The sequence below is a fragment of the Melanerpes formicivorus genome, unplaced genomic scaffold (assembly GCF_026170545.1).
Source record: "Melanerpes formicivorus ecotype bairdi unplaced genomic scaffold, bMelFor1.0.p_v2 SCAF_14, whole genome shotgun sequence".
Taxonomy (NCBI): domain Eukaryota; kingdom Metazoa; phylum Chordata; class Aves; order Piciformes; family Picidae; genus Melanerpes; species Melanerpes formicivorus.
In genome coordinates this window covers 7,037,871-7,181,303 of record NW_027142366.1, presented here as the reverse complement: position 1 = coordinate 7,181,303, position 143,433 = coordinate 7,037,871, and the positions used below count along the sequence as shown (strand labels likewise).

Genomic DNA, 143,433 nt, shown 5'->3' with positions numbered 1-143,433 from the left:
GTCACCTTGGAGCCTTCTCTTCTGCAGACTGAACAGCCCCAACTCCTTCTTTGAATTTTTAGTTTAACTGAGGACTTGTTGCAAACAAATCCAGCCTTGTACCTGCTGCTTAGGAACTGAGTCATTTTAATGTGTTTTTACACCAAGTGTTTTAGTTTCATGCTTCCTGTTAGAAAGTTAGGTCAATGCAGTCTTGCAAAACCAGAAAACCTGCCCAGGTGCAAAGAGGACTTTGCTATGAATTGCACAAATATTTAGCCTGACAAAAAGGAAATTATCTATGTTTCTGTTTCATTGAGTGTTTCCACAACCCTTTGAATGGTCAGGTTTTGACTATGCGAGCAGCCCCACTGTGAGGCTACAGAAAGCAGTGGAACTCTGATCCTACAGAGAGTTACTCACAGCCTAGGGTTTGTTATGGCTGTGCTGGCTCCTGTAGGCTGTTTTTCCTTTCTCATCAGAGCAGAGGGGAGGAAGGCAATAGAGCCTGGTCCCATACTATGAGGCTGGGTTGCAGCCAGGACGAGCCCCCCTACTGTGATGATTTGGAAGCCTTCTCAGCTCTGTTATTTCAAACAAAGACAGCGGAAACAGCTTTGTAATACCCAGTGGGAAAACTATAATTAAGCAGGTCCCTACATCTCTGTAGTTCCTGAATCTGCTTTCTAAATCTTCTATTCATTATCATTGTATCAGCTTAATTATAGATTTTCAGCAGAGGCTGACATGCAGCAGGAGGTCTAATTGTGCATCGGGCTTCTGGGTTTGCTCACTCCCAGCAGGTAACTCCAGGCACATATGGTGGAATTAGCCATTTGCTCGCACTGCTGACCTTCTCCTCATGCATGATCTCGGTGTGTCTGTGAGCCACTGCGCTGCTACACCTTCAGAAGGGTGAGTCTGAAGTGATGAAAAAGGGGGCTTGGATAGTCAGATGAGGAGTACCAAGACGGCTTGCTGTAAGCTGTGCCTCAAATGATGTAGAAAAATGACTAATGCTGCAAGTTCCAGAACACAAACTCAAGTAGTATCACAAGTGCCTAAAAACATTATTTTTTTTCTTTTTTTCTGATGACAAGTCAGAAGGATATTTCATAGTTTCATAGTTTCATTCAGGGTTGGAAGGGACCACAAGGATCATCTAGTTCCAACCCCCCTGCCATGGGCAGGGACACCCCACACTAGATCAGGCTGGCCTGATCATGGCCAGCCTGAGCTGGCTCTGAGCATGGTTTGATTTCAGCAGTGTTCTTTGTTAAGCATGTTTAACTTCTCACTAAGGTCAGAGCTTTGCTAAATATTGCTCTGTATTATTTGTATCATGCTAGTTGCTAGGTACTCCAGTTGTAGTCCAGGATGAATTGTGCTGGTGGTGTTTGAACATAAGAGGAAAATGAGAGTGCTTTGTATTTGAGGAATGAATTAAGAGCATACTTAAACCTCACATATCTCTGCTCTGGAACTTGCATGAAGTAATCTTTCATGGTGAGAAAAACTTTCCTGAACATTACAAAACCGGTGCTTGAGAGTGAGTGTGCATGTATGGCATTTGTAAACCAAGGAGGTGCAACTCACCTTTTTAGTTCTTTGTCTCAGAAAAAACTTACAGAAACTGTATTACAGGGGTTCAAGACACCCAAACTTAAGTTCTGGGACTTCAGTGATGGCTTTTGGTGTGCTGGAAAGACAGACTGGTAAATTATAGTTATTCTTGCAGACATACAACAGTAAAGCAATTGCTACTTTCAGAGCCGGGAAAGAATTTTTCTTATGTATTCCCCAAGTATTATTAGGTGCTGCAGATCCTCCTGCTGCCCACCCCACTGTTTCTCTAACTCTGCAATCCCAGTGAACTTAGGAAAGAAAAACATCAAGTACGTGGTTCAGTTTTCCGTGGCTGTGGGTGAATGGCGTAACAGGATCTCAGCCCTTCTGCCACCGGGGCTATGTTTCTGTTTGCAATTACACCTGTGCCTCTGCAGCACTGGAAAACAAGGTGAGTGGCAGACCCCTACGCTGTGCTCTGCTTAGCAACCTGCCCCAAAACTTCCAGCAGTGAAAAACGCTCTGATTTTATTACATTGCTTGGTTGTACAAAACACTGCCCCGAAGGTGACACCCTTGAGACAATTAAAAGAGCTGGCTTTGATCTGTAAAGCTTTTCCTGCTTAGGATCCTGGATGCTTCAGTGCTGACATATCTCAAGTTGACAATCGGCGTCAGTGACTGTTTGGGAAGCTTAGGCCCTGGGCACACAAAGATGCAGCACTTCTTCTTTTTTAATATATTTTTTTCCTGTCTACCCTTCCTCACATCCATCCATCTTAACAGAGATGCTATTTCTAGCCCTCACTGTTTCGTTTCTGCTTTCAGCAAATAACACCAAGGTCTGTGACAATTTCGGGAGGCTTTATAGAAACAGGTTATTGATGGCTGCTACTTCTTCTGTGGGCATTTGGAAAAATCCTTGAAATGATGTTTGGTGAAACAAATTATTACTATGGTAACAGCTGCTGAAATGTTGCAGGAAAGTTTGTCTCCGCTTTTTCTTTTACTGTTGTGTGGGGTTTTTTTGGGGGGTGTGTGTGCTGACATGAAATCTTGTGGCCTTATTACTGAAATGATGGCATGAACATGTCAGTAATGTTTATTATTCAGCCTAAACAAAAGGAGAGAAAAGGGCAAGCATGTAAGAAATCTTCATATTCAGGAACCAAGCACAGCACTGGAAATAAACACCAACCTACTGGAACAAATCAAGAGGGGTTCAAGAGATTGGGATTGGACGTGGCACTTGGTGCCATGGTTTGAGGTGTTGGGTGACAGGTTGGACTTGATGATCTTTGAGGTCCTTTCCAACCTTATTGATTCTATGATTCTATGAAATGAAGGAATTATGAAGAGGAAGCTCTACACATCAACTGAAGGAGTCTTACTTTATATTCTAGTGATTTATTTTAAAGTTAAAAATAGTATTTCTTACTGAATATATCTCACAGTTCTACAACTAGGATGGCAAACTGCAGTCTGCTCCCTGGAGTGGTGTTCTGAAATTGGGGAGAAGCGATGCACAACATCATATCATGTATCCTGTGAGGCTCAGTGGCCTGACCCTGACATCCAAAAAGCTATTGAACTGTTTTATCATTCACCTCTTTGTGAAATTCTAACCAGTCTTACTGTACATGCAAGCACCAAACAGGTAGAAGGCTTGATCTCAAGGAATGAATTCTTCTCTGTCCTTTTCAAAGCCCCACCTTTAGTGTGCTTTTGAAAGCTAAGCCTTTGGTGATTGTTATGGCTTTGTTCTAAGCCACAAGCACTTAGAAATATTTGATTTGAAATGACACCTAGGAAACTTTGGCATACTACTGTCAGTTTTATTCCACTATTTGGGGTCTTAGTCCTTCTGCAGCAGCGCGGTATCTCAGGTGATTTTATGTTGTGTAGCAATGGCTGATTGGGGCTGTCTGGATACTGCTAATTTGAGAAATGGATTGAGGAGTTTGGTGCATGGAAAATGAAAAGCTACAAGTGGATCAGACAGTGGGAGAGAAAGTGGGTTTGCATTTGCAAACACCCACTCAGCTCAGCCCTGAAGCACTGGCATCAGAAATGGTTTTTGACAAATCTTCATTTCTATCCTGTATAAATCAGTGGCAATTAGGTATGAAGTGAGTGGTATTATCCATGGAAATAGAGATGAGATCATATTTATGTTTCTGTGCAACCAGTCTTAGCAGGGAGTAGATCCTGAGTAAAACTAAAAGGCATGGGTTTGAATGCATTTTTCTCTTTCCCTCTTTCCCTCTTTCCCTCTTTCCCTCTTTCCCTCTTTCCCTCTTTCCCTCTTTCCCTCTTTCCCTCTTTCCCTCTTTCCCTCTTTCCCTCTTTCCCTCTTTCCCTCTTTCCCTCTTTCCCTCTTTCCCTCTTTCCCTCTTTCCCTCTTTCCCTCTTTCCCTCTTTCCCTCTTTCCCTCTTTCCCTCTTTCCCTCTTTCCCTCTTTCCCTCTTTCCCTCTTTCCCTCTTTCCCTCTTTCCCTCTTTCCCTCTTTCCCTCTTTCCCTCTTTCCCTCTTTCCCTCTTTCCCTCTTTCCCTCTTTCCCTCTTTCCCTCTTTCCCTCTTTCCCTCTTTCCCTCTTTCCCTCTTTCCCTCTTTCCCTCTTTCCCTCTTTCCCTCTTTCCCTCTTTCCCTCTTTCCCTCTTTCCCTCTTTCCCTCTTTCCCTCTTTCCCTCTTTCCCTCTTTCCCTCTTTCCCTCTTTCCCTCACTATTCTTCTCAACACTTCTGCTTCTTTAAATCCAAAATAAAATATCGCATGGAGTGCTTTCATAAATAATTTACTTTCTGCCTGACACCAGTCAGGGAGGCATAAAGCTTCTTGTGTGCACATGCTGCTTCTAGAGCTGAGCAGTAACTAGATCTGAATTTAAAACAAAAAATCTGAAGACTTTTATTTTTCTGCCAGGGTGGAAGAGATTCAGAGACTCTGAAAGAGTCAATTCAGGTCCCACCACATCAAACACTCAGTGGTATTTGAAAAGGCACCCTTCATTCATCCTGACCCTCCCAGAGGGAAGAGGGATGACGTGGGGAGGACTGCCCTTGTGGTTGAGGGACTGGGTGGGACTCATGGGATTTTGGCTGAAGTCTCTGCCCTGCTCTAGATGACATTGGCCATGTACAATGCAGTCCTGTGCTGAAGTTTCCAGGCAACCTCCAAACAAGCTGGGAAGCAGAATGGTTGCATTGATATGTTCTGTCCAGGCAAAGATACCTGCTGCCCATTGGGGTTAGCTAACACAACAGGTGTGTCTTGTTTTCCCAAATAGCCTTGCAAAATTACTGAACTTCCACCCTTCCCAGGGAGAGTAATTGATGAGTAAGCTGTGGAGTTTGAAGCTGCTCTTCCAAATGTCCTGCATGACCTTGGGCAAATCACTTAGGCAGAAGTTTAGTGAAGTATTAAAGCATTTCAGTCCAATTGAGGGCTTATCTCTGGTTCATTTCAGTGGGATTTAGGCTTCCACTTTCTACTTAAGTATCTAAATCTCCTTGTGATCCATACAATTCTTAAAGTTTCTCTTTGATAAAGGAGATCATATAATGTCTTAGCTTGCAGGGACATTTTTGAGAAGAAATTAAATATTGTGGGGGGGGAAAAAGTTGCACAAAGATCATTCTGTAATGTACAGCAAACTTCTGGAAAACATTTCTTTCACTTTAAACAAAAACACACACAAAAACCCCAAACCAACCAACCAATAACCCCCCCACCCCCAAAAAAACAAACAACAACCCAACAAACAAGAAACTTGCCTGTGGCATGGCCTCTGTAACATGCTTAGCAAGCAGCATCAAAAAGGCCACAAAGATAATGAGACAAGGCTGCTTCTTGTAGCTAAAGATTTCTTCCAAATGCCTCTTCAGAATGAAGAGCACTGAGATGACAGGTGAAGGGAAGACTTGCTCCGTCACCAAGGCCTGGCAAATCCCAAGAACAAGCAGTGCAGACTGGCACCTGGGGCAACATTTGCTGCCCTACTCCAGGGATGTGCCAGCCCAAAGTACCAAACCTTGAACCTCTCCTGCTTAGCTCTGGCACAGAATTTGGTTTAAAAGGTCCAAGCTGAAGTGAAATTAGCTTCAAAAATCTGCCAGAGCTTTTGGTAGCTATGCTCTACCCCCTGCCACCACTGGGTCTTCAGTTGGGGCTGAGGTGGGAGACTTTTCTGACTCTGATTAGACCCAGAAAATATTGCTGGAAGAGAGTGGGGGGCTGTGGTTTGGGCTTGTATTGTTTCCAGATGACTTAGTGAGCAGGGTTGAGCTGAGCCTGCCTGTGTCCAGGGGAAAAAAAAAATGTCCATGGGAAATGATTTTTTTGCTTGGCACCATTTCCAGTGGGAATCAGTGAGGATTTCAAAGATCTTCCCCCTGATGTGCTAAAGCTTAGCTTAAAAACCCCACAGAGATGAAAGGGCAGCCGCCTCTAGCGCTGGATGAGATGTGACAGGGTGAAACGGCTGCTATTGCAATGCACTGTAATCAGTTCTTAAAAGGGGTGTCACAAGCACTAAAAAGCCAAATGAACAGAACTGGCTGTGTGCAGAGTGACTTCAGCAATGCCTGTGCTGCTTGTACGCATGGTGCATTGAGTTCTGCTCCTTTTCACAGCTATGTCATTCCCTGGGGCTTTGAGGGGACCTCTGAGAAGTCTGGGAAGATAGAGAAAACGGGAGAATTGTCACATGGAGTTAGTTTGCTCTGCATGCTGGCCACCTCCCTAGCTCACAGCTTGATTTTTCTTTCTTTGTCTTTGAAATGCAAACTGTAGAAATGCTAATACAATAAGAGAAGAGGGGGAGTTAGGTGATTGTACTCTACTGAGAAGCTGTTAGGTTATTTCCTAGTCTTGCAGCAGTCTTTTCCAGTCTGCTGTAACTATAGCTGAAGCTGTAATGCAGAGATATGGGATTTTCCATCATGCTGCATGAATTTGGCAGGGCTGTCAGGCTCTGTAATTATGCAAACTTTTAAAAGTGCAATCTCTTCGTGGAGCTCAGGGTTTGTCTTCTCTCATGTGTATTGTGGCAAACATGTAGGTGTGAGTGTTTTTATCAATGAATCCATGGTTTCCTTCTCCCTTTTCTTATGCTGAGTTTCATCTATCTTCCAGAAATAAGTAAGGAAGACTGGGGAATGATGCCCCCCTCCCTCTAGCAGTGGAATACAGGTCAAAGGGAAGAAGGCATTGAAGGAGAAAATGCACCAGTGAAGAGTGAGGCAGGATGGAAGTGCTTCCACCTCTTCTACCTTCCCTACATAAACTCTGCATTTATTTCCAAACCAAAGAATGAGAGAAGTAACAGTAGTGAGAGGCGCATGAAGGATGTGGTAATAGTTATAAGCAGAGGTCTGCTTTCCTTCTCTCCTTCTTCAGTCTGGAATATGCCCTGCGGTCTTGATAACACACTGAGAGATGTGCACTTCTGTCTGGCAGATGATCAATGGCACACAGTGACTAAGAATGGTGCTACCTACATCTGCTTCCTAAGCGAGGTAAGCAACCAAGCTACCTCTGTGTGCAGTGGAGATGGAGGAGTTATTGTGGCAATAACCTTGTCGAGTCACTGTTTTTTATGGTACAATTATTTGTGTTCAGATCTGATGTCTAAAAAATGTGCAACACTGAAAGACTGCACATGGCAGAATGTCCCTGCTGAATAAAATCTATAGCTATTCCCCTTAAGCTCTAGTTAATAAGGTTCTAAAAATGATGGGTGAACTCTTCAGGGGCTGGCGTCTGACTGCAGTTCAAAATAGCCTAAAGTTCAGACACTTTTCTAAAGCTTCTCTTCTCCATTTGAATGTCATGAGTCTTCAAACTTGGGCTGAAATCCCTGTGAGGACACACTGTTCAGCAGTATTTCAAATTCTCAAGTTCCCACTGGATAAGTGATCTGCAAAAATACACAAAAGTCATGCCACTTCAAGCTTGATAACAGAAGGTGGTGGTGTACTGGAAACTGGATGAGATTTAGGGTGGGAGAGCATCTTTGTGACTGGCTTCACATAATAGAAAAATCTGTTTAATGAATGGAGTGTGGAAAGCCTCAAGATGGCAAACAGGGGAGGGCTTTGCAACCTGTCCCTATTTACTCAATGTTCATTTTGCTTATGAAATATCCTGTCCAGTGTAAGACAGGTTAACTTTGCCCAGCCTACTGTCATCACCTTAATGCAAAGGCAAATCACACTCCCATGTTTGAACTGCTGGAGTTCCTGTTGTGCCTCAAATAGCACAGGCAGATCCTTTTACACACACAGCCCCAGGGCTCTATGGACTTTCACAGTCCTTTTGCACAGTCTGAGAAGTAGGCAGGCCCCTCTTCTGAGACAGGTATCTGCAGCCAGCTCCCATTAGCACCACTCAGATGTGGTGCACGTATCCCTGCATGATGTGACCTGGACACATACAGATCTAGACTGTAGCTTTCCATAAGGCAGAACCTTTAGGAGCTATGGTAGGTTTCCATAACAAATACAGTTTCAGAGCAAAACTTCTCTTAAGATAAATGCTCTTCATTTGTGTGTGTGAGAGAGAGAGAGAGAGAGAGCAAGCTACACAGATCCTAGCAACTCTAGATTTCTAGGTTGCATTCCTCAGCACAAGAGATGGCAGCCTGTCACAGACAGTCTTGCAGAATATATATACTTTAGCAAATTGGACATTAAACATGGTAGCTGAAACCAGCCTCCAGTCTTTTGAGTCTTCTGACATTAGCATGCATTCTAAAAATCTAATTTTGTATGAACCACACAAGACTATTCAGAAATTTTGTGACTACAGCGATGCATCAAATCTGTGACTGTTGCCTGTTTCGGGCTTTGAAGGAAAGTGCACATGCAGGATAGAGGAGGAAGTGTGTGGAAATCTCTGACTTTGGTTTAAATGATGACTAATTAGTGTCTACACGAAAGTTTCCTGTGCAATGAGGTAGGTTTAGAATGGAAGTGCTTTATTTAGCTGCCTTATCCATCTGCAATGTCTGGATCCATTGTGTCCCACCTACAGGTTTCTGAAGCAGTAGCTCAGCTGAATTACCCAGGGACAAGAGACAGAGGGCCCTAAGGTAACTGCTTTTAACAGAGACTTTGCACAGTGTAGAGAAAGCTGGAAATTCATGCTCTTATTTAGAGGTCTGCATCATTTACAGCATTGCAGAAAAAACCTTTGTGTTTTTTGGAATGTGAGAACTGAGACTGGGATGCAGTGTGTATGGAGTAGTTAGAGGCAGAACCAGTATCACTCAACACATACTTTATAAATGCTCAGATGTGTATATGTGTTTACTGGAAGTCTGCAGGGCTTTGTGATCTAAGTGCTACTTCTCCTGAGTTACTGGCAGACCTGCAGGGCTTCCAAATGCCTGAAAAGATACAGCTAGCAGGCTATTCTGGCAACATTTTTTAATAGCTGAGTTGTAATAGAAGTCCCACCAAGGATAAAGGACTGCAAAAGTGCACTGAAGATAAGCAAAATTCTGGCAGTGATGCAGTCCTCCGTTGTTCACCTCATAAAAAACATCTTGATAAGTTGGAACCTAGAAAGAAAACTTTCAAAAGTACAGATAGGATTGTTCTTAGCATTATCCATTCTGCTTCACTGGCTTTCAGTAGCACCTGTGGCCTTGCTTCCTCTCTGAGCTTCTGAAAACGTGCAGGCACTATTGGCACAGTTTGCAAGAAAAGCTACAAATGCTACCCTATGTGCATTTTCCTCTGAAGCCACTTAAAGACACTCATTTGTTTTCTTATCAGATTGTGTTTGGCAGTCAGCTTTTAGGCTGTGACAATGAACTTAGCATTAAATACTCTGAGGTATTAGAGAGAGGAGAATAATGTAAACTGCAGTTAGTGCTCTAGCCTTCAAAATGTTTAGTATGTTTGCAGGCAAACTGACTCTAAGGTGGTATAATATGAAGACCCTTATTTTCCTTCCCACTTTGTGGTGTCTCTGACTCCTTCAGAGCACAAAGCTCATCCTCCTTGAATCCACAGAGGGGAACCAAAGAGTAGTTTCAATGAAGCTTACTGGATCTTGATGCACTTTTGAAGGCTTTTTGATTGCCATTTTATTTCCTCTTGGAGACAACGTGATTCCCTCTGCGCCACAATAAAACCACCTAACAATCTTTCTTCCCTTTCAGGAGAAAGGGAGCAAATTAAAAAAATATATAGCCACATATATCTCCAGCATTTCTAGTCTAAAAAATATCTATCACATTTAAAATGTCATGGCTATGGCTTTGCAGGCTCTCCCACGGCTGAACAATGCAATGTCATAGCCCAAACCTTCATGACTTGTGAGATTCAGTGCTGGGTTTCTGAGATATACATTGCAGCTGAAAAGTTACAGTGCTGCATATCATTAGAAAAAGAAAATCTTTATCCTCAGGTATTGAGTCCTGACGAGTAGCTATGTCAAATCTGCATTAGAAATACTTTAAAATGTGGCCCTCACCAGCAAATAAAAGGCATATTAGATTATTTTTTGAATGTTTTTCTGGCTCCATGTGAGTAATTCAACAGATGGTACCAAAGCACGTGGTTATAATGCTAAAGGAATATAAAAACATGGTCTTGCTTAGAATGAGAAAGTGAATCCTCAAAATTCTCTGTTTCACAGAAGCACAGCATGTGCAGCATAGAGAAAGAACTGGCTAGAAATCCATAATGGCATAGCCCACCTTAAAACCCCAAGTAAAATCTCCTGCAAGTGGTAGTGCTGACCCACATGCATGGTGACAGAGCATTGGCATTCCATGGGTCTGTATGTTTGTGGAAGAACAGATGTGAGCATGTAGGGGACAGGCCGCGTTCGCCGAGTATGAGAGCTAGGGAAGCAGTTCCAGCTGCTGTGAAATCCTCAGAACTCTGAGGCATAAATTAGGTGGAAACTTTCCAGATTCATATTTTAAAATGACATACACAAGAGTTTTGGAAGCAAATAAGATCCATCTGTTTTAAAAATTGTACAGCACTAAGAACATGCACCAGTATACAGCAAAAATTGGGATGCTGTATAAGAAACAGCAACTTCTGGGGTGACAGGAAGGTTATTGGTTTTTTAAAGCCTTTTGTGGGTCTCCTCTTAAAGCAGTTGGTTAAATACACTTACTGCCTGATCTACTGTTTTCAGCACTGATCATGAACTATTTTCAAGTTTGATTTTTCTGATAGAAGGTATAAATAGACACAAGATAAGTTCAGAATGACTAGGAGGAACACTGGGTTTCCCCATGGGGACTCTCGGCAGCAAAGCAGGCTCCAGGTTCTGTTGTTCAAGGTTTTCAGGACCTGATGGGACAGATCTCTGAATGGCACTAATTACTGAGTAAATACAGAAATCATAGAATCAATAAGGTTGGAAATGACCTCAAGGATCATCACATCCAACCTTTCACACAAGACCTCATGACTAATAAACCATGGCACCGAGTGCCACGTCCTGTGTATATATGTCTGGGTGTTTATACACACACAGGTGTGTATGTGAAAAAAGAGAAACAACAAACCACAGGGAGCCCCAGTGCGAACATCACCGAAAGCCAAACAGCACTTAGGAGGTGGGATGGAGCTGCAGAGTTTTCCAGTGGTACAATAATGAAAAGTAGATGTGCCTTGGAGTCCTGGCTGGCCTTGGTGGTGACACCCCTGAGAGCTCAATATAGTCCTCAAAGATGATACACCCAGAGAGACATCGTTGCCTACTAAAGTGCTCGTTGTTTTGGAACTGGGGACCATCTTTAATGATCAAAAATCTGCTTTTGATTAATTAGTTTTGAAATGAATAAATTTCTAAGTACTTTTTTTTTCCTTTTATTTTCTTTTCTTGGGGGACATGTCTCAAAAGCCTTTTGATCTTTGGTGGCAGGTACTTCATAAAAGGCAGGTGTGCTTTTACAAAAAGCACCATGGGATTCTTGTTGTAAAGGGTCACATGTGTAAAGCCCTAACCAGAAAACATTCAGAACATGTTCACACTCAAGAGTTGTTCTTGTGCTCATGTTTCAGCTTTAAAAGGTAAAATCAGGCTGCTGGTTGGGGAGAGTGTGTGTGTGGGGAAGGTACTATCTACTGCAAAGGTCAGAAAATATTTATGTGGCATCTTAAACTAACAGAGTACAGGCAGCACAAATCTTTACAAATAGGCATCCTGCTGGTACCAATTGAAATGTAGGAGGCAGTTTAGTGTCTCTCAATTGTGAGTGTCATTTGATCCCCAGGGAAGCATTTAATGGATGGTATTTCCCTACTGAGAGTCCTGTCTTCTCTTTCTGTACTTCATTAGTAATAGTTGAGGGTCCTCCTGTTCCTAAAAATTGTATGCACTGCTTACCTGATTTTTCTCATACTGTACTATGGAAAAAAAGGGTGTCATTCCTAAAGAACTAAATAGAATAGTCTACCTCTAATTCCATGGTATCCTGTCTGCAAACAGATTTTCCTCACTACTTATTACAGAGCTGAAGGGAAGGAAACAAAAACGAACAGAGAAAAGAGAAAAAAAATCCTAATAAAATAATGGCTCTTTGCAAATCCATTTGACTCCAAAAGTTCCTCCCTCCCCATCTAGGCTGTGTGGCCCACATCAGTCTTAAGGATACTTCAGAATGCAACTCCTATCTGTGGTGAGATATCTATGGGAAACGGGTGCCTCACTCCTGTGGAGGTGGACTTGTGATAGAAACACTCATCTTACTGGGTATGAATAATTTTATCCATAAGTGATACCTTGCAGTTGTTTGACAAGGTAGAGCATTACTGTCCTACTCCTGGTAGAGGGAGGGAAAAAAAAAGTCACTAGTAAGAAATCAAAATACCACACATAGAGCTACCTGGAATAATTTCAGATTCAAAACTCAAGCTGTTAACAAAAATCCAGATCTTTCCCTGATGGCTTGTGGGCACTAGATTGCGTCATCTCTCTCCCACAGAATCAGGGTCTGCCATTCATTTACTGATACTCTCCTGGCTGACTGCTCCCCTATTTTCTCGCAATGCTTTAACTCGAATTTACTTTCTTATAACCTTGATCAATATCCCAGTATAAACATTATTTAGTAACAGAAATGCCTTACTTTAATGGTCTAATTAAAGACAATAAAACACTTCAACATGCAGATATGAAGCCGCTCAGGAACTGCTTTGTGTAGTTGGGGTTCAGTTCAGAAACGCAGATCTATCTGCCTTTATGCTCTGCACAGGACATTTGCCTGGGGTGGCAGACAACATGCTGTGCTGCCTGTCATCAACCAGTCCTGTTTGTCTTTTGTGATTCATGAACATGCTTTGAATTTGTTGCAAGCAAATTCATTGTATGTGGGGAAAAAAAAATCCAACAGTGGGCTAAGGAATGATTTTTTTTTTGCTTCAGATAGCAGCTCTCCAGATGCATGTGCTTGCTGTAGGCCTTCTGATATTGTCCTGAGAACTGGGCTCTTACTGAAGCCAGGCTGCTTAGCTTTCTTTCAGACCCTTTCCACCAGCCAGAGGAGCTGCACCCAGTCTGCTCCTGTGTTTGCACTTAAGCACATGGGTGAGTGCTTTGCTGGAGCAGAATCAAAGTGGCCAGTTTCAATACTGGCTTGTTTTTGTCAAATTGAGCATGTTGAGTTTTGTTACATAGCTTGAGGTGGTGAGAGAAATCCATTAAGCTTGAAGTTAATTAGTATGGGATGACTGTAATTTATCAAGATTGCCTGAGTGAGAGTAAGGGCATTGCTATTTAATTAGCAAGTGCATTTGGATTTTTTTAGATGATTTCCTCCTTTTTGATTTAATTCATGATATTATAAATACCTTGCATCTAATGAAAGAAGAACAGATTAGGGACAGGAAACTGAAAAGACATTAAAAACCCATGGCATAACAGTTTGGGGTTTTTTGCTGTTAAGTACTTGTTGTTGATCAAAAAGGAGTTTTTATTGCTGTGGTCTATTCTCATTTTGTACCTAAATTGTAGCTGGAAAGATACTTTAAATGACAGAGTTCTAATTTGTATTACCAGGAAGGATGGAGTTTATAGATCTATTAATCCAGAATGTGCCTGTTCTGTGCTTTTTCTGCTTCCCTGTTTCTGAGACCTATCACTGAAGCAATGGGCACCTCCAGGTGATTTCAAGAAACACTTAGGCCTGGCTGTGTTTTATCCTGTGGGCTGCTGCTGCTTCATTTTCCTTAATTGAAGTCAAGGCACTGCAGATTGAAACTTCAGTGACTTTCCTTTAAGAAAAACGACACTGCTTTCATTCACTGGAATGGGCCTTGTCCTACAGGTTTCAGGTCACACAGCATGTCTCCAAGTGACACAAGGGACTGTAGATCAGGGTGTTGTCACATCAAGTGCATCGAATAACATACAGAAAGTTCTCTCTCAGGAGCATTACTTTCTGCACAACTTAGTCTGTCCATCCATCACCTTACAGGAAGGGATGCAGGGCTTGCCCCGTGTGTAGTGATTGACACTGAGTCATTTCTCATAGCTGCTTGGGGTGGCATCCTGAACCAACGTATTTGTATTGTGGATTATGTGCACCTTTAATCAGATGTGATGTGTATTTAGCTTACGTGCCACAGTGAGGCGTGCATGAAAACATTCCTTGGAAGTGACAGAGCCTCATGCCTCCTGCGGTGGGTACGTGAATGGTGTGGGAAGATTCTTGTGCAGTGGGAGACACCTGCTGTGCAGTCTGCAAATCGCAACTCAGCGCTGGCTGTGCTCCTTGTTTTAGCTACAGCCGGTAGGTGTTGGTTTAAAAGACAACCTGAATGTAGGGCTTACCTTGTTCTATGGACTATAAAAAGAAGCAAGATGATGTAGATGGTCTGCATGGTTCCTTAACCTTTTTAATCTTGAATTTTATGCAGGCATCTACAGCTGCCTCTGCATGAGCAAGCCCCATATCTCTCTAGACTCCCTTTTGCCTCGTGTGTGGTGATAATATCAGTTCACTGCCTCGCAGGACTGCTGTGAATAAATGCACTGGAAATCTATTTGGCTGGGGCAGCCTTTCACTAGTGCTGTAGTACAATTTGCCCTTGTGGTTGTGTTGGTTGTGTGACTATGACATTTCGTACAAAACCCACTGTATGCTGCAACTTCTCCCCTTAAGCACACTGTTGTAGCAATTATATATGCTGGAGATGATCTTACCCAGCTCTCAAAGAAGTTTCTGGAACTCCTGCACTCTCCATGTTGGTGACTGCAGTTTAAAAATCCACATTTGTAGTGCTTGGTGTGCTGTCAAAGCTGAGATCTGCAGGATTTAAACAATTTTGTGACAGCTGCAGGATAGCGCTTCAGTTTCCACGGAAACTGGCACTGTCTCTCCAAAATCAAGGTGAAGCATTGTCTGATTATCTAATAACAATGCAGAGCATTTATATATGAAGTTCTTCACCTTCCTCTTGCTGAAACAATTTCCATTCTTATAGCATCCAGCTAACACAACAGAGGTCTTGCAAATTCAAACTGTTGTCACAGCTTGGGTTGTGTAATCTACCATTCAGAGATGAAAGACAGAATTTAGCTGTGACCCATGCATCCTCCGTGCCTTATGCTCTGCCATTAAGGGCTAATTTGTCCCTCTATCTACTGCACAAACTGGTACCATTGTTTATGTGATGAATTCCAGAATAACCTGAGGTTGTTGGCTTTTTTTTGCTTTACTGTGTGTTTTTGTACCATGCCTTTCCAGAACACTGTTTTCCTCAAATGCACTTCCTTGTAAATAATTCTCCTTGCATAAACTTCTTATCTGCTCACACTCTTGCTTATCACTTGAATTTAATTGCTCTTTGGCTTTGTACTCACTGGACTCTTGTTTTGAATCACTGAGTTTCATCATTTTGCTGAACATTCCTTTTTCCAGGTCATTGGTTTCTAAGGTTAACAAAATGAATCCTCCTGCTGATCCTCGCTACGTCCCACTAATCTCCTTGCTATACCCTGAACCACTCAATTACCTTTTGTCTTCAATTTCACAGGCATTTATTGAACCCACTTATCAGTCTCTTGTGCAGGAAGCAGTTTCATATTGGATTCAGGAACACGTTCATGTGAGTATTTCTCATACTTATACCTCAATTTGTTAAGGTTGTTTAAATTTCCCTGGTTAATTTGCTTCTTGACATGCCCTTTTAAGTGTTCTTTCTCCACTGCTTACTTTTTGCAAGAGACGTCTTTCGTTTTAATCTTTTTTCTTCTCTGTGTGGTCTTAAATAATATCTTCCACTATTTGATAGTGTTGACTTTCCACTTTGCAGAACTTTATCTTTTAGAATAGAATAAACCAGGTTGGAAGAGACCTTCAAGATAATCGTGTCCAACCTATCATCCAACACCACCCAACCAACTAAACCATGCAATCAAGCACCCTATCAAGTCTCCTCCTGAACACCTCCAGTGACTGGTGACTCCACCACCTCCTCGGGCAGTCCATTCCAGTGGGCAATCACTCTCTCTGTGTAAAACTGCCTCCTAACCTCCAGCCTAAACCTCCCCTGGTGCAGCCTGAGACTGTGTCCTCTTGTTCTGGTGCTGGTTGCCTGGGAGAACAGACCAACCTCTGCCTGTCTACAACTTCCCTTCAGGTAGTTGTAGACAGCAATAAGGCCACCCCTGAGTCTCCTGTTCTCCAGGTTAAGCAACCCCAGCTCCCTCAGCCTCTCCTCGTAGGCCTTGTGTTGCAAGGCCCTCACCAACTTTGTTGCCCTTCTCTTCCAAATAGTTTGACTCCTTTGGCACCCTTCATTCATTTTAGCAAGAAAGTAAGAGCTGATATTGTTCTGAAGGACATTTGCTCTGTTTTCCTCAACAGGAAACTGGGGATTTTCTTAGGCCTGCCTTTCATATCACTAACTTCATGTCTTTGGTTTTCTTGACTGTGGGTTGATATCCTGATACCCAGGTTTGGCCTGATTATTTGTATCTCAGCTGGGATGTACTGGGGATGTACTGTCAGCGTAGAGGCACAAAACCAAAGTGATCTTTGTGGCCTAACACCCCATGATATCCCTTGTATCAGCTGGCTACTAATAGAAAATGAAGCAGAGCATACATCTTACCCTTTTGATAGGACCTTCCTCCCACTCAAACGACCTATTTCAGGTACTTAAAACTGAGTCAGCTCTCTTACAGTTACTGTCTTTGCTAGGAGTGTGATATGGACATGAAAGGGCTTTTCACACATTTGTTAGTGGCCAAGGGGGTGCTATTAGGTTTATGATAGTAGCTGGGTCCCATGCCTGTCACAAACGTAACAAAAAAGAAGCCCTAACTAACTTTCTGGCTGCAGAGAGCAAGTGTGCAGTCTGTCATTCTGACCTGCATTTTTCACATCAGGAATCTGTTATTATGAGTGCCCAAGGACCATGCAGCCACTTACAGAACACTCTGATATCCCAGAACAAGTCATGCACCTTTGGCAGTGGCTCAGGAATAAGCAATAAAACTGAAGCTCTTGAGAACAACAGCTCTTTGCCAAGGGGAGGGACATTTTTAATGCTGAGTGACTATGACTGAAGATAAGAGTTTGACACTAAAGCACTGAGAATACAAAGGACACCACTCCTAATCAACAAGCTTGCTTATAAATACAATCCCTGTTTAGGAAAAAAAAAAACCCAAGCCCAAAGTAGTTCTGCCTTGGAAAGTACTTCTTGACAAAAACCTTTGGGTTTACTGGATCATTTGTTATCCTAGATGATCCTATCCTGTTTTGAATGTATCAAGTTAAATTACAAAGCCCTTTCAAGGTCATGTAATTTCATTCAGGGAGGAACTGAAGCTCTAGGCTCATCTGGGGGAATGTAAAAGTTCAATGTGTGAGATGAGCCCCCTGAAAACATCATGGTAAATGCCCTCATGTTCAGACATTTATCTCCCTGTCACTGCATTGAAGAAATGATGTCATAATTGAAAAACCTTATGCCCATGATCCCCAGAGAGTTTAAATCAGAGGTGGGGAAGGTGTGTCATGTTTAAAAAAATAAATGGCCACAAAGGCATGTTTGTTTGAAAGCCTCCAAGGTACTCTGAAATGCTTCATAGCTGGGTGCAAATCCTGTCTGAGCAGGAAGCTGTTAGTGGAAGATAGTCTGAAACAGGCATAATATTTATACAGCTTTGAACGCTATGAATTTGAATTGAATATGTTTATCTAAGCAGATTTGAGCTGTTGGTTGTTGCATTTTTTAGAAGAGCTTTGGTGACTAGCTAGGTAATAAGTAACATGAGAACGAAAAGGAGAAAAGAAATAAGACAAGAGGAAAAAAGAAGCTTACACAGATTAGAGTGGTCCACTACTTCACCAGGTATAGAAGATGTGGAATCTTTACAGCACATGTTGTGATTCCACCAAACTACTGCTAGCAGGTAGCTCTTCATGAGCAGGTTACCAGCACACAAGTGCATTAACTTAAAGGGGTCTTTTAAGACAGGAGAAAGACAACATAATTAGACAGTTTGGTTCATTGGAAGTACCTAGGCTGTTCTCAACCTGGACAAGTCAGTTCCTTTTTTTTTTGAGAATAAACACACATCCAACAGTATTTTGGGTGACTTCCATTTCCAGTAATATTGTTGTAACATAGGAAAAGGAGGTACATTTGTCTTAAGCCATTTTCTTCTTCGAAACAGACAGCAGAAGGAATAGAGAAATTACAGGAGGTAGTGAGTTTAGCAAACCCGCACATAAAACAGGCTTTCATAAGAATAAAATGCTGCATTTACAGCTGTAAGTGTATCCACCCATATACAGTTAAAATTACAAAGCTACTTTTACTGTTTTTCAGGCCTTGCCATTTTTTAGTTCAGAGAATGCTCAAGTGCTAGACTTAAAGTGGTTAACCTCATTGCATTATAAACCCAAACCGTTCATGCAGCACTGGGCTTTTGCCTCATCCTAAGTGAGAAAGTTAAACTTGGCAGTTAGTGCAACCAAAGTGTAGTTGTGCTCTTCACACTGTGTATGTTTTGAGTGGCTTGTAAAAAGAATATAGAAGTTCATGGCTCTCCCTGGCAGCTTCTTGAGATGAGTGAAGAAAACATGATCTGCAACATATCTGGCCACAGCCTGACCCCAAATGAGAAGACAAGTCTTTGTCAGACAGTGGAGAAAAGTCAAAGTCAGCTACCTGGAAAAGAAACATCAAAGAGAGAATTTTTAGTTTGGGATCCTACTAGCTCAAGTGAATTCAGCAAGAATACTTTGGGCCAGAAATGGCACTTGGTCCTTGACTGGTGTCAGTCAGTTACCAACTTGAAACAGACTTTTGATTTATACTTGCTGCACACATGGTTCATAGGCAGTCTCTCCAGAGCTGTATTATTCATACTGTAGCATGATGTAAAATGTATTAGGCACTTTCCAAAGGGTCACAAAAGCTGCTTTTGATTTAGGAGATCATGCTTATTACAAATACAGTAAGTGAGAGTAGCAGGTGAAAGCTACACTAGAGATGGATGGGAGCTGGAGAGATAAAGGTCACATATGAGGGTCAGTGCAGCTTTAGGTAACATGCCCACCTTTTGTTACTACCCTGTAACCTCTCTCACTATCTATCCCCCTGCTTGCTTTCATGTAACCACTCTGAAGTAGAACTCCTGGAAGGGATGATACCTCAATGTAAGCACCTGCTTGGAGATATTAACAAACTGCCCATGATAGCTGTGGTGACTGGAGTTACAGTTCTCTGCAGCAAGGCAGAAGTATGCCTGTTGCTTAAAGTGCTTGGCTACAGGGTTCAGATTTTTCCATGGAGCATACCAGGGAAAAGCTCTCTCTCTTTGTTTGGCTGGGAATTAAAGAAAGGATGTGGCTGAAAAGTATCTAATTGCTACTACAGCTCAAAGTAAGAGTAACTGAATACCTCCACAAGATCTTTTTGTGGTGTGTTACTTCGAAAGGTTGCGTAGAGCACCAGTCCTAGCATCCCTGAAGCCAGAGCGATGCAGAGCAGGACAAAGAAAGTTGGGTGGATTCCTAGAAAAGAGCACAAGGCCACATTCCTGGGGTGATACAATACACTGAGAAGAGGTAACAGTGAGAAGGAAGTGATGTTTTAGGAGAAATTTTGGTATTTTTAGGACAAAGGATGTGTAACAGGGAATAGATTTTTAGCCCAGATTACTTTAAGTCTTTCTGAAGTCTCAGAAGTGGGAATGCAGGATTGTGAGCTCCTTCCCTTTTTTAACCCTCTTTTCCCTTGACCAGTCTAAAAAACTCCACCTAGTTACCTGTGTTAGCCCTAATTCCCCAGAGTGTTTGTACCTCTGTGGTCCCCCAAGAAGACAGGAAGGAAACTCAACTTCACAGCAGCTAGAAGCCGCCAGCGAAGATGATTTGCACACTTAGCACTGAATGAACACCAGTGCCTTCTGGAGTGTGCTGCCCTGTCTGTATACAAGTGCTGGCCCACTGTGAAATGGTGCACCACTCTGCATGACAGCCTGACTGTCCTCTGGTCAACTCCTCTTCACTTGGCCACCTACCTACTATCTCAGGTGATTCTGGCATGCATGAGCATGCCTGGGGGAGCCAGCAGGGATTGATGACTGGAGGCAGCGATCAGTAATGAAACGGAAGCCCAGACAAAATCTACCCTTAAAAAAAAATCTTACCTAATTAAAAAAGAATTGAGACTGCTTAATTAAGGGAGTAGTACAGACATATATGTTTTCCTAGCTATCCTCTCTAACTACAAGAGCCAAAGTATTCAAACTGGAAAATATGTAATTTAAGTAACTTAACCTCCCCAGGAAACTTATTAGCTTCAAGATGCTCTTGAGACTTAAGGGTTCAGCAGGATTCAAGAAGATCTGAGCAATTACAGTAGGCACATTATAGGTTCTCCTTTCCCTTCCTCTTTCCTATGCTTTTAGGAATTTATACCATTTTCCATCTGCAGCCTGGTACATCCATCACTGACCCTGATGCGTTTGAGACTGTCAGTTCCCTGGGAATCTCCATGCTTCTCAGACCAGCTGCTCCTCACCTGTTGGCCGCACTTCTATTTCATGGTAGGTCTGCAGCATCATCACACCCTTCTCCACTCGGACGCTGAGGCAGTACTGTCCAGCATCACTGAAGGTATGGCTGAGATTGTAGCAGGAGCCGTTAATCACCACCAGATGGCATTTCTCGCCTTCAAGTGGAATGCACTCAGACTTTATGAGCCAGCATAATGCCAGTGGTGGGCTGCAATGATAAAATAAAAACCCAAAATCAAAAGTTAGGTGAAAACTTTGCAAGACATTTAGCAAAGAGCTGATGAATCACATGGGCAAAATAGCATAATAATTCTGAAAAGAATAAAGTTAATCTAAATACAAATAGAGGAGTTAACTGCACCAGTTTGGTTTACAGGGTGCCAGATGAAGAAGTTCTTTGTGATGCTTCTGTAAAAGCAAGCCTTTCAGCTGAGAGCTAAATACCTGTGTGGGGTCACTGGCAGGTCATTGTGTATAGAAAATCCTGTAGTCCTTCTCCAATAAAGATAAAAGGAATTTTTATTTATTTAATTTCAACTTTCACTTCCAATAGAGTATAGGTTGGTTGTTCTTCTCACTGTGCTACTGAAGCACACACAGGACTTTTCTGGTCAAAATAAACCGCACAACCAAAAGGGGAAAGAATGTAAGGAGAGCTCTGTACAATGCACCATTAGCTGGCAAAGGTAATTAAGTTGCAAGGATCACCATACTCCCTGACAAGAATTAAAAGGTTTTTATTTGGTATCAGGCAATTTAGGTGCAATCCACTTCTCACCACATCTAGTTGGTGCCTTTTATTTACACTCTCAGACCCTAGTCCCAGCTGATTCTGGTTGGACTTACAGACTATGGACATTGATTCTGACAACAGAGCATTTTGTTACCCCATCTTAGCATTTTGTTCCTTATCTCTTTAGGGCATTCTCTGCTAAAGAAAGCAGCATGTTTATATGTTTACCTAATTTTTCTAGCTTTGTTTTAGATAATCCATCTCTCAAGCCTTTGTCATTGCTTCTTTATCATAAGCTCCTATTGCATCAGCTCTGTGGCTAGGAGATTAAGTCTGGCAAATATTGTCCATCCTGACACCAAGCCTGCTTTTAGGGATGTCAGGTTTGCTTGTACTGGTTTTTGGCTGTTCACATTTACTTGTGTACCATCTCCAGTTGCTACTCCTGCTAATGTGCCATTCGCTTTCAGAATGCAAACTGTCTGAGGACTATTTAGGACTTTGGCAAATGATTCTGTCCTGGGTGCTGCTCCCTCCATCCCACAGACCTGTTTTGTAAAATTATTTTTTAAATCCAGCATTAGCCTTAACAGCTCCCAGTAACAAAACATGAAATTGTTCCACTTCTGGGCAATAACTTCTATGGTTATGGAATTTCTATGTTGATGAAGCTTTCTGAGCTTTTCAATGGTATTTAGAATGCTACTACCATGCAAAAATGCTTTGATGCATCTCAGTCTCAAGCTGCGCCAGGGGAGGTTCAGACTCGAGGTGAGGAGGAAGTTCTTCACCGAGTGAGTCATTCGGCATTGGAACGGGTTGCCCAGGGAGGTGGTTGAGTCACCGTCCCTGGAGGCATTCAAGAGGAGATTGGACGTGGCACTTGGGGTCTGTGTTGATAGGTTGGACTCGATGATCCTTGAGGTCCTTGCCAACCTAAGTTATACTGTGATACTGTGAAATACTACAGCTTTTGAGAGCCTCTGCTAGGACTAAGTTGCTCATGACTCTCCTGTGTACCCATAAGGGAAGAGTTCTTCACTCTGAGTGTGGCAGAACACTGGAACAGGCTGCCCATGGAGATTGTGGAGTCTTTGCCTCTGGAGGCATTCAAAACTCGCCTGTATGTGTTCCTCTGTGATTTACTCTAAGTCATCCTGCTCTAGCAGGGTAGTTGTACTAGCCACTTCCAAGTTCTACCATTCTATGATTCTGTGATAATCTTCACTGCATGGAGCCCCTCTGTCTTACTTCTCTTACAGTAATCTTAACTTTGCCAGAACTATCCAAGGCATTACTTTCATGTGCCAGCCAAGGATCATTGCTATGCAACAAGGCTCTGAGTACAGTTTAATGGTGGGGGAATCAATAAAGGCAAAAAATTCAAAGGGAAGTTTAAAATCTACTTTTCCCCACTATTTTTCTTTGGTTAGTTCTCTTGTAATATTCTCTTTACAAAGACAGAAAGATAACATTTCTTTTATACAGGAGGATTCTACTCTTCCGTACTTTCAGATTCTTAGAGTTTGTGGTATTTCTAGTCAGGAAAAAGCAATATTCAACAGCATTTTGTTCAAAGGGAATTTCTTTTTTTGTTCTAAGAAACAGCTCTGTGAGGTGCACTTGACTATTTTAAGGAAACAGTGAGGAAAACCACTTAAAAAGACGATGCCTTTGGAGAAAGAAGTTCTGTTTGCCACTTACGTGCCATTGATACGAAGAGATAAACTCAAATTTTCCATTACATGAGTCTCTCTGGAGCCCACTACATCAATACTTTTAACAGCATCTGAGAGGAAGGAAAAAAAACAAGTGTCTCACACTCCACATGTAAACTTGAAATTCATTGCTTTTCCAGTACAGGTTTGTTTTCATAGACTTCATAGATTTTAGCTCCATCACTCACACAAATAATAACGTCTGTCTCGCACCCAAAAAAGAAAACCTACAATAGAGTTGTAAGTGTTCTGGATTTTTTTTTGTGATTTCTTTTTAATACATAACCAACTACATTATTAATCCTTTACATTTTTATTGATGTGTTTATTAGCTCCTGCTTCTGATCAGTTCAATGAGACTTCCCCGATGCTTATTGTAACTAATTTATTTTTCAGGGCTTGCTAGCATAAATGAAACAAATCCTCCCTAAGTTACAGCAAACATTAAATTGTAAGTTTCAAGTGCATGTGAGACTTTTGTAAAAGACAGTAAGACTTTGGGAAATTAAAAACCAGAAGATCTTACATATTTTCCTCCATTATTTTCTTCACTAGTACAGCACAGAGTAATTTTGCAATGGAAACACTTCACTGAATAATGTTGACCAGTTCTTGCATGTGAAACAATACTGAAGCTGTATTGTCACATTACAGGTAGACTGTATCTGTATGTATACAGCAGGTTTTGTTTTGAGTATGCAGACTGTTTTATAATTACCTAACAGCTCCAGAGCAGTGGTAAAATCCCCAGTTTTCTGCACTGTTTGTCTTTCGTGTACGATGCTCCCAACTTGCTCCCATTCAGCTATGACTTTCAGGTGCACGGTGCCATTCCCCAGGGTAGAGGAGTTATAGTAGACAAAGGGTTCCTTGGTAATCTGATAAACTCTGTGTGCAACACAAAAAGATTTAGAATCAACATTGCCTTTTATCAAGTGCTTGCCTATTTCTGATTTAGGAAGGGTAGGATTTAGAGGGTAGGAGAGCTCTGCAGAGGGACCTTGACAGGGTGGACAGATGGGCAGAGTCCAACAGCAGGAGATTTAACACATCTAAGTGTGTTCTACACATTGGCCACAACAACCCCATGGAGTGCTACAGGCTGGGGTCAGACTAGCTGGAGAGCAGCCAGGCAGAAAGGGACCTGGGGGTACTGGTTGACAGTAGGCTGAACATGAGCCAGCAGTGTGCTCAGGTGGCCAAGAAGGCAAATGGCATCCTGGCTTGCATCAGGAACAGTGTGGTCAGTAAGAGAAGGGAGGTCATTCTGCCCCTGTACTCAGCACTGGTTAGGCCACACCTTGAGTACTGTGCCCCTCAGTTTAGGAGGGGTGTCGAGTTGCTGGAAGTGTCCAGAGAAGGGCAACAAAGCTGGCGGGGTTGGGGGGGAGGATGAGGGGGATTTGGTTTGGAGGGAGCTGGGGTTGCTTAGCCTGGAGAAGAGGAGGCTCAGAGGAGACCTTATTGCTGTGTACAACTACCTGAAGGGGGGTTGTAGACAGGTAGGGGTTGGTTTCTTCTCCCAGGCAGCCATTGGCAGAACAAGAGGACACAGTCTCAAGCTGCACCAGGGGAGGTTTAGGCTGGATGTTAGGGAGAGGTTCTTCATAGAAAGAGAGATTGGCCATTGGAATGTGCTTCCCAGGGAGGTGGTGGAGTCACCATCACTGGAAGTGTTTAGGAAGAGACTTGATGGGGTGCTTGGTGCCATAGTTTAGTTGATTAGATGGTGTTGGGTGATAGGTTGGACACAATGATCTCAAAGGTCTTTTCCAACCTGGTTAATTCTATTCTATTCTAAAGGGACAAACTCTAATATAATTTCCTTATGGACAATGCTATGGTCAGCTGTGACTCTGATCTTACTTTGTCCATATCAGTGAGGATTAATGGTTTTGGTATTATCAATAGAATAAAAATCAGTATAAGACCCAGAGTTTATCTATGGCTTTTCAATCAAAGAAACCAAAGGTAATGCTAAAAGAATTCACAAAAGGAAATAGGAATAGTCAGTAAATTAAGAAAACTACCTTTATAGCAGGCAGACCATAAGCTAACTGAAGCACCAAAGTGGGAGAAAAACTAATTAAATAACTAGTGTTCAAAGAGTAAAGCTTACATTTATCTTTGTATACACTTATTTGACATATATTCATCCTCAGAAAACTGAATGTCAGTTTCGCTCCCTACTGCAGGGTGGCTTTATCCATGGACTCATGGCTTTACTTCTGTCAGTTCTGAGCTATGTTAGGTTCCCTCCCCGTCCCCTTCTGTTTTGTCTTCTTATGTGAGACCTATTCACGTTCAAAAGCTCCTCAGTAGGCTGTGGTGTATTTGAGTAGCTGGTCACAGTGACAGCTACTTACTGCTCAATCACAAGACAGTATACTGCTTGTTTTCCTTAAATGCACATATTCAACAAAATCAACCTGCTAACAGAGATCTGCTGGCAGAATGATGTTTACAAGCTAGAACACAGGAAGTTCCACCTCAACATGAGGAGGCAGTTCTTTACAGTGAGAGTGATGGAGCAGAGAAATGGGCTGCCTATAGAGGCTGTGGAGTCTCCTTCTCTGGAAGATTTAAAAACCTTTCTGAATATGCTCCTGTGCAGCCTGCCCTAGGCAATCCTGCTTTGGCAGGGGGGTTGGTTTGAATGATCTCTAGAGGTCCCTTCAAACCTCTAATGTTCTGTGATTTACAATAAATGATATTTTTTCCTATTCATTCAGCTCAGCTCCTTGCACACACAGTAACACACCTAAGCATATTTGAATAAAAAAATGGTAGGTCTTTAAAATCACCATTTAGTGAGTATGCAGTGAGTCCTGTGTCAGAGTTTTCATAATTCACCTGGCTGAGATGCTATGAATGTACCAACTCACCAAGATGTGCACACACTTTGTTCTACGGACCTAATCAGGACTTCTCTCTAGATGAGCCTCTCAATCCAAACCATCTTGAATTCTCATTAAAGCAAACAAAGCACCCACACCTACCCATCTCCAAAGTCCCAGCTGTAGACAAATGATGCTGACTTGAAGTAATTACTTGGGTCGTGAAGACAGAAGGAAATCCGAGTCATGGAGCCCATGTTGGAAGTAGAACCACGTGTGATAATTCTGCTGTCTTCTATCTGGGCAATGGTAAGATTCCCTGTGATAAATTCTGCAGAATAAGATAGGAAAAGGAGGACAGCATATATCACTTTCACAGCATGTTCCATGTGAGTATTTAAATGTTACTTAAAATCCATTGCTTAAGTCTGTGTGCTAGTCCAAGTGGCTGGTTGTGTTTTATATCCATTACTTGGTGTTGTTACACGTGTTAGTGAGGCAGGGAATTTAAATTGCTTATTTAGGGTTATAAAATGGGTCATGATAAAGCTTCTAATGAAACTAAGAGAAATAATCCTGAACTTACCCATTTTTTACTATTGATTTAGGAGGAAGTGGGATTGAGATCAGGCATCTAGATCAAGAAATTCAGACTCAAAACAGTGTAGACGCCCTTCGTGATTGAGGTTGTGTTTTGTCTTTGTTCTGTGCATTTTTATGTTGCTGATTTTTGGGGTTTCTTTTTAGCTACTTCCACAGAAATGAGAATTTGCCTTCTGTGCATAACAGATGTGCTCTAGATTGTGAAAACAGAAATGGTAACATTTTGATTTTGATGTCTGCAAGAGATCCTGTGCTCCAGTTTCTTTTTCAGGACTAGCAAAGGCTGATCTGAAAGAAACCTCTCTAACCTATGCAGAAAGAGGTACTATGATGACACACTTGCTATAAAATTCATGAGATTAATTATCACTAACAGACTCTAAGGATTCATTAAAGTGGGTTAACTGCTCTCTTGATAGTGCACAAATAAGAATTATGATTTCTGCTTTAGAATGGAGCTTGTAATGCTAAACTAAACAATACTGTAGTTTATATGAGATACTTGCAACTACCTACCTTTGGGCCTCTGTGAAGACCCTGTGGTTGCTCTTGCTTGGGGAAGGCAGAAAGGCACAGTGGGATCTTACTTTTTACAGGTATAGAAAACTTGCATCCCTTTTGCTTGCAGCATGGGAATACAACAGTGCAAAGTGAGAAAGCAGGAAGTATTCAGCGAGGCAGTAGTGCTTTAGGAAAGATCCTGCGTATACTTTCATAAACACTTACCCAATAAACTTGGTCTTTCCTGAAAAATCTCAACAGCTGTTCTAAATGCCAGCTATGCCCTATGGTTACCTCCTGTGCACATCATTATCTTTGGATGATACCTGGGTCTATTTTGGAGTGTACAAGTAGTAAAGCACTGGGACATAGGGGTAGAGGGAAATGGTTACCAGTTCTTGAACAAAGGAACTGTAAGATTCTGTCAGGTGATATTCCATGTCAGTCAGAAATCAGGTTAACCATACCACACCATTGGGAAAAACAGTTGATTTCCCCTGCTGCTGCTCATCCTAACTTTAAGAATAGAAATGCTGGGAAGTGGTACAGGTTTTTGGAGTCTGGACATCACTGAACAACACTGATGGCTAAACTGCAGCTAGTTCAGTTTCCCTAAGTAACAGAGATAGGGAAACGTGAGCAGAATCACAGTTACTGCCTGAATGTAGGTAGCTACAGCATGGCCCAGGTTGTACAAATGCCATCCAAACCCACTTTTAATCAAAGGGCTACACAAATCAAACTGTTGGCAGAAGCCATATTTCTATCTGGCTTTCATTTTCCTGAAACTAGCAAAGCAGTAAGCATCCTGATGTGCACTGAAGGTGTGGAAGTTGTGAAGGCACTTTACCTGTAATCTCAAGCATGGTGACATTTCTAGCAATCGGCCGACATAACCAACAGTTTTTACGAGTGACCCAGACAGATACAGGATAAATCCCAGGAAATTCACTGCTCACATTAATTACAGAGCTAAAACGCTGCTCAGATTTCTCTATCAGAATCAGAGGAGCATAAATCCAGTTGAAGTGAAACAAATTTGACGTGTCGCTGTTGTTCTTCATACTCAGGCTGACGTGAACGGTAGCTTGAGCTCCTGATGTGATGGGTCCATTGTTGGTTATTTCCAGACCATAGTCCACTGTGAAAATCAGAAGACAAGCAAAGCACAAACTTTGTTATATTGCATTTTTTATTTTGTCTGTATATTTACACTTTTTAACTAGTTGCTGTATGTAGGTGACTCACAATGACACTCATCCTAGTAAAGACTTTACCTCCTTTTCTGGGGTTTTTCTTGCCATGTAAAGACCTGGGACATAAGCTGTAGCATGTACATGTGAGTTTTAACAAATAGCATTAAACAACATGTTAGACTAAGTCCCAGAAATGTTAATAGTAGAAAGGAGCTCTGAAGAGGTTTTATAGGCAGAGGTGGGCACTGGCTGTAGGTTCAGTGTCACTAATAATCTAACATGGTCACTAAGACTCAGCTCTAATCTCTGTCCTAAGAAAATGAACTAAAGAACTTTTATGTAAGACTCCATCCAATAGATTCCTTTGTCAGTGCTGTTGACCCACAAGTCTCTCCCACCTTCTTCCTGACAGAATAAAACCCATCAGTACTATCTGCTCCTAGTACCAACAGTACTCTCTATGATCCATCATTGCCTTCCTTTTTTCAGGAATCAACCAAAAATCCCAGTGTGAATTAAACTTGTACCATGCCCTAGTGGCAAATCAGTTGCCATCCAGAGAGACCTGGACAATCTCAAGAAGTGGGCCCAGGTAAAGCTCATAATGTTTAACAGGACCCAGTGCAAGGTCCTATGCTTGGGTCAGAGCAACCCTTGGTATGAATACAGGCTGGGGAGTGAAGGGAATGAGAGCAGCCCTGTGGAGGGCTTGGGGATACTGGTGGATACAAAGATGGAGATGAACTGGTTATGTGTGCCTGCAGCCCAGAAAGCCAAACCTATACTGAGCTGCATCAAAAGAAGCATGGCCGTTAGGTTGAGGGAGGTTAATTTTTTTCACAATGAGAGTGGTGAAACACTGACACAGGATACCCAGAGAGGTGGTAGATGCTCCATCCCTGGAAACATTCAAGGTCAGGTTGGATGGGGCTCTGAGCAATCTGATCTACTTAAAAAATGTCCCTGCTCACAGCAAGGGAGTTGGACTAGATGACTTTTAAAGGACTCTTCCAACTCAAATCATTCTGTGATTCTGTGAAACAGCAAGGCATGAGAAGCACAGGGCCTGTAAACAGCGAACCACCTCTGATGCTGTGGATTGCTCATAGTTATCTCTTCTGCAATGTTTACACAAGCTTGCTCAGCTCTTTCAACTACTGCAATGGGCAGACTGTGAGAGAGATTGGGGTTATGGACATATATGCATTTTTCCCCATAAAATAGCTGCATATATTAAAAACAAGCAAACAAAAACACACCCCCCAAACAAAACAATCACTGAAAGCTGTGAATTGGGACAGAGCTGGAAGCAGGATTGGGTTGTTTGCCTCCCACATGGAGCATGTTTCCTCCTTGCACTGGTGATCTGTTTGACTATCCTCTCACCAGCGAGCAATGGGGTGATAGTAGGCAGAGCAGCAGAGCTGTGGGGATTTGCATACTGATGACTTTTCTTCTCTCTTTCAGGAGCGACCAGATTGCCAACAGGGACCCGAGATACTGCTTTGTAAGTTGCACTTCTCACTCACCCATGACCTGGATGCACAAGGGCTGTAAGAAATATCTGTAACACTACTGCCTGTTTCATGGCACAAAGAATGGCCTTGAGTTCAGATTTTTGACTTAATCACAGAAATGCTTGTGACTCAGTGAAATCTGGCACAGAGAGGTTTCAGGTCTTTGGAAGATTCAGGCTATTCAGGGCAGCCTGAATCTTCTAAATTCTGAATGTTTCAGCAGAACTTTGGGGGGGGAAAGCAGCTACCTCACGCTTATCTAGCACTTCGCCTTGGAAGTTATCACGGTGCTTTACAAACCAGGGCCATACTGAAGCCCAGGAGCTGCAGCTGTAGATAACCCAAGGTCACTCAGTGAGTCACTGGCGGAACAAGACATTTTATCCAAAACAGCGATTTCTTCTACCTTTCCGACCTCTCTTTGCAGAATGCAGCACTGTGAGGCTACCAGAGCGAGGGACAGAGGCTGCCCGTGTGCCCGGTGACCCACAGCGCTGGATAAGAGGAAGCAGAAGCGCAGCTTTTGGTTTAGGAAGTGCGAGCAGAAGCCTGGCCCCCCGGGACGCCCCCGCCTCACTGCACGCACCAAGGTCGCAGCTCCTGAGAATAGTCAGGGGTGGCGAGAGGGTGCCCGGAGCTCTCTCCATCTCCTGTCATGGCTATCAAGCCCGCCCAGCGAACCACCACCCCTCAAGTAAAGCAGCTCATGCCTGAGGTATGCCATCCTCGCCTGCTCCTCGGGAGTCGCTCCCCGGCGGCGATGACAGCGCAGACCGAAGCCCCTTACCTGCCGCCGGGTCGGCGCGGCCGAGCAGCAGCAGTAGCACGCAGGTCAGCCGCAGCATGCTCGGGGCGGCGGGGACCATGGGCAGGCACCGACGGGCTGGGACTGGGACTAGGACCGGGACCGCGGTCGGGTCTCCCCGCGGTGGGAGCCGGCGCTACCCTGCAGGCCGCCCGCGGTACTGCGGCACCTCTGTCCGCGCCCCCGGGCCGCTCCCCCGCGGCAGCGCCCAACCAGCCTCTCCCGGGGGAAGGTCCTGCGGGAGTGTGTTGCCAGCGTAACGAGGCTGCTGCGGAACCGCCCGGGATGTAGACAAATAATATAAAAAGCACAAATGCTGCCCATCTGCACAGAGGGTGGGCACAGCTCTGGGCGCCTGGGAGAATTCCTGCTTTGGTTTGGCGGCTGACATAGCAAAGATAAAGTGTTTTTCGGGTTCCAGTGCTGTGAGGACACCGCAGTCACGGGCAGTTTGGCTGTAGTGACCCACGTCCAGGCTCGACGGTCCCCGTACGGGGGTCTGTAACGCATAGCGTGCAACGGGACCTTCTGGAATGAGCTTAAGAACGGTTCACAAAAGCAGTGCGGGGGTTAAAGTATTTATTCGAAGCCCTTTCTCGCTCCTGGCTGCTTTTTGGTTTTGGGACAATATTTTCATTATGTTTAGTAGGGAGGAGCAGTCCTCCTGCCAGCAGTTTTCCTCCCGGTTTCCCGGCGCTGTGGAGCTGCTTCTGCTACCGCTCCCCCGGGGTGCCACCGGCGGCGGGGCGGGTCTTCGGCGGGGCGGGCTCGGGCCTGCCGAGGGGACCTACACCGGCCGCGTCTGCCGGGGTAACTTCTCGCCCGGTGTTGGCGACATTCCACCCGGCGGCTGTTGCATTAGCGGAGACCCCCCGGCTGAGGTGAGAGCAGAGGCCGGCCAGCCTCGCCTCAGCCAGCGCGGCCTGGAAGCGGCAGGAGCTGGCAGGCGCCTTCCCCAGCTGGGACGAAACTGCCCCGGCAAGGCACGGTAGGTGTCGGCCGTGGGTTGCGCGTGCTCCCGCACGGGGGATCGGCGAAGGCACCGGGCGGCGCCGTGGGCCTCAGCGCCCGCCTCCGCCCGGGCAGATGCACAGGAGGCGGGTCGCGGGAGGAGGCGGCCGGAACTGGGTTCGAGTCCTTCCGTTGCGCCCATGCGCTGCTGCCGGCCTCGGGGAGCAACAAAGGAGGGTTCTGGGGGACCAAGGCCGGCCGAGCCCAGGGAGCCGTGGGGTGAGGAGCCCTTGGGGTGGCGGCGGCATCGTCTCGGTGAGGCCCGGGCCTGGGCACGGTGGAGGGAAGTAGAGTGAAGTGACGGGAGGCGAGGCCCCGAGCGGCGCAGCCTGCGGGGCGGAACCGGCGTGCTGCAGGGAGGAGGAAGGGGCCGGAGTTCCATCAGTACAGCGCTCGGAGGCCTTGGGCCCTGGACGGGATCTGGGCGGGCTGAGGGACGGTGGGAAACGTTGCTGCGGCCATTCATGGGTTCCCTTGTTCACAGGGCCGGCGCCTTGGCGGGGATGGGGTCGGCGTGATGGTGTTCTGGCAGCGGGGAGCGACCCGGTGGCGACCAGCCCTGCGGCGGGGAAGGTACGCGGGGCATGGGGCTCGGAGGGCGACGTCCCGGGCCTGGGGCAGCTGTGGGGAATGAGGTGTTCGCGGGGCACCCCCGGCTGTGGGTCGCGGTGGGCAGCTGAAGTGGACTGTGTAGAGGAGTGACAGGAAAGCGCCAAGGTGAGGAGGTGGCTCGCCTCACTCAGAGTTTGAGTCCAGGTTCCTTTTCAAGAGAATCAGGCAGCTCCTGTGGCAGGACAACCTCTAGCATTTCTGGGAGCGAGTTTTCTGGGCTGCATTCAAAGGGAGCTGTAAGTTTAGAATCGGTCCCTGGCGGAAGAGGTGTGCGGGGTGCTGGTAGCATCCCTGAGCCTACTGCTGCTGCTGGAAGGGATGAAACTGCACAAAATGTGTGTGGTTACCTACCTTGTAAATAGCTGAGCAACTGTGGATATCCAAAAGTGTGTTTTGTTATATCAAGTGCTGCATAGGCTGGGTGTTATGTTCTGTTATGTATAAATGTGACAGCTGTGAGTTTTGGAAAAAATGTGTCCCATCCCATTCAGTGTGTGGAAGGAACGGATGTAGGGGATGTGATAGCTGCTATGAGACGTGTCCCATTCAGTATGTGGAAGGAATGGATGTAGGTGATGTGACAGCTGCTATGCGATGTGTCCCATTTGCTGTGTGAAGGGAATGGATGTAGGGGATGTGATAGCTGCTATGAGACGTGTCCCATTCAGTGTGTGGAAGGAATGGATGTAAGTGATGTGTTAGCTGCTGTTAACCAGCCATAGAAACTAACTGTCTTTTTTTTTTGGTAGGTATACAAGTCTTGATTTTATATACTGAAAGCTGATCCTTCCTTCCCCATGATGGCATTTGTGTCAGCACAAGGGCCAACTGTGGTCGACCAAACCACTTTGATGAAAAAATACCTTCAGTTCGTGGCTGCTCTCACAGATGTCAATACACGTAAGGTTTTGGTTTTTCTCTTGAAAGTTGCAGCTCTTCAGTGGTTTGTTTCACAAATGTTGCAGTGTATTTAGTTGGTAAATGTGTATTGAATTCTCTTGAATTTCGTTTGAGTTTTCAATTTTAAAGAAGCAAAGTGATGAGCAATACTTTCATGAGCCAACGTGAGCGAGCTGTGTGTGTGCAGTTGTGTGAGAACTGGTTGTGTGAGAATTGTGTGCCTTGTAATTGGGCAGTGATGGCTAAACTGATAAGATCTGATTGCTTCTTTAATCAGTGAGCTTGGTATCTTCCTTCATGATGTAGTTTTACATTTATTTATTGTTGCTGGAATTTTCATTTTCAGCTGATGAAACCAAGTTGAAAATGATGCAAGAAGTCAGTGAGAATTTCGAGGTAAATAAAAACCCCACCCCAAACAACAAAGCCCCACCAAAACCTCCCAGCTTTCTGAAACAGCAGTAGTTCTTGTTCTTAAAGCACATTGGCTTGATTTCTGATGTTTTGTGGTTGAAGTGTTAATATTGATATCTTGTGACACAATTTGTGTTGTTGTAAGTCATTGATATAAAATTTGTATTTAAGAATTAGGTTATTGAAGAATTGCAACATTTAGACTTAGTGAGATCTTTCACTCTCTAATCAGTAAACATTTAAATAAAGGTTATAGAATGCATTGGCTTGGGACCCCCAAAGGTCATCTCGTCCAACCCTCCTACAGTGAGCAGGGACACCTCCAACTAGGTCAGGTTGCTCAGGGCCCCATCAGGTTTGACCTTGAGTATCTCCAGGGATGGAACCTCCACCACATCTCTGGGCAACCTGTTCCAGTATTTCATTACTTTCATTGTGAAGAACTTCCTCTTTATGTCTAATCTAAATCTACCCTGCTCTAGTTTAAAACCATTGCCCCTCGTCCTGTTGTTACAGGACCTTCTAAACAGTCCCTCCGCAGTCTTCCTGTAAGTCCCCTTCAGATAATGAAATGCTGCTAAAAGGTGTCCCTGGCGCCTTTTCTTCTCCAAGCCAAACAGCCCCAACTCTCTTACCCTGTCTTTGTTGGAGATGTGCTTCAGCCCTCCTCTGGACCTGCTCCAACAAGTCCATGTCCTTCTTGTGTTAAGGGCCCCATAGCTGGACTTCGTACTCCAGGTCAGGTCTCACCATACCCGAGCAGAGAGGTAGAATCACCTTTCTCGACTACTGGCCATGCTTCTTTTGATCCAGTCCAGGATGCAATTGACCTTCTGGGCTTCAAGTGTGCATTGCTGTCTTGTGTCCAGCTTCTCATCCATCAGTACCCCCAAATGACTTTTCTGTAGGGCTGCTTTCAGTTCTACTAGCCCAGGTTGCTCAAGATCTCATCCAGCCTGGACTTGAACACCTCCAGGTGTACATCTACAACCTCTGTGGGCAGCCTGTTCCAGTGTCTCACTACCCTCACTGTAAAGAATTTCTTCCTAATCTCCAGTATAAATCTCCCCTTCTCCTCCCTGAAAATGGTTAAGAGTCTTTGTGAATGTAATTTAGTATCTACTGTATAATGTCTATTACACCACTCTCCCCATCTTTTTTTTGTTCTTCATTAGAATGTGACATCCTCCCCTCAATATTCTACATTTCTGGAACACATCATCCCTAGGTTTCTCACCTTTCTGCAGGATGGAGAAGTTCAGTTTCTGCAGGAGAAGCCAGCGCAGGTAAACTGTGTGGAGTATCTCTTATCTTTTTGCAATTCATGCAGCAGACTATTTGTTCAGTAATGTACTCAATTCATCTAGTGGACTGATTTATGTGTAGATTTTGTTGTTAAAAATAGACCTGTCATTTGAAGTCAAAGTGAAAAAGTCCAGTTTCTAAAGAAGTTAATTAGAAACTGTGCAAATCTGGGCTCCTATAAAAAAATGAGGAACAGCTAGGCACAGTAGAATTAAATTTCTCAATAAAATAGGGCACGTTGTTACAAATTAATGACTTTATTGTGGGATGAAAGGCCAAAGTTGAACCTCTGTCATTAAGTACTTAAAATAATCCTTAAGTCCTTAAAAATAATCTGATAAATTGCATTTTTTTTAACTGCAAAATTGGTAAATTTGCCTTATTCATGCATTAAGGGGAGTAGAAAGCATCATGTGTTTGTATACAGATGTATGCCTAGACAAAGGAAAATGGCTTCTTTTCTTAATCATGCAGAAGTATTGAGCTAAAGAAATGTTGCAACCAGTTGTTTGGGTTTTTTTTGTGGACTACTTAAAAGTTGTGTCTTTTTTTCTTCCCTTTTTTAACAGCAACTCCGCAAGCTAGTGCTTGAAATAATTCACAGGATACCAACAAATGAGCATCTTCGTCTCCATACCAAAAATATCCTCTCTGTGATGTTCAGATTTCTAGAGGTATATATTTATTTTTATCATAGTATCAGTCAGGGTTGTAAGGGACCCCAAGGATCATCTAGTTCCAACCCCCCTGCCATGGGCAGGGACACCCCACACTAGATCAGGCTGGCCAGAGCCTCATCCAGCCTGGGCTTAAACACCTCCAGGGACGGGGCCCCAACCACCTCCCTGGACAACCCATTCCAGGGCCTCACCACTGTCATGGTGAAGAACCTCCTCCTCACATCCAGCCTGAATCTCCCCACCTGCAGCTTCATTCCATTCCCCCTAGTCCTATCACTACCTGAGATCCTGAGAAGTCCCTCCCCATCCTTCCTGTAGGCCCCCTTCAGATACTGGAAGGCCACAATGAGGTCACCTCTTCTGAAAACTGTTCTTCCTCTTCTGAAGACTGTTTCAAATTTTCAGAAAGATTTTCCTCTTCTTTCTTCCACTCCAAGAATAGCTGGGGGTAGGATTTTAAATAGCTGTGCCTCTCGAGCAAGAACTGAAGGGCATTCAGTTTAGGGCTCACCAGTGAGGTATCTTCCTGTCTACAAGTCCTTTCTGCCCTTAAGAAACCTGAACTTAAAAAATGCAAGGAGTTGTTCTTGTGCTAGTCAAGATTTCATTCCTAAACAGTTTCCTGGATTTTATTTTATTCTAGAGACTTTATTTTGTTTCTTGCTTGGAATTGAAAGTGTTGTCTGAAGCTCGCAGAAAATAACCTGCACAGAGGTGCCTCAGTGTGTAACTAGCTTCACTGGTGTGTGTCTGTCTGTGGGGCATTAAAAATGGGTCAAAATTTCTGGATTTTTGTTCCAGGAGGGGTGAATTTAATTTTGGCCATGCTCTAAGGCTGCAAGGATAGGCATGAAAGGAAAGGCATCTTGCTTCTACAAATTCATATTAATGGGGCACTGGTAGGTTGCTGAGATGAGTATAACTTTACAGGGTTTTGATGTACGTTTGCAGTAGTTAAAGAATGCAGCAGTGGACTCACTAAAGATGCTCTTTATTTCAGACAGAGAATGAAGAAAATGTCCTGATTTGCTTAAGAATCATTATTGAATTGCACAAACAATTTCGACCAGCAATCACTCAAGAGGTAGGTCCTAAATCTTATTATATGATATGGAACTTACTGCCATGCTCTTCAGAATTGTTACTCAGATACATTGGCTGCTTCATTTGTGTTTTCCTGCTGTCCTTTTTATGCTGACTGATCTGTTGTGGTATCCATATACTTAGTTTGTTTAATTTTACACTAATTTTTAAGAGGGTTGCATAGTCCTAGCACCCCTGGAAGAAAGCAAACTGCCAGAGCCTAGCTGTCTTTGCTTTAAGTGTTTATGGCCAAAATGATTAGACTAAGGAGTAAAATTCCCTTAGAAGAGAAGAGTATTGGTGCCTTTTAGGTTGTGAGAGGAAAATCCTGGAGTTACTGAGGCTGGAATAGACCTCTCAGATCATCAAGTCCAGCCTAATATTATAACTGTCTCTCCTCTCCTTTGACTCTTGAGGGAGTATTTGAAAGTTTGCATTTTTATTCTGTTGTTTTCCTTGATTTTCTCCTAGGAAGGCTTTGTTGGCTTATGGCAATTTGAAGCATCCCAGTGCAATTCTAATTAATATTGGCAGAACAGAAGAACTCTTTCAGATTCTTTTGAAGTATCTAGTGGTGCCTAAAGATTTTACATAACTCTACTCTTAATGTTTTTTTAATGGTAAACTCACTTCTTCTTTCCTAGATCCATCATTTCTTGGATTTTGTGAAACAGATTTATAAAGAACTTCCAAAAGTAGTGGTAAGCTTTTTATTTCTTAAATTGCCCTTGCTGTAGTCAGAAAACTAGTTTTTATTTCTTAATTTTCTCTCTAGAAGCTGTTAAGAGAGTTGCTTTTGTGTCTAGTGGTACACAAATGTAGCTTTAATAAAAATACGTGACAAAAATATGTCTAAAAATGGAGAAATTCAGATTTTTGAATTGGCAAACATTCAGTTTCTAGCACAGTATTACTAGTATGAGAAAACTGATATGAGCTTAAAGTACTAGTTAGTTGACTGGAGTGGTGTCCATATAGCCAAATGGTTGAGGTTTTATAGAGGGAAGGGTTAAGTGATGTGCTTTAGAGCAGAGAGCTCTTCATGCTTCATCTCTGTGGAGGCCGTTGCCTGCTTTTCCTCATTCAGGGTACATTTGGATGTTTTACTTCAGCAGAAGAACCACCTTAGTGGTGGATGCTTTTCTGTCACTTGCTGGGGTGGGAGTCAGTGATTGCAGGATGTGTGTGTAGTCCTGTTACATACTGCAGTGTAAATGTCACATGCAGAGAAGAAAAAAAACTCTATGGTAAGTTACTGGGAGAAATTACATGGAGGAATTAGAGAATCACAGAAACAGGTTGGAAAAGACCCTTGGGATCACCAAGTCCAACTGTTAGCCCTGCTCTACAAGGTTCACCCCTAAACCGTATCCCAAGCACTACATTCAAATGACCTTTAAACACATCCAACCTTGGTGATTCACCCACCTCCCTGGGCAGCCCAGTCCAATGCCTGACCACTCTTTTAATGAAAAATTTTTCCTGATGTCAAGTCTAAACCTGCCTTGGTGCAGCTTAAGGCCCTTCTCTCTTGTTCTGTCACTAATTACCTGTGAGATTTGCACCATCCCCTCCACAAAATCCTTTCAGGTACTTGTAGAGAGTGCTGCGGTCTCCCCTGAGCCTCCTCTTCTTCAAACTAAACATCCCCAGCTCCTTCAGTCACTCTTCATCAGACTTCTTGTCCACTTGTCATGTGATGGAAAGCCTCTGACTGTTGATTATGTATTTCTTCTGCTCTTTGCTCCTAGAATCGGTACTTTGAGAATCCTCAGGTGATTCCAGAGAACACTGTTCCTACTCCTGAAATGGTTGGCATGATAACAACAATTGTGGTGAAAGTAAACCCTGAGCGAGAAGACAGTGAAACAAGAACAGTGAGTACTCTTCCAACTGCTCTTTGGCTGTGAGGCTGTCTCTTACCACAGTACCCTAAGTCACAAGGGCAGGCTTTTGCTTGTTTTTCTTATCAGGATTTGTTTGTAGAAGCTGATTGAAACTTCTCAGTTGATAATAGCAAATGCTTTTGTGCTCTTTAAATGGTACTGTCACTAAATACAGTGCTGTTAAAATGAGCAGTTGGATTAAAAATGCATTTCCAGTGCTTTTTGGAATTAATAGTTACTGTTATGTAATGTGTTCTTTCTTTCAGCATTCTATCATCCCCAGAGGATCTTTATCTTTAAAGGTTTTGGCTGAGCTACCTATTATTGTTGTTCTCATGTATCAGGTTAGTATCCTCCAGCATTTTATGTGCCAGTTCTTCTTACTGCTGAGTGACTTTGTGTCATTTCTGCTGGCTGACATGCTAGTAAAAATGAACATAACATTTTTGAGCTGAAAATATGATCTAAAACTAAGTCCCTTGAGATTCCTTTCTTTTGTTTGTTTCCTGATGAGCTCTTGCATAGTTTGACTCCACATGTGGCTTCTATTTGTCTTTAATAATCCTTTTTTTGTTGTTTGTTTTTTGTTTAGCTCTACAAACTGAACATTCATAATGTGGTAGCTGAGTTTGTGCCCTTGATTATGAACACTATTATAATACAGGTTTCTGCTCAAGCAAGGTAAGAGCATTTAAAGACTCTTTTGAAGATATTGGAGATAAACTACATAAACCTGCTGTTCAGTATCACCCAAAATATTTGTCTTGTACCTTTGTGAGTTTTTGCTTCTAGACTTACTGATTTTAATCTCAAAAATAGCAACTTTTTTAACCTTAAATTGTCAGTTTTGTAGGTGAAATAACTGGCAGGTCTTAATATTTCCATTTATGTCACTGATAAAATCCATATTTGTGCAATACATCCCAATTTATTATTTGACAATGCAGCTTTTAAATAGAAATTTCTGACAGAAATCTGCATTAACCAGAGGTAGTGTGTGGTAGAAACTCTGTTAGCCAGGACACTTGCTGCTGTTTCAGGCTCTTTCAGGCTATAGCTTAGGTGAAGCCTTGTGGTGTTGCAGATACAGGTGCTTAAGAGATGTTTCTAAAGAGCAAAAAGTGATGCTGAGCAGGGCAGCAGGAGTAAAATCTCTTGTCTTTCCCTGTCTGCCTGGGTGATCTGAAAAAGTGGCTAAAGCTTGATAAGAGACAGGCAAATCTGGGAGAGAATATTGCTTGGAGAAGAAAAATTGGGCCTGTTAGGGAAGTGGAGCCAAACATTTGATGCTGATGTATTGACTTGGCTTTGAGGAAGTAGAAAATTGTATGGCAGCCTTGGGGGTGTGCATTTCTGCTTGGAGCATCAGACAATGGGAATTTAAGATGGGCTCTCTTGTGGTTTTACTCTGTTACAAAGGAAACCTCACTACAAGATGATGTGATGATGAAAATTCTGTTAATTTTGAATAAAGGTATTGAAGGGGAGGAACAAAATAGTAATGGCTGTTCAATTTAATTTCAGGCAACATAAACTCTATAACAAGGAATTGTATGCTGATTTTATCGCTGCTCAAATTAAAACCTTGTCATTTTTGGCTTACATCATAAGAATTTACCAGGTAGGTTGATGTTTGGTTACTTTGTTGCTGGTAGTGCAACAGATCTCTGGTTATGGGGTGCCAGTGAGCAGCCTGCAGTGAGTTCATCAGGGATTGGAAAGGAGGTAATTTGTGTCGCAAGACTGAAGATAGGGCTGTATTTGGTTGTCCTTTCAGAACTATTCTTACAGAATCATAGAATGGTCCAGGCCAGAAGGGATCTCCAAAGGTCATCTAGTCTGATCTGCCCACAGTCAGCAGGGACATCCCCAACTAGATCAGGTTGTCCAGGGCCTCGTTGAACTTCACCTTGACTATCTCCAAGGGAAGGGGCCTCAACTACCTCCCTGGACAACCTATTCCAGTATTCCACCACCCTCATAGTAGCTTCTTTCTGATATCCAATCTAAACCTGCTTTCCTCTAGTTTGAAGCCATTGCCCCTGGTCTTGTCACCGCAGGCCCTTGTAAGCAGTCTCTCCCTATCCTTCCTGTAGGCCCCCTTCAGGTACTGGAAGGCTGCTATGAGGTCTCGCTGGAGCCTTCTCTTCTCCAGGCTGAACAACTCCAGCTCCCTCAGTCTGTCCTTGTAGCAGAAGTAGTACAACCCCCTGATCATTTTCTTGGCCCTCTTCTGGACCCTTTCCATCAAGCCATGTCCTTCCTATATTACATGGATACAAAGCAAGAATGTGCTGTGTCCCAGCCCCAGGGATTCTTGGAATGGCTGCTGTATTTTAGTTTTACAAGTAGGCTTCTTAAAGAAGTGAACTGTAATTGGATGTTACTGTGCAAGTGTAAAAGCCAGTCTTTGAAATAGTATTATGATAATTGTATTCATGTTATTGTTTGTTGCAGGAATTAGTGGCCAAATATTCTCAGCAAATGGTAAAAGGAATGTTGCAGTTGTTGTCCAACTGCCCAGCTGAAACAGCACACCTCCGGAAGGAGCTTCTGATTGCTGCTAAGCACATCTTGACCACAGACTTGAGGAGCCGTATGTAGCACTTTGTACAAATCTGTCTGTGAACTGTAGAGACTTCAACAATTTCTGTGGATTTAAGAGGCAAATTGCTTGTTATTTACTGTGGGGCTATTGCATAGTCCAGAGAAGGGCAACGAAGCTGTTGAGGGGTTTGGAGCACAAGCCCTATGATGAGAGGCTGAGCGAGCTGGGGTTGCTTAGCCTGGAGAAGAGGAGGCTTAGGGGAGACCTTATTGCTCTCTACAGCTACCTGAAGGGAGGTTGTAGCCAGGTGGGGCTTGGTCTCTTCTCCCAGGCAAGCAGCACCAGAACAAGAGGACACAGTCTCAAGCTGTGCCAGGGAAGGTTTAGGCTGGATGTTAGGAAGAAATTCTTCACAGAAAGAGAGATTGGCTATTGGAATGTGCTGCCCAGGGAGGTGGTGGAGTCACCATCCCTGGAGGTGTTTAGGAAGAGACTGGATGGGGCGCTTGGTGCCATGGTTTAGGTGATAGATGGTGTTGGGTGATAGGTTGGACACAATGATCTCGAAGGTCTTGTACAACCTGGTCTGGCCTATTCCTATTCCTATTCTATTCTGTTGTATGGTGCTCCCCAAAGCTGTCCTTGATGATCTCAAAGGTCTTTTCAAACCTGGTTAATTCTGTATTCTGTATACTTAGGATTGTTTTGGGAGTGGATGTGATTTTTGGTTTGCTTTTTTTCTTTTCCCTTAAAATAATTAGAATCATCAGAATAAGATGGCATACTGCACAAGTGGCATTTTTAGCTTTCCAAGTGTCTCTTGCTCTGAGTAATTACCACTTCATGATAAAGATTTATGTTGGTTTGTAATTATGCTTACAATTGCATAAATACTTTAAGATATTGATCTCTTAACCAGAGTGGAAGTAGTTCTGTCAAAACCCAATGTCATGTGTTTGATTCAGCTCATAGTATTTGACTCTAGCAGAGGAAAACCATTTTTAGTCTGTCTGAATAAACTAGGTTTGGTGGATATGTTTTGTTCTGACAGAACTGCAAAATTGGAGATGAGTGTGCTTTGTAAAATACAAACTTTATCTCCTTCTCTTTTTGTTTGCCTCTTTGCCTACTTGTTACCAATAAGTTTTGGCTTGTTGCATTATTAGGTCTGAGCACCTAATCCTTCCTATTTCCATTATCTACCTTTAGAGTGGGGTGACCTAATCAATTCCATAAACTTGCTGATTTCTACATTTAAAAAGAAAACACTTCTGTAGTCTTACTTTGTCACTTGAACTTGTTACTGAAATCTTCCTTTTCTTTCCTGGACTTTAAAGTTGCATGTATTCCTCCTTATATTTGGGGACAAAGCTGCTATGAAAAAATGCCAGACAAAACTGGAGGTGTTTAGGAAGAGCCTTGACGGGGTGCTTGGTGCCATGGTTTAGTTGATTAGATGGTGTTGGATGATGGGTTGGACACAACGATCTTGAAGGTCACTTCCAACCTGGTTCGGTTCTGTTTGGTTCGGTTCTGTTTGGTTTGGTTCTGTTTGGTTCGGTTCTGTTCTAGATTGTGTTGTAAGGTGCTCCCCCAAGCTGTCCTTTCCACTAACTCCTCAATTACATTAAAAAACTTCTGCAAAGTTGAAAGCCCTGTAAGCATTTTTTTCCTCTTTGGGGGAGTAACTGTTTTTTTGTTGATGCTGTGGCTTTGACCTTTTACTGTAATGTTGCTCAAGGGACAGGTGTCACTGCAGTTCATAGTCACAAGAGGTTGTTTGAAAGTTCCTGTGTAAATGACACTGCTTTTTATAAGCTTCAGGAATGAACTGTGTAATAAACCCACTGACTTAGTTTTAAATACCTAAGTTAAGAGGTTTAATGCTGGACTCTTGTTTTCATTATTTTCTTGGACAATCACTTTCTGTTTGACAACAGTTTTTCATTTTCCCTCTCTCTTTTTAATTATAGAATTTATTCCATGTATGGACAAGCTGTTTGATGAATCTATACTGATTGGCTCTGGATACACAGCACGAGAGACACTGAGGTATGACAGGAAGTTTAGAATAGCTACCTGAGTGCCTGCCAGGCCTGGTATCATTAACAAATACTGAATATTTACACAGGTTCCTAAATATTTGCTTTAAATAATTAATTTTATTAGATTCTACTATGGGAAGGCTTCTGCTGCTGGAAAGTGGTTATTGTTTAACACTTTGATGCAGCAGAGTGGCATGAATGAAGGGAAAAAATAAACGAATGAAAGTAATTTAAGTTTTTTGAATTGCAGAGCACAGCCAAAACAGTCACCACAGGGAGATCAAATCAATATCTTCTTAATATTTCTATGAAACAGCCTAAATCTTGTGTTCTGTGTAAACTCTGAATGGGATTTAAACTGTTTTGTCAATGAGTATATTGCAACTTATTAGTTAAAAAATAAATGAGGAGAATACTTTGTGTCTTCAGTGCTCTACTAGAATTTAGATGCTTTTGCTGACCAAATTAAAATATGTTAACTTAGGAGAAATATTTCCTCTTGCTTAAGTATCAGTTGTACCTTATTATTGTATTAGACTTAGAAGTATTCATGCTACTAGATGTCTAAACCTGGTATTTGAAAAGAAATGATTTGTAAAATCTATCAGATTTTATAACTACCTTTGAAGTAGTACACCATCAAGAATGAATTGTGAAACAGCTTACCAGCACTGCTTAAGATGTGCTTTAAAACATACTAATTTGCTCTTAACTGCAAGCAGATGAAAATATCTGCTGGGGATGTTCAGCAATAGGGAAAGAAAGATAGGAAAAGTGATTGTAGTGTGTGGGACAGGTGAATGCATCTTCGGTTACATTGTGTAGGTTGTGGTTCTCCTGTTCAGTTGAAGCAGTCTTGTGAGCTCTGCCTTTGTATATAACAGTAGAAAATTTGGATTAAGAATCTTGGAAATAGTTCCAGGTAGTAATTATATGTTAAGCCCAATTGACAATGTTTATAATTGTCCTTAATGTGTTTTCTTCATTTCTTGTTTTTACTGATAGGCCACTTGCATACAGCACGTTGGCAGACCTGGTGCATCATGTCCGTCAGCATTTGCCACTCAATGATCTCTCCCTTGCTGTCCAGTTATTTGCCAAGAACATCGATGATGAGTCATTGCCTAGCAGTATCCAGACAATGTCTTGCAAACTTCTGCTCAATTTGGTAGACTGTATCCGGTCTAAAAGTGAACAGGAAAATGGAAATGGTAGAGATATTCTTATGAGAATGCTGGAGGTATTGATTTCTTTAAAACATTTGAAAACGAGCTGAATAGCCTATTTTTATAGTATGTTGTCAGTTACTTTTGTGTTCTCCTTTTCTCAGAAGTGAGCATTTGTAGAGGCAGTGTGCATAGTGTATTTAATGCTTCAGAGAAGGGCTCTTTCAAATGCTATGTAACTGGAATAGTATCTCAAATGTAATGGGAGATGCTTTGCTAATTCACCTTACTCATTCAGTGATTTGTTTCAAAGCAGGAAAGTAAATGTCTGTGATACTGGGGGTAGCCTAACTAGTTTTCTTTTTTTTTTTTTTATTCCTTTTTTTTTTTTTCCCCCCCACTGTGTGGCTATTGGTTTGAAAAAGGAGCTCTAGGAAGTCTGAATGTAGTGGATCTTCTCTACTTTTGGCTCTGTCACTGACAGGCCGTCATAGCTCTGAATTCACCAGGGAAGATGTTTAGTCATTTTGGGCATCACCACACTAATTTGGTGTTACCCTGGAACTTTTACTTTTTTAAGGTAACAGTAATTTATGGAATGGCTTTCATCCTAAGTCTAAAATGCAAGTGATGGTGCAAGTGAAAAATCTTGGGTTTTATGCATTGTGATGGGTCCTTCATTCCAGGATCCGTTCCAAACTGAAGCATCTTTCTAGTAGGCTTTGTCTTCCAAATAAACCTCTATCTTATTTTTTTTTTCTACTTTAGGGGGGAAAAATAGTGTAATGAGGAGTTTGGTCACTTGTTTACCAAATTAAAATTTCTGATATATGAATTCTGGGGTGGAAGGGAGTGTACAGGACTGTGGTGGTAGTGGGGAAATACCTGAGCAAGCCAAGTAAATCTAGACTTGACAGTACTGAAACCTTGTGCAACATGTCCCTTTTGTATTACCAGTCAAGAGGCAGAAATGCTGGGGACCACTGTTCTGAAGGATTGGTTGTTGCTTTCTAAATCTAGCATCTTGCATCAAACAAGCACTTAAACCTATGATATATAGATCTTTTAACCCTTCTGACACACTTTACATATGAATCTGAAAACTTCAAGCTTTTTATGCTTAATAATATTTGTCTCAATATTTACGAAGTCTTCTTTTGAAAACTAATTTATATAGCTTTTAATTTGAAATTCAGTAGAATTGTGGAGAGATCAGGGTTTTTTTTTAGTTGATGATTTTACTAGTTTTCAGCAAACATTTTTAATTTTAACTTAAAGGCAGCAAACTATTGATGCACTTAAATGTTTGCTGCCATTTGAATGGCTTTAGGAAGAATTGTAAGTTTCGCTGATCTCAGTGTGCTAAACTGTTGATGTATTAGCATTAATAAATTTAGCATGATTTTGGAAGGTGAAACTTAATTTCCTTTTCCTTCCCTCTCCCTGCTCTTTCATTTGCCTTTCCTTTTTCTGCCTTAGGTTTTTGTGTTGAAGTTTCACACTATAGCACGGTACCAGCTTTCTGTCATCTTTAAAAAGTGCAAGCCACAGTCAGAACTGGGGGCTGCTGAAGCTGCCTTACCAGGGGTACCCACAGCAGCAAATGCAGCACCTGTTCCTGTTCCATCTCCTGCCCCAGCCACTCCAGTGGCCCCTGCACCAGTACCTGTGTTTGAAAAACAAGGGGAGAAGGAAAAAGAAGATAAACAGACATTTCAGGTCACAGATTGCCGAAGCTTAGTGAAAACCTTGGTCTGTGGTGTGAAGACAATCACATGGGGCATAACATCATGCAAAGCTCCTGGTGGTAAAACTGCATCATATTTAAATGCCTTTATCTTTTGTAATTCTACTATTAAAACTCTGTAATGTGAGAGCAAAGAGTATTTTTAGTGGTTAACTACTGTTTTATTCTTTATCTTCTTTCAGAAGCACAGTTCATTCCCAATAAGCAATTGCAACCTAAGGAGACTCAAATCTATATCAAGCTGGTAAAATATGCAATGCAAGCTTTAGATATTTATCAGGTATGTAAACTGCCCACTTCAATGTATATTAGTTTGTCTTAGATCTTCTAATAAGGATTTATGTGTTAGCTAAATACCAAATTCCATGTGTAGTATATTTACATTTTATTTCAGGACCTCAGCCATTGGGAAATTTTCTCAATTTCAAAGTGCTTTTCACTTGCAAGGAACAACTTAATTTCTTAGGAGCCCTTATTGCCTGTGTTTATGCAGACAGGTCAGACTAAAAGCAATTGTCTTTGATGCAGTGGATGAAATCTTGCCTTCAAAGAGATAGTTTAGCTGTCAGTTGAAGCATTCACATGTCTGTGTTTATCTTCTGTGGTTACACCAAATACTGATGAAATGCAGATGTATGTGGTTTGGAAATAAGTATCTTTACAAATACACTATGGTGTCTCCTACTCTCATCTTTTTCCTTGTCCTGACTTTGTGGGTTTGAAGTCTGTGCTGAAAATTCTCTGATTTTAATACTGTCACTGTTGGCTCTCATGCTCCACTTATAAGGGGCATGCTCATGAAACCTGTAAAATCTGTTTCTTTCAAAAGGTATTTTAAGAATAGTGTGTGGGGGGGAAAGCATTAAAATTCCACCACTAATGGATGTGCTTTCTCAATTACTGTAGGTCCAAATAGCAGGAAATGGACAGACATATGTGCGAGTGGCAAACTGTCAGACAGTCAGGATGAAAGAGGAGAAGGAAGTTCTGGAGCATTTTGCTGGTGTGTTCACAATGATGAATCCTTTAACTTTTAAAGAAATCTTTCAAACTACTGTCCCTTACATGGTGGAGAGAATCTCAAAAAACTATGCCCTTCAGGTATTATGTTTTTGTTTACTTTTTTTTTTCAATTAAAATAGCACATAGACAAGAGCTTATGCCTTGAAGTACATAAGGCTGACGTGGAATTGCAAATGATAATGTTGAAATTGGGTCTATAAAAATACTTTGTAAAGATGGATTTTCAGCAACTCCAGAGGAAGTGATGAAATACAAACACGAGTGCTTCAGTTCGGAAAATATGAATGGACTTCATTCTTGAGAAGTATTGGATGCTGTGGAGTTGGTTTTGTTCAGCTGATTGTGCTGATGTTCTACTGTTCTGTAGAACACAAGTCCTACAATACACATGTAAAACTACACTTGAATATGTTAAGTTGTGTCATGATGTAAGGTAGCCTGAATGACTTGGGTAGCAGTGGAGATGGGGAAAAGAAGTTTGTCGTAGCTTTTTATTTTAAATGTACAGTACATTTATCCCATGTTTCTTTTCACTACAGCAACAATAACTCCTTTGTGGTTTCCTTTTACAGATTGTTGCCAATTCCTTTTTGGCAAACCCTACTACCTCTGCCCTCTTTGCAACAATTTTGGTGGAATATCTTCTGGATCGGCTGCCAGAAATGGGCTCTAATGTGGAACTTTCCAATCTGTATCTCAAGCTGTTCAAGTTAGTCTTTGGCTCTGTTTCACTCTTTGCAGCTGAAAATGAGCAAATGCTGAAGGTAAAGGTCAATTCTGTTAAAACCAAAAAAATCTGTTTTGACTCCTAATATATTCTTCAGATGTCCAAGTAGTAATTTTATGCTGTCTAGCATTTGCTGGGCTTTTGGTGGTTGAACCACTACTAGTGATATGTCACCATTTCTTCCAAGTGCCAAGTACATTGTCTTACTTGTAAGAGAGAGTTTCTGTGAATGTTTTCTTTGTATTTGAAACTGCAGTGTGATGCACTAATTGTGAGTGTAAATGCCTGATGGGTGGATGTGGCCTGGTAAGGATCTGTGTAACTTCATGGTCAGCATGTGTGTGTCTTCCTGCATGTATTTTACAATTTGTTTCCCTATTAACTTAAAACTCACTTAGACTGAAATCACTGTTTTGTGTTTTGGTGAATCTTGTTCATTCATGTCATGTTCAATGACATGAACCTTGAGTTAGATATTTCTGTGCTCTTGAAAAGTCTGGGTTAAGGAGTGACAGTGTTTTCTGTGGACAACATATTGCATCCATTTATGTCAATGAGAGAATCTCATGATTCAGTGAGTTTAGAAATACTGATCTTGAAGCAGGAGTGTGCTCTTCTCATGAAAGTAATAGCTGCCTATATCCAGAAAACATGAAGATATTAATTGGAGGCTGCTATTCTTTCCCCTACCTTACAATAAACAAAATTTCTGATATAGATAACTTTGTGATTATCATTTCTATGCTTAATGATTTGTTCCAGCAGGATTAGTTAATTTTTCTGACTAGAACAGAGGTGAGATTACCAATTTTCCAGATTATTTGAAAGGTAAAAGTAATATGAAGCGGTATTCATATAATCTTGCTTAAATTCTTGTAGTTTGTCATCAGAATGAAGGTAATTTGGATTTTGTAAGCTGGAGATCCAATTTAATGAGTGTGATTTACTACCTTCACAGTTTCACGCTTCTGTAATGTTTTTTTGTTTCCTCAGGACTGATGATATGAGCCTTGGGTAGACAATTTAATTGAGTGATGAAGGCTATCTGCAGCATTTGCATAGTAATGTAGAAAGCTTTTAGTTGTTACTAAAATCAGGAATTGTCTGTTTGTTCCTCATCCGTGAGACTCCTTGTATTTTGCAACTGGTTTTAATGATCCTTGCGATCTGCTGGTGTCCTCTGCTCTAGAAAGACCACCAGTTCCATAACCATTTTTTTTCCACCTGTAAAAGTTTGCTTTCATTGTGAAATTTTACACTAACAAAAATTAAGGATTAGTGATCAAGTTAGATCAGCAAGCAGGATTAAATTCACATTGTGAAATGTCTTCTCCTGCCCATGTGACACCTGATTTTTGCTGCATGTCCCTAAATTCTCTGCAGCAAATGGTTTTTCATTTTCTCAGATTGGCAGAATGTTTTGTAGGGGTGTGTTTCCTTTTTTTTTCCTTTCCTTTTTGATAGCAAAATTTAATTGATGTAAAGAATGTTCTGGGTTCTTCATACTGTTCAAATATAGATCTAGTTACAACAATTCTTCAACAGGAGATTAAAATTAGTGACATATCAGAGCATTTGGAATAGTTGAAGGTTTTTGGTCTGAAAGACTTGCCTCATGCTGAACTCTTGCACATTGTGATGATGATATGGGTATTTTATTAATCTTCAGCCTTTAAATTTTCTTTTTATAGCCACATTTACACAAGATTGTGAACAGCTCTATGGAACTTGCACAGACTGCCAAAGAGCCCTACAACTATTTCCTGCTGCTCAGAGCGCTGTTCAGATCCATCGGAGGAGGCAGTCACGATCTGTTGTACCAGGAATTCTTGCCACTGTTACCAAACTTACTGCAAGGTAGAGCAATACCTTCTTTCCCCACTCCAGTCTCTGGTTTCTTTATGTAAATAATATTAATCAAGTTTAGTTTTACTTTTTTTCATTACATAACATAAGCCTTAACCCTGATAAATAGGTTCTGATTTTGAGCTTAGCTGTTGATTAAATATCTTCATTGTGGCTTATTTTTATTTACTACCACCTGCTTCAGGTTTTCAGGTTCCATAGTTTTGGCTTCACAGTTTCTGCTGCTTGTTTTTTTACTTTTCAATGTTGTTGTTTGTTTTGTTTCAATAAATTTTTATATCTTTTTTTGCTATAGGTACCTTTGTTAGCATAAAGAATTGAGGGATAAGTGTGATAGAAGCAGCAATGTTGCCAAGGCCATTACTGGTTTTGTGGGAAGAACATTACAGAGAAGCTCTGGTAGTTCTGCACTTGAGGGCATGTGTGTGCACCTGCAAGTGAATGATAAATATAAATGCCAGTAGTGTCAGCTGGGGGAAAAAAAGAAAAATGAAGGAAATAACAATCAGTTTGATTAATTCAGCATTTGTACTTGCAAGGACTGTGTGTTCCAGAGGTATTAAGGATGAGCAGGAAAATACAGAGAGCTGCTTAAAGCGGAGAACAAGCTAATGGGAACAGTTCCAGGAAGATGAAATCCTGTGGTTCCCATCTACAGCTCTAGGAGCAGTCTTTATTGGAGTTAGCAAATACATATGTTATCCATAAGCCATTCTGTTATAAGTACATGCTAGCGTAGAAGTGCTAGCTAGGTTTATGGAATACATGAAATCCTGGTGGGGAGAAAAATAAATTGGGGAATAGGATTAGTCTGTATGAACAGAAATGTACTTGAACTCATTTACTGTTTCTTCTTAGGATTCCAGATAATTTTAAAACATTTTTTTTCTGCATGGATTTTTATTTTTTGTTTAATTGATACAAGAGAGAGGTTTGAATCAACTATTTTTTTCCTGATTTTCATCTGCTGTACTCCACTGCTGTGTTTTGGAATGTAATATTAAATTTTAGAATGTGATTAGAAAGGTTAATGGTTTTTTAAAAAGTTTTGGGTGTATGCATGTACCTAGAAAATCCTTAGAGGGGCAGAGTCCAACGGCATGAGATTGAACACATCCAAGTGCCGGGTTCTGCACATTGGCCACAACAACCCCATGCAGTGCTACAGGCTGGGGTCAGAGTGGCTGGAGAGCGGCCAGGCAGAGAGGGACCTGGGGGTGCTGGTCGATGGGAGGCTGAACATGAGCCTGCAGTGTGCCCAGGCAGCCAAGAGGACCAATGGCATCCTGGCCTGCATCAGGAACAGTGTGGCCAGCAGGAGCAGGGAGGTCATTCTGCCCCTGTACACTGCACTGGTTAGGCCACACCTTGAGTACTGTGTCCAGTTCTGGGCCCCTCAGTTTAGGAAGGATGTTGACTTGCAGGAACGAGTCCAGAGAAGGGCAACAAAGTTGGTGAGGGGTTTGGAACACAAGCCCTATGAGGAGAGGCTGAGGGAGCTGGGATTGCTTAACCTGGAGAAGAGGAGACTCAGGGGTGACCTTATTGCTCTCTACAACTACCTGAAGGGAGGTTGTAGACAGGTGGATGATGGTCTCTTCTCCCAGGCAGCCAGTACCAGAACAAGAGGACACAGTCTCAGGCTGTGCCAGAGGAGGTTTAGGTTGGATGTTAGGAAGAGGTTATATACAGAAAGAGTGGTTGCTCATTAAAATGGGCTGCCCGGGGAGATGGTGGAGTCGCCGTCATTGGAGGTGTTCAGGAGGAGACTTGATGGGGTGCTTGGTGCCATGGTTTAGTTGTTTAGGTGGCTTGGATTGGTTGATGGGTTGGACATGATGATCTTGAAGGTCTCTTCCAACCTGGTTTATTCTATTTTATTCTCTCATTATGAATGGTGTTAGGTTTTGTAAATGCATTTTGTCTAGTATTAAAAAATGCCAGGTAATCCTGAATTTAGGTAATAGCAATTTTTATCAATACATTTTGGACTATCTTTTGAGTGTATAACTTACCAATAATTTTCAGGACTTAATATGTTGCAAAGTGGCCTTCATAAGCAACACATGAAAGACTTGTTTGTAGAGCTCTGCCTCACTGTGCCAGTTCGTTTGAGCTCACTGCTGCCTTACCTGCCAATGCTGATGGATCCCCTGGTGTCGGCTCTCAATGGATCTCAGACCCTGGTTAGCCAAGGCTTAAGAACTCTTGAATTGTGTGTGGATAACTTGCAGCCAGACTTCCTGTATGATCACATTCAGCCGGTTCGAGCTGAGCTAATGCAGGTAAACATGTTGTTTCCTGTTAGTCCACAAGAGGTCCTTGATTCACTAAGTATTAGACATTTGTGCGACCCTTTGGTTACAAGAACTTGAAACGCTCTCAGGAGAACCATACCTGCCTGATTGGTATGTAGAGGGCCAGCTGGTGGTGTACTGTTAAACTGAAAACTGTGAAAAATTTTAGAGTGAATTAGTAATTTCTTCTACACCCCTTTAGAAAGGGGGATTAACCCCCCTTGAAGGGGTTAAACTTAAGCCTTGGGACTCAGTAGCGAGAGTATTACTATTTTTAAGATGAGTTGGCACAGAAAATGATTGAAACTTGTTAATTTTTTTGGTAAAAAGCCAAACAAAAAGGTGATTTAGCATATTATGATTGACAGCTGTATGAAATCTTACACAGTGAAGATGATGTGGCTGAAATTGGAATTGGAGCAATGTTTTAAATGTGGTTATTTCCCTTAATACAGTGATTATATGTACTGTATCCTTGAAATTTAATACTGACTTTATTTGCTTTTTCTATTTCAAAACTAGCTCAGAGGTTAACTCACTTCAGCCTTAGCTGGCCTGCTCTTTTTCCTTCCAAAATGTCATAATGTTGTTGATCTAATGTTAGGCATAAACATGAAATTAGATTCTAGCGTGGCAGAGATTTTGTAGCTGATCACAGCAGTCTGAGCTAGAACTGCACTTAGAACAACCTTGTTGTAAAGCGCTTAAACTGTTGTGAACTGAGACTGCTTTAATTCAGTCATAATAAGTATTTTCTGGATGTTATGCAGAGGCAATTACTCAGAGACAAGACTAAGTGTTTTCCTTGACATTTTTCTACATGACAAGTTGAACAATTTTGAAGTGAGAGTGGTCTAACCATGTAGCACTTCGAATACTTCCAGGCTTTGTGGCGTACACTGCGCAATCCTGCAGACAGCATTTCTCACGTGGCTTATCGTGTGCTTGGTAAATTTGGTGGAAGTAACAGGAAGATGTTAAAAGAATCACAGAAACTACAGTATGTAGTCACAGAGATCCAAGGACCGAGTATCACTATTGAATTTTCAGACTGTAAAGCATCCATTCAGCTCCCAATGGAAAAGGTAACACCTGCACTTGATTTTCTGTCCTGGGAAACCACTTTACTCATTCTTCATTTTTCACAGAGTTTTTGGAAGTTTGTTTACTTGTAAATCCTTGATAAAATACGTGGTTTGTCTGCCAGTTCCAGATAGGACTTAATGAATATCTTAGATTATAGAATTTACATAATTAAAAGTAGGATTTAGGAGCTCTTGTGTATCTGATTTTTTTTCTTAACATTTTTTTTTGCAGCCCTTCAGTTAGACAAGAAGATTGCTAATTCATTTATCTTGCAGCGAAGAAGCAGAATTGAAACTCACTTGTGTATTTTGGTTTTACTTTTGTTGTTGTTGTTGTGTTCTTGTTTTCCTCTAGAGGTAATTTTTGGGCTGCCAGACTTGGTGGGTGTAAGACAAAACATTGTTTCAGAAATCACTCCAAATAGCTTATTTGTTTTCTCTTACTATCTAGCTATCAGTTTAAAGGCAGGTAGGCCTTCTTGTGTTACTGTGACATGCAAAGTAGCAGAAGCTTGCCAACCTTGTTTTAATTTGCCCTTTAAATGTTTTATTTCCTTACTGCCACCCCCAAAAGAATAGACTTAAACCTCCCTTCTGCTTTTACAAAGTGATAGGATTGGGAACTAAAATGGCAGAAGTAAATGTTTTGTGTGGATTTTTCCCCCTTCATAACTTTTAATTTACTGCTGTAGACTAGGAGTGGGAATCCTCTCTAAAACCTCTTTATTTTCTTCTTGAAATGTACCAAAACCTTAATGTAGAAATTCTTCAGTCATGATTATTCTAATGACTTCAATGGTTTGGTTCAATGTAGTCTCCAGGTTGGGTATAGTACTTCTTACAGCTGCAAAACCACTTTGTGTGTGCACTGGCTTTCATCAGACAGTCTCAATTTATCACAAGTTTTTAGTTCTCACTAATTACAGCAATCTAATCTGTTTCTGTGTCTTGGGATCTGAGAGTGAAGCTAGATTCTGAGTTAATTTGCCCTGTAGAGTTTACTGATACTTACTTTTTCTATTACACTCTCATAAGTAGGTATTATATGAATGTAGTAAACAATTTTCTTCACAGGCAGCTGGCTCTCTTTGGCTGTGTGCAGCCAACAGACTTAAAAAAAGAGCTTGGAAACACAAATCTTAAAATGCAGATAGCATAACTGATTTCTCCTTTGTACTGAAACTGATGAGCTGTATAGATAGAAGTACTGCAACTGCTGACATTTTCCCATCCCTCTAGTTTTAATTCAGACCAAGTTTTCCAAATTATTTATGAATCTAACATGTTGGTTAATGATAGGGACCAATCTTCAGCTTCCTGATGTTGACCAAAACACAGTGTTGTCTGCAGAATACTTTGTGTCTCTAAAAAAGAAACGTCAAAGGAAAAATGAACTGAAAACAAGAAATGGGTGTTTTTGCTCAGTGCTTTGGGTAGTCTCCTGTGGTCTGTGTAAAACTCCTTGTTCTTTTCATTGAGATCCTGATGGAAGTTACTCCAACAGTGATGGGGTGACAGTTAGTTAAGCCAGTATGTTAAAAGATGGTTTTCCTTTCCTAGAAGGGAAATGTTCACTAATTTATAGCAGAGCTTTTTTTTTCCTGTTTAAGCATAGATGGTTAGACTTTATGTATCAGCTAGTGAGATTCACAATATCACTAAGGTTGGAAGAGACCTCGAGGATCATCGAGTCCAACCTATCAACACAGACCTCATGACTAGATCATGGCACCAAGTGCCATGTCCAATCCCCTCTTGAACACCTCCAGGGATGGTGACTCCACCACCTCCCTGGGGCAGCCCATTCCAATGATGAATGACTTGCTCGGTGAAGAACTTCCTCCTCACCTCCAGCCTAAACTTCCCCTGGTGCAGCTTGAGACTGTGTCCCCTTGTTCTGGTGCTGGTTGCCTGGGAGAAGAGACCAACCCCTTCTTGGCTACAACCACCTTTCAGGTAGCTGTAGAGGGCAATGAGGTTACCCCTGAACCTCCTCTTCTCCAGGCTAAACAATCCCAGCTCCCTCAGCCTCTCCTCACAGGGCTTGTGCTCAGGGCTTCTCCCCAGCCTTGTTGCCTTTCTCTGGACACGTTCAAGTGTCTCGATGTCCTTCCTAAACTGAGGGGCCCAGAACTGGACACAGTACTCAAGGTGTGGCCTAACCAGTGCTGAGTCCAGGGGCACAATGACTTCCCTGCTCCTGCTGCCCACCCTATTACTAATGCAGGCCAGGATGCCAGTGGCCTTCTTGGCAACCTATTTCATGAACTCCAAAACAATTTTTACATGTGTTTTTAGTTAATGCCTGTCTTGGTTGTTTATAATTAATTACTCTTTTTTAATGTATAGAAAGTAGCTGTGTTTATATATATTCAAAATAGAAATGTTAGAAATGTTCCAGAAAGATGCACCTCCTGTTTTTATAACTTTATGTTTTAAGAGCTTACTTGAATTATTTTCAAATATATTAAATAAATTATCTTGCAAAGGAGAAAGAGTACTATGTCCATTAGGGAAATGGGTTCTAGAAGTTGCTTACAGGGACATTTTTATAAATGATGTAGCTTTTGATTTGCATGGAAAATATGACAAAGTGATTTGTAAGATTGAACATTTTTGGTACCGTTTATATATGTGTATTAATGCATTGTATGCTTACATTGTATGGGGATTAGGAACAGCAATTATTGCTGGAGGGAAGCTGAGCAAAATTTTCTGGAGGGGGAGGTGTAGCTCACTCATGGCTTCAAATACTTTCTGACCACAGAAATAAATGTATCTGCCATGAAACTTTGCATTTAAGAAGCACAGCAAATACCATGGTAGCTTTAAGTCCACTCTGCCATTCTCTGTATTTCTTTGCTTAGGCAGTCCAGGCTGTACTTACTTTTAAAGTTACTTCTAATGTGTGTTAAAGACACTCTTTCTTTGATTAATCACCTTATTGCAAATAATTGAGAGCAAGCAGTGTTTGGTTGCTATCTGTCTTTTCTTCATTACAGGCAATTGAGACTGCTCTGGACTGTTTGAAGAGCGCTAACACAGAACCGTACTATCGGAGGCAAGCGTGGGAGGTCATCAAGTGTTTTTTAGTAGCTATGATGAGCCTGGATGATAACAAACATGCATTATACCAACTCCTTGCACATCCCAAGTATGACAATTCTTTAAACATAAATGTGTATGTAATATTTACAGTGTCTTTCAAACAGCCTAATTTGGAGGCCATGTTTAGGCTAGGCCATGTATTCTGCATGGGATTTTTACCTGCTGGTTTCTCCTGTGCAGGACATTCCAGTGAGAGGAATTTTGTCAGTAATGTGCTAATATTTCATACTTCAATTTTCTTCTCCTAATCACAGTTTAATCTGTCACATGTGATCAGACATTTAAAAAACCCCATCATTTTAGTTTAATGTGTTTAAATAGTTGGAACATTCTGGTGCTTAATTGTGTTTTAAAGGTTAACCTAGGTTGTGAGGTTTTGCATGGACATCTAACTTCTCCATAAAGTGAAAGAGAGACAAAACTGAGTTTCATTTAGTGACCAAACTATAGCATAGTGACACACATAACTTATGTCTTCATGCAGGAGCTTTGAGTTCAATTTTTTCTTTTTTTTCTTTTCACATCTACAATTTTAATCATTGATACTTAATCAGTTTATTGCTTTTAGGCAGCTTTGGCATGGTTGCTCACAAAGTGTGTGCAGACTTCTACTCTTGCAGGGTAGTAAATGCAGCTAAAGAGTATAGTGGCTTTTATAATTTGGGCTTGTTAGACTTGACATAAATATAGCTCTGCTGTGAATGGGTTTTGTTGGGCAGTGATTTGATAAATAATGTTTCAGTCTTTCAAGATGGAAATCAAATGGCATTTGAAGAAAGGGGAAAATGTCAAAAACTGGAAATGACATTCTGTAATTGAGTTGCAGTGTGATGCCTCTATACCTGTTATTTGTAATATGCATGGCTTCTTCTGAACCATTGGCTTTAAATGTTCCTGATGAAATTGAGCTATCCATCATCTTTGAGACCAGTGGTTGACAAAATTAATATGGACCAAGTGAAGTGGTCCAGCTCCATCAAAATGAGGGGAAAACAGGAGGTGGAGTTAGAAACAAGGAGCAAACTTTGAATCAACTACTTGACAATGCTCGTGGCTGAGCTTCCAATACTGCAGTTTAGAACTTCATTTTGTCTTTCAGCTTTACTGAGAAGTCCATACCCAGTGTGATTATTTCCCATCGATACAAAGCTCAGGATACTCCAGCACGTAAAACGTTTGAACAGGCATTGACAGGGGCATTCATGTCAGCAGTCATCAAGGATCTGAGGCCCAGTGCTCTGCCTTTTGTGGCCAGCTTAATCCGCCACTACACAATGGTGGCAGTTGCTCAGCAGTGTGGTAAGTGGAATAGAGATGGTGTGGACTGCCGTGAGAGGGGTGGATTTGTTTTAAGATGCTGCAGTTGCTGCCTGGGTAGATAGGTAGTTGCTTTGATTGATGTCTGAAATAGGTTTTAATTCTTTAGAGCCATGAAAAATTATTTAGCGAGTTTGAAAGCAGTCAATCACCTTTGTAATATATGTAGAATGCTACAGCTAATGAAATCATTACAGCTTGGAGCATTTTATACTTCCAGAGCATTTGTGTTACTTGACACACAGAGCGGTCTTTGCAGATGGTCTTTAATTGGGTTGTTCCCACTTGCAGTTTCAAAGGACCATCAGAAGAGGTAAAGTGAACGTTAGAGCACTGCAGTGACTTCTATCTATGAAGAAGACTTTTTGTTTGGAATTGGACTATATGACAAGTAATTTGGGAAGTGACATAGTATAAGCATATTACTCTTCATTGTCACAGTAATGAGACTTGAATTTTTATGAATCTTCAGTTTAATTAAATCTTGCAGTGCACAGTCTGGTGCATAGAAGAAAATATTCAAGTAGATGTAATCTTTTCTTCTAAGAGTGAAAAATGTGTTACAGTCCATTTATATGCAAATAGACACAGTGCTTACTGGTTTTGCCATCAGCTAGTCCGAGGAGTAGTAGAATCTAATTAAAAGACTATTCATAGTAAAATATCTGTTGTTTTACCTCTTTTTTTCCCCCCCTTCTCTTTTCTTCCCCGATACCAATTACAGGTCCTTTTTTACTGCAGTGCTATCAGGTTGGAAGCCAGCCTAGCACAGCCATGTTTCATAGTGAAGAAAATGGGTCAAAAGGCATGGATCCTTTGGTGCTCATTGATGCCATAGCAATCTGCATGGCATATGAGGAAAAGGAGCTCTGCAAAATAGGAGAGGTGGCTCTAGCAGTGATATTTGATGTTGCAAGCATTATCTTGGGTTCCAAGGAAAGGGTAATATATACTTAAATAATCTAGTTCCAGTCAATGCAATTTTGCTTCTAAAATTTTGGAGGCTACCAGTGAGCTGAAAAAGAAAACCGATACATTTCTTTGTTTCCAGGCTTGTCAGCTTCCCTTGTTTTCCTACATTGTGGAGCGTTTGTGTGCTTGCTGCTATGAACAAGCATGGTATGCCAAACTGGGAGGTGTTGTGTCAATTAAATTTCTTATGGAACGACTGCCACTCATTTGGGTCCTCCAGAACCAGCAGACTTTCCTGAAGGCACTTCTTTTTGTTATGATGGATCTAACTGGAGAGGTATTAATGAATCTCACATCAAATAGTATGGGGGAAACAAACTTCTTGTTTTTAATTTAACACAGATTGAACTCTTGCTAATTTTGATTTTCCTGTACTTCAGAATGTGTTGTATCTCTGACAGTTAGGAGTGAATGTTAGTCATTTTAAATTAAACTAAGACCTGAAGTTAGGAGTGAGGTCTGTTTTTTCCACATAACTTCAACTGAGTTGCTGGAATTACTCTTGCTTCTTTCAGAGCAGAAATGTATATCTCACATTCAGATCAGTGGAAGAACACTAGTCAGTGTCCCCTGCACAAAAAGCCACTGTCTGTGTTTAGTTCATCTTCTCAAAACATGTATGCAGCTCTAGATCCCTAGAGAGTTGGCTGTTTGACCTTTTCTCAGTTGTGAATCATGTGGCGACAGCATTGCTCAGGGTTCCAGTGCTTGAGTTCATTTATAGTGTTTGTTGCATTGCAACTCACGGCTCTGGAATGATTGGTGGGAAGACTAGTTAAATATGTGTTCTGTGTTTCTTGCTTCTTGTGTTTGCAGAGGATTCATCAAAATCAGATGCTGTGTTCCTTGACAAGTAGTGTGTAAACTTGTGACTTCTGTTCTGTACCTGTGATACCTTAGGTTTCCAATGGAGCAGTTGCTATGGCAAAGACCACGTTGGAACAGCTTTTGATTAGATGTGCAACTCCTTTAAAAGATGAAGAAAAAACAGAAGAAATCCTGGCAGCACAGGAGAAGTCTTTCCATCATGTGACGCATGACCTTGTTAGAGAAGTAACCTCTCCCAACTCCACTGTGAGAAAACAAGCCATGCATTCCTTGCAGGTACTTGCACAGGTCACTGGGAAAAGTGTCACTGTGATTATGGAGCCACATAAAGAGGTAAGCAGAAATACTTACTGAAAGCCAGCTGAAAATTGTTTCCCACTTTGGATTTGCAAAATGATTTTCTGGGTACTTGTCCCCACATTAGTGAATGAAATTCTTAGAGCTTTGATAGCATTTGCTAAGTTTCAGTGTTCTAAAACACACTGTGACTGGAGATTCATACAAGCTGTGCCTGACTACTTAGCCAGTACATATGGTGTCCTTAGGTCGATATGTTTTCCGAAATGACAGGCTACTCATCCTACCACCCATCAGACATAAGCTAGGCCAGGCAGATGCTGCGTTTTTGAACCTCAGTTTTGTGTAATTCTCTAAACAGAAGGCATATTGTACTCTTGGTTATAATGCTGTGTGAAGCTAGTGAATATCATGTATCTGCTCACAAAGAATATGTACTAGCTACAGATAGTAAGCTAGTGAAACAACTCACTATGGGTTAAATTAATTCAGAGCAATACTTTTTTTCTTGCTTCTGAAGAGATACATCAGGAGCCAGTATCAAATGGATAGAATTAAGCAGCCTCAACTAGTGATGTCATTTTAGAGGCTGAGTTGGTGGGGTCTGTGAATAGGCTACTAATTCAGTAACCTGGATTGCATTGTGTAGGTTCTCCAAGACATGGTTCCACCTAAAAAGCATTTACTTAGGCACCAACCTGCAAATGCCCAGATTGGCCTCATGGAGGGAAATACGTTTTGCACAACTCTGCAACCCCGATTGTTTACAATGGATCTGAACGTTGTGGAACACAAGGTTTTCTACACAGAGGTACTTGCTTTTTCTGTTCTCATGTCTGAATGTAGATGCTTAATAACTGATGGTGTCAGAACTTCCACTGTAAAAATACATATATTCTCTCTTCATTTTAAACTATCTGAAATGTAAGAATTTACCACTTGAAATGTGAATCAAGGTCTGCCTTTACCTACAATGTAATAGTTCTGAGCTAAGCAGGATGTTCTAATGTGTGTGAAATATATCAAATGAACTTTGGTGTTAAACTCCTACTCTAGTAGCCCTAACTTACATACTTAGGTCTTATTTTATGCACATTATATCTGTTAAATAAAATATTGTAGTACCAAAACGTAGGCAGCATATGTTAAGGTTTTTGAGTCTCTAACAGTTTGAGTAAAATGAGATGCAAAACTAGTGTGTAGATTGAACTTGGAGAGGTTATCTAGTCCTGTGGTTTCCTAGCTGTCTTGGGCAGTGGGATATAGTTGCTAATGTAGAGGACACTCAGTATTTTCCTTAAGAAAAAACCCCAGGTGCTGTAGATCAAAAAACGTCTGCGAAGGTCTAAGTGATATATTGGTGGTGTGAAGGTCAGAATCTAAACAGCACTCTTGGAAATAAGAGCAACCTATATGTGCTTAACTTGTAGAACTTTGTTTTAACCTGTTCAGTGTTTTCTGATAAAACCCCACCCACATGTATTGAAAATACTTAACCTGCAAACAAGAGAGCTCTGATAGGAAAGAGTTGTCCTTGTGGGCAGTGATCCATGACCACTAAAATGGGAAGAATGCCTTTTCAGCACTTCTCTTCCTCATTCATTTCCTTCTATTCTCTTACCTCTGTCCTCAATATTTTCAGTCCTGGTTTTGCCATTCAGGAGGCAAGCTTTTCAGGAGACCTACTCTTTTATTATGTGAGCAGCTTGCTCACTTTCAGCCAGCAAAATGGAAAATGGCTGATTTTTGCCTGACTTTTCTCAGGTGGCTGTGCTAATGGGCTGCCTTGCCTCTGGCTACCTACCAGTTTTATGGGAATTTAACACCCTAATTTGAAGTAGAATTTTTGCCTGCAGGTAAAATTTGGAGGTCAATTAGTGTGTTTGAACAAACTTGGATCTTTGAGAAAACAGGACTTAAAGGGTAGCTGATAATAGAATGTGATTCACAACGCTATGCTAAAATGATTGATTTATTTCCCTAGTTACTGAATTTATGTGAAGCTGAAGATACTGCCTTAATGAAACTACCTTGTTACAAAAGTCTTCCATCTCTTGTACCTCTTCGAATTGCAGCCTTAAGTGAGTAAAACTTCCTAAACCAACTTTTGTGGTAGATAAGTGTCCTTGTGAGCAAAGGGCAGTCTTCCTCCCAAGATCAGCAGAAAACTTGAGTGCTTGAAGACTGATGACTGCTCTCTAGAGGTCACAGTTTAATGGAGGGAAAAATGGGAAAATATTGCTGCTTTCTTAATGACTGGGATGTAGTTTCTGAAATTAACCCCAAATATTTTTAGCCTATTTATGTTGCATAGCATTAGGAAAACTTCAGAACACCATTAATAACGTTTCCATTCTTTTGGTGTTTTGTGATGCCTGTTGCTTTTGGCAAAGCATGCTGTGCTTTTAGCTGTCTGTAATTTAAGATGAAATAGAAGAAACTTGAAGAAATACAGAATGGGAATTATTTTTTTGCCTTTCCTGAAACTGAGTTAATAAAGAGAACAAATTTACTTTGATATTTGCAGATGCTCTAGCTGCTTGCAATTATTTGCCTCAGTCAAGGGAGAAAATCATTGCTGCACTTTTCAAGGCACTTAATTCAACAAATAATGAACTGCAGGAGGCAGGAGAAGCTTGCATGAGAAAGGTTAGTGTATTGAAATGATGTTGCTTTTGAGGCCATTGTTCTCTCTGATTTACTTCCTTGTTATAAAGCTTCTTGGGAAAGATCTCTCCAGGAAATAATGGCTGCTCTCCTAGGTTTTGTAAGTGACACCAATATAATTAAGTTTCTGTCAGATGTGGGTTTTTTGATCTTTGAACTTAGCCACTGAAATGTATTCTGGTTGAAATTAAGCATTATAAGCTCTTGGGCAAGGATCTTTCAGTCTGTCTGTCTAGTATTTCTGTTTGTCTGGGCTTTGTAAATGTATCTGTATTTCTAAATAAAACATCAGGCTTTCCCAGTAATTTTGCAAATGTGCATGTCTGGCTTCAGTGTAAAAGCTTTTCTTGTGTTTCTTCTTTGTCCCTAAATGAAGTGTTGAGACCCCATAGATGATTTTGGAAAAGTAAGCAATGCAGCAGTTAGTAGTCAGCATCACAGTTACCTTGGGGAACAGGACTGGGGCTTTTAAGGTCAGAATTAGTATCCTTAGATGGAGCTACGCTACACTGTCTGTTCTATGGATTCTAGGTTATAGCGTAAGAAGGATGGAAGGGCTATTCTCTCATCATGCTTTGTTGCCCAGTAGATCTGCTGAATTCTGATTCAGCAAGATTTTAATACCATTCTAAATATAGAAAATGATAATAGAACAGAATAGAATTGACCAGGTTGGAAAAGACTTTCGAGATCATCAAGTCCAACCTATCACCCAACACCATCTAATCAAATAAACCATGGCACCAAGCACCTCTTCTGGTCTCTTCTTTAACACCTCCAGTGATGGTGACTCCACCACTTCCCTGGGCAGCCCATTCCAAGCCAATCACTCTTTCTGTGAAGAATTTCTCCCTAACATCCAGCCTAAACCTCCCCTGGTGCAGCTTGAGACTGTGTCCTCTTGTTCTGTTGGTGGTTGCCTGGGAGAAAAGACCAACCTCTTTGTAATGATGTGTAGATTGGCTGGCAAGTAAGAGGGAATATAACTGTTGTAATACTGGTGATTTACATTTGTTTAGACTGATAGCTGGTTAGAGGTCAGCTGTCTTTTCATGTCACTCTGATCACGAGAGGCAGTGTAGCTATTATTTATGGCTTCCTGACAGTACAGTTAGGTTGAGAGCTAAGAGGGAGAAAATAACGGTTGTTCTGACCGATGCATTTGGTATAAGCTTTTTCTCTTCATTTTTTTTCCCTGTGGTAAATCCATATCCATAGGATGTTTGATTATGATAGGAAATACTCTCTCTGGCTGCTTGCAGCCAGGTTCTTGATCTTTTCTGTTACTCAGGGTGTATGCAGATTGCAACACAGAAATTTGCTCTGTTCCTGCTGGCCAGATTTCACAGGCAGTTCTTAATAAGGAAATGTCTAAGTAGTTTGTCCATAGCTCCCTATATAATTTATAGCTGTGGCAGTTTTTCAGTCTGTCTGTAATGAAGATCTCTTATTTGCTGGTTTTATGGACTATCCTACTGTCTGTCAGAAGTACTGATGTGCTTGTCAGATCCATCTTGTCGCTATATATTTTCCATCAATAAATATTGCTTAAGATTTTGCATTCTAAAAGTACAAAAGAAAAGAAGAAAAATCAAGTCAAGATTTATTTTAAGAAAGGTGTTGTCACAAAAGTCACTTCCCTCTCCATCTCTATCTTAATCCTATCCTCTCTTGCAGTTCTTGGAAGGGGCTACCATAGAAGTTGATCAAATCCATACGCACATGAGACCGTTGCTTATGATGCTGGGAGACTATCGAAGCCTGACACTGAATGTTGTGAATCGTTTGACATCTGTCACTAGACTTTTCCCAAACTCTTTTAATGATAAATTCTGTGATCAGATGATGGTAAGTCCATTCAGGTTTTCTTTAGCTCTTTCAGTTTTCTCTTCGATAATACTTGTATTGTTGAAAAGTCGAAGAACAATTCAGCAGTGACTCGATGTACGTATGGGAAAGACAAGGCTTTTGTTTCACAATGAATAGAAAAAGATAATCTTTAAACATTTTGAGTTAATTTCTGAAGAGCTACTAAACCAGGAAATTAAGAGATGTTCCTTTCTACTGAAGACATACCTAGTTATGCCAAAGGCTGCTGGGACAGCAGATATCTCTTTAAGCAAGGTGCCAGCAGCGTAATGTACTAAGGAAACCCTTGAAAATGTTTAACTTTCTAGTGAGCAAAGTCTGTTCTGATGTTTTCTTGATTTATGAAATGGTGGAAGGTATTGTCCTTCTTATTTGCAGTTTTTAAACTGTGTATGTGAATTATTTATCCTTTTGCCATGAATATTAAATATTTCAGTGCAGGCATATCAAGCAAATCATGAAACAAGTGTAAGCCTCTCAACAGGCCAGATTTTTGTGCCTTTTAATGTATGCACTCATAACCCCTGCTGTCCTGAACATGGAGGGGACTTTTAGCAGCAGCACAGTCTGAGGGAATGAAAAGAACTCATCATTTATCCCTTTGTTTCCTTCAAACAATCATTTTTGCCTCTCATTCTTTTCTTGGGGCATATTATTATGGCTTGCTAGAATGGAATAGTATAAATGAAAAAATTAATACTAATTATCCTCTCTTCATAGCAACACCTGCGTAAATGGATGGAAGTCGTAGTTATTACACACAAAGGTGGACAACGGAGTGATGGAAATGTAAGTTAATGAATGCTTTCATGTGGGAAGGCAAGAAATAAATAGTGTTAATGTTTTGGAATTGCAGAACTCATTCACTTGTAAATGTTACCTGGCAATTTACACACTGATGTTTTGTTACAAGCTAATGAACTTGTATCTGTATTGATTATTTGCTACAAATCTTAGTAGAGGAGCTTCTTATCTGCTGCCAACTGTTACTTTAAAGTCTATTCTGTACAGATTGGTGTGCTCAACGATTGTTAGTTTTTTTTCCTTGGTGTTACCTGCTTAGAAATCTCTTTTTCATGGGAATGACTGATGAGCTCAGCAGCCATTCCTCTATTTTTCACTAACATGTTTGGTGTTCGTACTGCAGTCTTTTGAAAATTACACATAATGCAAATATCACCTCAGTTCATTATAAATATCATTTATGAAGACCAAGTTCAATTATTTGCCATTTGAGAATACATGAAAACCTCTCTTCTATCCAATCTGATGGCATGAGTATTGAACTATGGGAAACTGGCCAATGTTTATACCCATGGAAAACTGCACAACGGAGCGACAGCACCTTGTGCTCTTAGCAATGCAGCACTGAATGGAGTTCCTGCTTCTGTGCTCTTTCAAGGAGGCTACCAGAAGTCCTATAATTCTATTAAAATGTTATTAATAACTTGTATAAAGTGTTGAGATTTCCTATTGCCGCTAAGAAAAAGTCAGGAGAATTTTGTTAATATTTTTTTCCTGTGACATTAGATTGGCTTTTTCTTTTCCTCAGAACATGGAAATGGCTTACAGGATTTTCATTACTCTTTTTGTCTCATTGCAAAGAAAGCTTTCAAGTCTGAATGTAGTCATTGCTTTGTGTTTGACCTAGATGTTGTCTAATGGAATAGAATTTATTTCTTGTGTTTAAACATAAAAACTGTGCATTTTTTCAGTTAAACACATTTTATTCAGGTCAGAGTATTTCTAAGGCCTTCATATTCTTTTAGGATTCACTTTTCCTCAGATGTGATGATTACAGATGTCTTGCAGATCTTTTTGTAGCAGTAGTCTTTTAAACCACAGTGTGGCACCTCTAGAACAGTTTTTAGTTGTCCCTAAAGCACAGCTAATTGTGAGTTCTGCTTTTAATGTTTTCTGTTGATGTTTTCTGTGTAGTTGTATGTTTAGTCTCCTAAACCTGTAATTTTTTTTGCCATGTTGGTTTAAAACCTCTGTATGTTGAGGGAAAGGTGCACACCAGACACTGTCACATTTTGAGGGAGGATAGAAGTCCATGGACACATTTTCAAATAGAATTGTGTGAATGGAAGTCAAATTGGAACTTTACTTTTTTTCCCCACAGTTGTTGCTCTAAAGGAAGGCACAGACAGTGCAGTCTTTACACAGTTGCTCTATGGCAGTTTGTGTTCATACATCTCCATGTAGTGAGCTGCTGCTGTAATTGTATTTTCTGTATGTGGAATGAGTAGGATGGTGAAACTGTTGTCAGACCTTACTCTGATTTCTTCTTGACTACTGAGATTCCAAAATCTGAGCTACTTGCTTAGAAGCAGTGATGAGGAGTATTACTGGAGTATGTTGCGTCATTCAAACTGAGTGAATGGCTAGATCTAGGAGGTGGTAAACTTGCAGCAGAAAGTGGGATTGGTCAGGAAAGCCCAATGCTTGCCAGCTGAAATGGTACAGACCACTGTTAAAATAACTTTTTCTGAGCTAAAGAGTTTTCATCTTTTTCCAGCAGTACTTTAGGATGATGTAATTTGCTGCTGATGCTAGTGGCATCATGCAGATAGTGGCTTGTCAGTAAGGCTTCTTAATGAAGCAGTACAGAAGTCTGTGGAGTGATTTTTCACGTGTGAATGGAAATACTAGGCAAACAAAAAACTTCAGACATCTCACTTAAAAAATGCTGCATAATAATTTCCCATTGTAAAGATCCACACTGATACCAGAAAAACAAAGCTCTTTGTTCACCTAGGTAATTTTGTGATAGTCCTGCTGTGTTCCTGAACTGTGACTTGGCTCTTTAGATAAAACATGACATGTGAAGTAGCAATTAAGATCCAATTCATTTGCCCAGTGAGTGAAATCAGTGATTTAAATCCCTTCTTCCTCTCTTCTCTGCCTCCCCAAGGAAAGATATGGATTTTTAAGTCATGCCTGGTAATTGAAAAAATAAGTTTTTAACGGGTGGTTGCCTCTGACTGTCCCTCTTATGAACAGTAGCACCACAGTGGAAATTCTGCATTGCAGCCTATTACAAGGACTTTATAGCTTTGTAGTTCAGGTATTGAAAGTGGTTTCAAATTTGTTGCTGGGCAAATTTGCCTAGGAAGATGCTAAAATACAGCTTCCCCTGACTTGATAATCTCTAATATCTTTCCATTCGGTACAGAAGCTATGTCTAAGGATGCTTTTCATCCTGATTCATAGAAGGAGATTCCAAGCATGAGAGCTATTCAGTGTCTCCATTATTTCAGTTTGAGAGGGGGAAATAATCCTACAGAGGTCAGTTTCTGACTGCAATCTGAAGAATAGTGTATACTGATTTGTTCATTTATGTGATATTTTTGTGGGCTTTTTCTTTTCGTTCTGTGACTTCTGTTTTGGTTCAGCCTGCCACGCAAGGGGTAGAGGTGAGAAACTCAGTGGAAGTGCCAGGAAGTTCTTTGTTGTTGTAGGCTTTTTTGTTTGTTTTATTGGGGTTTTTTTACTACTTTTCAATTTTGGTTTGTTAGTTTTATTTTTGTGGTCTGGGCAGAGTGCATTGTGCCTTTGAGTGCAGTGCTGTGAGTTGTCTTCTGTTTGTCTGTGGCAGGGTTTGTTTTGATAACATTGCTGTTAAGGATGTTAAGCATGTTTGTACCAGGAAGAGCAGGATTTTTAGTTTCTGTGAAGGTGTAAGTGCTTTCAAAGAGCTTATGTGTGTTCTCAGTCCGGCACTTCAATCCGGGAGAGCAGTCTTGTGAGAGTCTGTCTAGGCAGATCGTGTTAAAGGAGTGGGGCATAAACTGTGTTTAAATTCAGTTGAGAAAATACAATGCACTTGTTGATATTCTTTTGTATACTTCATACTAGAAACTGGTTTTGGAGGATGGTGAGGGATGTTTTGTTTCTTCCCTTCTCCCTTCTTACTGAAAGAAATCCGTGCCCTAGTTAACTCAGATATAATATCCTCTTAAATTATACGATGAAGAACACAACATTATTTGGATTCCAGAAGGATTGAGTAGAGCAGAGCTCTGTTTACTTTAAGTAATCAGCTGCTAGCAAGATATACTGAACAGTGCTGCAAGAAATCTGTCTTTGTGTCTAGTCTGAGATTGTGGGGTGCATATGAGAATTTGTTTAGAAAGGAAGGTATTGTTTTTGGATGCATGAGCCACTTGGTGGCTCATGCAGTGAGCACTCCATAGCTCCCACATCACCATTTTCATTACACAACATTCAGCTCTTCTCTGTAAAACACCACTCTACTGACAAAGAAAATAACCCATGATATTAAATGGAAGGAAGGGTAGCTTTCCACAAGAGCAATTATCTCCATGCATCACGGTAAGTAGATGCAGTATATATGTTAACCCTTCACTTTTGGTTGCTGGCTATGTGAATATAGAGAGAGGAAAAAAAAGGTAGGATGTGTGACACTGGTTTTATATCTTTAATTGGTAAGACTTATATAATGGTGTTTCTTTTTACCTGTAGGAAATGAAGATTTGTTCAGCAATTATAAATTTATTCCACCTCATTCCAGCTGCCCCTCAGACTTTGGTTAAACCTCTGCTGGAAGTTGTTATGAAAACAGAACGAGCAATGTTAATTGAGGTAAAAGCAGAAGTCAACATTGCTGATATTTTTACTTTCTAGTATCTTTTAAAATTTAGCATCTAATAATTGTAATTTTTTTTGACGTGCTGTGGAAACATTTGAGGAAATAAACATTCTCTGCATGCCTTTTAGGAAGTGCTAACATTTGTCTTAGACTCTTGAAAGGGAAAGGTTGAAATTGTCAATAAATTCTCGTCTTAGAAGTTGTGAACGTTTTGTATCTGCATAAATGCCAAGTCAAATGTATTTTTCTGAGTGCTTCTTAATAAGTAGAAAGTAGTCTGGACTCTGCATTTTTAATTTAAGCTGTATGAACCTTCCAGGCTGGCAGTCCATTCAGGGAACCATTGATAAAATTTTTGACACGTCATCCATCCCAGACTGTGGAACTGTTCATGATGGAAGCTACTTTAAATGATCCACAGTGGAGCAGAATGTTTATGGTAAGCTGTGTGGGGAGGGGAGCAGCAAAAAGCCCCCATCTTCATCAATCTGATGAACAAAAATGTTTTCATCTCTTCTCCATGTTTTCTGCCCCTCTGTAACCTTGTAGTCTTTAATCATGGCCTTCTGCTGACTGTAGGGTGTCTGCTCTCCATTTTGCGTTTGTTTGTCCTGAGCTGTTGATTTTACACCTTCCCAGATCACGCAGGATTATTACTGAAGCTGCAGAGGTTGCTTTTATATCTGTGAAATATAACCTCTGCAAGTTTTAGTGAGGAATATAAAAGCTACAGGATGATATAGTCTTTTGGTATTTTTGCTTTTAAAGGTTGTTATTAAAATTATTTCTTCTCGTTTTTCAGAGTTTCTTGAAACATAAAGATGCCAAACCTCTGCGAGATGTACTGGCAGCTAATCCTAACAGATTTATCACTCTGCTGTTACCTGTTGGTACCCAAGCAGCTGTTAGACCTGGTTCTCCGAGCACTACCACAATGCGTCTTGATCTACAGTTTCAGGCTATCAAGGTACTCATTCGTTCTTGTTTGTTGTTGCACTCGGTAGTTAAAACCTCTTCAGCTACAAGCCTGTTACATACAGGCTTACAAATGTGCATGTGTATATTACAGCTTGTAGAAAACCAGTTGTATGAAGTATAAAGCCCCTCAGTTTAGGAAGGATGTTGACTTGCTGGAACAAGTCCAGAGAAGAGCAACAAAGTTGGTGAGGGGCTTGGAACACAAGCCCTATGAGGAAAGACTGAGGGAGCTGGGGTTGCTCAGCCTGGAGAAGAGGAGACTCAGGGGTGACCTTATCACTCTCTACAACTACCTGAAGGGAGGTTGTAGACAGGCGGATGATGGTCTCTTCTCCCAGGCAGCCAGTACCCGAACAAGAGGACACAGTCTCAGGCTGCGCCAGGGGAGGTTCAGGTTGGATGTTAGGAAGAAGTTCTATACAGAGAGAGTGATTGCCCATTGGAATGGGCTCCCCAGGGAGGTGGTGGAGTCACCGTCATTGAAGGTGTTCAGGAGGAGACTTGATGGGGTACTTGGTGCCATGGGTTAGCTGGGTGGGTTGGATTGGTTGATGGGTTGGACACGATCTTGAAGGTCTCTTCCAACCTGGTTTGGTTTATTCTAATAAAGGTTTATTCTAATAAAGGTTTGTAGTCAGAGTGACTCTAAAAAGGAAAAGAAACTTAAATGCCTAATTCTTTTTTTTTAATTAAGTAAGATCCAAGAGGAAAACATGGCAACAGAATTTCATTTTTGAAAATACCTTTAAAAGTTCATCTAAACTGGTTTTAGTTTTACTCTTTTTGGAGTATTTTAGAGCCCTCAATTGACTCTAAAGAAGTGCTTTTGTATTGTTGTTTCTACTGACAGATCTGTTGCGTATCGACTGTGCATTTGTCTTGTTTTGCTTTTGACAGATCATAAGTATTATTGTTAAGAATGATGAATGTTGGTTAGCAAATCAGCATTCCTTGGTGAGTCAGCTGAAACGTGTATGGGTGAGTGAAGCTTTCCAGGAGAGACACCGTAAGGAGAATATGGCTGCGACAAATTGGAAAGAGCCAAAGCTGTTAGCGTATTGCTTATTGAATTACTGCAAGTACGTACAAACATTGATTTCCTACAGCCTCCATCTGTTGTTTTCTTTTGAAAATACTGTCAAGGTGTACAAGGGTCCTAAGATTGTTTGCAGTTATTGAAAAGAAGGTTTCATATATTTCATAACATTGCCATTCGCTCTAAACCCATGCCTCTGGTAGTGCCTGCTCTTGCCTCTGCTCGTTTAAAAGCAGGCTTAGTGTCTTTGAGTCATCAGCATAGCAGTTTGGTTGGGTGATTTTTCACAGAGGCTTTTTATCTGTGTTTTTACAGAAGGAATTATGGTGATATAGAGTTGCTCTTCCAGCTGCTTCGAGCTTTTACGGGCCGATTTCTCTGCAATATGACTTTCTTAAAGGAATACATGGAAGAGGAGATCCCCAAAAACTACAGCATTCCCCAAAAGCGGGCTTTGTTCTTCCGGTTCGTAGACTTCAATGACCCCAACTTTGGAGATGAGCTCAAAGCAAAGGTAACTGAAGTAATTAGATCAAAGAAGCCTGGTATTTAGGTTTTAATTTTCTTCTGGGGAACTAGGGCAACAAAACTCGCTTGCTTAAATGTCAACGAGTTTGATAATTGGCAGAGCCATTTAGGGGAAAATATCATACCTGAAGAAGAGTGATGATAAACAGAGACAGCCATTCATCTTGCTTGCAATGCTGACTCCTTTAGTTTACACTTTCTAAGAATCTTTGCCCTTGGAAGGGGAAAACGAAAGTGTGTGCCTGCTTCTTAAGCTTTTATTTATAGCTTCCTCTTCTAAGGCAGTGTGTCTGACATGCAGGTTTGCATGGGAAATTACTTGAATGTTGATTATCACCTTGAGAAGAATCTGGTAGTTGAGTAGATAATTTTTTTTTTGTTTATATTCTGTAGGTGCTGCAACATATCCTGAATCCTGCTTTCTTGTACAGTTTTGAAAAGGGAGAAGGTGAACAGCTCTTGGGACCTCCAAACCCAGAAGGAGATAATCCAGAAAGTATTACTAGTGTTTTTATAACAAAGGTATCAATCCGTGTTTCCATTGAAAGATTTGAAGACTAAACCAAAAAGTTATTCCTGTCACTTGGCCTTTCAGTCCTGATTTAAATTAGTTGTGCTGTTTTCTAAAAATCCCATTTTTTCCCATAAGCAAAGCTTTTTGTGACTGAACATTGCTATTTTTGTATTTCACCTTGATTTCATTGTAGGAGTTAATCAGTTATGAAACAGATGTTGAAGATGAGAGTTGGGGGTTTTTATAGGTTCTTTTTCATAGGCTAGCACTTTGGAAGTTCCTAGGCATGCTCACTATTTAAAAGGTCTCAGGAGGTTGTTTTGTGTGTATGAAACTAAATAAAAGAAGTGGTTGTAGTTACACTCTTCTTAAAAACCTCTCAAAACAACAAGAAAACCCCCTAGGATTTTGTTTTTAAAGATAATAAAGATTGAGATCTTTTTGTTTGCTTTATTTTATGGTTTTGGTTTGGTTGGCGGGTTTTTGTTCTCACCTTCCTTTTCTCCTCTTTGATCATCCCTGGGACTAGGTACTTGATCCAGAAAAACAGGCTGATATGCTGGATTCTCTGAGGATATATCTCTTGCAGTTTGCCACACTTCTAGTTGAGCATGCTCCACATCACATTCACGACAACAACAAGAATCGGAACAGCAAACTGCGGCGCCTAATGACATTTGCTTGGCCTTGCCTCCTGTCCAAGGCGTGTGTGGACCCAGCGTGCAAATACAGTGGCCACTTGCTTTTGGCACACATCATTGCAAAATTTGCCATACATAAGAAGATAGTTCTGCAGGTACTGACTATGGGCTTGTATTCAATGTTTAAGGGATGTTGAGGAGTTCTATGCTTAAAGGATGTTGAGGAGTTCTGTAGTGTGCTTTCTTTTACTTACAAATTTATTTGGGGGTGGGAGAGTGTAGAAAGAAGTTGGAAGGTAAGTGAAAACCTAGCTGTCAAATAGGATAATGAAAAGTGTGGTTGAATTAATGAAGTTGGTAATGTTTCCTCATTTAAAAGAGACAGACATTTCAGTTGAGACAATGTGGGTACCAAAGGAAACTTGAAATTGGACAGTGGAGAGGGAGGGAAGAAAAAGGGAATTCAAGGGTGACAGAAGTATACGCTGTGCGCTTCTGATGCTGAAGTGTTGTCAAATTGTTATTAAACTATGAGACTTTAGGGAAAAACCTTCTTGTGAGGAAAAGGCATCTCGCATTTTCTCTATCTTTATAAATGCTTTAGTTTTGTAATATGTGTAATATTGATCAGGAACTTTGCTCTTCAGGTTTTTCACAGTCTTCTAAAAGCCCATGCGATGGAGGCCCGAGCTATTGTCAGGCAGGCAATGGCTATTCTGACTCCAGCTGTGCCTGCTCGAATGGAGGATGGGCATCAGATGCTGACTCACTGGACACGAAAAATCATTGTGGAAGAGGGTCATACTGTTCCCCAACTAGTCCATATTTTGCACTTAATAGTACAACATTTCAAGGTACTTGTACCAATTATTCTGGTGGTCACTGTGTCTCAGATAGCAAGAAGGTAAATTACTGTTTGATTTGAAAATAATGTGATCTGATTTGTGTGGTTTAGCTTCAAAAGGCATTAGCTGCCTACAAAGATGTTTATTTAAAACTGAAAACAACTATTCAAACTAAATAGCCAATGATTTATTAAGCCTAATGACTGAAGCTAGAACTCAAAGCATTAGGTGAAAGCAAGATGAATTTCTTGCACATGCATTAGCTGTGAAGATTCTTTAGGAATTATGTAAAGTAGAATTCTCTTCTTTTTTCCATCTTCCAGTAATCCTTATTTGTTTAATAACTTTTGTCTCCAGCTGTGTATGTTGGGAAACATTGAACAAATAAGGAAATGCTGCAGTATGTGAATATAAGAGCATTTGGCTCCAAGGAGACCTAATAGCAGCCTTCTAGTACCCAAAGGGGGCCTACAAGAAGGATGGAGAGAGACTGTTTACAAAGGCCTGTAGTGATAGGACAAGAACTTTGAACTAGAGAAGAGCAGATTTGGATTGAATGTTAGGAACAGGTCCTTTACCATAAGGGTAGTGAAACACTGGAACAGGTTGCCCATGGAGGTAATTGGGTCCCCATCCCTAGAGATATTGGAAGTGAGGTTTGTCAGGGCTCTGGACAACCTGATATAGTTGAGGATGCCCCTGCTGCCTGCAGAGGGGATTGGGCTAGATGACCTTTGGAGGTCCCTTCCAACCCAGACCATTCTATGATTCTGTGATTTCTGAAAACTCCTATTGATAGAAGTATGATTCAAAGTGACAGCCAGCTAATGCATTTAAGTCACTTTTCAGGAATTGATGCCTCAGTGCTTTTATAAAAAATGGCTTAGTGCATTCAAATGTGAGTTGTAGCTCTCTAAAAGGACTGACAGAAAATTGGAGTGGTTGATCCTTGAGAAAAATGATGGGTCTTCAACAAAACATCTTCATTTGGTACATGAAATCAGTAGCCACTAAATCTGTAGTGAAAACTGTATTTTCAAAGCACCAGTTACTTTTCCACGTTGCAAAATTTGAACGTGGTACAGATTTAGCAAACTTTGGGATTGAAGGTCTTTTAGCATTTTTCTTTCTGTTGACTCTGTAGTTTTTGTGTATGGTTTTATTGTTTAATGGCTAACATGACTGTGAAACTATCTTTTCAGGTTTATTATCCAGTGAGACATCACTTGGTTCAGCATATGGTTAGTGCCATGCAGAGACTGGGCTTCACTCCCAGTGTTACAATAGAGCAAAGAAAATTAGCTGTGGATCTTGCTGAAGTAGTTATTAAATGGGAATTGCAAAGAATTAAAGACCAGCAGGTAGGAAGTCTAAATAAACTGGTAAAGATTGAATTGTTATATAACAGTTTAAAATGCCTTTTTAACATGTACATTGCTGGTATTTCAGCCAGATTCAGATATGGACTCGAGTGCAAGTGGAGAAGGAGCGAGTTCTGCCTCATCTGCTGTGAAAAGAGGATTGTCTGTGGATTCTGGCCAAGAAGTAAAACGATTCAGGACAGCTACAGGAGCAATAAGTGCTGTAAGGAAAAAATGGAGTTTTGTTCAGAGACTCTGAAATTACAACCTGCACTGACTAAGCAATTTGTTGTAATTGCTTTTTTCCACATAACATGAAACTCCCTGAATTGAAGGTTATAGTTTAGAAACTATTTTAGATTAGTTGTGCTTGTTCTGGTTCTTCAATGTTGCTTATGGCTTTTGGGTTTTGTGTACATGCAGGTATTTGGACGTAGCCAATCCTTGCCAGGAGCTGATGCGCTTCTTGCCAAGCCGATTGACAAGCAGCATACAGATACAGTCGTGAACTTCTTGATTAGAATTGCTTGCCAGGTAGTGTGCTTATTCTGATGGACAAACACCCATGTGGCATTAGTAGCCAAGACCATAAACCTCTTACAAAGAGAGTCCTTTTATGCTTGGATTAGTCTAGTGTTTGTATACCTTGTTTTGCTGAAAGGTGAGAAACCTTAATGCAGAATTGTGCAAAAAGTAAAATGTTGTTATTTCAAGGAATTGAATTTGATAACCAGTTTCTCTATAGGTTTCATTTCACAAATGGTGGATGTTATTCGTGAGGTATGCTTTAGCTTCTTGTTGTTGACAGTGTGTATTTGTAGCTTGATGCAGGGAGCCCCACTTGAAAATGGAACGGTTTGCAATCCAGCTCTTGAAATTGGAAGAGTCTCCATTTCACTGATGCTGAGCACTTCTAGCATTTTGTTCTTTACTTTCAACCAAGTACTGTATCAGGAGTGACATGATTGAAATACATCTGACTAGTGCAATTTCACTAGAGACAGGCAAAGATTTAAAGAAAATGCCTATGAGCATTTTTTCTTAATTTCTTCCTTTATTTGCCTGGTGCTGCAGAGTGTGCTTGTTCTATTGCCTGGATTTAATGGCAAAAATATTTTACCCAAAGCCTGAAGAATATTTAGAGAGTTTAATAGGGAAAGGCTGCATCAATTACATATCTAAGAATAACAACTGTAATTGTATTTTCAAGATAAAAACCTGGAATTGCTTCTTCCATGCAGCATGTAGAACTAAAGGTTTTCATCAAATTTTGTTACAAATAAAGTTGTCTAGTGTGGGGAAAACTTAGCTGTGTGTAGCTTAAAAGTGACAAATGTTATGGCTTCTGCAGCAGACTCTGCTAAGTAACGTGGGATTTAATACACTACAGTCCATTGCACAGAATAGATGTGCTCTTGAAGTACACAGATGAATTAAGAACTATCTATGTGAATAAATACATTGCAAACAGAAGAGGTTAACCATCTGAGTTGTATAGGATTAAGCTTTTAAAAAATGGACCTTTGATGAATGGAGTGATTAACTAGCAGTTTAGGCACCAGTGCTGATCTTTTCTACTAGTTGTCAGCTTTTTATGCAGTTAAATACTCTGTGACTTTACTGATAAAACTATTTAAGCTTATCCATTTCAGAAATAAGAAATGATATGCTTGCTTGGAATGCATAATAAATTAATGGGTTGGTTACAATAGGGTGCCATTTTGTTAACTCTGATTAATTGCTAGGTAAATGACAACTCAAACACTGCTGGATCTCCTGGGGAATTGCTGTCTCGGCGCTGTGTTAACCTTCTGAAAACAGCTTTACGACCAGACATGTGGCCCAAATCAGAGCTGAAGTTGCAGTGGTTTGATAAGCTGCTAATGACTGTGGTAGGTAACGTTCTAGTCCTGTAGGTCTTTAGGTTTCGCTTATCATAGAATCAACAAGGTTGGAAAAGACCTCAAAGATCATCAAGTCCAACTTGTCACCACATACCTCATGACTACTAGATCATGGTGCCAAGTGCCACGTCCAATCCCCTCTTGAACACCTCCAGGGATGGGGACTCCACCAACACCCTGGGCAGCACATTCCCCTGACTAACAACTCTCTCTGTGGAGAACTTTCTCCTCACCTTGAGCCTAAACCTCCCCTGGTGCAGCTTGAGACTGTGTCCTCTTGTTCTGGTGCTGGTTGCCTGGGAGAAGAGACCAGCCCCCTCCTGGCTACAGCCTCCCTTCAGGTAGTTGTAGAGAGCCATAAGGTCTCCCCTGAGCCTCCTCTTCTCCAGGCTAAACAATCCCAGCTCCTTCAGCCTCTCCTCATAGGGCTTGTGCTCCAAACCTCTCCCCAGCCTTGTTGCCTTTCTCTGGACACATTCAAGAGTCTCAATGTCCTTCTTAAATTGAGGGGTCCAGAACTGGACACACTTACACGTTTGTTCATTGAATTCTAGTGATATCTGGATACTGATTTTTCACAGTCTTAATCTTCTCTTCTTTGTAGTGAAACTGTGAATGGTAAAGTATGTGGATTTCATCAGCAGTTGTAATTTGGGTAGCTGAAGTATTTGCAAATATTAAAAAAGGCTTAGGAGCAGGTGAAGTTACTTCCTGTATTACTTTCATTTTGAAATAGGTTGTAATTTGCTTGTTTGGATGGCTTACTTGTTGATGGGAATCTGGGGTTTGGGCTTTATTTGTTTGGGGTTTTTGGTTAACATTCATTTTTGTTTTATTTCTTACTAGGAATTTTCACAATTTGAGATTGTTTTTAATTGCTTCTAGGTTTCTCACTACATTATGGCAATATAAAGTTCACTGAAAGGCTAACTTCCTGTATTTGCTGATACAACCTATTTCATGTAGCATCTGTGTGCTATTTGTCTGCTTTTTGCCATGGAATAACTTTTTCGACACCCTGCTTTTTTGTATCATACTGTTTAATAAATTAGCAGCTCTCACTGTGTTAGCTTTGTAGAAGCTCTCATGATGTCACTTGTGTTTGAATAGAGGAGTAATATATTTGACTTATGAAGAAACTTAAAATGTCTAAGGTTATGAGAAAATTTGCTGTGGCCTATTTTTTCCATCTGTTGATCCACATGTGCTATGGTTTTATAGTGCTGTTGTCTTGATGGGGATAGTCCTTGAAAGGGCAAGTGTCTACTCTCATCCTTTCCTCCTTCTGTTGGAAGTAGTTTTTGTGTAGCTCCATTTGTTTTGGTTTTCTAAGCACTGATAGCACTGCAGGGAGCTTGTGTTTGTTGCTTTACTCATCTTTTCTCAAGTAGTGTGCAACCTGAGTCAAAATTGCCATTCCAATTGATAATTGTTTTTCCTGTTGATGGCCTTCGAAAGCCTATGACAGGAAGCACTGCAGTCAGTTCTGGTTGTTGTTGCACAAGGATTACCTCCTGCTCATCTTTCTCGCACAACTGCACAGCTATTTTAAGTGCCAAGTGCAGTAACAGCAGTAGGACTTCAGGAAAAGTGATGACTAAGTGATTTCTTCTGCAGTGAAGGCAGAGGAGGTTGTGAGTGTCTTGTGTTCTGGCTGCTGAAGAAGTGCTGTGCACTCTGTACAGACCAGTGTTGCCCTCTCTGTCTGGAAGAGAGGAGAAGATGGTGGAGGGGTAAAAATAGCTATAGAGAGTGCAACTTGCAGACTTCATCTGATTTCAGGACATGAAGGGCTTTCTTTTCCCTCTGCCTTTTTATACCAGTTTACCACCTTCTGTGAATCTGGGGAAGGTGGACAAAGTGCACTGCTGCCAAGAGGGAGGCAAAAATCAAAGCCTAGCCCACTCCACTGCTCCTTCCCCTACCTCAAAACAAAGGCAACATACCACCTCTTAGGTTGGACATTGTTGATAGTTACTTAATACAAGGGTATGAGTCTTCTGGAACAGGAGTTTTGTGCTGTGTGACATCAGTTATAGAAGAGGTTCAGAAAAAAGAATAAGGCTTCTGTAGCGAACAGACTAATTTACTATCAATCTAATTTTGTAGCTATACAAAGGTACATTCGGGACTATTTTATTTATTTTGCTTTTCTTTAGTTCCAAGTATCCCCTTTTGTAACATCAAAGCTGTAACTTATCACAGAATATGTTGGTTTAGCTCTTTGCCAAAGGCCTGTCTCTGAAAGGAGCTGAGGAAGAGATAAATTGCAGTCCTCTGTTGAAGGCATTTCTAACCAGTGGGCAAATTTCAAAACAGGATCACAAAAAGCATCAGGAGGATCATACCTGTAAATGCTTAAGTAACATTTTGATGGTTAAAGTTTCTGTAGTGCCTTGTATTTTACAGTTTTCTTTTGCATGGCTTATCCAGAAGATTGTATAGAAATCTCAACCTTCTTGTAGGCTTTCAACAGATTTGAGCTGGAGTTACTGTGTGATTTCCCCTACTCATTGGCTTTTTCTTTTTTTTGTATGTGTTCTCTTTAGGAACAGCCCAATCAAGCTAACTTTGCCAACATTTGCACTGGCTTAGAGGTCTTAAGTTTTCTGTTAACTGTACTGCAGCCCCCTGCTATCCTTAGCAGCTTCAAGCCCCTGCAACGAGGTGTAGCAGCTTGTATGACCTGTGGAAACACCAAGGTTTTGAGAGCAGTCCACAGTCTGCTTTCTCGTCTGATGGGTATTTTCCCTACAGAACCAAGTATGTGGTATTTTCTTCCTCCTTTTATCCTTTATTGCTGCATAACTTAAGTCATTAAGGCTGGTGTGAAGCCGCTCTTTGGAATGTGCTAATACTCTGCTTTATGATTCCTGCATTTAATGGCCCATTTTAACTTGCACTTTCAACCTCTGTTCAAAAAAAGAAAAGCTGAAATAAGTAATCATGTGGAATACATCATTAGCCATTGACATAAAAACTTAATAACCTGTGGCTGTCATAACTTTGGTTCAAGCAATGCATGTTATAAATTTAATGTATTTTTGCAATTACAGTTTTTCAGCTTTAGAAGTGCAATTTTGTGGGTGTTAAGCTTTTCTGGTTTGCTAATACAAGGAAGGGAGATAAAGTGTAACAAAGAAAGACAACAGGTAATATGCTGTGTCTAAATGCAGACTAATTCAGATGATATCTTAAAAACACCCCAGTAATCAAAGGTTTCTCAGCAAAATGAGTTATTAGAAGACATACTGGTTGTGTAATGAAGAGGTTTATATAAATGATGGATCTGCTTGTTGGTGTCTCAGCAAGATAAAGTTCCAGGGATGGTGCTGATGACTGTATATTCATAGTGTAACTCTTCTTTGCTTGTTCTGTGGCTGATTGTTATCAAAAGTAAACACAACTCTCTCTGAACTCGGCAGGTACCTCAAGTGTAGCTTCCAAGTATGAAGAGCTTGAGTGCCTTTATGCTGCAGTTGGAAAAGTTATTTATGAAGGACTTACTAATTATGAAAAAGCCACTAATGCTAACCCTTCTCAGCTCTTTGGTAAGTTTCCCACATCTCTACTTAGACATATGTAGTGCCTGGAAATGAATGTGGTCCTTGTCATCAGCCTTTGTTTTCCACAGGGAAAATGATATTGTGCAGAGGAAGCTGTTGGAACTCTTTTGAGCTAGCTTGAGAAAATAGCTTGAGATCTCTATTACCTATGAAGAAAAGGCCTTGAAGGTTCATTGCATTCTCTTTTCTCCCAGTAGCTGACTTGGGAGCGATTATTGGAAGTGAGGAGCTGCAGCTGTGCTCCATGGAAGCTTTCTGCATTCAGGGTGATTAGGGAAAAGATGCAGCATTCAGGTTAACTGAAATACAATGTCAAAAGTTACTGGATGCTTTGTTACATGGAACCCCCAAAATCCTGCTGTAGTATTCTGAGATACTATAAACATTCTTACAGGTTACTGCTTTATACTGCATTTTGCAGTTATTTTTAAAGCCTCATTTATCAGCTTATTTAAATAGTGTAGGAAGATTTATGTATTTGTAGATCTTGAATTCTCATTAAGTAAGAAATCCCAAAAATACAATTTTTTTCTTGAGTGAGCAAATACCATTTTTTGGTATATACCATTCTGAAGATCTCTGGAGGTCCCTTCCAACCTCTAACATTCTTTGAAATGATTTTTTTCTTGCTCTCTGTATGTATCTAACTGGTAGAGAACTCATCTACACATTACAGTGACTAAGATGCATTGGAATAATACAGTTTGGCCCAGAACTGGTTGTGTTGGTAATACAGACCTGAAATTGCACAATTTTGAGCAACTTACTGATTTAAGTGGTAAACGTCCTTCATTGTTCTACTTTGTGATGTGTGTAGTTAGTTGTAATTTCACTTTGGGAATTGCCTATTTGTCAGATGCCAGAATGTGCTTTACAACAAACTAACCAAGAGAGATATTTCTTACATTTTGTCCAGAGCCCTCTTAAAAGCAGCTCTACAGTCTAACTATCAGGTACTGCATATCTTATTAATTCTGTATTTAAGAGGCTAAACTTTGTGTGACACATTCGTGCACAGCTGAGCACAAAAAGGGAGCAAAAATTTGGAAGCAGCCAGCTGCTGAATGCTTCTGCAAACATTGGTGTTGAATTCAACAAACATTTTGTTGAATTATGAAGTTGCAGGAAGGACAGGGGTAGCTATAGTGGTTTTAGAGGCTATGATGTGACTACTGAGTGTTTTATAGTATAAAATACTGCTAGAGCGGATTGGTTTACATGAACATACATAAGCTTGTGTTAGGATAAGCCTTGGTAGCAACTGTGTAATTTGAAGGGGCTGTGTCCTTGTTCCCCATGAAAGGGGGGTGAGACACTGGAACAAGTTGCCCAGGGAGGTGGTGGAAGCCCTATCCCTCGAATTTTTTACGGCTAGGCTGGATGTGGCTTTGTGCAACTTGTTCTAGTAGAAAGTGTCCCTGCCCATGGCAGGTGGGTTGGAACTAGATGATCCTTGAGGTCCCTTCCAACCCTGACAATTCTGTGAAATATATGCTCTCAATCCTCCCTTTCTCCCCCTTACCCTCTATCCCAGGTTTATGTACAGAACTTCCAAATATTCTGATTAATGCAAAAATAAGCTGTTCAGTAGTTATGCTAAAGTTAAAACTGAAAGTTTTCTTCAAATCTATCCAGATTTCTATCTGTAACTTGGGTAGGACCATGCTTGTTTCATGGCAGGACAAAATACAGCTCAGAGAATTCTCAAAAGACTGAGAACATCCAGACTGAAAACCTGTATCTTACTTGGGTCATGCTCAATGAAAGCTTTACTTCCGTGTTTTAATCCTGTAGGTACTTTAATGATCCTTAAGTCTGCGTGCAGTAACAATCCCAGCTACATTGACAGGCTGATTTCAGTCTTTATGAGGTCTCTCCAGAAGATGGTCAGGGAGCACTTAAACCCACAGGCTACAGCAGGAACAGCAGAAGCAACTACAGGTATTACACTGTGTGGACTAAAGATGTTTATGATTAGAAGTGCTGTAAAGTGTTAGACTCTTGAATGGATTAGAATGGATTAAAATGATTTTGCAGATTTTTGTGTGCATCATTGCCTGTTGAAAAATACCTCCACATGAGTGAGAAGTGTTACTGATGTGGGATAAAAATGCACTTTTGAGTTCTTGTCACCTGTTTAATATATGAATTTCAGTATTAAAGGCAATATCTCAGTGAATGGTTAGTGTTTGTTGAGCTACAGCACATGTAGAAATACTGAAATTCTTGATATTGAAGGGAGAGGCACTGAATACTTTCGATCAGTGCTTTGTTTTGGTTTTTTTTTGCTCTTATAATATTGGAACAACTGTTTGTGAAATTAACTTTTTGGAGCTGCTGATTTGTTTTTATCTTAAACCAGCATCGTTTTCAGTCTGTACATTTCTGCCTGTCATTAAATGAATTAGGTCATGAGTCATTGGGGGCACAAAAAAAGTAGATATTCTTGAAAAAGAGAATTCCATGCTAGTAAAGAGCACTGTGGTTTATTAATGAGCAAGCTACTGAAGAAAATACTTGGGAAGAATTGCTGCTTTTAGATTGCCAGCCCCTATTTTGATTAGGTAAACGAGAACCTTGCACATTTTCTCAACACTGAGAAACGACTTGGAAATTATTAAATGTGACAGATAAGCAAGTCAGGAAATGAAGAGAACAGAATAGGTGTGCTGCATCATAGAGTACTTCTTTCACAAGTTAAATTGCAGCTTTTCAGTACTGGGCTTCTGTAATACCTGTTCCCAAAGATTTACTGAAATGAAACCCCACGTGCTTAGCTTTATGATTTTGAAAGGATTTCTTTGGAAGGACTTTGTCTCAGTTGCTTGGGAATGGCAAAGTAGTGATTGTGAAAAGGTTTCTTTCTAGGAGTGTATTTCCAGGTAACAGATACTGTCATTGCTATTTTTAAAATTACAGCAGCTGCTCTGGAAAGTATTTTTACTCAGCATTTCATGGGTGTGTACACAATTGACATCCCCTTTTTTGCACCCATAGCAGGTACAAGTGAACTGGTAATGCTAAGCCTGGATCTTGTGAAAACTCGCTTGGCTGTGATGAGTATGGAAATGAGGAAAAATTTTATACAAGCTATTCTGACATCCCTCATTGAAAAATCTACTGATGCCAAAATTCTTCGTGCAGTGGTGAAAATAGTAGAAGAATGGGTGAAAAACAATTCCCCGATGGCAGCCAATCAGGTACCTTGAGAAGATGAAATTGTTACTGGTCTCAAATATTAAATGAGTGCAAACCAGTGTTTCATAGTTTCATTCAGGGTTGGAAGGGACCACAAGGATCATCTAGTTCCAACTCCCCTGCCATGGGCAGGGACACCCCACACTGGATCAGGCTGGACAGAGCCTCATCCAGCCTGCTCTTAAACACCCCCAGGGATGACGCCTCGACCACCTCCCTGGACAACCCATTCCAGGGCTTCACCACTCTCATGGTGAAGAACCTCCTCCTCGCATCTAGCCTGAATCTCCCCACCTCCAGCTTCATTCCATTCCCCCTAGTCCTATCACTACCTGAGATCCTGAGAAGTCCTTCCCCAGCCTTCCTGTAGGCCCCCTTCAGATACTGGAATGCCACAATTAGGTCACGAGTTTAAAATTCTCTGGCATATATTAGAAGGAGAAATGCTTGAGTTATTTGTCAAGAACTGTGACCTTCTACCAAGCTATTCTTCAGTCCTTTAGAAGTCAACGAGTGGGGTAAAGGATGGCTGAGGTGTGCTTTGAAATGCTCCAGTTCCATGCAAGTTTTCAGATGAGCTGAGGAAATTAATCATGTCTTCTTTTACCACAGACTCCTACTCTCCGGGAGAAGTCCATTTTACTAGTGAAAATGATGACTTACATTGAAAAGCGTTTTCCAGAAGACCTTGAATTAAATGCCCAGTTCTTGGACCTTGTTAACTATGTCTATAGGTAATTACAGCTATTAATCATTTGTTGCAGCTTATTGGTTCATAATTTGTACCATACATGACCTTTCTAACATGCCATTGGTCTCTGTAGGTCTGAATTTAATGATTTTAATTTTTTTTCCCCCTAAAATGCAAAATTAATTCTTTTCACTGAGACGACAATATATAATTACTGAAGACAGTTTGAATATAGAAGTGCCCTATAAATAATTTCCTCTTTGGCACTGCTGAAATATCTCCGCTACCCCAAGCTCTTCCTTTCCCAAGATACCAGAGCTTCCTCGTAGCTGATTTGTCTTCTGAACACTGTGGTTACAGGTGAAATCTGTCTTCACATCCATAGAGTATGATGATTTTGATGTTTATTTTCTTGGAATTGTATTGTAGGATGTACTTTCAGGAGAGTTACTTGCTAAGTAATGAAAAACACACAAATAGTTACCTTATCAACAGATGCCAGGTGATTCATTTGGTGCTGGTGTGTATTTTGAGTTGGTGTTCAAAGCCCTGGTGCAGATGTGGTGGTCAGAAATTGTCATCAATGAATATAATTTCAAACAGAATGCAGATGTGGCTGGATTAGTTGCACAATTATCACAGAATATCTAGTTGGAAGAAACCTCAAAGATCATCCAGCCCAACCTTTGAGTCACCACTAAACCATGTCGCCAAGTGCCCGGTCCACCTGCTTCTTGAACACCCCCAGGGATGATGACTCCACCACTGCCCTGGGAAGACCATGCCAATGTTTGAGAACTCTTTCAATGAAGAAATTTCCAGCCTAAATCTTCCCTGGCACAGCTTGTAACCATTTCTTCTAGTCATGTCACTTGTCATCAAGGAGAAGAGGCTGCCCTCTCCTTGCTGCAACCTCCCAGTTGTAGAGAACAATGAGGTCTCTCCTCAGCATCCTCTTCTCTAGACTTGAACAACGCCAGCTCCCTCAGACACTCCTTATAGGTCATGCACTCCAGGCCCTTCATGAGCCTCACTGCTCCTTTCTGCACACTTTCCGGCATCTCAGTGTCCTTCCTCTATTGAGGGGGCCCAGAACTGAACACAATATTTGAGGTGTGGCCTCACCAGTGCTAAGTACAGGGATATGATTGCCTCCCTGCCCCTGCTGACCACTGTTTCTAACACAAGGCAGGATGCCATTTGCTTTCTTGGCCACCTGGGTGTTGCTGACTCACCTTCAGTCGACTGTGCCCTCAGGTGCCTCTCCAGGTTGCAGCTTTCCAACCCCACATCCTCAAGTCTGTAACTTACCATGGGGCTGTTGTGACCCAAGTGCAGGATCTGGCATTTGGCCCTATTAAACTTCATACAATTAACCTTGGCCCATGGGTCCAACTTGTTATTATGGTAGGATTTTATCCTGAAAGAGTTTTTCACACTAGTTCTGGGGCAGTTTCCTAACAAGCAGCAAGGTTTTCTTTCCTGTTTCTTTGAAAATGCCACACCTGGATGTGTGTCACACCACGTGGGCTGCTACAGCATATCACCTCTTCGGGTTTTTAGTGGTTTATATGCAAAACCTAGAAGACATCTTGTTCTAATGTCCCTGTTTTTTCATCTTTATTTATTTTAGGGATGAGAATCTCTCTGGGAGTGAACTCACTGCTAAACTGGAGCCAGCATTCCTGTCAGGTTTGCGTTGTGCCCAACCGCTCATCCGAGCAAAATTTTTTGAGGTCTTTGACAATTCAATGAAACGTCGTGTTTACGAGCGCCTGCTTTATGTGACCTGCTCCCAAAACTGGGAAGCAATGGGGAATCACTTCTGGATCAAACAGTGCATTGAGGTAGGGAAATTATTGGTGTCAGAGTCACAGAAACAGTCGGGTTGGAAAAGAAGGACATTGAAACACTTGAATGTGTCTAGAGAAGGGCAACAAGGCTGATGAGAGGCCTTGAGCACAGCCCTGTGAGGAGAGACTGAGAGAGGTGGGATTGTTTAGCCTGGAGAAGAGGAGGCTCCGGGGTGACCTCATTGCCCTCTACAACTACGTGAAGGGTGGTTGTAGCTGGGAAGGGGTTGGTCTCTTCTCCCAGGCAGCCAGCACCAGAACAAGGGGACACAGTCTCGAGCTGCACCAGGGGAGGTTTAGACTCGAGGTGAGGAGAAAGTTCTTCACCGACCGAGTTGTCCATCATTGGAATGGGCTGCCCAGGGAGGTGGTGGAGTCACCGTCCCTGGAGGTGTTCAAGAGGAGATTGGACGTGGCACTTGGTGCCATGGTCTAGTCATGGGGTATGTGTTGATAGGTTGGACTCGATCCGTGAGGTCTCTTCCAACCTTAGTTATACTGTGATACTGTGACCAAGTCCAACCGATAACCCTGCTCTACATGGTTCAATCCTAAACCATATCCCCAAGCACTACATTCAAATGACCTTTAAACACATCGAGGGTTGGTGACTCACCCACCTCCCTGGGCAGCCCATTGCAATTCCTGACCATTCACTGTGAAAACATTTTTCCTAGCATCCAATCTAAACCTACCCAGTTGCAGCTTGAGGCCTTCCCTCTTGTTCTATTAGTAATTACCTGTGAGGAGACCAGCACCAACCTCTCCACAACGTCCTCTCAGGTAGTTGTAGAGAGCGCTGAGGTCTCCCCTCAGCCTCCTCTTTTTCAAACTAAATAGCCTCAGCTCCTTCAGTCACTCTGAAATACAGTTACAATTCAAAAAAGAGATTTTGTTCCTCATTTATTTTTTTTTTTTGACTGGGTGTAAAAACATTATGCACTGTGCAGTCTGTATTAAAGCTAAAAATACTAAGCCTGTCGCCTCCGAGACTTCCTGTGGTGCTTCAAAATAAATACAGTGTCTAACCCCATGAAATGGTGGTGCTTGGTAAGTGGCTTTAATTATCAACCACTAAAATCTATTTTCTCTGTGGAAAGCTTAATGACTGAATGACTGGGTTAATGCTTCTTAGGAAAACCCATTTCTTAGATGGTGATTATACAAAGTACAAGAATTGTTATAGCAGAAAACTGTTAAGGCTTGAGCAAGGGCTCTTGTGCTGTGACAGTTGTTAAGTGGGATTATGTTGAAATGAAATTGCATTTTTGGTTTGTTTAAACCAAGATGAGGCCAAACCTTTTTTTTCTTTTCGGTAACAAGTTTTATATTAAAGCATGAATTTAAAGCATCCTGTGAGGATAACTTTATACTCTTAAAATTATTAAATCTCTTTCCAGAGAGATAAATAAACCCACTGGTTTGTTGGTCCCCCACACATCCTTTTTGGGAGGACTTTTCACTGTAATGGTGAGAGTCTGTGTACATTGATTGAGAACACTAAATATACCTGCTGGAAAGTACAAAATACAGAACTTAGGCATAGACAATTCCTATCTCTTCAGCATTTTCAGGAGAAGCTTGAAAAACTTTATAAACTTCAAAATGGTCACAAGATGTCATTAGATTAAGGTGGAGATGTGTTAGTGCATTTATTGAATAAAGGGGATAAATGGGCCTTGAACATAGAATCATAGGATTGTTAACGTTGGAGGGGACTTCAAGGATCATCGAGTTCCAGCCCCCCTGCCATGGGCAAGGACCCTTCACACTAGAACGGGTTGCCCAGAGCCACTTCCAGCCTGGCCTTAAAAACCTCTAGGGATGAGGCTTCCACCACCTCCCTGGGCAACCTGTTCCAGTGTCTCACCACCCTCTATGGGGAACAACTCCTTCCTAACATCCCATTTGAATCTACTCATTTCTATTTTTTTTTCTATCCCTCCTAGTCCTATCATTACCTGACACCCTAAAAAGTCCCTCCCCAGTTTTCTTGTAGGCCTCCTTCAGATACTGGAAGGCCACAATAACGTGTCCTCAGAGCCTTCTCTTCTCCAGACTGAACAGATAACTATTAAGCCATAGTGAAGTTTTCCTTGAAATATTGCCCTGAGATATCTATTTAAAAACTCTCCTTGCTTTTTAATATCATAGCTCCTGCTGGCAGTGTGTGAGAGAAATACTACCATTGGGACAAGCTGTCAGGGCGCTATGCTGCCCTCCATCACCAATGTTATCAACCTTGCCGACAGCCACGATAGAGCGGCGTTCGCTATGGTGACCCACGTCAAACAGGAGCCTCGTGAAAGGGAAAACAGCGAATCCAAAGAAGAGGTAACTTGCAGGAGATACTGTAGGAAGAAATCTTTTTGATGGTGTATAACTCTTCATCAAGCAAATTTGGAGAATATGTCTTGTAGAATTAGTGAGATCTGCAATAAGTTGATCGGAAGGGTATTGTATATTTGTATGGCAAAAAAAAAAGGCAAAAGTGCTTAGAAACTGTCTGCATGCTTTGAGTTGTTTACTTCTGTGTAGGATGTTGAAATAGACATTGAGTTGGCTCCGGGAGATCAGACCAGTACACCTAAAACTAAGGAGCTTTCTGAGAAGGACATTGGCAATCAGCTGCACATGTTGACCAACCGGCATGACAAATTTCTTGACTCTCTTCGAGAAGTGAAGGTTGGTACAGGTCGTTGGTTTCCTGGCAAATCACTTTAATACTGAAGTCTTCAAACTGACCTGACATACCTTTTTTTCTTTCTTTTTTTTGTTCTTTTCTCCTTTTTTCCCCTCACACTTCTGATTTTTGATTTGATTTTTTTTTTTTTTAATGTGGATGTCTCTTATAATTTCTTGGTTGCATAGGGTAAAAAATTCTTAAGCCTTCACTTAATCACTAGTTGTTACTGTATCCCTTTCCTACAAAGCTAAATTTCATCCTTCTCCATCTGTAAGTATTTTTTACCATTTCAGATAAGAAAATAGCGATGACAAAGTGCATGGAATCAAAGCAGCACATCAACATCTTACGTTTAAATAACTGCTAAGGAGAGAATTTTAACTGAAAGCTATGTTGAAGTGGTTTTCACAGTAATACCATCTCTGCAATCTTCTTGATCATTTCTATTATCAGTCATCAACTTTCTCTTGTTTCTTTCTTTTTTTTAAAGGGCTACAGTAAAGTGAAATAGGATTGAATTCTTGTCACAGTAGTCAGCATTGTTAAAGGACACATTCTTGGCATGTTGGTTGTCAAAGGCATTTGCATTACTGCTTAAACAACTATGTAACTGTGAACTGTTTTTCCATAGTACAAATGGTGTTTCTCCCATTTATATACATCTCTTTCTTCTTGTTTCTAGACTGGAGCATTGCTGAGTGCCTTTGTCCAGTTATGCCATATTTCTACACCTCTAGCAGAGAAGACTTGGATACAGCTTTTTTCACGACTTTGGAAGATCTTGTCGGACAGACAACAGCATGTGAGAATCTCTCCTCACGAGTTCCTCTTTGTAAATGACTGATTGTGTTTGTGTGATAAGTGACTTGCTCAGTTCCCTTGAGAAATTTGCCATTCTTTGTGGCTAGTGGATGCTGTGCATTTCTAGCAATACATCTTTTGAAAGAAGTAAGGTCCTTCAGTTTGCTAAGAGAAATATGCTTAAGAAATGATTATTCCCTGTATTAGCATGATGTTTAATATAAATTGTCTAAGTGAAGAATCCAAATGAACAGATAGCTGTTCTTCTCTTATTTTCTTCTAGGCTCTAGCAGGTGAAATAAGCCCTTTCTTGTGCAGTGGTAGCCATCAAGTCCAGCGAGATTGCCAGCCGAGTGCCCTGAATTGCTTTGTGGAAGCAATGTCACAGTGTGTTCCTCCCATTCCAATCAGACCTTGTGTCCTGAAATACTTGGGGAAGACTCACAATCTCTGGTTTCGTTCTACCCTGATGCTGGAACATCAAGCCTTTGAAAAAGGACTGAGTCTACAGATTAAGCCTAAACAGACAACAGAGTTCTATGAGCAGGAAAGCATAACTCCTCCTCAGCAGGTAGTGTTATGTTAAATGAAATACCTTAGGAAATTTTGTTTTTTGTAATTTAATTCATTGGGGTAGACAAGCAAGAATCAATGTGCAAACCATGGGGGTTTCTTCTGTCATGTCAGTGTTTTTGTTCTCAGTACTTGGATGTAACTATTGCTTGCCTTCTAGAGCTTTTAGAAGAGTTTGTATAAACACTGCACTATTTGCCTCAGTGTAGAACATCTTTTCACTGTCTACTGTGTTTTGTAAGGACCAGCTTGACTCTGAAGAAATGTGTGCTTACCATTCTAGGAAATACTGGATTCCCTTGCTGAGCTGTACTCCCTGTTACAAGAGGAGGATATGTGGGCTGGGCTGTGGCAGAAACGTTGCAAATTCCCAGAGACAGCAACAGCTATTGCCTATGAACAGCATGGCTTTTTTGAACAGGTACACTCTTGATGTGAGAAATTATTTGAATAATTTTACTGTCAGGATAAATATTCTGGTCATCTTCTGAATATTAATAAACTTTGGTCTTTGGAAAAAGGAAGAGCCACAGCTTCTCTCCTGGCTAAAGTATTAGTTTAAGGCCATGTAATACCTAGATACAGTGAGATTTTTGAGCACATCCCTCAGTTATGTATGGCACTTGTAAAGCTATCAAAAGATGACTGTATTAGGCTGGATGTTAGGAAGAAGATCTTCATAGAAAGAGTGATTTGCCATTGGAATGGGCTGCCCAGGGAGGTGGTGGAATCGCCATCACTGGAGGTGTTTAGGATGAGACTTGATGGGGTGCTTGGTGCCATAGTTTAGTTGATTAGATAGCGCTGGATGATAGGTTGGACACGATGATCTCAAAGGTCTCTTCCAACCTGGTCTATTCCATTCCATTCCATTTCATTCCATTCCAAGTTAACACACCAATTTCTTTTTTGTTTTTTTTCCTTAAAACTTAGAGAAGTTTTATCACTTCTTTACTTAAAAGAAAAAAATGTTGAGTTGATGTGTATATAGAGGATGGCCTAATGAAATGGTTTGACTTTTATGTAGGCACAAGAAACGTATGAAAAAGCAATGGAAAAGGCTAAAAAGGAGCACGAACGGAGCAATGCTTCCCCTTCAATCTTTCCTGAGTATCAGCTCTGGGAAGATCATTGGATTCGGTAAGACCTTAGAGCAGCTGCAGAACAAGTATTTACCCCCTGCAATAAAAGTTAAAATACCCTGCTGGTTTAAAGCATTAGTTACAAGAATAAACTTAGCTGAGCACTTAGCTCAGACACAGGGGAAACTTTAAAGGGAATTAAAAAAAAAATTCATTTTTTGACTCCCTTAACAGACTTTCAGATGTGATATGCCTGAAGTGTTGTAAAAATGTGATTTGCTATTGGTGGAAACAGACTGGAGCTAAAATTTGTTTTTTCCTGTTTAAAATGGTTGTTCTGGGAGACACAAAACGCAGCTCTTCCCTGTTCACTCACTTCTGTATTATAACTGGTAATAAATAGATAAATGGTCTTCCCATCTGGATAAAACTTTTGCAGTGCTTGCAGAGCTGTTCATAGACAAACAAATATGCAGATAATATTTTGATACACAGCAGTTATAATCACTTTCATCAACACTGCCTTTGATTTTCTTAGCTGCTCAAAGGAACTGAACCAGTGGGAACCCTTGACAGAATATGGCCAGTCAAAAGGTCATATAAATCCTTACCTAGTGCTGGAGTGTGCATGGAGGGTCTCAAACTGGACTGCTATGAAGGAGGCTCTGGTGCAGGTAAGTGAACCCTTTTTATACTGACGTTTAGTTTCTTTCTTCATTTTACAAATAACATTTTGACAGGTCATCATTACAGTTCATTTGAGATGCAGGGAAATGCTCTGTGGAAGTTTCCTTTGGTGTCCCAGCACACAGCTGGGTATTTTGGCAATTGAAGCTTCTCACTTCAACAGACAAACTTGGCTCTCTTTTCTTTCTCTTATAAAGCTGTGCTGTGTAAGAAATTTAGCCAGGGCAGGTAATAAGTCATTAAAAGTAACATGTGCTTGCTACAGAAGTGTGTGCCAGCAGGGATATGTGGAGAAACTTAAAATGGGACCCTTGCAACTATATGCCATAACTTAACACAGTTTTGGAGAGGGACAATGAGCTTGGGAAGCAATGAGCAAAATATAAGGTGAAGATGAGGAGGTTGGAGGAGTTGAAATTTGACTGGAAGTGGCAGGGATAACTGGGTAAATAGACTGAAGCAAGAAGTTGAAGAAAGTGATTTCCTTTGATAAAGTGTAAAGGACTTTATCCTTTACAGATAAAGCAGAGAAGGAGAGAGGCATTGAATTAAAGTTGCAGGGTGCATCAATGAGACTGGCTGTGCAGGAGACAGGATTTCAGGTGACTGGCAGAGAGAGATGGGGATTAGACTTGAACAAGGATTACAGAAAGGGATAGGTTACTTCTGGGGAAGAAATACTTTTATTCTGCAAAAGTAGGTTTATCAAGGAAGTAGAATCATAATGCATAAGCATAAGGGCATGCTTAGCATTTAGATTATTTACTTACAAATATATTTCCCCAACAGTTTTTATGTATGTAATGTTTATACTAGAATGCATGCAGGTAAAGATGGTGAGACTACATATGAGTGGGCTTTTGTGAAGTGGCACTGTTGAAATCTACAGTGTTTACTGAGAAAAGGCTAAAAAGTACTTTTATCTCCTCTCAAATCATAGCAATTTATGTATGGTAATCTTTGTGGTAGAAGTTGGTATCATCATGGTGATGCAGAACTCTAGATACATGTCTATGATGGAGAGTGCTGAGGCTCCTAGATTGCACTGGATTGAGTTGTCTATTTGATGCTCTGTGGAATAAGAGGACTTGAGTATGAAGTTTTCTCTGATGTTTCAAGGTTCCCTGAGAAGCTTAATCCATTGATAATTATACTCTTAAAGTTTACAGAACCATAAAATAGTTTGAATTGCCAGGAACTTCTGGAGGTCATTTGTGCCAATGCTCCATTGAAAGCAGGGCCCAAGTAGATCAGATTGCTTTTTGTAGTAGAGTTTAGTGAGAATTGAGATGTCACAGTCTTTCTGGGCATACTCTTCATCTGAAGTAGCATAGGTGTGCCCTATAGGTTGTATCTTGTTTTAGAAACCAGCACTGTACTTTGCTTGCTTGTGTGTGGCAAGGGAGTCAGTTATCATCTTCATTTTGTAACGGGTAATATGTATTGTTTGTACTTCCCTCCTATTGACCTTCCTGATTCATTATTGTGTTCATTATTGTGTTCTGCTTGTAATTCATTTTGCTGAACAGCATGCACTTGTAAAACATTTAACCTTCCTTGTGTCCTTTCCTGGGTTTGACTCAGGAGTCTGTATTCTGTGCTGTCCATGTGTTTGATGATTGAATGCTGAGTAAAGTTTCGGCCATTAGCAAAGAGTTTGAAGGTGGGGGGCACACTACATCCAGAAAATAACACTATGAAAAGATTTACATCTGGAAGATCTTTTTTTCTTTCCAAGAATTTATATATTTTTGTGAGTGAAGCTTAAAGGGCTGTAAATACACAGACACAGCCCTTCTCCCACTCCATTTTCTGAAAAGGTGCAGCAGGAAGTCTGTAGGTACTTGAGAGTACATTTTAATGAGTTCTTCCACATGCAAAAAGCTGGCCATATTTAAAGTATCTTCTTCCTTATCCTTTCTTAAGCATCTTCTTCCCAGGCAAATGACAGACTTCTCTGCTGGAATCACCAGGAGATGTTTCTGGGACTTTTGTTTTAACTCTTTGTGCAGTGTGTCTGCTCTATAGAAAATTGAAAACTTTTGTGTCTTAAAAAAATATTTACTTTTTTTTAAATGTCAAGAAAATGCACCCTCTTGCCATGGTAAATAGAGTTGTTCAGCTGTCATTAGTTAATGTAGAAGCATAAACCAGAAGCAGAACTAAAACCTGAAAGGTGAGACTGCTGCATTAAATCACAGCAGAAAGGAGCTCGCTGATCTTCATTGCTGTGTACTGAGACATTACTGGAATTACTCAGCTAAAGATGCTAGGGTTTGGAATAAGGGGGTGAATTGAATATTTAAAATACAATTTTACTGGCAAAGCTTTGAGGAGAGCCTCAGGCAGTGATTTCTCATATTGCAGAGTGAGGGGGAGAGAAGAATTAGTCCCTAATTTAATGGGGGGTATATTGTTTCATCAGCAGTGTTTCGATTTGGAACTAATACCTAGCAGTTAATAGCATTACATGTCAAAATGATAGTTGACTGTCTACTTCCATATTTGCTAAAGATTAAACATGGTTATGAAAAATGCTGAGCATCCTTTAATTCCAAGATCTTGCAGGATTAAGTACAGAAAACATCCTGAGAGCGTGCTTCGTTTTGACAACTTTGTCTCACATGATAAATACACTGAGCTGTGTCTCTCTTACTGGTTTCAAAATCAGACTGAATATTACATTTAAAACAATGCACTATGGTTATTCTTCTGTAATAGTTTTGTCAGAAGGGAAAATAGGTGGATGCAATCAGTATGCTTCACTTTAAAGGCTAAGTTATGAGAAACAGTAGAAGTTGTTTAATTGAAGTCAATGCAGTCTTTTGATGGAACCTAAATTGAAGGTGTCCAACCATTGCAACATCTGAAGTGGAATTTTCCATTCCTGTAGTACTGATGGTTCAAATTAAGTAGATGTCTCTAAAACTGCATTTTATTGTTTATCAGCCCATGCAAAGCCACATCTGAAAGTAGCAAGCTTCATATGCTACAAAAATTTCCTTACAGGTTATATTAACATTTTAATTAACTTCTTTTGTTCTTGCAACAATTGCTATTGTGTGTCCTATTTAAGTGTGTGACTTCAGAGGCTAGTGATAGAAATAGTGTTATCAGGGTAACATAAAAACCTAAAATAAGAACTGTGGTGTACAGTATATTATAGACCTTGAGTTTGAGCAGAATGAAATGGATCATGTCTGACAGATTCTAGTTTTGGAGATTTGCAAGTTGAGTAGAAGTGACAGCCAGGAGTAACTGCTGATATGCTGTAGTTGCAGCTACATTAAATGAGATATTTCCAGTAATGAGACATTTACTAAACATCTGAGGAGAAGATGTTGCTGAAGCCATAAATGGAACATTTGTGGCTCTGCTCAGATTCTTATAAAAGTGTCAGGGCATGTTTGCATAAATATTAGAATGTGAATGAATAATTGATTCTATGCTGCTATACTCACTACTCCAGCTTTATTGCTATTCTTTGATATGGCTGGGGTTTATCAAGTTCCATGGTTGGTACGCAAGAGAGGTCAGAAAGGATGGCAAACACGGATCAGTTTTTGTAAATCTTTGTGAAACATTTTTAATAATCTACCTATTAAAGTTGAGCTATTAAAATAGTGAGTGGCCTTTGATAGGACCCAAGACTCATTTCCACTTGCTCACATTACCATTGTGCTTAATGATCCAGTAGATAATGTAATAAAGAAAGAGATTATTTTCACTGTGTAAGTGTAAGGTTGCTACCTGGCAGTTTCTCTTTGCTGGCTCAGGCATAAAAGTCAGTTGAGGATAACAGAAATAACAATTGTAATGGTTAAGATACAGTATATCAACAAGAGGATAATGCAGAGGGATTTCTGTGCTGCATATCAAACCATAAAGGGTTTGATGTAAAAGGGAAGAAGATTTAAGGCCTGCAGAGTCAGCTAGTGAGCATTGGTTAAGTGCAGGTTGACTGTAAAATACTCACACAGGTTGGTTGCCAGGCCTTTGCTGGTGTTAGTTGCTGTGTTTCTGATGTTTCAGGATATTAAGAAAAAGGTATGACTTTGACATAAATAGAAAGGTTAGTTGTAGATTACTTAATGTGAATAAACAGTTAATATATTTTTTAACTTAGTAATGTCCTGGAGCAGGCAGTTAGGAAGCAATATGCTGGCATAATGTGCTGACATAGGGATGGGATCCTTTTAGGTGAGAAGTTGACATTAGTTGTTCTGGAGCCCCTGAAGCATTTCAGAGGTGGTTTATGTTCTCTGCTGAGAAACATCTTTTTACACAGGGTGAAGTGGTTTGCAGTGAGCTTCATGCTCCTGTTGCAGGCCTGCTTTCAGCTTGCTCAGCTGTCTCTGAGCTACCTCACAGTTGTCGGTGTATAAATACCCTAGCAGCAGGTTATATGGAGGTGCTTCTACTCCTGTGCTGAATTTGCAATTTATTTGCTAGCCTGCCCTTGAGTAACTTCCAAGAGAGCTGAACCTCTTCTCAAGGCAAAATTTTTGGTATTTTATTCTGATATTTTTAGAAAATCAGCTAATTTTTGTGGGGAAAAAACCCAGGTGTTCAAGAAGGCTTTAAAAAAAGTAATTGAAAGTCTACATCTGAGCATGAGTGATATTTACTAGATTGTTGGGTTTTGTTTTTTCCCCTCTGGCTCTCAGGTGGAGTTGAGTTGTCCAAAAGAGATGGCTTGGAAAGTGAATATGTACAGAGGCTACTTAGCAATCTGCCATCCGGAGGAGCAGCAGCTGAACTTCATTGAGCGCCTGGTGGAGATGGCGAGTAGCTTGGCTATTCGCGAGTGGCGAAGGCTTCCTCACGTGGTCTCCCACGTTCATACCCCACTCCTCCAGGTAAGAAGGAGAAGTCTTTTATTGCCACTTGTTTTCCAGTTGCAGGTTTCAGAGCTTCCAGTATTTGTGAGTGTAAGCTATTTTACAGCGTGGTACTGACGGATTTGTCCGAGTGGTGGTTTTTATGTTAGAAGTTGCAGAATGTGCATTTTGAGTTGGATTCCTTTTAAAGTTTTTTTTTTTTTTTTTATAGTTTACCTGAATCTCTTCTTTTCTGTTTGTGGCATGGAGAGATAGCTATTTAAAAATTTATCATGTGGCTGTGTTTTCTTTGTGGGCTAATGCACAGTGCACTGCAGCACTTAGAGATCTTGAACGCTGAGTGGGTTTTGAAGTGGGGTCCATTTTGGGTGGGTTTATTGCTGCATTATGTTATTTGCAGGAACGTTGAAATAACCTCCAAAGTGTTCTTTTCAATTAAAGATGTTAAATGTGGTATGGAATTTTGTCAGCTCTATGCCTATATATTTTTTTTTAATCTTGTTTTTATTTTTTTAAATGAGGGTGTTAACAGTTAGCTCAGGATTTAGAAATGCTGATGTTACTTTGAGGAGTGACAGTCTCAACAGGCTGAGCAAGGTCTGAAAATCCCCATGGCTGAAGCATTAGGGTCAAAGAACCAAAATCTGTCAATAGTCTGTTATTAGTGAAGAACTTTACAGGTGAGCTGTAGTACCTGTTGGGAAAGATGTTGACTTGCTGGAATGTGTCCAGAGGAGGGCAACAAAGCTGGGGAGGGGTTTGGAGCACAAGCCCTGTGAGGAGAGGCTGAGGGTGCTGGGGTCGCTTAGCCTGGAGAAAAGGAGGCTCAGGGGAGACCTTATGGCTCTCTACAACTACCTGAAGGGAGGTTGTAGACAGGTGGGGTCTGGTCTCTTCTCCCAGGCAACCAACACCAGAACAAGAGGACACAGTCTCAAGCTGATCCAGGGGAGGTTTAGGCTGGATGTTAGGAAGAAGTTCTTCATAGAGAGAGTGAATGCCCATTGGAATGTGCTGCCCAGGGATGTGGTGGAGTCGCCCTCACTGGAGGTGTTTAGGAAGAGACTTGATGGAGTGCTTGGTGCCATGGTTTAGTTGATTAGATGGTGTTGGATGATAGGTTGGACTCAATGATCTTGAAGGTCTCTTCTAACCTGGATTATTCTAGTGTAGTCTAATCTATTCTATTCTACCTTTAGGAAAAATGCTGTAGCTTTTGGCCAATGTGAGCCTTACCTTTCCTTTGGCATTTCTACTGAAAGAAATCCTGCTGCAAGGAAGTTTTTCATCTCCAGGGATGAAATTCTAGAACATCTCAGAGCAACATAATCTGAACTTTTGTAACAGGGATGCAGTTCTTGAGAGAACTCAGAGATCTGTAAATGAACCTTACTTGTGGAAATGAAGAGGACCCTTAGGTCTACTAAAATGACTGCACTTGTGGATGGAGCATACACAGCAGTCCATACCTTCAAATTTTCATGTTATAAATTGATGTGTCAGATCAAGTGAATGAATATGGAAGTTTTCTCCATGTTGAGACAAACTTGTTGAGTAGATGGGTGCAATGTTTCATTTTCTTGAGCTCATACAATACCAGTAGAAGGCCTTAGATGAGTTCCTTCCTGCTAAATTTTCACTGATATTTCAACTCTTTCCTCCCCTAAGCCTGTCAATATCTGCAGCATGAAAGGATTAGTATTTCAGAATAAAGTATTTAAATGCTTTCAGATATCAATTAAAAGGAGCTTGAAAAATAATCTAATATGTATATGTCCCTCATGAAGAAATGATAAATTAGCCAGTGACTGACAGGGGTACAAATGCAGCCATGAATTTGCACTGCAGTAATTACTTTTTTTTTTTGGGTAGTATCAGATAGTATGTGATTAAATACCTGTGAGAAAATTAAATTTACATGATGAATGGGTGTAGGATGAAGGTTAAGCTATTGTGGGAGCTGATACTGAGATGATTGTAGAAAATATTCCTCTGTTTAATTCCTTTAGTTTCTAGAGATTTCTCCCAGTAAATTCCCCTTTTTTTTCCTTTTAAGTTATCTTATTTGGTTGATTTAACAATGGATACAACTATTATCTGCCAAGGGGTAGCTCAGAGAATACTGCACTGGTTTTATTGTAGTGCAGGTAATTAAGTTCCATTAAAGTTTGTGCATCTTCTCTTCAGGTGGTCGGAGTTTTAAGAAAGGTATCCACTCCCTTTAGTAGGTTTGATTCTGGAGACTGCTGCCATCTTCTGTTTGCTCATCTCATTAATTTGAGGATAGCAGATGTCAGAGAAAAAAAACATTCTAACCTTAACTTCATAAAGCTAAGTTCTTTGTGGTATCTCTAAGTAACACCTTCAGGAGTATGTAGATAGTATTTCTGTACAATCAGGCCTTCTGTCAAGAAGTTAGGTTGTGACCAGGGAACTCATATTGGTCAGTTCTGTTAAAAGTTTTGGGGTTTAGTTCTTAAAAGTTCTCATAAAAGTTGTGTTTAAGGTCAGTATTTTTATTTGATCTTTGTATATGTATATATTTATTTATGCTTTTCTGTGATGAGGGTTGATGTAGTAGGTTCAAACCTGTATGCTACAATTTAGAATAGAATTAACCAGGTTGGAACAGACACATTTGAGATCATCAAGTCTAATGCCAACCTGTGGTTGTATTTAGATGTGAATGAGAAAAGGATGAGAGTGAGGAGTAGATTCCAGTTGGTGTGGGTTGCTTTTGATTTTGTTTTTGTGTTGTGGTTTCATTTTTTGTTTTAACTAAAAATGCACTTCTTAAAAGCAAGACTCTACCCTTTTGAGGTATCGTTTGTGAAAGCATTAGTTGTTCAAAATAGAAGAAAGGATGAGGGAATTTTTATCTTTAAACTGTCAAGGAGAGAAATGTCATAGCTGCCTAAAGTTAAACCTAGCAAGCAAAGCCATATATTACTGGAAGAACCCATTAAGTATGGATCTGTAAATGTCTTTTTGCCACCAAACACTGTTGGGACACTTAAGTTTTGTCAGAATTAGGTGTGCATGGAGTAAACTGCTTGATACTTATAATGCATCCCTGGAAAAGAAGGGAGCCTGGAGTTATGCAGGGAAGTTTAGGCTTGAGGTGAGGAGAAAGCTCTTCACAGAGAGAGTTGTTAGGTGTTGGAATGTGCTGCCTGGGGAGGTGGTGGAGTCACCATGCCTGGAGGTGTTCAAGAGAGGATTGGACATGGCACTTGGTGCCATGGTTTTGTAGCCATGAGGTCTTGGGTGACAGGTTGGACTTGATGATCTTGAGGTCTCTTCCAACCTTCTTGAGTCTATGATTCTATGACCTATTGCAAGCATCTAAGAAAGTCTTTGTGGCATCTTTATTTTAAAACAAAGAACTTGTTTGTTAAGATTAGCAACCTCTTGGTATAAATTTTGTGCTGGTGATTCAGTGGATGGATTCAACATTTCAGTCAGTGACTGAGGTGTCAAATCAATCTCATGGATTTTTTTTTTCTTGCTATTTTGTTAATGCTTAGATCAGTTAAAGATCATTTATGAGACTAATAGTCAGGTCCCTAAAACAGTTTTGTCTTGAAGATGGCATCATTCATAGAAACCTTTCAGGAAACTGGTTAGCTTATAGTTTCATAGTTTCATTCAGGGTTGGAAGGGACCCCAAGGATCATCCAGTTCCAACCCCCCTGCCATGGGCAGGGACACCCCACACTAGATCAGGCTGGACAGAGCCTCATCCAGCCTGGTCTTAAACACCCCCAGGGACGGGGCCTCGACCACATCCCTGGACAACACATTCCAGGGTTTCACCACTCTCATGGTGAAGAACCTCCTCCTCACATCTAGCCTGAATCTCCCCACCTCCAGCTTCTTGTACAGTCTTTGATATTTGTATTGTATAATATTTTTTTAGGCAGCACAGCAAATAATTGAACTTCAAGAAGCAGCCCAAATAAATGCAGGATTGCAACCAACCAATCTGGGGAGGAACAACAGCTTGCATGATATGAAGACTGTTGTAAAGACTTGGAGGAACAGGTTACCGATTGTGTCAGATGATTTATCCCACTGGAGCAGCATTTTCATGTGGAGACAGCATCATTACCAGGGTAAAACTGCCTGGTCCAGCATGCATTCATCATGTAATTTTCCAGACAATGCATTGTTTGAAATAAGTTCTTTGTATGTTATTGTTTTTGTGTTAAACACCCAGGAATGTTGTTGATTTTTGCCAAGTGTTTGTTTTGTTTCAATTTCCACTGAAGTGTTTCGCTGTCTTTAGTCATCATTGTGTATATATTGCTGTGTAAGAGAGTACTGTATGTAACATTTCATTTATAATGACAAACATTTCCTCTTTTACTTCTAGCCATTGTAACTGCATATGAAAATAGTTCTCAGCATGATCCTAGCTCCAATAATGCCATGTTGGGAGTTCATGCTTCTGCATCAGCGATTATCCAGTATGGAAAGATTGCTCGAAAGCAAGGGCTGGTCAACGTAGCTCTGGACATCCTGAGCCGCATCCACACCATTCCAACCGTCCCCATCGTGGACTGCTTTCAGAAGATTCGCCAGCAAGTCAAATGCTATCTCCAGCTGGCTGGAGTCATGGGCAAAAACGAGTGCATGCAGGTACGGTTGCTTTATCTCTGAAGTTGTTGCTGCAGCTTGGAGGGCCACCAGAGATGTTGGTGCTCTATCCAGAACAGGGGCTGGATTGCACTGACCGTGCATTGAGTGTAGTTGTTCAGGCTGAAGAAGACTCCAGGGAGACCTAATAGCTGCCTTCCAGCACCTGAGAGAGGGCCTGTAAGAAGGCTGAAGAGGGACTGTTTACAAAGGCCTGTAGGGATAGGAAAGAGGGGCAGTGGTTTGAAACTTGAGAAGAATGGATTTAGGTTGGATGTTAGGAGGAAGTTCTTTACCATGAGGGTAGTGCAACACTGGAACAGGTTGTCCAGGGTGGTAGCTGAGGCCACATCATTGGAGATATTCAAGGTCAGGTTTGACAGGGCAACCTGATCTAATGGGGGATGTCCTTGCTCACTGCAGGGGGGTTGGACTAGATGACCTTTGGAGATCTCTTCCAATCCAAACTATTCTATGATTCCATGATTCTGATACTGGGAATATATTAAAAATAAGCTGAATGAAAAAAATAAAGTGTAAATGCTGTGGGGTTTTTTTGAAATCTTACAAGATAGGTAAGTGGAAGAGACTTTGAAAACCATCAAGGTTGGACTTGATGATCTTTGAGGTCTCTTCCAACCTTGGTGATACTGTGATGGGAAGAAACAACTCAATTGCAAGACTAACTGAAGCTCTAAATCAGTTTTGCGTGTCACTCATGAGTGAAGGATGCTGGCAAAGTGCATTGCAATTATATGTGTTACAATGAAAGGGAAAAAGGTGATAAGCAAAACAACTGACATGATCATAGAATCATGAAACTGAGAAACTTTTTAAAAGAAAAGTGAAAAAGATAACTTGTCACTTGATGAACATTGCTTATAGTATCTTGATAGTTTTGCATAGGCCAGTGGAAACCTAAAATTGTTGTCAGTTCAGATACCAGAAACTCCTGCTGTTTAAATTTCAAGAGGATATTTTTGCTGTTTCAGCTTAAAAACCCCTTCCATTTTAGAAGGCTTTTCTAACTAAGGCTTATTTAACAGGGCCTTGAAGTTATTGAATCAACCAATCTGAAGTACTTCACCAAGGAGATGACTGCAGAGTTTTATGCTTTGAAGGGGATGTTCTTGGCACAGATTAACAAGTAAGTGTGTTGGCTGGAAGAGGCACTAGCACACATCTGAGAGAAATGCAGCTGAAATATTTCAACACAGTGCTTGAGCAGGAAAGCTGTTCCATGTGTTTATACCAGCATAAGATTTGTCACAACTGCATAAGAAAGTAAAAGTAATGTTCTTTGTGCTATTTTTTGCTTTAAGCTGTGAAGCATATTACTGTTTTGAGGAAGCTTTCTCCTTAATTCACTAAATATCTCAACAGCCAGATTTCGTTTGGTGATGCCAAAAGACCCCTTCAGATTTCAACAGCTTTTATTATGCATGGTAATTAAAGGCAATATTCTTACATGTTACATATGGGTGGAATAATTCCTTTACCACTACATTGTGGACACTTATGGAATGAAATCCATCAGGTTTGAAGCTGTGCACTGCAACCTCACGTAGCAATTTAAGTCAGGAAATGATGAATATCTTCTTCTGTGGATACAAGAGAGAATTTTAAACAGGCAGAATGCAATTACTTTGATGAAAAGTGCAGTGGGCTTTTTTTATTGCCATAAGTGAGCTTAGCTTTAGTTTAGATGTAAAGAGAAGAAATTGTACCTCCCCTGGCTTTTAAATGTTTTTCAAGTTCATGCAGATAAAGTAAAAGGCAGCTAAACTGTCTCTGTTCATTGTTCCAGAATAGGCTGGATCAAGGTTTCTGTTTAAAACATGGTTCTGATGTACTTAAGTTTCTTAATCTTACTGATATAGAGGCATTTTTTTAATGCTGCAGTTGAGGTCAGGAATTAGGAAGGCTGCAGTTAGGAGCAACAGCAGCGTTGAACCTGAGAATGTGTGACTGCTGATTACCTGTGTGTCAACGCACTGGGAAGCTAAAGGTCACCTCTGCTCTTGCATCTCCCTGTGCTGCCCATTTGCTGAGCAAGGTGATAGAAACCATTTTTAAAAAGTCATCTCAGGTGTCAAGAATGATGGATTGTAGAGAAGGAGAAAAGAAAACCTACTGAAAAGTCCCCTTTTTATGAAGGCGAAGCAGTGATACAAAGTCATCTATCAGGCTGCTGCTGTGGTGCTTCACTTCAAAACCTCTATCTAGGGTGCAGAAACCTCTGAAAGAAGTGACATATTAATGTAACACAGAAGTGAGTATATACTTTTAACTCAGCATCTAGCCATTTTAGTTTACCACTGTAATCCTCCAAGCTAATATTTTTATATTAACCCCCCCAACTTTTCAGTTAAAAAATATCAGTCAAACAAGGATCACTTCACTGTTGTATGATTTATTTCAATGCTTATTCTCCTAAAGGAGAAATGAAACACTTTCTCTTAATAAGCAGTCCTGGAAAGCTTTAGAAGTTTCTTCATTTCAGTAATGTGTTTGTGAGTTTCTCATCCTTTACTTTTATGCCTGAAAGGTTGCATGGATTCACGGGCTGTATAGATTGGGATGAATCATACCAAATCTTGGACTAGGAACACTTGAGGAAACCTTGAGATTTCAAAGTATCAATGAAATAATCTCTCTATAACCAAGAGCTGTGTGAATAGCCCTCATATTCCCTCTCTTTTCCTGTTCAAAGCTATGGAGAGGACTTTTTCTGGGTGATGTTGAATGTAAATATTTTGATGACCTTGGTTGAAGATCAGTTAAGTAAGATAGAGTCCTCCAAAAGACAGCTAGTATAACATCTTTCCAGGGTTGCTTTTCTGACTTCCTTTTCTGTTCAGCAGAGCAGCACTTTTTAATGCTTTTGCCCTTCTTGTTTTACCATTTCTCTTCTTTCTCCCAGTATCATTCCTTGGGTTGCAATTGGCAGTGCACTGGAAGCTTTTTAGTTGTTTTCAGGGAGCATCTGGAGTTCTTGGGCACCTACATAAATGTTTTCATTGTGAAGCATTTACTTTCACAGCTGTTGAACTTTAAGACAAAACAATCATAAGGGACCTAACTAGAGAACTTTAAGATAAAGATGCTGTTGGGTATTAAGAAAGTAATTGAGTACCATATCAGGAATCTGGCTCCAACATCATCTACTTACTTTTTTTTAGTATAAAAGCAATATTCCCTTACTTGTCACAATGCAGGTCTGAAGAAGCAAACAAAGCTTTTTCTGCAGCTGTACAAATGCATGATGTGCTGGTGAAAGCCTGGGCAATGTGGGGTGATTACCTGGAGAATATCTTTGTGAAGGAACGCCAGCTTCACCTGGGTGTCTCTGCAATTACTTGCTACCTGCATGCATGTCGTCATCAAAATGAGAGCAAATCAAGAAAATACTTGGCAAAGGTAAGATATAGATGATTTAAAAAATAATTGGAGCTCCACCCCTTCAGAAAAGGCTGAAGTAATGTTCAGTGCTCAAATCTGTGCACTTAGAGCACAGATTTCATTTAGGTGGAAGGTCTGTGTGTGTATAGTCGCTGTGGGGTCACTTCACATAACTCATCTTGGGTATTTCCACTTCACTGGGATATCTAGGGTTTTCTTTAGGTATGGAACCTTTTTTCAGGAGGAAGGGAACATATCACATCCAGTATTTCTACTGTGTAATGTGGTGTAGCATCTGTAAAAAGGCATCCTTTGGTCCTTTTGAAAGAAGCATAATTTATTGTTTAGCATTACTAAGAATAATTCATGTTAACTTTTACCTCAGTGTTGCCTTTTATTCCAAATGAGCCTTTTCTGTAGATGTTTACTCTTAATTCAACAACATTTCAGCCAAAAAGCACTCTTTGTAGTATGCATTTCTCAGTATGGGGATATTTAATTTCTCTCATGAAGAAAATCTAATATGTGATAACATACTGTGGTGGAAGAGAGTCTGTTTTCAACATGAAGCAAACAGAGACTATTTTTTTAGCTTAGGAGTTGGCCTCAATGGCACTCTGAAGATTATTATTCTCCTTTTCTGTTAGTGATTTTTCAGTCAGTGCCTAATTTATTTGCATTGAAATTAACCTGTAGAAAAAGTCTCATTAGGTGAATAGTTACAGTAAGTAAAACCACCCAAAGAAATCCTGAAGTTCTGTCATTAATTTATCTGAATAGAGTATTTTAGGTTTTATAAACTTGCCTCATTTTCTTTGCCTCTATCTTGTTTCATAGCAAATAGAATGTTTACATTATTTTTTTTTAACATCCTTGAAATAGTCTCTCTGAAGGGGAAAAAATGGCATTGGCCAGGCATAATGAATTTAAGGTCTTGCATTCAAGGCAGCCTAGAAAGACTCCAATATCATTAATAAAATATCTGTGGGGTTTTGTGCATCATGATGATTGATGTGTCTTGAATTGTAGTGCTGAGATGCCCTCTTGCAATTCTCTTTCAGGTGCTTTGGCTGCTGAGTTTTGATGATGATAAGAACACCTTAGCTGATGCAGTAGACAAGTACTGTATTGGGGTCCCACCCATTCAGTGGTTGGCCTGGATTCCGCAGCTGTTGACATGCCTGGTTGGCTCAGAGGGCAAACTCCTCCTGAACCTCATCAGTCAGGTACAGCAGTTAATTGCCAGTTCACTATTGTCTGCAATCTTTGTTTTCAAGATGAGATACAACTATTTTTCAAAGCAAGCTAAGAAAGTGCCAAGCTTTAAAATGCCATTGTTTGCAACTGTTGGTGAGTTAAAGAGATTTATAATTTCTCTCTGTGAGTAGAATGCTTTAAATTTCAAACTGAGTGCTACTTAATGAGATGAAATCCAGGGAAATTGTATGCCATATGTGCATGAGGCATTAGGGCTCTCCCTCTGGAATTCTGTTACTTACTTTTTTTATGAACATTATCAAACACATTCAGAAATCCATATTTAAATGCTTGTAACAGGAGTAAGGATAGAGTTGTTAGCTTTAGGGACTAAAGGGCAAAGTATTTCATTAGTTCTTTGGGGTTTATTAGACCTGATTTTACGTAACAAAGCTTTGTCTGTCACCATCAGAAATCTTTACTGGGGCTTGGTAAAATTTCACTTGAAGTTTAGCATGAGAAATGAAGAAACTGACTTCCTGGATTTGTATCTCTGAACTGTCAGATAGGAGTTTTGATTAATCTTGCTTTGGGATTTAAAGATTTTTGCTGCCTATTGCTGTCAGCTTTGAAGCACAATCCGAGAATAGAACATACCTCTATCTCAGTGTGAAGTTGGTTTAAATGTATCTGTAGACTAAGGGAGAAAAAGTGACATCTTTCTGTTCATGTGTTTTTTAGATACTAGCTTGTTACTGCTTAGTGCAGATGTGGTTTGAATGTTTCTTCAGAGATGTTAGCTGTTTATGGTCCAACTTCAGCTCTGTTGTAGCATGTGCACAACCTGGGACCATTAATCTAAAAATCATGAAGTCTTATTAACATAAAAGTGAACACATGAAATTCTCACAACAGCCTGTACCCCAGGCTACTTCTGTCTGCAGTGCTCTACTGTTTCCTGAAAACTTGCAAAGGACAGCTACTGTGCTGAATTCCTCACAGTATTCGTCTTTCCTTCCCTCCACTCTTGATTTTTGAGACAGGGACTTGATGACCTGTGTGGGTTCTGTCCAGCTTGGGATATGCTAAGATTCTCTTCTATCCAGTGCCTTTTTTTCTGTCTCTTAACTTCAAAGCTCTGAAAAGGTGTATTTTTGCAGGAAGAAAACATGTGCATATGTGCTTGTGTGTGCATTGATGCTTGTGCACATAAATCTAGCTCATTATGCCTGTGCATAGGTATGTGTTTCATTGCCTCTCCCCACAAAACTAAAATGAAGCTTGGAAATGACCATGCACCAAAACAGCTTAAGAAAGAGAAGGAGCTAAGGCAAAATTTCTGATGCATAAAGCTTACTGTGCTCAGATGGCTTCTGACAGGAGACAGACAAAACTTTTTTTCAGTGAGTTGTAGACACTTCTTATTTGTGGAGATCTGGATAAAATGTTTAGAACTGAGTGCCTCATCAGAAGTACAACTGTAGTTGTATTTTGTTTATTGTTTATGAGCTTAGGTTCATAAATATAAGACATTTTTTTTTGTTCTTCTTGCCTTTAAGCTTCAGACCCATAGAAGAACTGTTTAAAAAAATAGCAAATTTTTGGTGTTACTAATTCAAACTCTGAAGTTTACAGAAGTACTACAACCTAAACCTTACAACTGTCTTCAAATAATTCCCTCTTGAATTACAACAGGAAGCATATGTGTGTCAGCTTAGTTATTTGCCATAACTGCCATATTACTGGAAAGGTAAATGCCATTGCAAAATTCCTGCCACTTGCCTTAGCCATTTCAGTGGAGAAAGCATAGATGAGTTAGTAAAATAATGGCTGAAGAAACCTCTAGTCATATCTTAAGATGTTCTCTGTTGTGGGCAGTACTTAGGCATACTGCTTCTTTCCTTTAATAGGTACTGAGATCTACAGATTGTAAGGTGGATGCTGAATGTTAATACCTCTTAAGTGTGGTGTGGTTTTTGTGTTTTTTTATTTTTGGGTGGAATTGGGATCCTCTTTCATTAAGTGCCACAATTGGGTGGAGTAAAGTTACTTTCTAATGGGCCTTCTTATCAAGTATCCTGGGGTTCACTGGGAATTGTGGCTGATTTAACAACTAACCACTGTCATTATGTCTGCTTTTCATCCATTAGTAAGATGTCTGAGCTGCCCCAGCTGGTGCTCTGGCATTATGCTGTTTTCAGGTTTATTAGGCAATATGATCTGGAAGCCCTAATTAGGTAATGCCTTTAACAGTATGCATAGGGAGTTACCATTTCATCCCCTTTGGATTTCTTTTACTGAATTTTTAATGTCCTAGTTTTCCATAAGCTGGTATTTTAAACAAGAAGCTGATTATTGCTGAATTGCACTCATTTACAAAGAGTTTGTGTTGGTCTGGTCTGTATTCAGTTATCCTTAACTGAGAAGTATGTCTATCTCCAAATAGGTGGGAAGAGTCTACCCCCAAGCTGTCTACTTCCCTATCAGGACCCTCTATTTGACCTTAAAGATAGAACAACGAGAACGCTACAAGAGCGGTGAGCTTGATAATGATCAGATTGGTTTGGCTCTGTCACTTAGTTCTGATTTTGAGTTTCTCCTGATTTTACTGGGAAAATAGAAGATTAGAGGACTGGAGCACCTGTCTTAGGAGGAGAGACTGGGAGAGTAGGGCTTTTAAAAGAGAAGACTGAGTGGGGGGTCTTATAAACACACATAAATATCTAAAGGGTGGAGGTTACAAGGATGGGCCTGGACTCTTTTTAGTTGTGAACAGCATTTGGAGCAGAATTTTCTCTCTGAAAACCAAATGTTCTCAAATTTTCTGAAATGTGATAGGTAACACATGATGAATACTGCAAATCTAAAGCAAATTCTTGGAACGATTTCTTTCATTTCATGCAGCCACGTATCAAGTTCACAAAAGGTAATTTAAAAAAATTTTTTCCACTTTGCAGATTCTGGGCAACAACAGCCAAGTTCAGTTGGAAATCAGTCCCACTCTGCCTCAGATCCAGGGCCAATCAGAGCCACTGCACCAATGTGGCGATGCAGCAGAATTATGCATATGCAGCGAGAACTGCATCCAACGCTTTTGTCTTCTCTGGAAGGCATTGTGGATCAGATGGTCTGGTTCAGAGAGAATTGGCATGAAGAGGTATTTGCCTTTAATATATCTTCCCACCTACATGTCATCTAAGGAAAAGTTAACTGCAAAATATTTGTCTAGAATGGCTGTTTCAGTTACTAAAGTGATGTTTGTAGAACTCATTGTTCTGATGAGGGTTTTAAGGAGCCTGATTATTTCTGGAAGCTATACAGAGGTTTCCCTAAACTATTAATTAGATGAATGGCTCCTGCATTTAAGCTGTTGCTTCTGCTAACTGAAAATGTCTGGTTCTACACTGCTTCACAGATAGCTGTTCCCTTCTTGGTCTGGTGGTGTGTGACAGGTGGTGATTATTGCCTGAAGTTTGAGCTAAAGCTGAGGGACATGCCACTCCACTTCTATTATTTGCCTCTTGAAGTGTCAGACCCTTCTGTTCTGTCTAACTAGAGCAGTGTTTGAATAGGTATTGCTCATGCCACATAATTTTCTAATATATCACAAAATACAAAATCTGAAGCTTTGCTGCCGTTGAAAGAGGAAGGTGTACTTTGTGGTGCAGCATTGCCACTGCTCAGTTTGGTCAGTAAGAATCAGTGCTGTCATTCTGACTGAGCCTCTGATGCAGTTTGAAAATACAGTTTTAAATAAATGTTTCCAAGAGGATAACTTCAGTGTATAAAAGGCAGTGTGGGAATAAATACTTGGTGTCAAATCAGAAAGCCTAATTTTTTCTGACTGTTTTGTCTTGTCTTTATGTTTTTTTCATCCCTAGGTTCTTAGACAACTGCAGCAGGGCTTGGCAAAGTGCTATTCAGTTGCCTTTGAGAAAAGTGGAGCTGTTTCTGATGCCAAAATCACTCCTCACACACTAAATTTTGTCAAGAAGTTAGTCAGCACTTTTGGAGTAGGTCTGGAGAATGTCTCTAATGTGTCCACTATGTTTTCTAGTGCAGCCTCAGAGTCACTAGCTAGGAGAGCACAGGCAACTGCTCAAGATCCTGTGTTCCAGAAGCTAAAAGGGCAATTTACAACAGGTAAGTGGTTAAAAAACTGGGTTTTAATCTTAATTGTAATCTCCAGAGAAATTTCCCTCCCAAAGTTCAACTGTGAAGGTATTCTGCTCTTTTCTTCTTCTTCCAATATTTTTCTGGGTAGAAAATAAAGAAAACACCACCTTTCTGTTGTTCACTAAACCTGAAGTCATTTTTTTCCAGTCTTCTGTGGAGTAATAAAAATAATTCAAGTGAAAAGCAGACCTCAGTGTAGAGAATAAGTATATTGGATTTCTATTGCCTAAATCTGTGGTCAAATCACATATGTGTTTAAAGAAAAATTAGATCACTTCTCTATAATACTTTTGCAATTTGTGTAGAACTGCCTGCAATAGCTGAGGGACAGGAAAGATCTCTGGAGCTCTGGGGTAAAAAAAAACTATTAAATTCTGGCATCACAGTTAGTCAGAATGAAACTGTTGTGTGAATATTCAAAACAGCCTACTTCTCATGAGAGGGAGCACCCTAATGTTTTGGATAACTAGATTACAAAAATACTGTTACACAAATTCACATCACTGTAAGGTAAATTGAATCAATAACTTTGATCAGAGCTAATAAAGCAGGTACTTAAGGGAAGGAACTTGTTTCCTCTTTATCAGTGGAGTTACATTTTTGAGTGTCTGCTCTTGATTTAAAATTCTAAGATGAGAGCATGGAGCATCACAGTATCACCAAGGTTGGAAGAGACCTCAAAGATCATCAAGTCCAACCTGTCACCACAGACCTCATGACTAGACCATGGCACCAAGTGCCATGTCCAATCCCCTCTTGAACACCTCCAGGGATGGTGACTCCACCACCTCCCTTGGCAGCACATTCCAATGGCGAACAACTCTCTCAGTGAAGAACTTTCTCCTCACTTTGAACCTAAAATTCCCCTGGTGCTGTTTGAGACTGTGTCCTCTTGTTCTGGTGCTGGTTGCTTGAGAGAAGTGACCAGCTCCCTTCTGGCTACAACCACCCTTCAGGTAGTTGTAGAGAGCACTGAGGTCTCCCCTGAGCCTCCTCTTCTCCAGGCTAAGCAACCCCAGCTCCCTCAGCCTCTCCTCACAGGGCTTGTGCTCAAGGCCTCTCCCCAGCCTTGTTGCACTTCTGTGGACTCGTTCAAGTGTCTTGATGTCCTTCTTAAACTGAGGGGCTCAGAACTGGACACAGTACTCAGGGTGTGGCCTAACCAGTGCAGGGATATTTGGTGGAAGTGTTAAGGCCGTGCAGCTGCACATGACAGAGGGTGGCATTGATTTGCATCAGTCTTTTAAATTGCTGGGATTTTGTGTTTTGTATCTCTCTAAACTGTATCAGCTTTTTCTTGAAGATACCTGTAGAATTAGATTTAAATGGGTAGTTAAATACAGGCTCTGTTTGTTGGTTTGTTTGTTTTAACAGAAGAATTCAAACTCAGTAGTTGATCAAGCCTGAGGAAATAGAATTTTTGTGAAGACCTGAGTTTTCATCTTTTTCTGAGTCTTCTCCTGGGACTCTGACTTAGATGATTCTGGCAGGAATTAAAATGTCTCCATCTTAACTTTTATGGTGATTTAAGAGAAGTTCCCTTTCCACATCAAGTTGGTTTTCCTCCTCAGGAGTGAATTTTGCATTGAAAAGTTCTCCTTTTTAGAATTCTAAGTTACATAAAGTTGCCTTAACTTAAACTTCTTTGAGGTCAGTGGAGCTACAGAACATTTACAGAATTTGACAAGTAGACTTGTGGTGTGTTTTCAAGCATTTTACTGATAATGTTGTGAAAAAACCCCAACTGATGGGAATCTTGTGAAAGTAACTCAGTTGTAGATATGACCTACATATCTTGTGCATGCTGTGTATTGCATGATGTCCTTTTTGAGGCACTACAGTTGCATGACAGCAGATAATGAAAGTCCTGAACCATATGATTAAATTTTTAATGGATGAAGTGTACTAGAGAGAGAATTGGAAGTAGAAACATTTTGTGTATTTAATGGAAGCGTGCAGGAGGGGAAAAAAAAATCATTGGGCAGTGCTTAATGGCATGAAATTTATCAAGTCCAAATGCCAGATTCTGTACCTAGAATGGAGCAGAGCCAGGCACAAGTATAAACTGGGACAGGTGTGGCTGGAGAGCAGCATTGTAGAAAGGGACCTGAAGGTGCTGGTTGACAGCAGCTCAACAGGAGTCAGCACTGTGTCCTAGCAGTCCAGAAGGCACATCCTGGGTGCATCAAACATAGCATAACCAGCAGGTCGAGAGTGGGGATCATCTCATGGTATTCAGTGTTGGTGTGGTCTTGCCTGGAGGACTGTATGCAGTCCTGGGCCCTACAGTTTAAGAAGGATGTGAAGGTCCTTGAATGTGTCCAGAGAAGGGCAGCAAAGCTGGTGAATGGGCTGGAAAGAATGCCCCCTGAGGAGTGGCTAAGGACTTTGGGCTTGTCTAGTTTGGAGAAAGAGACTTTAGGAGTGACCTTATTGCTCTCTGCACCTTCCTGAGGAGGGGACATGGGGTAGGAGGTGCTGATGTGGTCTCCCTGGTAACCAGTGACAGAACACGTGGGAGTGGTTCAGAGGTGCACCAGGAGAGGATGAAATGAGACATTAGGAAGCATTTCTTTACGGAGAGGGAGGTCAAACACTGGAACAGGCTTCACAGCATTTATAGGGAATTATGTGGAACAGCTTATAAAACAAAGAACAGCAACATAGGCCTGGACCAAAAAGATCATGTGAAGACATTAAATACTATGTGCTTCTTGGTAAATTTCACTTTGATAATAAGGAATTACTTGGGTTTTTTTTCTATTGAGGAGTTCCTGTCTTTCAAGTATGATTGAATGTGACTGTCTGCAGGATTACCTAATGATTTTGCTGATCTGATTTTAATCTAATAAACTCAGTGTTTTAATTCACAAATGAAGTGTGAGAGAACAGAAACAAAATACTCAGGCATTTTTGACACTTAATTCGTTACACAGAAAAGGAAGCTCAGGTTTTTTATTAGTTGTGCACTAACAGTAAAATGTACATAAATGAGTAGGCTTGTAAGTGTTGTACTAGAGATAGCAAAGGCTGTTTTAATATGATGAGAAACCACTTTCAGATCTTGGCTACTGTGTCCTTCTGTTGTGCTGGAATGTTGGTATCTGTTTGCTTTTCTGATTCCCAGTACCTGCTGCGCTTAGATGATGATGGATAATTAGAGTGGTTGCCTTCCATGTCAGAAGTATCCAAGCTGAAGAGCTGTCTTGGAGTAAACCCTTTTCCTCAGTTATTTCCAGATTAATGTTGGCAGTTATGTTTTATAGACACTTTCAGCTGTGTTTGGTTGCATAATCATTTCCATTAACATCTGAGTTGCATCTTGATCCCTGTTTGGAGCCGCTGGGGACTCACACCATTTCTTATATTCCAAGTCCTTTGTCTGCAGTAGTCTGGGCTGTTGGAGCTTTGATAGGTCATCTTTTTCCATCCTAATATTGTATATTTTAAAACCAAATTTCACTTTGAATTTTTTTTCCTGGAACTTCAAATGCATAGTTCTTTGACCATCTGTTCTTTGTTCCTTCTCTCCTTTTTCTGCTAAACCTTTGACATCAAAGAACAGGCAAATGCTGAGAAATGCTCCCTTTGAGAGCTCTCTCAGCAGTAAAAGGAGGAGAAAAACTGCCTCAATTGTTCTTTTGTGGGCAGATGATAGTTTAAAGTTTGGATCAGCTTCTTACTGCAACCCTCTCTCCACACTAAGCTGAATACCAATGGAAAATTCCTAAATGTACACTTCAAGGGTAAGATAATTTTCTTGGGAATTTGGGCACCCAAGACAATGAATTACCTACTGCAAACTGAAACCCCATAATCAGAAAGTGGCTTCTGGAAGACTGAAGTTTGTCTCTGAAGCATGCAGAGAGGGTAGGGGACTCAATCATGTTCAGCTTCTTTAAGGATTTTTTTTCCCCTACTTAAGAGTGAGCATGGCATCATTTCAGTAGCTCTTTAATTACCTTCTGGTTTTTAGACAACAGAATGTTATCCAGAAAATCCAAATCAAGGGAGCTGGCATCGTATTTGACCTTGGTCTGGTCTTTTCAGTCTTGGTTTTCTGGAGCTGACTGATAAATAAGTAGTCTAGCTTCATATTTCTTCTTAACTGTGACTGAGATTTTTCCCTGTTTGTTGGTGCTCTCCAAAAAGTTCTTAGGAGATTAAAAAGAACCTTTATCAAAGTAGAGAATATGTAAATGTCTGCATAATAACTTGAGAAGCATGACAGCTCTTCTTTCTTGGAGAATGCTTGGATCTTCTGTATCATATGTATAATAAAGGATTTGAACTGCTCTGCAAAGCTGAGTTTATATTTCAGTCCTAAGTGGCATCTTGCATCACGAATGTCTTGGCTCTTTAGTTGAATGTCCTTGGGTCATGAACTTTCTTAAGTGGCTTTGTCTGTGGTCAGACTAATCTTTAATGTTAATGTTCAGTAGGTCAAGGGCTTTGTGGGGCCAGGGACGTTGAAACTAATTTTACAATCACAGAATATTTTCTTTTCTGGGTTTGCTTCATGAGAAGTGATGAAACTTTATCTAGTTGTGTTAAGAACCAGAAGAATTTCTTAGTCTGTCTCACTGGCAGAAGATTGGGCCCCCTGTTTCTCCTTTCATTCAGAGTGGCAAGAAATTGCCAATTATGCTGGGCTGGATGGATTCAGGTAGCAATTTTAGAGGCATTCAAGATTTTGAATGAACATATTTGTTTGAAATACATATATCACACTGTAAAATCTTTAGCAGCATGGAGAACAGAGAGCAAGCTTCCTTAGTTGAAATGCAGCCTGGAAAGTACCGTGGTCTTCTGTGAGTATCTCCATTAAAGATGAGGAGGTAAATTTCCTGTTCTGTTTAGGAAAAGGTGGTATAAGCAGGAAGGTATTTTAGACCAGCATGTGTTAGCTTGCAAATATGTTCTGCAGTTGTAAGCACTGGAAAAAGTGGATTTGTGTGAAATAGAAATACTATTTATGTAGATTAAAAAGCCTGCAAAGCAGAGAGACTTGGTACGCAAATAATGTCTGCTCCTCTATTCCCCTTTCCTCCAGCTGAAGTGATTTTTCTTCTCAGATGGGCTCTCTGTGGCATGAGCAAAAAGGCTAAGTGAACTCTTCTGTTTTTCCCATCTGCCACTGGGAAGCAAAACATCAAAAAAAAAATCCTCAAATAGGCATTTCAGCAAACTAAAGCTATTCTCCTGGTGAACTGGAGGACTCTCTTTGTAAGGAATATATATTGATGCAGATTGTTGCTACTTTGGTGGTTCCCATTAGCACAAAAAACTAGTTGCAATTTGGAGATACTTTCCTGTGCTTCAGGGATTCAGGAGATAAATGATTCAGTAATTTTGTCACTAGCATGAAATGATTTACTCCCACTGCTCACTAGAGGGTAGGCTTGGGATTATAATAGGAGTGTTTTACAGTGATATTGCTGTAGATGCACTGCCCATACCAAGTAGGAAAAGAAAAGTGAATATTGCAGAGTTATGCTAATATTCTAACATCTCTAAATATGGAACTGCATTTTTCATTATAGCCTTTTTTCCCATAGATGTGGAATGGATTTTGTATGTGCTGCTGGGTTTTTTTACTCTGTTGTGGGCTACTACACTTCCACTGATACTGTGGCTACAAAATGAAATGTGTTGGGTTATGTGTTCTCTGATGCTTTGGTTAAATACAGAATAGCAAAATGAAGGGAATCCTAGGTTGCATTATTTTATGTGGTAATAGTATCCTGTCCCTGGGGCTGTTCAAGGCCAGGTTGGATGAGGCCTTGTGCAACTGAGTCTAGTTGAGAGGCATCCCACTCCATGGTGGGGGAGGCAGGAGTAGGTGACCTCTAAGGTCCCTTCCAACCTAAGCCATTCTATGAAAAAGAGTTTATGTACAGTTAGATGAACTTCTCTGATTAAAAGAACAAATGTTCTGAGCTTGTTTATAAGATTAAGTCTTGTAGGTAACAGGAGTTTTGAATGCTTTTAATTGCGGTTGACAAAAACTTCTTTGTGCAGTAGGTGCTGTGTGCATATACTGAATTTGCTATTAGCATACTTGCAGGTAGCAGCTTGTAGCATATTTAGGGGGTCAAATTAATTTCCTATCTGAGCAGCACTGTGATTTTCTTTGCCAATTTAGGAATGCAGTGTGTGGTTTAGTTGATTAGATGGTGCTAGGTGATAGGTTGTACTCGATCTCCAAGGTCTTTTCCAACCTGGTTGATTCTGTGTATGTGGAACATACTGAAATGTAGCTTCTGCAGTAAGATTCAAACTAATTTTTGAGACATAATTTTCTGTTGTGTTGAACTATAACGAAGATTCTGTTCTGCTTCCCAAATGCTGAATCGATATCGTCAGTCTCTTTCTTGATGTTACTTTTTCACTTGTAACCTGTTAAATGGCATCCTTTAGACTCTAGTACAAAAATGCTTCTTAAAAAAAAAATGAAGTCTGATAGTTAACTTGCACAATTTGGGATGCCATAACTAACGAGATTTACAAAGAGAGCAGTTTATTATCCAGTTGTAATTATTCTCTCGTTGTGGTGCTGAAGTACTGAACCATCATTTCATTTGTGCATATGCTTTGTTCCTTTCCCCTCTTTTTGGAAATCCACATAATTGTTAATTTGGTCATTTATTTGCTGTGTTCTGAAGATGGGTTTGGTGTTGGTGCAGAAAATGGTCGATACTGTAGTCATTTCTGTTGCAGGATTAATTAGAGTGTATTGAAGACCACGTATTGACCTTGAGAAGATTCTTACTTCACTTGCATGTGGGCTAGAGGAGATAGTTTCATGCTGCAGTAGTGTTATGCTGCAAAGGAAAGAGCAGACTTGTTTGCACATTATTGTCATTTTTTCTTAGGCTGTCATATCTGTTCTTCCTGTGATGGCATGCAATTGTTTTCTAAGCCAGGAAAGAATAAAGAGAGTTTCCTTGCAGCTTGGAGCAGGAGAGTAGTGGTAATGGCAGTTTTACTACCTGTCCTGCAGTTGCTCACAGATTCTATATTGTGTCCTCAGCTGAGGCTTTTTTATCCCTTTGAAAAAGCCTCCACTGATGTAAATAAAATGCTTTTAATGAAACAGACAGAAAATTATAGCACTGGGCTGTAAAATAAAGTTTATTTTTCCTCTTTCACTAATGATTTGATTTGATCTAATCTAATCGAATGGTTTTTACTGCTACCTCTGTCTCTCTATGCAGTCTGTTTGGTTGCAGTGTATAGGCAGCTAAATACTGTAGCAGTGTTTAAAATGTTTTCAGTATGTTTGTCTAATGTTTGCATGACTGTAAACCCAGGAAAACCTTGGGAAGTTCATTATTAATTAAACAGTAGAGAATATTTTAGAGCTGCATACACAAAAGAGGTAGCAGCTTCTGCCAGGTTTAAGTTATGTATCATTTTAAGACTTCACTAAAAGATTTTCTATACAGATGAAATATTCACAGCCTGTCACAGGCAGTCCAGCTCTGTGTGTGTGAGTGTGTGTTTGGTTTGCACTATTGGATTGTGTGATTTGTTCTCCTCCAGCATCTGCTGTTGTGATGTTATTGCCATGGTAAGATCCTATGCCAATTATGCTGACTCTTTGGTAGTGATTCTTATGTCTCTTCTGAGTGTGTCTGAACCTGCTAGCTTTCCTTTGTGTTTAGGGTTTGTAGGTAGATGTGTTTCTCTGCTGGGCTTGCTTGGTAATGTGCTTTCCCATTTTTGTAGCAGCTTTTCATTTTCCTACAGTATCTGGGACTAGTGTGATGCTTTCATGCTTAACAGGGGTGTGCCCTGGATAGGGGCTGTGGCTGAGAGAACCTCTTTGAAAATGCAAACTTTAGAGACTTGGTAGTTAAATACCCTGATGAAATTTGAATATGGTTGGTGGTTTGTTTTTTTTAGACTTTGACTTCAGTGTGCCAGGGTCAATGAAACTCCACAATCTTATCTCCAAGCTGAAGAAATGGATCAAAATCCTGGAGGCAAAAACTAAACAGCTTCCAAAGTTCTTCCTCATAGAAGAAAAGTGCCGCTTTCTAAGTAATTTTTCAGCTCAGACTGCAGAAGTGGAGATACCTGGAGAATTCCTTATGCCAAAGCCAACACATTACTACATCAAGATAGCAAGGTAATGTTAAAATATCCTTTGGTAGTTGTAATTCTGAAAACAGAGAGAAAAATGGGAACCTCCTCTGTCCCTCCACTCCTCAAAGTAGATGTCATGAATATTACAATGGCATATGTGGGGTCATGCTTTGCTCTAGCACCTTTCTTTTTCATTTTGTCCTCTGGCAATTTTACATTACCTCACTAAGCAACTGTACTGTTTTATGAAGAGTATATTTGGTTGTCTTTTGACACAAATTGAGACTAGTTATCCTTTTGTAGTCAGTAGTGGTACTGTTCTTCTCAATAATGACAAAGAACTGATCTAATTATTTTTGCTCCAGAACTGTGTCTTTGTAAAAATGAAAAAACAGAATCAAAAACAAATAAGAGCTTTTTGACTACAAAACAGAAACCACAGGCTAGCTGGGCAATAAAGTTGCACCTTGGAATACAGGTGCACTGCCTTATTTAATTGTTTTTCTTCCTTGCTCGTTTGGTGGTTTTGTTTCTTCGCTTTTTACATTGTTTACATCAGAGGAGATTAGATCAGAAGTTTTAACATCCTTTCATTCCTGGTAGGTTTATGCCCAGAGTGGAGATAGTTCAGAAGCACAACACTGCAGCTAGAAGACTCTATATCCGAGGCCATAATGGGAAGATTTACCCCTATCTGGTGATGAATGATGCCTGCCTGACGGAGTCGCGGCGAGAAGAGAGGGTGCTACAGCTTCTTCGCCTGCTGAACCCCTGCTTAGAGAAAAGAAAGGAAACCACAAAAAGACATTTGTTTTTCACAGGTACTACAAAGAGACTTTGAGTGATTTTTAAAATGCCTGTTATGCTGAAAGGTTGTAATGGCTAAAGTTTATGACAGCTGCTAATCACTGAAGTTTTTGTATTCAGAAGGCAAATTCCTATCTGGCTAGGTAACTGCTCTTTTCTGGCATTATAGCACCCCTCTGATGGAGTACAGTTGATTGCATGCAATCTGGGGTGCTTTTAGAAGAGTTTACACACATCAGTTCTGGTGTAAAGTTCAATTGTGAATAACAAATACAAAGCAGAGGCATGCCCATTGGATTTGTTGCTATGGAAACGGGATAGATGTACTGCAGAATGAGCATTTAGAGTCAGCTGGTGAGGGATAGAACAAAACTTTCTCCCCCTGTCATGGTATAAGAATATGGAATTTTTTTTGCCTCTTTCACATATCACAGAAAAAGAAAGAATTTTTATATATACTTTCTGGAATTTTTAATATGCTTTCTGAAGTGACACACTGGAACAGGCTGCCCAAGGAGGTGGTGGAAGCCCCATCCCTGGAGGTTTTTAAGGTCAAGCTGGATGTGGCTCTGAGCAACCTGATCTAGTGTGAGGTGTCCCTGCCCATGGCAGGGGGGTCAGAACTAGATGATCCTTGAAGTCCCTTCCAATGCTAACAATTCTATGATTCTATGATTTTAATTCTCTGATACAAGAAAATATCTTTGTAATTTTTGAAGTAACTCAATAGACCCATGGTCATGTTTACTTTTTAGGAATCTATGCAGACTGCTTAGTTGCTGCCTGACAAAATCCTTTCATAGTCTAGATACTAGATGCAGGAGTTCAGTTGAGCATCCATCAGTGATCCTGTAAAAGGTTACCTGGTTTGGAGAGTGCCCTTTGCCAACAGCTCCACCTGGCAATGCTTAAACATTACAGAATTAACTAACACAATGGTAGGGAGGTCTTAATGAGGAGAGTTAAGGAGAGTTCCAGTATGATTTATGTGTAATAAAAAGGTCACATCGTTAGGCATTTCAACCGAAAGAGTGAAGGCTGAACACACAGTCTTAATTTTTTTCTCTTTCCTTCTGTATCTTCACTTTTTCATGTGCTGATTTTATAAATAATTCATTCATAAAATGAGAACCTGAGATTATGAGGATCTCACCTGGCAGCTTGCTTGGTCTGCTTGTGATTCACCTACTGCTGTCAGTGCTTTAAAACAGTTAAACTCCTGTGTTTTCCAGATACAAAAGCTATTGGCACATTGCAGCTTACACCTGTGTAGTTACATCATATTAAAACATAAATATGTAGCTGCTGTCATGAGCTTGGGTGGCCAGATGATGCAGGTTGCAGTTGGAAGTGTTTATTTGAATTCTAACTTGAAAAAGACCAAAATGTACAGGCCAAAGGATTTGTTGTAACAAAAGCTGAGTGTAGTACCTCTGCATGTGTGAAGACAATTTTGCACCACTCTGAGACCAAAATAACAGAAGTGCATTAGATAAAGCCTTGAAAGAGATCACAAACAAGCCCTTTGATACAGAAATATGTCTTCTGTATAACCTGAGTAGTGAAGTGACATGTTTTCCTCCAAAGAGCTGTTCTGGAACTATTGTGATTTTTGGCAATAATTCTGTACTGTGGTTTGATACTATTTGAAAGAACTTAAAGAACATCCCTTTCTCTGCTGCCAGAGGTTAATGGAAACAGACCAGAAGAAACAGCTCATTAACACCCCTTCCTTCTGCAGAATGCATTTTCTTCTTTAAGACTGAAGAAATCACATCAAACAATTTAAGTGCACTTAAACAACTTCTCTGTGTCTATTTGAGGTTAATTATTACAGCTTCTGAGAGATAAATAATGAGGGAATAGATTAGATGGTAACTGGAGGTTGCTGTCAAACAGTACAGACAGTGTTCCTGGGAAAGCTAGGCCTTGTCTGTCTTAGGTGGGGATACACATGAGACTCAGTAGGAGTACATCTCTTGAGTACCATGAATGTGCAGGTGGTGTTTTTGCAAGTTTGATGTTCATCAAGGAAAACTCAGTGGCTTATGCTTTCTTATTGAGTATTTCCTTGGTGTATTCCTGTGTTATTTTCAAGTAGTGTCATTTAAGCATCTTCTCCTCAACTATGTAGAGATTATTTTCCACTAGCTTTTTTGATTCTCTTTAAATACACTGTTGAGTTTAGTAGTATTGACATAATACCAGGGTCATGTAATCAGATATTGCAGACCTGTTTGCATCTGAACAAAATACTGTCCTCTTTGCTGCAGATAAAGGCAAGTGGGAAGAATAACAAGTGCTCAGTGGTTTTGCTAATACAGTTCAGATGTTCCTTTTAAGATTAAAAAACCCCCAAAGATCTGCTATCATACTTGCTTTCTGTTTAACTGAGCTTGTGAATTAGTTATCAGTTTAGTAACAGAAATCTTCTCTTGATAGACTTAGAATAGAATTAACCAGGTTGGAAAAGACCTTTGAGATCATTGAGTCCAACCTATCACCCAACACTATCTAATCAACTAAACCATGGCACCAAGCACCCCATCCAGTCTCTTCCTAAACACCTCCAGTGATGGTGACTCCAGCACCTCCCTGGGCAGCACATTCCAATGGCCAATCTCTCTTTCTGTGAAGATCCTCTTCCTAACATCCAGCCTAAACCTCCCCTGGTGCAGCTTGAGTCTGTGTCCTCTTGTTCTGGTGCTGCTTGCCTGGGTGAAGAGACCAACCCCCACCTGGCTACAACCTCCCTTTGGGTAGTTATAGACAGCAATAAGGTCTCCCCTGAGCTTCCTCTTCTCCAGGCTAAGCAACCCTTGAGTTGATTACCACAATCCTGTTTTAAGGGTTGATGCTTGCATACTAATTCTTCTCTCAGTGTTTGGCTTGTGGATTAACTGTTTTGTTTTGCTCTCTCTGCTCTGCTCCCCTCATCCCTCACCCTTCTCAAACTACCCCTAGTGCCCCGTGTTGTAGCAGTTTCTCCACAGATGCGTCTGGTTGAAGACAACCCCTCTTCGCTTTCCCTGGTGGAGATCTACAAGCAGCGCTGTGCCAAGAAGGGCATTGAGCATGACAACCCTATTTCTCGTTACTATGACAGACTGGCAACGGTCCAAGCACGAGGGACTCAAGCTAGCCACCAGGTAATAGAACATAGAATGTACTTCAGTCAAGGGCTTTTTTTGAGGACTCTGTCGTGTGGCAAATTTCCTCCCCTGCCCTAATGCTTCACACCTCATTGGACGCGAGACGTAGGTTTTGCAGAAGTGATGTTTTGATTTGGGGGTAGGGGATTTATTTTGGTTTTGGTCAATGTATTCTTGGAAACTCTTCTGTCTGTCTGGTGGTTTAGACTGTCTTGGAAAGCTTCAAAAGAAAGCTGTATTTATATTACCCTAGGTTGTTTTGGTAACTGCAACTGAAAACAGACAAGGTGTTGATTGGGTTTTTGGTCCTTTGGTGTAGTGCTTTGAAAATAATTAATAGGTAACATGGGAAACAGCAAACCTAATTTACATAAGCAGTTACAACATGGTGTGTGAGGCAGGCTTCCCTGTGCTGTTCTAATATATCTCCTGAAATTACCAGTGAAATAATTTCATCAAAGTAGAATAAAAAAGGCTGAGCAATCTCACCCTAATAAATGACCGTCCTCGCAACCAAGCTCCCTCTGTAACCTCCATCAAACATCCAGCTGTGATAAATAAGGTTATATTATGGGGTTTTATCTTAAGGTTAATGTAAATTCTTTACACAAAATGCCAATCCCATTTCCAGTAGAGCTATTAGAAAATCCACAGCACAGGGGTATCCCAGACATCATTTAGAGGAGCTGCCTTTCCAGCCTTCCTTTGTTACAAAAGGAAAAAAGAAGTGTTGTGTAACATCTGTTTCTATTTTGAGCTTTTTCCCTTCAGGTTATCAAACATTAAGAGCCAGTTAATTGCAGTCAGTATGACTATCATGATTTCTGGTGTAACAGAACATATCCTAAGTTCACCTGATTTTTCTAATTAATTTAGCTAGGGTATGCTGCAGCTTTTGCGTATCTTGGTAGATCACAGATGTTTACATCTAGGGTAAAACTGCTTCACAGTGTTCACTTACAGAATCCCTTGACTACAGGTCTAAACTTTCATCTTTTTGTCTCTTTAAGTTGGCTTTGCTGTACTGATGTGTGATACAAATTACCCAGTGTCTTTGCCTGCCTTGTGTAATGAAAACCCTTTATCTGGTGTATGTGGAAACCTTACAAAGAGCCATCTTTAGGTTTCATGCTTTTAAGGTCCCATCTTGCCATTATGCTTAAAATAAAGGATTTTATTTCATTGCTGCATATACATCTTGCACTGAAGATAGAGGGCTGTGGAATATGTTCCTTTAGTTTCCTGTAAGGAAGTGCAGCATTGTGAGTTGAACTTCTGATTGCCTTGAAAGCCTTGACCAGGAGGTGTTTCTGATCGGCTTATGTAACTTTCCACTTTCTGGTTTCCTGACATGCCTGTTTGCAGTTCTCATGCTCATATTATTTTAGTAAACATTTAGTCTCTAAATAAAGAATGTCTTCTAGCTGTGCAGAGGATGGGCTAACAAAATAAAAATGTTTTGATAAAGAAGTCAGGGAAACAGTGTTGGATTGAAAGCATCCCAAGTCCAGAAAGGTTTTCCTAATACGGGCTAGAGCAGTTGCAAGAAGAAATTTGGTAGTTGCTTTTGGCATGCTTGACTCTTACTAAGAAGTGTATTAAAAATGAACCCTTGCCACTCATATTTTTTCCTGTGTAGGTTCTCAGAGATATACTTAAAGAAGTACAGAGCAACATGGTGCCACGCAGCATGCTGAAGGAGTGGGCTTTGCACACATTCCCCAATGCCACCGATTACTGGACTTTCAGGAAGATGTTCACCATCCAGTTGGCCCTGATTGGCTTTGCAGAATTCATCTTTCACTTAAATAGACTCAACCCTGAAATGCTGCAGATTGCCCAGGTATGCTTTAGTTTGTTGTAGATGCATGCAGATTGCTCAGGTATGCTTGAGTTTGTTGTAGATGCATGCAGGTTGCTCAGGTATGCCTGAGTTTGTTCTGGATGCATGCAGGTTGCCCAGGTATTGCCTGAGTTTCCTCTGGATGCATGCAGGTTGCCCAGGTATTGCCTGAGTTTGCTCTGGATGCATGCAGGTTGCTCAGGTATGCTTGAGTTTGTTCTAGATGCATGCAGATTGCTCAGGTATGCCTGAGTTTGTTCTGGATGCATGCAGGTTGCCCAGGTATGCCTGAATTTGCTCTGGATGCATGCAGGTTGCCCAGGTATTGCCTGAGTTTGTTCTGGATGCATGCAGGTTGCCCAGGTATTGCCTGAGTTTGCTCTGGATGCATGCAGGTTGCCCAGGTATGCCTGAATTTGCTCTGGATGCATGCAGGTTGCCCAGGTATTGCCTGAGTTTGCTCTGGATGCATGCAGGTTGCCCAGGTATGCCTGAGTTTGTTCTGGATGCATGCAGGTTGCCCAGGTATTGCCTGAGTTTGCTCTGGATGCATGCAGGTTGCCCAGGTATGCCTGAATTTGCTCTGGATGCATGCAGGTTGCCCAGGTATGCCTGAGTTTGCTCTGGATGCATGCAGATTGCTCAGGTATGCCTGAGTTTGTTCTGGATGCATGCAGGTTGCCCAGGTATGCCTGAATTTACTCTGGATGCATGCAGGTTGCCCAGGTATGCCTGAGTTTGCTCTGGATGCATGCAGGTTGCCCAGGTATGCCTGAGTTTGTTCTGGATGCATACAGGTTGCCCAGGTATGCCTGAGTTTGCTCTGGATGCATGCAGGTTGCCCAGGTATGCCTGAGTTTGCTCTGGATGCATACAGGTTGCCCAGGTATGCCTGAGTTTGCTCTGGATGCATGCAGGTTGCCCAGGTATGCCTGAGTTTGTTCTGGATGCATGCAGGTTGCCCAGGTATGCCTGAATTTACTCTGGATGCATGCAGGTTGCCCAGGTATGCCTGAGTTTGCTCTGGATGCATGCAGGTTGCCCAGGTATGCCTGAGTTTGCTCTGGATGCATGCAGGTTGCCCAGGTATGCCTGAGTTTGCTCTGGATGCATACAGGTTGCCCAGGTATGCCTGAGTTTGCTCTGGATGCATGCAGGTTGCCCAGGTATGCCTGAGTTTGTTCTGGATGCATGCAGGTTGCCCAGGTATGCCTGAATTTACTCTGGATGCATGCAGGTTGCCCAGGTATGCCTGAGTTTGCTCTGGATGCATGCAGGTTGCCCAGGTATGCCTGAGTTTGCTCTGGATGCATGCAGGTTGCCCAGGTATGCCTGAGTTTGCTCTGGATGCATGCAGGTTGCCCAGGTATGCCTGAGTTTGCTCTGGATGCATGCAGGTTGCCCAGGTATGCCTGAGTTTGCTCTGGATGCATGCAGGTTGCCCAGGTATGCTTTGAGCAAATGGAAATTTGGACTCTACTTTTGAAACTATTCAAAATGGTAATTTGCTGTATGTAATTAACAGTGCCTTTCAGCAGGCTATTCATTTATATGTGAATGCACATCATGTAGGTAGTAATTTAAACTGCAGTCCCCATGGACATCAGCTCTACCTTCTGTGGTGATAATTTAGAACTTTGTCTGTAAAATTGTTCTTGGGTATTGGAGCTGTTCATATAAATGACTGATAAGTCTCTCTTTTTCAGTCCTCTTTCAAATCTGTTGCTTTGAATGTATCTGCATCAGACAGATTTTCAAATCAAATGAAATAAAATGCAGAGCTTCATTTTCTTAAAGGGAAATGACCCTTTTTCAGATACCTTTTTTCTTTCCCCCCACCCTTTTTTTCAGGTACTCTTTTCAGCATTGCCATCACGTTAAGCTACAACTCCTTTTAATAGTGATTTTTTTTTCCCTGCTTTAACCCAACATTTAAAATGAGGCTTGCCACCTTAGTAGGTCAAAGGTGGTATATATTAAAGTCTTAATGCCATTTTAATGCATGGCAGGCTATACCCTGTATAGCAATTACAATTCTTTAATCCCTCCAGCTAAGCATTCAGATGCTTACCCAGAGTGTACAATGCATAGAGAATGCTTACTCAGAGCTGGGGTGCACTGAGAATTGAGATCTGTCTGCAGGGCTCCTCACAGGAGAGAAATACATACCTGACTTTGTGCATGCCTTTAATTCTGACTTTTTTTTGTCTCAAGACCTGTTTGACTGAGAGTGCAAAACTGTTGGAGTATTGTCTGTACTCTGAGGATTGAGAGTAAAAAAAGAATTCACCTTCTTTTGGTTTCATTAATGAAAATCTGTTCCTTTTAATGACTGTTGTGCATCTTGCTTTGAAATCCAGGATACTGGCAAGCTCAATGTAGCTTACTTTCGCTTTGACATTAACGATGCTACTGGAGATTTGGATGCCAACCGTCCGGTGCCCTTCCGGCTCACACCAAACATTTCTGAGTTCCTCACCACCATTGGGGTGTCTGGGCCACTGACTGCATCTATGATTGCAGTAGCCCGCTGCTTTGCACAGCCAAACTTTAAGGTTTGTATACCTTTTGAAAGGGGATTCTGTCATTATGTTGTTTGCTGGCAGCGTAGCCAGCAGGTCGAGGGAGGCGATTCTCCCCCTCTGCTCCACTCTGGTGAGACCCCACTTGGAGTATTGCATCCAGTTCTGGAGCCAATATTACAGGAAGGATTTGGACATGCTGGACCATGCCCAGAGAAGGGCCACAAGGATGAGCAGAGGGCTGGAGCTCCTCTCCTGAGGATAGACTAAGGAAGTTGGGGCTATGCTGACTGGAGAAGGCTCAGAGGAGATTTAATTGTGGCCTTACAGCATCTGAAGGGGGTCTCCAAGAAAGCTGGGGAGGAACTTTTTAGGGTGTCAGGGGGAATGAAAAACAAATAGAAATGGGTAGAACAGATTGGATGTTAGGAAGATGTTCTTCCCCATGAGGGTGGTGAGACACTGGAACAGGTTGCCCAGGGAGGTGGTGGAAGCCTCATCCCTGGAGGTTTTTAAGGCCAGGCTGGATGTGGCTCTGAGCAACCTGATCTAGTGTGAGGGGTCCCTGCCCATGGCAGGGGAGTTGGAACTAGATGATCCTTGAGATCCCTTCTAACCATAACAATTCTGACTCTATGATTCTGTGTTGGTTTTGGTAAATGACAAACTAAAGTGCACTTTCTTGGTTAAGGTAAACCGAACAGTCCCTATCTGGTTTTGAATGTTACCCCAAGGTCTTCACAAATGGCAGCTAAAATGTCTGCAGTGTGCCTTTTTGGAAAGGATAGGAGGAATATCAATGTAATTTTACTCTTGCTTTACTTTTTTGGTTAATCCAAGCTGGTTGTTTCTGTGCTTTAGCCTTTGGGCTGCCCAGAGAGGTTGTGGAGTCTCCTTCTCTGCAGACTTTCTAAACCCACCTGGATGCATTCCTGTGCAGACTACCCAGGTGATCCTGCTTTTGGCAGAGGGGTTGGACTTGATCTCTGGAGGTCCTTTCCAACCTTTTAATAGTCTGTGATAAATCCTTCCAGATTTCTGGCAATGGTAAGCGGTGAAGTGACAAATTCAACATCATTTAGAATCTTCATAATAATCTGTGAATAGAAATGTGTCTTGGCCCTTACTTAGCAGAATAGAATGCTGAAGATACACTGAGACTTTGATGGATTCCAGCTCTTAGCAGGGTGTAGTTTTCTAAAGAGATAGTCTAACTTCCTTTTAATTCCTAATGCTCTCCAAAAGGGGAGCACCCTGTACTTAGGCAAGCAGTTTGCACAGGCACACCTTGTACATAGTGCACTGTAGCTATGATGTGAGCAAATTACTATTTAAAAGATGGAAAATAACCCAGGAGTGATATTTTTTCCCCCTTTATCTAGAATACAACAAGCTGTGTTAATATATTTCTCCATAATTCTTCCTCTTACCTTACAAAGCCATGTCTATACCTGCACGTGGATTTGCAGGCTGTGGTGGGTTAAAGTTTCCCATTCACATTAACTAAGCACAACCAGCTCAATTGGAAGCAAATGGAAGCAGCTGGATTTACAAAGCAAAAACTACAATGGAATGCAATGAATATCTACAAAACATACAGTATTTACAATATTATACAGGTATTTACAATCAGACTACAGCTGCCACACAGACATCACCAGTAATTCCAACACCTAAGTGCTGGGTGCCCTTGCAACAGAGCTCTGGTGCATCCCCACCGTGAAGTTGAATGCTGTTTCAGGCATCTCGGTATACTAAGGACTTCAAACTATTAGAGTGCCTCCAGAAGAGGGTGATCAAGGTAGTGAAAGGTCTTGGATTAAATATAATAGTCTGGTTTTTCTCCTTCACACAGGTGGATGGCATCCTAAAAACCGTGCTGCGGGATGAAATCATTGCGTGGCACAAAAAAACACAAGAGGATACTTCCTCCCCCCTCTCAGCAGCTGGACAGCCTGAAAACATGGACAGTCAGCAGCTGGTCTCACTGGTTCAAAAAGCTGTTACTGCTATCATGACTCGACTTCATAATCTTGCTCAGTTTGAAGGAGGAGAGAGCAAAGTCAACACTCTGGTAGCAGCTGCAAATAGCTTGGATAATCTCTGTCGTATGGATCCCGCCTGGCACCCCTGGCTCTAACTTGAAATTTCTAATAGCTATTTTTGCTGCTGTTTGTGGTGTGAGCCATAGATTGTGTTAAGAAAATGTGAAAAAAAAGCTTTCTAGACCATGACTTCCCCGTCACACTGCATTTTGTCAGTCTTCATTTGAATAGTGTTTACAGTAATAGGACAATTTTACTGGTTTTAGTTTCTTGAGGGGACATTAGCTTCACGAGGAGGCATTTCCTCCTTTTTTAAGAAGGTTGTTTAATATGCAGCCACAGCTTTCCCAAATAGCTTAAAAGGAAGTTGGGAAATTTAAATAATGTACAGAAGATTCTTATTTTATGATGAGGACTATAAAAACTAGCACTGTTAGATTTAGGATCTGCCATTCCTAATAACCTGCAGTATATAATTTTTTTTTTATACACTCTAGGAGGGGGGGGAAAAAAAAAGAATGAGAGAAGGAGGCAGTATTCCCAATGCTGAATTTTACTTGGTGGAAATTTTACTCAATCACTGTCCCTTCGTTGTACCAAACTGAAGGCACAAACTGAATGCTTTCCCTCGAAGCTCACTTCCAGTTTACCCGAGCAACGTTGGTTTGTACAGAGAATTTTGTACCAAATATACAGAGGTGACTCTTTTTGTTTAGGGGAGTTTTGTTTAGGCACTGAGGAAACAACGAGCAAATCGTGCTAGCTTTTTGTTTTCTCTTGGAGCACAAGCAATGTACAGCAAAAGCGTGAACCACTTAAGAGTATTTGGGTTTCGTTGTGGACAGTGTTTGGAAGGGGCGGGGGGGGCAAAGTTTATAAGAAGGGTGGAAAAAGTCATCCTTCAATACATGTTTTTGGTTGTAATAGATAAACCCCCCCCTAAAAAAAAATCTTATGAAGTTGTCTTTTGTTCTTTATTGTTTCATTTCAATGCTTGGAATTACAGTAGCTTCTTTGGAATCAATCCCTTTGTAATTTAAGGAAAGATCAGTTTCACGTTTCACTTTGTCTTTCTGTTGTGTTAGCATTTTATCGGGGTGTTTTTTTTATCAGACTTTGGTGTTGAGAATGTTCAATTTGTACAGAGTGATTTGGTTTTTTTTTTACTATTATTATTATTCTCCCCAAAATAAATATTTTGTAAAACTCTTTGTGGTATTCATTTTTGTTGAGGGCATTTTTAATGTTATGCTGTGGCCTGAAAACAGAAAGTACCCCAAAGCAGGTGTACTCTGCAATAAATAAGGTGGTGGAGTCACCATCACTGGAGGTGTTCAGGAGGAGACTTGATAGGGTGGCTTGGTTGCATGGTTTAGTTGGCTGGGTGGTGTTGGATGGTAGGTTGGATGTGATGATCTTGAAAGTCTCTTCCAACCTGGTCTGGTCTGGTCTATTATTCTTCTTTTCCCTTTCCTCTCTCCTCCTTTCCTCTCTCCTCCTTTCCTCTCTCCTCCTTTCCTCTCTCCTCCTTTCCTCTCTCCTCCTTTCCTCTCTCCTCCTTTCCTCTCTCCTCCTTTCCTCTCTCCTCCTTTCCTCTCTCCTCCTTTCCTCTCTCCTCCTTTCCTCTCTCCTCCTTTCCTCTCTCCTCCTTTCCTCTCTCCTCCTTTCCTCTCTCCTCCTTTCCTCTCTCCTCCTTTCCTCTCTCCTCCTTTCCTCTCTCCTCCTTTCCTCTCTCCTCCTTTCCTCTCTCCTCCTTTCCTCTCTCCTCCTTTCCTCTCTCCTCCTTTCCTCTCTCCTCCTTTCCTCTCTCCTCCTTTCCTCTCTCCTCCTTTCCTCTCTCCTCCTTTCCTCTCTCCTCCTTTCCTCTCTCCTCCTTTCCTCTCTCCTCCTTTCCTCTCTCCTCCTTTCCTCTCTCCTCCTTTCCTCTCTCCTCCTTTCCTCTCTCCTCCTTTCCTCTCTCCTCCTTTCCTCTCTCCTCCTTTCCTCTCTCCTCCTTTCCTCTCTCCTCCTTTCCTCTCTCCTCCTTTCCTCTCTCCTCCTTTCCTCTCTCCTCCTTTCCTCTCTCCTCCTTTCCTCTCTCCTCCTTTCCTCTCTCCTCCTTTCCTCTCTCCTCCTTTCCTCTCTCCTCCTTTCCTCTCTCCTCCTTTCCTCTCTCCTCCTTTCCTCTCTCCTCCTTTCCTCTCTCCTCCTTTCCTCTCTCCTCCTTTCCTCTCTCCTCCTTTCCTCTCTCCTCCTTTCCTCTCTCCTCCTTTCCTCTCTCCTCCTTTCCTCTCTCCTCCTTTCCTCTCTCCTCCTTTCCTCTCTCCTCCTTTCCTCTCTCCTCCTTTCCTCTCTCCTCCTTTCCTCTCTCCCCCATTTTCTATATTCTATTCTATTCTATTCTGTCAACCTGTATGTCTTTCATGAGAGGTGGATGTGATGTTCTCATGTATGGTGTTGAATTTGTTTACAGAAGAGCTCCCAGTAGGCAGTGCATTTATGATAAGCTTTTCACTGTTCAGTGTGCAGGCTTTCTTCCCAGCTGCTCAGTTCATGTGTTAACTATCTCTTTGCTAAAAGCTATTTAATTTAAATGGAATACTCTGTTCTGTTTCTACATGAAATCCGGCTTTTAAATAAATGTTCAGAGGTCAAAATCCTGTCTGCAGATGAAATCTAATATGGGTTTTCTGCTCTTGCCAGAGAAAGAGAGATGATATTTGCAATAGCAGAGGATCAAAGGATGGATGTGTCTCTTGGTTGGGTTTTTTGTTTGTTTTTCAGCAGGTTCTTCAGCGATGTCAGAACAATGTGAGGCACAGCTGACATTCGTCACCCATTCAGCAGTGTTACTGTCTGTGACAAGGGGATTTCTAAAAGGTAATGTGATGACTTTATGGAGTGGGTGAGCTCACCTGCAAGTTAACAGCTGAACAGCATCCAACTCATGGGTTACCTGTAGATGAAGGCCTGCTGAGGCTGTGGCTCGCTCATGCCTTGCCTGCCTCTTTCTCTCGAACAGCCAGCTGTGTCACTTAGAGGGTGTCCTATGCAAGTTTCTTTTCAGATGAGATAGAGCAGACCTTTTCCCAGCTGAATCACTGCTGCCTTTCCCTTTAATTGCTTTGAAGACCTTAGCAAGAGCAAAGGGACTTTGCCTTTGTCTTTTTGCTTAACATAGTTCCTACAGGATTTGGCCAAGGAAGAGTTTGTTACTTCTCACCAGATAATTACTGTTCTGGATTATGGTACTGTTTCCTTGTATGATGAATAATGCATGTCCCCTTCATTCCCACACTTTTTTTGGCTCCTTATGTAGCAAAGAGATGTTGATAAACTTGTACATATTGGCATACAGCATGACTCAAGTGGAAGCTGAACTACATGAGTGGTAAGGACTATATAAGGATTTGGAGAGCAAACATAGCTCTTTTTCTGGCAAAGAGTTGCATCATTATCAAAACCGTGTTGGCAAGAAAAATCTGAACTTCCTTCTTGCAATGCTTCCTGTATGTGTCACAACATACTCTATATGCAGTCATTCACAACTAAACTTAGTGTTTTCATGCTTTGAAGGGAATTGTTGGCTTCTTTTTATTGAAGACTGTAACATTTGTAGTTGTGAAGTATGGCACGTGCTGCATCAGAGGACTTGCAGTATCTTAATCATTTGCATATGTCTGACTGTGAGAGATGACAGCGTTCCCTGAAAGGAAATCAGATTATCATGAACACTGAAGTGGCTGAATTGAATCATAATGGGAAAAGGAGAATCTAAGTTAAGAGGCAAACTCTGTTGTTTTTTCAGATCTGTGACATCTTTCTTGTTTATTCAAACATACCCCTAAAAGAAACCTTGGGGTAAGGCAGCAGAGCTAATGGGGAAAGGAGAGTCATTTGAATGGGCTCCCTGATGATGTAAATCTGCAAATGTTCATACTTGGTTCTCTTCTTTCATGAATATATGCTATGGATTTACCATATTTTGTGAGAAGGCTTACACAGTCTTAACCCTGAGCCTTGCCACTAGCTCCAAGGAGATAAATCCTCAGAGCTTTTGGTTACAGATGAGCATTTTCCAGAGTCTGGAGGAAATCTATTGACATGTCTTGTGTGATCAGTAACTGTCCATTAGCAGGTAAGTGGGTTGATGTAGGACAGTATATAAAGTTCCTGATTATTTTCATGAGTGTGGCATGTATCTTAGCTGCACTTAATTCTTACATGGTCATAAATAAAGGCTCTCTCTGAGTAGTTCAGACACATGCACAATGTGAATCTCGCTGAGCAGATACTTGAAAGTGAAATACATTAATTGTTAATTCACTCTTCACTATTCCTTTAAAGACTTTTCCCCTCAGATTAGATGCTACACAAGAAAGCCCATGTTATTGCTCTGTAAAATCAAACACCTGATAATTAAGAGAGATCAAATTAGAAGTTGTCTCTGAAATTGTGTACATGGGCATAATGCCATTCCTGAAGTTCCTCCTGTTGTGATTATGTTGGTTTTTTATTTCCCTGTAGAGTCTTTGACAGGTGTGGATGGATCTTCATGAGGGTAACTAGAGACAAGTCACAGTCTCAAGCTGTAACAGGGGAAGTTTAGGCTTGAGGTGAGGAGAAAGTTCTTCCCAGAGAGAGTTGTTAGCTATTGGAATGTGCTGCCCAGGGAGGTGATGGATTCACCATCCCTGGAGGCATTCAAGAGGGGACTGGACGTGGCACTTGGTGCCATGGTTTAGTAGTCATGAGGTCTTGGGTGACAGGTTGGGCTTGATGATCTTTGAGGTCTTTTCCAACCTTATTGATTCTATGATTCTAAGTCCTTGACACCAAAGTTCTGTCAGCCATATTTTCTGTCTGAAATGTGTAGAGGTGCAGATGTTGGTAGGCTTTTGCACAGCTATCTGTGTTGGTCTGAACTGGGCCGTATGTCACTTAAGTGACAGTAATGTTAGTAACTAAGAAGCAGATTTGGCATGAAAAACCAAGAGGAAAACAAGCTGTGTGTTTTACATAGAGAATGAAGAGTTGTCAGGTGCTCAACTTGTACTCTATTGTTTCACTCTCCTGATTTTTGTAATCCAGTTTGGCTTTATCTTCATTAAACATTGCTGCTGTAATTTAACCCTTTATTAGTACAGTCTGCTCTCAAGGTAGGTTATCAGAATGCATTTGTGTCAGTGAATTATACTCTACCCCACAATGATTTTAACATGAGTTAAGCATTTGAGTCCACCCATTGAAACTCATGCTTTAGCTGCTGCTTTCCTCTCCTGCAATTGGGCTGTCCATGAATTGTCAGGTACAAAGAGAGGGAGAGAGGGATTAGTTATTACTGGAAGATGATTCAAAGCGTTTCCCCAGCAGACAATGAAAGCTCTGTTTCGTAATGGCAGTAAGAAGAAAGTTGCTTTTAAGGCGCCGATCTGTTTCAAATATGATGTATAAAATGTTCTTTTGTGGTGTAGAAACCTATTCAGGGAGAAAAATTCACACTCACAGGATGTTTTAATCAGCCTGGTGTGGGTGCCTTTCACATTTAAGAGGTTCAAGAGAGCACAAGTGAAACAACCGGTGTCTTACGTGTGATGTATCGTCGTTCGTTGGATGAGTTGAGGTCCTTGGCATCCACGTGTGCAGGCACTTTAGGCTCACTCTGGGGTGTTAGTCAAATGGCAGTGCTATGTGAGATGTCTTCTAAAGGAGGACTCTAAGTGCTGAAATACAGGGTAAAAAAAAAAAGAAAGCCTGTGAAATTGTTAACTCAGAATTTCATCTCTTGTTTGTGGCCTTTTCATTTGCTCTAGATATGCGCTGCCTTTCCCTGAGAGTTTCAAGAAAAGGGCAGAGGAGCTGCTATTTCTGTGCTGGGGTGTTGCCTCCCTTCTCCACTTACAACCTTCTCCCTGCCCTGTGACTATCTAATGCTCTAAGAATTTTTTTTCTTTCAATACTCCACAGGAAACACCATGGATGAGTGTGCTGGGTGTAAACGGCTTGTCTGGGTGGCAGTGGCTAAAGCAGAGGCAGCTGCAGGCTGCCCCATGCTGTGTCCTTGAGGGGAAGCAGCAGCGTGAGGGACCCCAGCTATGGGTGATCCATGCAGAGCAGAGGAGCAGTAACGAGCTAGGAATTTCTGAAAGGCTCCATTACACACTGCCCATGCCCTTAACCATGGAGACCAAGTGGAATCCACGGCAGAACTGAGGGAACTTGAGGCACAGAAGCAGGGAGAAAAGGTGGCAGGCTGAAGCGGAGCCTGGTGAAATGGGAAGAAAAGTGCTTCCCTAAGGATTTCTTTCATTGGTGTGTGGTTTGGTTTGTTTTTTTCCCCCCTCCCCCCCCCCCCCAATAACTGATTCAGTAATTAAAATTTTATGTTAATTGGCAATAAATTAAATTGAGTGAAATGTCCCCAAGTCCTGACCGTTCTGCTGATGACAGTAAGATGCCTGGCAAATGTTTTTAGGTGTGGTAACTTACTCTGATGGCTCTATCTTGTGCAGCCAGGACTTTGAAGATGTTGTCATGGATGGAAGCTTGGTAAGGGTGATTTTGGTGCTACAAAAACCAGTTAGTTACCTTTTCCCCCCTCCCTTTTTCCTTTTTTTCATGAGGTGATACTTTTCCTTTCTGACTCCTCCAGAACAGTGCATGTGGCAAATCTTTGAGTGAGCTGTAAAACTTGCCCTGACCTTCTCTAGTCCTGAAAGGTTGTATCATGCATCTCGGAAGAAGTGAGAAGCAAACCCTGCAGTCATGGCAAAGTTTCAGATGGTTTGTGACATCCTGCTGTGTCTGCATTTCCAAGGGAGAAGCAGTAACTAGTGTGGGTGCTTTCTTCCTTGTCCCATATTTTGGCACTGTAGTCTTTTGGACTTAGGAAGACAGAAGCTCTTTATTCCTTGCTGTGTTTAACAGTGCATACCTCTGTAGCACTTTGTCTGAATACTTACCTGTCTAATTGCTGCTGGTTGGATTGCTCAGAAGGAAACTCTTTTAACTGCCCCAGAAATCAGCTGTCACAATGAAATGCCAATAAACCCCCTTTTCCAGTCCACTTCATTCTTCTGCTCCTGAGCATGGTACAGACATTTGTTATATTTAGAAAGGATATTAGCTTTGACTTTTAAAACGTATGTAGTCTGTGTCCCAAGACAAAACCTCACTTCTTGCCTGCACCCTAGTTTTATTTGTTTTTTCCCCAGGGAAAGATATTTATCCAGACTCTAAGATGCTGTCAGAATTGCACCTTAATCAATCAGCTGCTGCTTACCCTCAGTCCAGCCTCTATGAACTATTACAGTGCCAGCTATATTAAAGAAGCTTTCTCAGACTGTTATCTGGGAAAGGACAGAGACCTTTGCAGGCTCGTTGTTTCTTCTGGTACTAAGACATTAATTATTGTCTCTCTCCACTCCTTGCTGCTGTTTGTAAGAAGTTGGCATTAAAGAATCTATTCTGCTTATTCAGCAAGAGTTCTCATCAGTAGCAGTTCATAAGCTGCTTTACAATGGGTCAGTGTTGCTTAACCATCCCTTGAAGCAACACAAGTGGCACAGAACTTTTAATTGAGGTCTGGTGGTGTCACTGCAATGTTGTTCCATTCTGTAATAGCTGTCTCCATTCCTTTCTATAATAAAACAATAATAAAATAGCAATTATCAAGCAGAGAAAGAGGCCATACTGAAGTTCTCGAAATTAAGCAGATGCAGTGTTGTAAAGGCTGTTTTTTAACATCTCATGCCATCAACTCTATATTATCCTTTTGGTTTTTAGCTTGAGTGTGCAAAGGGACTATTGTCTGTGAGGACTAAGGGTCAGGACTGGAGGTCAGTTGAGGGGAAAAAGGATTTGATACTTCTGAGACTTGGTCTTGGGCTGGGGAGATGGAAAATGCTGTTCCTAGTTAAAGCAATCTTCTTATCTGTCTTGTTACAGTAGTGCAATCTGGGTGGTCCAAACTCAATTTTCTTGGGAATAAATGAGTTTTGAGGCACTTCTGTGGGACACTGTCCAAAATTCTGTGACTTCCAGTGGCCTCTTTACCCTCTTCTCCCTTTTACAACACATGCTTGGCAACAATTAGCAGAGACTAAATGTATGGATGTGTGCAGATACATAGGAGGTGGCAAGACCGTGATAAAAACTCCCCAACTGTGTGGTCAGATGAATTTGCCTTGCAGGCTGTGTCTGTTTTCCAGATGTGTAGCTAGATGCATCCTGTGTGAGATGTGTTGCTCTTGCTTCAGCCTTTGGAAATGTCTAGAGGAAAACTAGTATTTGTTTAGTATTGCATATAAACTCTTGGTGGAAGCACTGGGTGGGGGTGTGGGGTTGCTGGGTAGGCAAAAGTGCATGGAGAAATGTACAAATGATGCCTTGGTAAAGATTTACCTGTTTCTGTAAGCAAATGGCTCAGCTTCCTACTCTCTTAACTCAGATTTGAATGTTGGCCAGAACCAAGATTCTCCTCTAAGCAACCACACCTTCCTTTTGTGGTGGCGCTTCATTTCAAGCTAGCTGCTTCTAGGGTACCTCTTGGCACAGAGCTTCACTCAGACACAGAATCCCACAGGCCTGCTTCAGAATTAAGTGGCATTCAGACAACCTGGACTAGTTTTAGAGGAACCACCCTGACAATAGGTAACTTAAAGCAACCCTGCTGCAAAGATGCAGCCTTAATTGTTGAGTGTTGCTATAGATACTAAGTGGAAAACCTTCAGGACATTACATTGTGTTCATGAGAGGTCCTTAATTGATGGCATTGGGGCAATAACTGAATCCTTAATCTGTGAATTAAAGACAATGTAGCATATGAATTATCATGCAGATTAGTGCAGTCTTCCACATCTCTGACAGCTCAGTTCTTTCAGCAAAACATCTTAACTGGTCTTTTGTATTTTGATCTTTTGTATGCTGGAAGCTGATCTAAACCCAAGGACTTATGAAATAGAGGCACTAGGGGACCGAAATAGGGGAGACCCTTCCTCTGCCCATCTGCTACCTGGTTTTAATCTGGTGATTTGGAAAAAAGAAAAATTCAATCTTCCAGAGCCTTTCACAGCTTTGCAGGAAAATGAGCATTAGTTTGGGATGAAATGAGGATTTGCTTGTCTCCCTTTTGGCCACAATGTTGTGAATGAGGTAACTACTGAACACACAAAAAATGCTTCTCTCATTCTTTTTGTGACAGCTGTGGTGCTGTGGAATGGTTCAGTACAGCTGTGGTTCTGTGTCCAGCTCTCAGAACAGACTATCAGTCATGCCTTTGTCAGATCACAGCCTTGAAAATCTCCATTTTATTTACATGGTATTGAGTGTGGAGGGAGAATTAATATCCATCGACTGCAGGTCATTCTGAGGGGAATGCAGCTGAATGAGTTGTAGCTTAGTTTACACCACCTACCTCTGAGAGAAGCTCTTCTGTCTACTATCTATGATCTGTTTTCTGTTTCTTATTCTGACTTGCTTTGATATGTTGGTGCTGTCTACTTTTGGATTCCTCATCACTTTTTTTTCTTATCCATAAAGAAAAAAGCTTGAACAGTATTTGGCACAATGAGAAGCCCAAGGCAAGCTCATCTGTTAAAGTGCCCCTGCTATGCAAGTAATATGTTGTTATTCAGCTATGGTTACTTCATCACTCAGGAGCATAGAAAAGAAAAAGTTTGCCCCTTTTAGCAGAATCCTTCTCATTTGACTGATACATGCCAGTTTTCCTGGAGTTGAAGATGAAACAAACTCAGAAGTTAATTACCTCAGTTGTGAAAGTTTTCTCTCTGTAGATTTGGTTCCTACTCTGCCTGAATCAATGGGAAGAGCTGCACACTTGGAGCTCTATGATTCACCTCTCTACATGCATTTAATGTTATTCAGAAGTAGCAGGGATAAATGCCATCAGCTGAAGTCTTAGATTACAGAGCATGAATCAGTGATAAAAATGTGCAAATGGACCTGACATCAGTGGTGTAGCTGGAATATTATTTCATGATTGCTCTTAGGGATTTGCAGTATCTGTCCCCACCATCTTTAATAGGTAGCTGTTCATGAATCAAACACAATTTCAGTCAAGAAGCAGCAGGCCAGTGGGAGGAAGTGTATGAACATAAATTACATCATTATTATTCCACTTGCTTTTATGCATTTAATCACAAAAGAGCAGAAGCCTGAAGATACAAGATAAACCTTAAAGGCATCATAATCTTAAACAACAGCAGCCACACACCAACATGTGTCCTGTAAAATAGAAAAAGCTCAATAAAAGAGTGATTGGGACACTTCTTAGTTTATTTTCCTCTTTCACAATCATTAGGCAATAATCCTAAATTATCTTCCCGTGTTTGCTTACACTGACTCAACAATTCCTGAAGTAAAAGCTGTGGAGAGCTGGAAACTTAATGGGGGGGAAGGAGAAACACACAGAAAGTTAATTTAGCCATAGATTGCCTGTCAAGATATTAACAACTTTGTTCCACTTCACTGTACCACAGCTGGGAACAGCCAGAGCCCTTGCTCCTCCCTTTTACATGCCTGCCTTTAAGAGGCCTACAAATAGAGACGTTCAGCAGGACTGCATTCCCATTCTCTTCTCTGCAAGGAAAGAGCAATTCTTGGACAGAAGATACAAGGCATGTTGATAAAGAAGGAGTTAACCTCATTGGAGGAAATGACCTACAAATCTTATTGTTGTTATTTTAAGTCGGTATATATCAGAAACAAACAAGCCATAAAGGGAAAACCTTTTTATCAATATACTGTGTCAATGGCAGGGAGATTAAGGGCAGCTGAATTCTAGCACAAGGCACCAAATGTTGGACAAAGTACTCCTATGCAATTTAATCCTTTAATCCACACAGTAAATAAATGGTTTTGATGGGAAACAGTCACTTTGATTACAGCAGCAGAGGAGAAAATATTTTCTGCTGCTGCTTTATGTAGGATTAATGGGAAAAAGAATTGATGGATGTTTGATGGATTAAGCCTTATAAATATACTTCCTATCCTTTAGACTAATGTTTGGATAAGGGCACTGTTATTAGCAGGATATGCCATGGCTCGGTTTCTTATCAACAATCTCTTGAGTATGAAAAGTATTCTTCCAGCAGAGTTTTGTTATTACAAGAAAGGTCCAGAGAAGGGACACGAGGATGATTAGAGGAGGCCAGGCTGAGGGAGCTGGGGCTGTTCAGCTTGGAAAAGAGAAGGCTTTGAGGAGACCTAATTGTGTCCTTCCAGTATCTGAAGGGGGCCTACAAGAAAGATAGTTAAGGACTGTTTAGGGTGTCAGGTCATGATAGGACTAGGGGAAAATGGATCCAAGCTAGAGGAGAGGAGATTTAGATTAGATGTTAGGAAGAAGTTCTTCCCCATGAGGGTGGTGAGACACTGGCACAGGTTGCCCAGGCAGTTGGTGGAAGCCTCATCCGTGGAAGATTTTAAAGCCGGGCTGGATGTAGCTCTGGGCAACTTGATCTAGTGTGAGGTGTCCCTGCCCATGGCAGCGGTAAACCAGTGAATCCTAACACATACTGAGTGCAGTATTAAGTAGACAAAGTAGCATTAACTGATTCAGTGCTGTTCCTGCACTCTCTGGGAGTTTTGGTGTGGTACAGCTACAAAAATGAAATAGAGGAGAGAAGTTGTGATGTCTCATTCTAAGCTCCTTAGTACTTGCTATGAATTACTGATGGTAACACTGTCTGGAGCTCCTATGACAGAGCTACCTCCTGCTAGGTGCCATACAGGAAACCTCTAGGGATTGAACTAATGGTTTAAAAGTGAAGGAGAATTTAAGCAGCATGGATTATAATAATCTAGTTAAATTAATTGAGATCTAAATGGGGCAGGCCTCTGAATATCTCCTGAGTAAATATTGGCAGGGTTTAGGGAGTGTTGAGTTTAGTTTGTCCTTCAGAACTGCTCCTTGGCATTGCTGTTTCATGTTTGCAGTGTGGATCCTCGAGAACTTTTCTTTATTGGTTACCACTTACTGATTACAGTTCTGAAGTCTCATCTTTATTCTTGATCTGGTTTAGGCTGTTTTATTAGAAAGGTTATTGGACCCTTACATTTTATTGTCTAACATCTGTGCTAGATTTCTTTCTTTCTTTCTTAGTTTTCCACCCAAACCTCTTGTCCTTTTCTGAAGTTTGGAAAACATTATAGAATAGAATAGAATAAACCAGGTTGGAAGAGACCTTCAAGATCATTGTGTCCAACCTATCATCCAACACCACCTAATCAACTAAACCATGCAACCAAGCACCCTATCAAGTCTCCTCCTGAAAACTTCCAGTGATGGTGAATCCACCACCTCCCTGGGCAGCCCATTCCAATGGGCAATCACTCTCTCTGTGTAGAACTTCTTCCTAACCTCCAGCCTAAACCTCCCCTGGTGCAGCCTGAGACTGTGTCCTCTTGTTCTGGTGCTGGTTGCCTGGGAGAAGAGACCAACATCTGCCTGTCTACAACCCCCCTTCAGGTAGTTGTAGAGAGCAATAAGGTCACCCCTGAGCCTCCTCTTCTTGAGGCTAAGCAACCCCAGCTCCCTCAGTCTCTCCTCATATGGCTTGTGTTCCAAACCCCTCACCAACTTTGTTGCCCTTCTCTGGACACGCTCCAGAGAAGGTCAACATCCTTCCTAAACTGAGGGGCCCAGAACTGGACACAGGACTCAGGTGTGGCCTAACCAGTCCAGTGTACAGGGGCAGAATGACCTCCCTGCTCCTGCTGGCCACACTGTTCCTGGTGCAGGCCAGGATGCCATTGGCCCTCTTGGCTGCCTGGGCACACTGCGTGCTCATGTTCAGCCTACCATCAACCAGCACCCCTAGGTCCCTCTCTGCCTGGCTGCTCTCCAGCCATTCTGACCCCAGCCTGTCCCAAATCACACCTGGATCCAGCCTTGCTGGCTACAGAAAGCTTATTTAAATTCTAAGTTACCTGTAGTAGCCTTTTTTGTTTGTTTGTTTAGAATTGTGGCTAAGCAGATACTATCCATTTCTTTTTCTTTAAAGAAGAAAAAAAACAACCAAAACATTCTGGATCCAACTTTGGGTTTAATGTATTAATGAATTAATGAAGAGCAGGCTGGATGAGGATCTATCCAGCCTGATCTAGTGTGGGGTGTCCCTGCCCATGGCAGGGGGGTTGGAACTAGATGATCCTTGTGGTCCCTTCCAACCTTGAATGAAACTATGAAACTATGAATTATACTTGGACCTTTGCATTATCATCCCTTGTGATGTCCCATAGAGATAGGAGCTGAAGCTTTTTTTGTGTGTGAAAGACCTGGTGGGTTTGTATATTTATACACCACACACCACAATGGGGCTTTTATTCACCCCTGCTCTGTGCTATCCCACAGTAGCGAAGTGATGTTGCATTTGCCTTGGAAATCCAGAGGGGCTTTTTAGTACCATTTTTATGGTTGTTAAAATGCAATATTTTAAGCCTATTTTTTTCCCATGCTACGAGCTATAAATCAAACCTGTTTACAGATATGTATAGAATTCTGGGGACTAATGATTTGAAAGTGCTATCACATGAAAACAATAGTGTCACACAAGAGTTGACTCCCTTAAGAAATTACACAGCTATCTCAGTACTCAGGAGGTTTAAATCTGTCACTTGCTTGGTGAAGATGAGTAATAGCAATCCTAGGTGTTCTCAGCCTTGAGTTTTAAAATTGTTTTCAACTCTCAATGCAAATGTCCCTTTCAAGGTGAGTAATGTCACACCAGAAAGGCTGAAGAGTTTCCAGGCAATTACACTGGTGAATAAGTGTGTATGGATTCTTGATAACTCCTAAATAAGCTCCTTTAAAATAAATAATAATAGTAGTGGAAAAGACAAAAAGCCTTCTGTAGTTTATATGTGGGCTGACTGGACTGGAGAAAATCAGGCAGCAGGTAGGCTGTTTATTGACTGTTGAGATCTATCAATGATTTCTTTGCCAGGCTGTTTGCTGATTGTTGAGCTCTATCAATGATTTCTTTGCCAGGCTGTTTGCTGATTGTTGAGCTCTATCAATGATTTCTTTGCCAGGCTATTTGCTGATTGTTGAGATCTATCAATGATTTCTTTGCCAGGCTGTTTGCTGATTGTTGAGATCTATCAATGATTTCTTTGCCAGGCTATTTGCTGATTGTTGAGATCTATCAATGATTCTTTGCCAGGCTATTTGCTGATTGTTGAGATCTATCAATGATTCTTTGCCAGGCTATTTGCTGATTGTTGAGATCTATAAATGATTTCTTTGCCAGGCTGTTTGCTGATTGTTGAGCTCTATCAATGATTTCTTTGCCAGGCTATTTGCTGATTGTTGAGCTCTATCAATGATTTCTTTGCCAGGCTATTTGCTGATTGTTGAAACCTGTAAAGTGATTTATTTGCCAGTGTTATGCTAGGCTGGCCTCCATAGATCTGGCTCTGCAAAGGCTATTGGGTATTATGTAGTAACACCTAATGGTGATCTGATCTCAGTCAGTGATGTGCAGAGCCCCAGATCTGATCTGAAATTGCAAACCAGTGTAATTGGCTGTAGGCCATGCACATATTTTTCTCTAGTTAATTTGGGAGGATGCATAAGCATTAAGCAAGAGCATATCTAGGCAGCAAAAGTGGCTTCACTTTTGTCTCACATGCAGCTGGAGACAAGATGAAGTCTTGTACAGTGTGTTTTTCACCTTGTGGCAGGAATTTGGCTACCTGTTCAGCTGGCACAAACAGCCTGCTTTTGTCTTCTGCTGGCAGTTTTAGGAGGTTAGTAGACAGACAAGAAAGGCTTTTTGCTACTACTGAGCAAATGAGGGTTAACATTTCAGAGGAGAGAGGAACTGGTTTAATGTACATTGTGATTTTCATAATTTTCTGTTGACATCCAATGGTTGGTTCACAGCAAATGGCAACATGTTGGTTGTTCAGCGTGACTAAGATTTCATTGTCCTCTTGCCCCTGTAATATGGCCCCCTGAAAGCAAGAATAATTTGGGTCAGAGATGTTACATGACAAGGTTTTGGTCAAACAGTTGGTTTCTATGGGGATGGGATTAGAGGTCCCTCCAGCCTGGGGAACACCTGAGCTTTCTCTTTGGTTGCAAATGCAGCAGCAGTTTGGTTGCTGGCTCTGTTATTGAATCTGTCAGTGCTGGACATTTCTTCATCTCTGTGTTTATTCCCCTCAATCTTTCTACTATTCTTGCTCTCTTGCTGCATCATGTGAAAAGGCTCAGCTTAGATTCCCTGCCACA

General features: G+C 41.0%; 2 protein-coding genes across 4 annotated transcripts; one reads left to right on the top strand and one right to left on the bottom strand.

Annotated features, from left to right (window-relative positions):
• Window positions 1-17,182: 17,182 nt before the first annotated feature.
• Window positions 17,183-30,524, bottom strand: TMEM130 (transmembrane protein 130). The gene is made up of 8 exons (XM_068147393.1): window positions 30,452-30,524; window positions 27,802-28,092; window positions 26,010-26,178; window positions 23,729-23,898; window positions 22,997-23,081; window positions 20,565-20,767; window positions 19,440-19,552; window positions 17,183-18,704 (listed from the first exon to the last, which is right to left on the bottom strand). The coding sequence occupies exons 1-8, from the start codon at window positions 30,507-30,509 to the stop codon at window positions 18,528-18,530; spliced, it is 1,266 nt and encodes a 421-aa protein (XP_068003494.1). The 5' UTR covers window positions 30,510-30,524; the 3' UTR covers window positions 17,183-18,527.
• Window positions 30,525-31,599: 1,075 nt separating this feature from the next.
• TRRAP (transformation/transcription domain associated protein) lies at window positions 31,600-129,404 on the top strand. Of its 3 annotated transcripts, none has more exons than XM_068146749.1 (72): window positions 31,600-31,735; window positions 31,965-32,053; window positions 32,842-32,992; window positions 33,339-33,388; window positions 34,582-34,692; window positions 35,281-35,385; window positions 36,392-36,475; window positions 37,119-37,175; window positions 38,226-38,351; window positions 38,627-38,704; window positions 38,953-39,041; window positions 39,885-39,981; window positions 40,818-40,956; window positions 42,882-42,960; window positions 43,959-44,193; window positions 45,599-45,926; window positions 46,049-46,146; window positions 46,773-46,967; window positions 47,462-47,653; window positions 49,308-49,473; window positions 51,511-51,767; window positions 52,664-52,864; window positions 55,867-56,018; window positions 57,072-57,271; window positions 58,014-58,231; window positions 58,341-58,538; window positions 59,162-59,422; window positions 60,036-60,197; window positions 61,371-61,467; window positions 61,914-62,035; window positions 63,731-63,901; window positions 64,643-64,711; window positions 68,411-68,530; window positions 68,857-68,976; window positions 69,340-69,504; window positions 70,413-70,594; window positions 70,867-71,065; window positions 71,473-71,601; window positions 72,123-72,389; window positions 72,882-73,088; window positions 74,282-74,440; window positions 74,529-74,663; window positions 74,864-74,974; window positions 76,186-76,332; window positions 78,894-79,107; window positions 79,770-79,895; window positions 81,705-81,851; window positions 82,908-83,110; window positions 83,721-83,842; window positions 85,433-85,646; window positions 87,807-87,986; window positions 88,191-88,337; window positions 89,021-89,140; window positions 89,423-89,710; window positions 89,996-90,133; window positions 90,740-90,852; window positions 91,333-91,468; window positions 96,149-96,340; window positions 100,242-100,437; window positions 100,698-100,963; window positions 102,007-102,107; window positions 104,179-104,380; window positions 105,424-105,588; window positions 108,006-108,096; window positions 108,517-108,716; window positions 109,441-109,702; window positions 117,644-117,869; window positions 118,430-118,647; window positions 121,598-121,782; window positions 123,425-123,628; window positions 125,989-126,183; window positions 128,006-129,404. In XM_068146749.1, the coding sequence occupies exons 3-72, from the start codon at window positions 32,890-32,892 to the stop codon at window positions 128,288-128,290; spliced, it is 11,517 nt and encodes a 3,838-aa protein (XP_068002850.1). In that variant the 5' UTR covers window positions 31,600-31,735; window positions 31,965-32,053; window positions 32,842-32,889; the 3' UTR covers window positions 128,291-129,404. The 3 variants fall into 3 exon arrangements, with proteins under 3 accessions (XP_068002850.1, XP_068002848.1, XP_068002849.1); XM_068146747.1 differs by having other exon boundaries at window positions 100,242-100,470; XM_068146748.1 differs by having other exon boundaries at window positions 55,867-56,045.
• The last annotated feature ends 14,029 nt before the right edge of the window (window positions 129,405-143,433 follow it).

Excerpts from the sequence above, each read along its gene's own strand:
- TMEM130 (XM_068147393.1), bottom strand. The coding sequence starts at position 30,509 with ATGCTGCGGCTGACCTGCGTGCTACTGCTGCTGCTCGGCCGCGCCGAC. Across the intron at positions 28,093-30,451 it reads CCGCGCCGACCCGGCGGCAG|TGGACTATGGTCTGGAAATA; the intron begins GTAAGGGGCTTC and ends TGATTTTCACAG. Across the intron at positions 20,768-22,996 it reads TCTCTTCGTATCAATGGCAC|CCCACCACTGGCATTATGCT; the intron begins GTAAGTGGCAAA and ends TTATCATTGCAG.
- TRRAP (XM_068146747.1), top strand. The coding sequence starts at position 32,890 with ATGATGGCATTTGTGTCAGCACAAGGGCCAACTGTGGTCGACCAAACC. Across the intron at positions 58,539-59,161 it reads TGATGGATCTAACTGGAGAG|GTTTCCAATGGAGCAGTTGC; the intron begins GTATTAATGAAT and ends GTGATACCTTAG. Across the intron at positions 68,531-68,856 it reads AACGAGCAATGTTAATTGAG|GCTGGCAGTCCATTCAGGGA; the intron begins GTAAAAGCAGAA and ends TGAACCTTCCAG.